At 35.2% G+C, this 144,179-nt stretch overlaps 1 protein-coding gene and 1 pseudogene across 12 annotated transcripts; both read right to left on the bottom strand.

Moving 5' to 3' along the window:
• Positions 1-28,275: 28,275 nt before the first annotated feature.
• On the bottom strand, positions 28,276-141,403 carry CEP126 (centrosomal protein 126). Of its 12 annotated transcripts, none has more exons than XR_012474358.1 (12): positions 141,065-141,401; positions 133,351-133,470; positions 106,929-107,071; positions 103,394-103,505; positions 93,916-94,117; positions 79,734-81,921; positions 74,886-75,004; positions 70,330-70,393; positions 69,515-69,724; positions 67,936-68,000; positions 48,564-48,643; positions 31,215-31,233 (listed from the first exon to the last, which is right to left on the bottom strand). XR_012474358.1 is itself a non-coding variant. In XM_074216544.1 (11 exons), exons 1-11 carry the CDS (start codon positions 141,175-141,177, stop codon positions 31,165-31,167), a joined length of 3,405 nt encoding a protein of 1,134 aa, XP_074072645.1. In that variant the 5' UTR covers positions 141,178-141,402; the 3' UTR covers positions 28,279-31,164. The 12 variants fall into 12 exon arrangements, 10 of the variants coding, with proteins under 10 accessions (XP_074072650.1, XP_074072645.1, XP_074072646.1 ...); XR_012474357.1 differs by lacking the exon at positions 31,215-31,233 and adding an exon at positions 34,045-36,702 and having other exon boundaries at positions 48,450-48,643; XM_074216544.1 differs by lacking the exon at positions 48,564-48,643 and having other exon boundaries at positions 28,279-31,233; positions 141,065-141,402.
• On the bottom strand, positions 94,128-97,218 carry LOC141510222 (V-type proton ATPase subunit d 1 pseudogene; annotated as a pseudogene).
• Positions 141,404-144,179: the final 2,776 nt, after the last annotated feature.

The following is a 144,179-nucleotide window of genomic DNA, read 5'->3' as shown; positions in this document are numbered from 1 at the left end:
TTAAATCTAAACAATCAACAAAACAATAGCTCAAACCCTAATTTGTATTATTTCTTGATTTCTAATGTGTATGTGATCCTTACACTAAAAATAAGTTATATCTTACCAGCTGTTTTGAACAGGCTGCAGCCCATGAACCTCTCCCAAATCCCCAATTACTTATTTCCACTTAAAGCTGATTTTGATCTTTGCCTTATATGCAAGATTAAGACTATAAGCACAAGTCTTCCTTGACATCTCTTTCTTCACTACAATTTTATTTACTGTTTTTGAAATTTAAGAGAAAAAGAAGTCTTTCTGTCTTCCAAGTGCCTTATGTTTGCCTGCTCCCTGAACAGCATTTTCAAACCCTTTGACTCCACTAGCTTCTATTCTTTTTCATTAAGGCATGACTGTTTTCAATCTGCAAAAAATCAACTTACTTTTTTCCCCCCTCAGTCAAGTTTTTAAAGAGAATGATCAATATCTGGTGAATTCATGTTCCAACTAACAATGCTCTGTGGACCCTTGCAAATGAGATATTACCTTCCATTATTTTGTTGAAATTACTCTCCAATCTAACCAATGTCGTCTTATAGCCAATATTTAATTGTCTTTTCTCAGTCATTCTCCTAAAGCAGGGTTTTTAATGTATGTATACTTGCATGGTATAGGTCCCTTTGATAGTTTGCTGAAACACTTGGAACCTAGTCTGAGAATAATATTTTTAATAATTGAAGAAAATTCTAAATTTCAGTTAGGAATTGGTGTAAAGTAAGATACATATTATTTTTTACCCTATCTAGATTTATAGACAACTTGAAATCTACAAGCCCCCTGTAGATCAGCGGACCCCTTGTTAAGAATCCCTATTCCAGAATATCAAATTTCTCTTCAAACACTTAATATTCGTAAAAGTAAACAGTTCTACCAGTTAGTTCACTTCTTCCCCATCCTGTCCCATCTTATTTCTGTTAATGGCACCACCTTTCCATTATCCAGGCTCAAAACCTTGTAAGCAATTTTCCCTTCTCCCTTTTCCTCTTCTGCTTCTTCTCTAATATCCAACTTTAAGTTCTCTTTATTCTTCTTTAATTCATGGTGGTTTTCAGTTTTTTTTCCCCTTTATTCTCATTCTCATTACATTTGTCTAGAACTTTACTGTCTTACTCCTGGATTGCTATAATAACCTTGTAACTCCAATTAATTCAACACCTCACTGTCTTCCAAAAATACTGCTTAAAAAAATTCACATTTTTTTCTTTGCACAAGAAAGGAGGAAACTTAGAGCTCTATCTATTCTTTAATGAATTAGGTACAAATTTGCCAATCTGATATTTAAAGATCTCCATCTACTGTTCAGTAGTGTCCAACTCTACCTAACCCCATTTGGAGTTTTCTTTTTTTAAATTAATTTATATTTCCAATTATATGTAAATATAGTTTTCAACATTCATTTTTGTAAAGTTTCTTTATCATACTATTCTCTTTCCCTACCCTAAGATAGCAAATAATCTAATATATATGCACAATCATATTACATATATTTACATATTAGTTATGCTTTGAAAGAATCAGAACAAAAAGGGAAAAACCATGAGAAAGAAAAAAACAGAAAACAGATTTTAAAAAAGTGAAAATAGTATGCTTTGAACTGAATTTAGTCAGACTCCATAGTTCTTTCTTTGGATGGGAATGGCATTTTTTTTTAGAATTGTCCAACTTTTTTGAAATCTGCCTGCTCATCATTTCTTATAGAAGAGTAATATTCCAATTATTCATATACCATAACTTGTTCAGCTATTCTATCCCTTCAGTTTCCAATTCTTTGCCGCAACAAAAAATGCTATGAATATTTTTGGACATTTTTTTCCCCTTTTTTTAATCATCTTTGGGATATAGACCTAGTAGTGGTATTGCTGGATCAAAGGGTAAGCACAGTTTTATAGCCCTTTGGGCAAGATTCATTTGGAGTTTTCTTGGCAAAGATATGTAGTAGTTTTCCCTTTCTTTCTCCAGCTTATTTTACAGATGAGGAAACTGAGGCAAAGTTAAGTGACTTAATTGCCCAGGGACATACAGCTTATAAATGTTTGAGACCAGATTTGAATTCAAAGATAAGTCTTCTTGTCTTCAGGCTCCTGATCTATCTATTTTGCTGCCCTGCCAAGCCAACTGTCTCTCAGCTGGACCCCTCTTATCTTTCATTACTTCCTAACACAAACACTCTGAACTAGTAAGGTCAGGTTTTTAAATTGCCCACCCACAAACCAAGCTCATTTTTTTTAGTTGTTTTTTTTTTTTAAATGCAAGGCAATGGGGTTAAATGGCTTGCCTAAGGCCACAGCTAGGTAATTACTAAGTGTCTGAAGTCACATTTGAACTCAGGTACTCCTGACTCCAGGGCCAGTGCACATTCCACTGCACCACTTAGACTCCAAACCAAGTTCATTCTTAACTATATTCCACTGCTCCTGTTGTCCATCACTCCCCACCCTTCCTATTCTTTACCTCGAGGATGGCCCTTACTCCTTTCCTTTTTCCATCATTTTCTTAATAAGTATCTGAGGCTTGATTTGAACTCAGGCCCTCTTGACTCCAGGGCTGGTGTTCTATCACCTACCATCTAGCTACCCTTCCATCACCTTTTCAATGAATCTTCTATGAATCTACCGAAGTCTACATCTTAAAGTCTCTAGAACACAATTAGCATTGAGGGGTAGCAGGGATGATCCTTTGGGACTCTATCTTCACAGGGATCAGTCATCTCAGCACAGTGAAAGACCTGTCCCTAGGGGGCAGCTAGGTGGCACTGTGGATAGAGCACTGGCCCTGGAGTCAGGAGGACCTGAGTTCAAATCCAGCCCCAGACACTTCATAATTACCTAGCTGTGTGGTCTTGGGCAAGCCACTTAACCCCATTGCCTTGCAAAAACCTAAAAACAAAAACAAAAAAACCCTGTCCCTATATAAGAGACAAATATGTGTTTCTTTCTTCACAGAGCCAAGAGAGCATGCTTCATGGGGTTATCTCTACAACACTGGACCCCACCAATAGAGGTTGGTCAAAGAAGATCGGCCACTTAGCTTTGCTGGGATGAAGTCTGAATAACTTGGATTTACATAGCACTTTAAAGTTTGCAAAGTGCTTTGTATATTCAGTTTCTCCTCTTGGTAGAGTGAGGCAGAGAAATGTTCTGCCTCCTCCTTTATCTTTTGAGCAGAGAGAGAAGGCTTCTGGTAGAAGTGGGGGTTTGGGGGGGATTCTTCCCCCCAACCCACCCTTTCCCCCATGGAACAAAAGCTATGCAAACAGCAATAATGTGAACTTGCCCAGGTGAACATGAGAGGGGATCTCAAGTCACTGGCTACCTCTTCTAGTGTGGAATTCCCTGAGCATGGGTTATTGAAGATGGATCTTTCTAGCCTGGATGGTTAGTTCCTGGGTTCCTGAGGCCATGGGGCTCCCCAGTGCTTCCTGCAACTACATTGATCCTAAGAGAAGAGAGGATCACCAACTGGATCACCTTGAGCCTAAATGGACTAAAATGTTATGCCTGGCTGATCAGATTTGGACTTTGTGAGTTGTTCAGACAGTGCAGATTGAAGTGAATGAAATTCTTTTTAATTCCTCGAAAGTATTATTGATGTGATGGAATATTCTATGTTTTAAGTGTTTGTTAATGTACACTTAGAAACCTTTTGTGTTTTAAGTATTTTTTTGGCAATAGTGGAAATAATTAGCTATCCTAAACCCGAGATCAACTTTGTACATGGTATAGTTTTTCTTTTAAGGATAAATCTTAATGGTGAGTCTAATACCTAAGTTTTGTTTCAGAGATTTTTCCTGAAATTCTGCTCTGGGGTGGGGGGTGGGGGAGTGACTCTGAACATGGAATCCATGGAATCACCTTCATTACATTTATGTACTATTTTGTATACTGTACCCTGGTAATTTTTATAAATTTGCCTTATCTTTCCAACTTTTCTAGATCAGGGACACTATCTCATGCCTCTTTGAAAATTTCTATAGCACATTGTAGTTATAGCATATACAGTACAAAGTAAATATTTGAGTATACAATAGATATTGTGAAATTTTGGTTTTGGGGGTTCTGGATTTTTTTTGGAACCACCAAGGCTGAAAGGCAGCCTTAAGTAGCATAATAGGCTATACTTGGGGTCATGAAGTTCTGGGTTCAATCTGCTTTTGACACATACATTCTGTGTGACCTTGGACAATTAATTAAACCTCAAGCATTCTAAAGAAATTCTAAGATTAGAAATTACAGATGAGTTGTCAATCTGCATCACTGGAAGAAGTTGCCACATTATGGAATTCTCCACACTAGTGAAATCAAAGGTCTGGATACTCCTGCCCCAAGAAAAGAATCTCAACACATTACCTTAAAGGCATTAATGAAAAATTCCAAACACTGATTTTTTTTATCACTTTTCTTATTTTGTCATATTTGACTAAATATGACTAAATTTGACTATGAATTTCCTTGGTTGATTAGCATATCTTTTTAAAATTGATTTTGAATTATTGGAACTTATTTTTGTTTAATTATTTGGAAAATTTGGAAAACATTTATGATTTTCTCTGATTAAACATTTCATCATTTTCTTAGTTTTTGATCTCTTTATGAAATGAAAAATAATGGGAGGTTGAATGTACAATTTCACTTTCTGTATTTATGAAGAAGCCAATGGATCTTAAAATATTTTCAGTTCTATGAAACTACAAAATAAGTGGTATAACTTTTGTACCACCAAAATGAATGGGTCAAATGTAAGAATCTGTCATGAAAACATGCTTATTAAGTAGATGTAACTCGTCCACAACCATGCTTATTTCTACTTATTTACTTTGTGACATATATCAGATCCTATTTGATTATGTTTTCTGTTCTATTCTGTAAGAAGCTTGATTTTCTGCAAATACATGTCTAAGGTGTAATACTACATTTTCTCAGTAGTTCTGAATAATGTGACAAGGAAGCAAGGTATCCTTGTCTTCTCTTTTGCTTTTATATACTCTCCCTCAGTGACCTTATCAGCTCCCATGGATTTAATTATACAGATGACTTTCAGAATGATATATCCAAACTTTATTTCTTTCCTAAGGTTTAGTTCTGCATCGAACAACTGCCTGTAGGCATATCAACACACCCAAATCAGAACTATTGACCTCCCATCCCAACCCCACTCTAAGTCCATCCTTTTTTTTTAAACTTCTGTTGAGGATATCATAGTCCATCCCATTGCTTTTCAGTCTCTTTTCAGTGAGATGCCTCACTTCATATTTACACTAGTTAAATCTTGTTAATTCTACTTCAGTAATATCTCTCTCATCTATCTTCTTCTTTTCTCCTCACATGACCACTGTTCACATTCAGTCTAAATCCTCTCTACATTTTGTAGAAGTGGCTGTTTCATTTTTTTAAAACTATTTTTCTATTAAGACCTAGAATTCTCAATTTTGGGGGGTTTTTTTGACCCATATTTCACTGTTGAAAACTGCCATGCTGTTATTATGAGGACTTGGGCTGCTATCTTGGTTCTGCTCTTTTACTACTACTTGCCACTTCCTCTCCCTGGGTCTCAGTTTCCTCACGTATAAAACAAAGGTTTTTTATTAACTTTACTTTCCAATTCTAAATCTGTGATTGTTTATATCTATGACTATATTGAATGCTAACAGTACAAAGGGCACCAATGGCTACATTAGATGAATAGACTTGAGTTCAGCTTGGATTACCACCAGACAGTTGACCACTAAAAAACAATGCATTGCCCACAACACAGTTGGTCATGTATCTGCTTGTAGAGCTGCCCTACCCATCAGTAGTCCTAGGACAATGGGTCTGCCTATCTATAGGTTAGTGGTTCAGTTTTTTATCATCTCTGTGGTGTCCATCCGTTTAGTTGTCTGGTACCTTCCACCATGGAGACATAAAGCCTGAACTTACTTCAAAGAGTTAAACTGTGATTAAATTACTGAGCCCTACTGATTCATTTTATGAAGCTCTTGGTGTTCTATTTCTTTCCAATTCTGGAAGTCGCACTTTTTTTGCCAAGAATTCCAGAGTATAGTCATAGCCTTGGACATTGTTTTTTAAAAATATATGAAATTTATTTTTTCGTAATTCTTGAAGAACGAGGTGTGTGTGTGTGTGTGTGTGTGTGTGTGTGTTTGGTTATGTATATATAGTTCCACTGTGTAGCTCTTCATCCTTTCTTGGTTGAGTCAACTAGCACAAGTCGGCGCTTATGATCAGTATTGTTTCTCACAATGATGCAGGAGATATAGCTGAGCAGATTCCTCTCTTCATAATAACTTGGGTCTCAGAATTTGGTGCCCATAAACTGTTGCATTTTAACCCATTGGTACCAAATACAGAAAGTCATTTAATGCTTATTAAGCATTTATTGTGTTTTCCATTTACTGTAACTGATGGTTCCACACTTGGATAGTGTGATGCTGGCAGTGAAGAACCTTTGTTTTTAGTTGCTATTTAGGCCAAAATAGAATAAGTAACAGAGAATCAACTCAAATTTTGTTGCATCTCAGTCCCAAGGCTGAATTGAGAGCTTAATCATCTACAAACAAAAAAAATCATGCGCTGACTCTCCCACCACTTTAATTTTGGCTTGTAGTCTTTTCAAGTTAAATAATTTACTCAAAGGATAGTAATGCCTTCAATATTAATTGGGAAATTCAAAAGAGGGGAGGGTTCATGAGGAAAGATGAGTTTTGATTTGGATATGTTTAATTTGAGGTGCGTATGGGACAACAGGTTTGAGGTATCTAAAAGGCATTTGGTAATGAACCCAAGTTCAGGAGAGAGACTAGAACACAGAGCTTGGAATCAATCTGCAAAATATATAATTAGACCTATGGGAGTTGAGATCATTAAGGGAGATTGTTGTTGTTCCATCATTCATCTGTGTCCAACTCTTCATGACCCCATTTGGGTTTTTCTTGGCAAAGATACTAGAGTGGTTTGTCATTTCATTCTCCAACTTATTTTACAGATGAGGAAACTGAGGCACAGGTTTAAGTTATTGGCCAAGATTTACATAGCTAATAAGTATCTGAAGCCATATTTGAACCCAGGAAAATGAGTTCTAATGACAAATTGTGGAGGACATCCAGAATTTTTGGACATGCCATGACTGAGGAACTAGCTAAAGAAACCAAGAAAGAACAGTCAGGTCTATGGAAGGGAGAATCAGGGGAGAGTAGTGTCTTAAAAATATAGAGGAGAGCATATTCAAGAGACAAAAGAGATCAACTGTCCAGTGTTACAGAGAGGCCAGGAACTCTCTAAGACTAAATTACAAACAAGTTGTTAACCTGCCAACTATGAAGGGTTATAGATCTGGATCCCTCAAATGCTAAGAACTTCAGTGTTTGCCAATTATTTTATTTCACTTAAAGCTGATTTCTGAAGTCCTTGTTAAAAGAATTTAGGTTATGTCTCCCAGTAGTTGAAAATAGAAAAAAAAATCGGTCTTTCTGCTTCTGATTTTGTTGATGCCAAAAATTCATCATGACTTCCTTACAGAACTGTAGTTATTCTGTTGTAGGCTGAGGCAGGCATAGCCTCGATCATGGTGATAATCTGCTACTTCCAAAATTTAAATTCCAGTAATTTAAGTTTCTCAGACTCAAAGAGATTATTTGCATGCTAATTCATTAAAAAATAGAGTACTGCAGCAGAAATCAGAAACTTAGTCCATGTCTCTGAATAGGAAGAAGTAGCTGAGGAAAAAAACATAGAAAATAGGAATGGGTTAAGTCTGCCTTTTGTTTCTGATCAAGTGTTGGGAGGCGGAGTTATGGCACCAGGAAGATATAAACATGTAGGGGCTGGAATGTGTCTCTGTTTTCTGGCAAGATGCCTGTCTTTGACGTTAATTTAAAGCTTTCTGGGGTTGGTGAATAAACCAGTTAGTTCCTCTGCTTTTCTAAGGGCTGGGTACAAGGTCATGTGAGTCTTTGTTTGGCTTCCATAAAAATAGTTTTTATTGCAAAATCCTGTTTTTTGTTTACACTTGTTTAAACAAAGTTTATGAAATGTTATAAAGTAAGGTACCCCAATTTCCTGCTCAAATCAATCTGCCAAGCCTCCAGCACTACATGATACGTCCCAGCTTGGGACCATAAATACAACTTCTCATTCTAACTTCTGTGGAGGGAAAATGAGGGTAGGTATTCCTAGACACACACACACACACACACACACACACACACACACATTCATTGTGGAAACTTGACATGACTTGCTAACAATCTTCTTTAATGCTATGATTGACATTTCACAGTGTGACTGTGCTTTGTATCTGCTTCTTTCTTTCCAAATTTAATGGAGTTGTGTATTCAGTCACATTCAATAAACTTTTACTATGTATAATACACTAATAGGTCCTTTAAAATATATGTAATTAAAGGGGAAAGGGGGAGAAATAGACATTTAAGCACCTACTATGTGCCAGATATTCTGATAAGTGTTTATCATTTGATCCTTAAAACAATTTCAGGAGGTGCTGCTATCATCCCATTTTACAGTTGAGAAAACTTAGGTCGACAGTGGTTCTGTGGTTAAGCCCATGGTCACACAATTACTAAGTGAGATCACATTTGAATTCAGATCTTCCCATCTCCAGGCCCAGTGACTTTCTACTTTTCCACCCACCTGCCTCTGGAAAGTGTTCTAGTAACTCACTGTCTAATGAGCTAAACATTTTGTGATTATGAAACATTTTACAAATATTATCTAATTTGAGCTTTAAAACCACTTGGTGAATTAGGTAGCTTCACTGTTACGCTCCTTATTTTACAGATGTAGATTCTGAGGCTCAGGTTGTGACTTGCTTAAGATTATACTTTGAGTAAGAAGCAGAGCCAGAAATTAAGGTCAGGTTTTCCCACTCCAAGTTAATTAGTCTTTCCATTCCTTACACTTGTCTCCTGTCATAGTTCTTTTCTATGAACAGAATTCATAACTAAATTTGTAAAGAGCCAATCCAATGCCACATTTTCCTTTTTTCTTCTTTTTTCTCAATAATATTTATTAGTCTGTATATTGTACCACCACCCCTTTGGTCAGGTGATTTTCATATCATGTAGGCATCTAGATGGTATATTGTTTAGATCTCTACCTGGAGTAAAAAAGACCAGAGTTCAAATCCTGCCTCACATACTTACTAACTGACTCTGGGAAAGTCATTTAATTTCTGTCTGCCTTGATTTCTTAATTTTTTTTTTTTTAGGTTTTTGCTAGGCAATGGGGTTAAGTGGCTTGCCCAAGGCCACACAGCTAGGTAATTGTTAAGTGTCTGAGGCCGGATTTGAACTCAGGTACTCCTGACTCCAGGGCTGTTACTCTATCCACTACACCACCTAGCCGCCCCATTTCTTCATTTTTAAAATGAGAATAATATCACCACCTACCTCCCACAGTTGTGAGGATAAAATTAAAATATTTATTAAATGCTTTGTAAAATCTTAAAGTACTATAATATAAAACTTTTAATATTAACTTTGTAACTCATCATTAATTTACCCAAATTTTACATCTCACTTTGTAGTAGATTCTCCCCATATTGACTCCTCCCTTGTTAAAAAAGAAAAACAACTAAGCAAAGTCAGCCTATAGCAAGTACACCTAATTGCATATGCAACATTTCCTCACTTCTCTTTCTTCCCACCTCAGGAGGGAAAAGTATATTTCGTTAAATATTTTGGAGGAGCAATATTGTCATTAATTAATCAGAATTAGATTTCTGTTACCCATTTCTGTTTTCACATATATCATTATTGTCATGGTATATATTGTCCTAGTTCTGTTTACTTCATTGTTATCAGTTTATACAAACCTTCCTAGGTTTCTTTGACTTTCTTAAATTTGTCATTTCTTGTAGCACAATGATATTTCAAGACATTCAAATATAATTGTTTTTAAATACCTCACCCAACTGAACACTGGTTTTGGAGGTTAGGAAGACCTTGGTTCAAATCTTACTTCAGAAACTAGATGTGAGTGTGACGCTCAAAGCTTTTTATAGCCTTCTCCTTCTCACCCCTTCAATCCCTATCTTTCCAGTCTTCCTACACCTTCTTCCTACCACTTACTCTTTGATCCAGTGACACTGGTGGCCTTGCTAGTTCACCAGTAAAGACCCTTCATATCTCTTGGCTGTAGGCAGTTTCTCTACTGGCTTTCCTGACTTCCTTCCAGGCCTAACTTTTACAGATAGCCTTTACTAACCCCTTTTAATCATGTCTTATTGATTTTATATATAGCTTTTTGTATTTATTTACTTAACTCCCCCCCTCCCCTCAATTAGGCTATGAATTCCTTAAGCAGGGACTCTTTTGCCTCTTTTTTTTTTGTACCTCCAGTCCTTAGAATAGTGCCTTGTGGGTTGTAGGCACTTATTATTGACTTACTCTAAGCAAGTCAATGCTCTGTGCTTCAGGTTCCTCATATGTAGGTATTTTGTTTTGTTTTGTTCGAGGCAAATGGGGTTAAGTGGCTTGCCCAAGGCCACACAGCTAGGTAATTATTAAGTGTCTGAGGTCGGATTTGAACCCAGGTACTCCTGACTCCAGGGCCAGTGCTCTATCCACTTCACCACCTAGCCATCCCAGGTTCCTCATATGTAAAAAGAGTGGATTGGGCTTAATTTTCTCTATTTCCTCTCTGCTCCATCTTATAAGCACTTTTGCTTATTTGTTTCCAGTTGTTTGTTTTTTCTTGCTACCACAAAAAAAAAAAAGATTCTATAAAGACTTTACCTATGGGGTTGAATGGATAAGAATGAATGAAATGAATGCATAAGATGATTGAAAAAGCATTTATTACCATGCAACAGTTATTATGCTAAATGTTGGAGTTACAAATATGAGAGAGTAAGATAGTCCCTGCCCTTAAGGAACTTATCTTCTGATAAAAAAGAGACAGCACATTTGGAGAGTGGGGTGACCATGGTGGAAGTCAATGGTAAATGGTGTCAATGTGGTAGTTGGATATGTCCTTGCTAGTATGGAGTCTGTCCCTGACATCATGTTAACTCTTTCAAGTCCTTGAAATTCTATTTAGAGATGCAATAAAAATCATTCTTTCCTGAGTACCAGATTTCATAGCTCTAAGGAGCAGACTTAGGGATCAACCAGTGGAAGGTATAAAGAAACAAATTTCAGAAGTATAAGGTAGAACTTTCTAGCCATTAGAGTAGACAGATGTGGAATACACTATATCTGTCAATGAGTCACCAAAGATCCTTTAGTAGAATCTAACCCTTGCTGGGAATGTGATAGAGAATTGTGATTTGGGTAGGGGTTAGACTAAGATGGCCTAAGTTGGAGATTCCAATATACTGTGAAGATATTTGATATAATCTCTAATGTCATGATCGTTTGCAATTATTAGCTCTGTATTTTCCCTCTTTGGAAAGCAAAAAACTAATTGCATTTCTTTATGCAATCATAGTTTTATTATCAATTCATACTTCCTAGTTATCAATAATGATAGTCAAAAATATATAAAGTTTGCAAATGAATTTCATTTCCTTTTAGTCAAGTGTTCTCATGAATACTCTATTAAATTTCTAACTCATTAATTTTCCCAAAAAGCTTCTTCCCCTTTATTCCTGTTAAGTTGTAGAGTTGCATAACACTAGGGTTCAATGTTATTTCATTTTATAAAAGTTTTTCCCTCCTTAAGTGTTGAGTCCCTATTCCAGACTCCTGTGTTGAGTGCCAGTTTTGGACTCCTTTAATCTTCCTCAGGTGAGCATTGTAGGGCTGGGAGACAAGTATGACAAAGGAGACAAGTACTCCCTCAAGATCTCCAAGTGCTCCATTTATTTACCAAAACACCAGTGCCTAAATACCTTTCCAGTTTCTAATCTACTCCTACTCCCATGGCACTTAGCAAGATAAGACTCTGGTGTTCAAGGACACCAGGTGAAGATAATTCACAATACTCCCATACATAATGGTTCCCAACACTTAAGTGAACTCTATGTGTTTCCAGATTTCCTTTTCTCTGTGCTTCTCAGTTTTTAAGGATTTTAAGTAGTTAATAATAGTTAACATAAATCAGTATTCTTGATACATTTTAACCCTTAGCACCTGCTTGAAAAGAATCATAAGTATGTCTCAAAGTGTAAAGAAATACATTTCCCACAAAACTCCATTCCTTAAAACAGGTTTCATTGAAATTCCTAGGACTTGAAATATTGCAAGAATGTATATTCAGGTGGTAGGTTGATTGCATCAGGAAAATAAAGATTTCCTGGGAGAAGGAAGGTGACTTTGGGGAAGGGTGGTGACCCCTGGTAGGAAGGAGAAAAGGAATAGATTCAATTTCACCCATTGTTCTTTTCAAGGCGAGACCTTATCCCCAAAGTGTATGTCCTGAGATTGTTTTCTTTGTTCCTTTACTTTTAAAATTCCAAATAAATGTTTTATTTTAAAATGTATTTTATTTTGTCCTTTTTAGATTACATTAATTTCTGAGTATATCTTCTCCACACCACCTAGTAACCTTCCTTTGTAACAAAGATTTTAAAAAAATAATCTACAAACTAGTTAACACTTGAATAGCATTTGTCAGTGTAAGAGCTTCTGATGGGCTTTCATGAAATGGGAGTAATGACTAATGGAGATAGCAGGGAGAACCCCAATATTCCTCCTTTTGCTACATCTCATTTTCTCTTTCTTCATCCTACAACCTTCCCATCAATGTCCCCTTCCTCTTTTCCTGCCCAACTTGATGTTGACTCCTTATTTTCTCTCATCATATAAGAGACCCTAGAGTATCCTCTTCAATCCTTTGACCCCTCACTCCCTTACTAACACTCATTGAATTAACCCTTCCAATCCTCCTCCTGTGGGACAGGAAAAGGGACATGGTGTTCCCATAAAGGGATCAAGCACTTGGTATTTATTACTCAAGAGTTTCTAGGCCATTCTGCAGTGCCACCTTAAACTGCTGTCTGTATGGATCTTAGACAAGTTTCTGGATTCAGGTTAGAGTATGGACTTATCGATACAAAATAGTTTTAGGTATTCAACCATGCAAAAAATTGTCCTAAGGAAACTGTTATGATTTGTAAAGGAAACTCACCAGTAAATTAAAATTGGTATACTCTCACCTTAATTTTTCTCATGCCTTTGAGTAACTAGAAATACTGAAAACATCTATATGATTCTAAAGGCTATAAACTTCTAAAGGCTGTAAAATTCTAAGTGTAGCACTTTTCAGCCCTCAGATTTATTTTACTGAGTGAGCAGAGGACTTCCCACAGTTCTTGGCTCAGTTATTAATGGATATATACCTCTGGAGATTCACTGAAGACATGGACAAGATGCTCTTTATGGTGTCCTGCCTAGCAATTTGGGATGCCTATCTGGCTACCTTTTACTTCTATAATAGTCTGCTTTCTGACAATGTGAATGAGTTTTTAAGGAAAAAGATACTTTTGATATCCCTTCTTAGAGATAAGATTGTTAAGTACAAAAGAAAAGGACTATGATAGATTGCATGAGCTCCTTTGGACTCTACATAAGGGCTTAGCAAGTAATAAGGATTTAGATGTATATTCACCTATACACAAACATACATTTATTAGTGCTTGGCTATGACCATCCAGGAATTAGCCTGGTTATATGTAGCTATCATCATGTTTGCATTATTGGAAATACATGCATAGAATCTCACTTTTGGTGGCAGGCTTGTAGTGTCAATTCAGTATTCTTCCATTCAACAACTAGCTGCTACATGAGCAGAAGTGATAGTCTGTGCAATTTGAGGGAACTGTGTCCAGTATTTCCTCACACCTGCCTCTGGAGCATTACCTAGTCATTGAACTGTTCACTTTGAGGCCTGCTAACTACTATGGACAAGAAAGCCATAAGATCAGATCTCTTTCTATCCCCTGATCAACCATGCCTTACTTCCTGCCCCACAGCCCCTTTTTAATCCTCAGTATAGAACTTCAAGTCATGTAGGTATTGTGAATCCTAGTAAGGTAGTAAGTAAATAAGGTAGTAAGTTTCCTTACTAAGGTAAGGAAACTAAACTTTATGGATTCAGCCTTGGCTCAGAAACTGAATTCTCCAGAGTTCATCTGCTACTCTGGTGGGAGAGGAAGCAACAAGTTGAGAACAGTATCTACAATTAGCTGGAACATTGATCCAGGTCACTAAACTCTTATGATTCTAAGTGAAAACATGAGCAACTTAGTTTAAATAGAACCCGCATGTACCTCCTCTTATCAATACTGGAAACTGGTTATCTGGTCAAGCACAGTTTCGGCATTAGGTGGCTCTGAGGAGGTCACCTTCTGTTTCTGACATTGCTATAGCCATATCCAAATATAGCCCCTTGGAGAGATTCTACATTAGACTTTTTGAATTCTTGGATTATTGGGATGTGTTTGGAATGGTCTAGGTTTTGAAGTTGTTTCTGTATAGGCAATTGATTATGTAAGCAATCTGGTTCTGGGAGTTGATTCTGACTGGCTGTATGTATTCACCAGTTGGTCAGAGAGCAATTTAGGTGTTCTTGGAAAAGGAAAAGGAGGGGCAGCTAGGTGGCACTACTGGATAGAGCACTGGGCCTGGAGTCAGGAGGACCTGAATTCAAATGTGACCTCAGACACTTGGGCAAGTCACTCAACCTCATTGCCTTGTATAAATTAAAAAAGAGAGAGAGAGAAGGAGTTCATCTAGTCTTCATTCCTTTGATGCCATGATTTTATTTGTGAAGAAATGTCACCATGTGAAAGTGCTGAATTTGCCCAATATCCTTGATTCCTTGGGTGGTGGTCTAGATGATAATGGTCATAGGGATCATAGATTGAGAGCTGGAAGGGACCTCAAAGGGGCTCAACTTCCTCATTTCACAAATGAGAAAGCTTAGATTCAGAGTGGTTGAATCATTTGCCCAAGGTCACATGGGTGGAAAAGTTGGTATTTAATCATTCAAGTGATACATTAACATCAACCATTGTTACCTATCTGGAATGGCCTACATAAATACAAGTTATGCCCTTTGAGGGTTTGCAATACCCCCTGAATTTTACGGAGATTCATCCATTCAGTGTTTTAGGATCAGGTGGGCTAGAGATGACGGATTCTCTTGAGGATATTCTCATCTGTTTCCAGGCTCTCCTCATATTTCCAGGTCATATGCTTAGCACACCATACCAAAGACTTATTCGACTCAATATGAAGCTGGTCATCACGAAGAATGGAGTAGGAACCAAATTATTATGTGCTGGGCACTGTGCTAAATGTGGGCATACCAGGAAAGGATAAAATTGTTTATTTCAACCTCATCTCAACATATTTAGAGCTTTATTGAGATATCATATACTTATGAATAAATGAAAAAATAAATGCACTCAGTATCAGTAATGATTTTCTTATACTCAGCAGCACACAAAATATCTCAGGTTTAGGTGAAAGGTAGGTTACATTTGGACTGCTTTGTAGGCACTCAAACAATCTGAATCATCTTAAAGTAGAAAAGGAGAGATGCTTATTCCCAGGCCTAGTTGTTACCTTCCAAATAGTTTCAACACCTATGCACAAGGTTAAGTCAGTTTTGCATAATAGTCTCACAATTCTGCTCATGTATGTACGAGGCTTGCTGGATAGTTGTCCATCTCTGCCATACTCCTTTAGCAGCAGGCCTCAGGGGTCTGTTCAGGACCTTATCCATGGTCTCCTGTGAGTTCTGAGGATCCCAACTGTGATATGGTCTCTGCTCAAATCTAGGACTTAGTGTAACTAATAGCCAGCTCTTTGGCCTTGACTAGGGTTAGATTTTTCCATGGACATTTCTCTTTTAGGATGCTAACTGGGTAGTGATAGAAAGTTGATTTAGAGAGCTCATTTCCTTCCCCATACTCTACATCTGAGGCTTCCTACCTGTTTCAGCTCTGCAGCCTTTGCTCTCACTTTACACAAAGCTGTGGTCCCTCATTGCTTTTGCTCTTTCCATAGCCCTTTTATCTTATATTTCTCTCTTTAGAAGTTGGATCTCACCAGTAGATATTTGAAGCTTCTTGAGGATTGATAGAGTTTCTTCTGTTCCAGGATAGTTTATTATCTTTGTATCCCTGGTGCCTGACTAGTACTTTTGCACATGGTGAATGCTTAATAAATGCTTCTTGAATTTAATTGATTTGGTTTTGTGTGTCTTGGTTGTTACAAAACACATCAGAGCCAGTTCTGATGGGCAGAGTACCTGAACTAAATTCTGAATCAGTATTTCTGTTATTACCCTCTCTTAACATCAGGGTATGTCTTTCTGCCTAATGGGGAACTTCCTGCTGAATGAGTTAGAATATATATATGTAATCACAGAACACACTCTTCTATGCAAGCTACAGTCAATTCAAGTCAGTAAGCTTTTATTAAGCACTTACTATTTGCAAAGTGCTAGAATATAGTTTCCACCAATATTTTTTTTCTCATTCACTCACTCTATGCAATGTGTTTCTTGCTGTGAATGATTCCATGGGATACTTGAAGGCATACATATGGGGGATTCAACCATCACACCCCTGGAGAGTCCTCAAGTATAAAGTGCCAGGTCTGGTTGACCTCTTGCAGCCTCTGTTTTAGCATACTTTCCTTAAAATTAACAGAAGGGGAATAGGCATTTTTTCATTATTCTCATAGTCAGTTCAATAGTCTACTATACTTTTCAATTAATCAAACAAACAACCAATCCACTAAAAATTATTATCTTCCATGTACCAGTTTTTTTGGTTGTCACAAGAGCCAAATGTAGAAAAAATAAAACAATCCCTATTTGAAATAAGCTTAATTTTTTTCTTTTTAATTTTTTCAATGACCAAAAGTCTATTTTCTCTCTTTTCTATTTTATTATTTCCTCTTTCCTGGCAAAAAAAGGAAGCAAAGAAAAGAAAAACAAACCCCCTGGAACAAATAGGCATAGTCAAGCAAAATTAATTTTCTCATTGTCTAAAAAGATTTGTCAGTCTATGCCGTAAGTTCATCATCTCTCTGGTGAGTAGTATGTTTTATTATGTTTTTTTCTGAAATCATGATTAGCCATTATATTGATCAGAGTTAAGTTTTTCAATTGTTGGTCTTTACAACTTTATTGTGTAACCAATTCTGCTCACTTTATTATGAATCATTTCATACAAGTCTTCCCAGATTTCTCTGAAACCATCCATTTCATTATTTCTTACAACACTATAGAATTCCATTACATAATATGATCAGGAGTCCCTCTTTAGTTTCTAGTTCTGTGCCACCACAAAAGAGATGGAATGTTTGGATACTTTGGGGATTTTTTACTTGTTTAGACCTAATAGTTATTTGATTGGGTAAAAGGTAGGGACTGCTTTGTAACTTTTGGGGCATAGTTCCAAATCGCTTTCAAAGTAGTTAGAAAAATTCACAGTTCTAGTTTAATTAATGTACCTGTTTTCTCACAGCCCCTCCCAACATTTGTAATTTTTTGTCAACTTTGTCAATCTGACAGAGTTGCTTTAATTGGCTTTATTTATTAGTAATTTAGAACATTTTAAATTCTTTCTTTGAAAACTTCATGTTTATATCTTTGTATAATGTCTTAGAAAAGAGATTTTTAATTAGAGAAATTTGCTGCAGTTTTTTATAATAATATTTTCCTTATAAATTTATAATTTGGGTTTTTTATATAAAACTTTTTGCATTTTATTTTATAAAAATTTTCCACTTTATATTCTAAGATCATTTCTATTCCTTTTTTGTCATAAATTTTTCTCCTAGTTATAGATCTGAAAGATAGTTTTTTTCCCTTGCTCTTTTAGTTTGTATATAGTTATTATTTATGTTTGTCACGTATCCATTTGTTGTGAGATACTGGTTTTAGCCAGACTACCTTCCAGTTTTCCTAGAAGTTTTTGTTGAATACTGAGTTCTAATCCTTGTAGGTAGGGTATTTGGATTTGTCAAACCTTAGTATATCATGTCCATTTGCTTCTGTACTGGTTGACCTATTCTTTTTTGAGTATTAAATCATTTTGATGTTTACTACTTTAGCTGTCTTAAACATAAAGGATGGATTCATAAAAAAATAAAGAGCAAGGAGAAGAGCTCATGACCAAAATGGACAATTTTTTTTTGTTATTGGATAAAAATAAAGAGTATAGTTTTTTAAAATTAAAAATTTAATGGGGAAGACATAAAATATCTAAAATCAATAAACATAACTATAAAGTAAATAAAGATAATCAATAATTGAATACAAGGTAGTTTGAGGGGAGTACAGTAATAGTTGAGGGAATCAGGTCAAAGATGATGTTTGAGTTTCTTCTTAAAGAGAAGGAATATATGAAGCAGAGGGGATGTTTTCCAGTCATTGGGGACAAACAGAATAAAGACACAGTGATGAAAATTAGAGTGAGTTAAAATGAGATCAATTTAGTCACTGTGTGTAGAAGGGGGTGAAGGGAGCTATTATCTAGTGAGGCTGAAAAACTAAGTTGTAGACCTGGTTGTTTAAGGCTCTGAAAACTAAATAGAGGGGTTCTTCTTCGAGACAATTGGAAGCCATTGGATTGGTTGAATAGGAGAGTCATATGACAAGATCTATGTTTAGGAGACTTCCTTTGGTAGTAATGTATAAGATAAACTGGAGTGGTGAAAGACATGAGGCAGGGAGACAAATTAGGAAGTTGTTGAAATAATCTAGGTGAGATGTGAAGTTGGTAGCTGTGCAAATAGGGAGAAGAGTGGGATGTAATAGATATTTTGAAGGTAGAAAGATTTGGCAGCTGATTGGATATGTGCATTGAAGGAGAGTCAGAACCAAGGATAATATTGAAAATACTAACCTCTACCAGCCTTTGCTACAATGGACTCACCTTGCCTTCAATCTACAGCTATCACTGCTAATTATGGATAAGAATAATAAATCATTCCATATGCTCCCAATTCATGTAAGTAATGCAACATAACTGTCCATGATATGGATGAAACAACAAACAGCATAAAAGTTGCAATTCTGCAGAATTGGTAGAGGTCTATTATTAAAACAAAGCCATTATTGTAAGGATTGGGGAGCTATCCTAGGAGAAATAATGATGTCCACAGCCTGATGGGAGGAAGGAGATTTTGTGGCTTATAACTACATTGGTATATCATTACTAATCTTGGTCTAAATTGGAGAATACAACCTGCTACAATAAAAACAAAATAAATGAAAGCAAAAAAACCCCACTCCTTGTAGATCCTTATATTTTCTGCTCTCTAGATTTTTGGGATGCCATTCTTTTCTGGTTTTCCTCTTACCTATCTCTGTCTCCTCTGTAGAATCTTCCTCCAGATCATACCCTCTAATCATAGGTATTCTGTTCTCTACCACTCCAGATTTGGGAATCTGAACCTTGACTCCTTTTCAATTGGACTGGGAAGCAATGGAGGCCATTGCCTGTTCCTTCAGAAAAACAATTGCCTATCTCTCAGGACTGACCCATGTTCAACAGCTATTCACATGGAACCTCTCCATGTTGACCTTCAAATTTCTCATTTGAAGATTTGCTACTACTGCCAAGATCTGCACCCATGACAGCTCCACCTGGGCTTGTACCCTATGTAGTGATGAGCAGTATAAATTGCAGGGACTTAATGAACACAAGCTTCTGACCTGCACTTACTGGAATTCCTTGTTCAGGGAGAATAATTGCAAGCCCCGATCCCTGACACAAATGGGATTATCTATACCTACTGGTATAGGGTAGGTATATGCTTAACCAGTCATTGTGTGTGGTTAGTCATTGCATCATGTGTACAGCTCTGGACATCCAAGGGCACACAGACCTGTTATCATTCAATCTCAGATGGTTGAACACCACTCATCCCCCTAAGAAGTTGGGATGCCAACCATTGGGGGGGGTGTCTCATAACTATTAGCCTGCCAGAGTTTCATTTCTTTATGGGAATTAACCAGCCAAATCACTCCACCAACTAAGAATGGTCATGAGCCACCATCCACAGAATCAAAAAAGAGCTATCACTCTGTCAATCTCTTCTACATCTAGTCTGGTGAGGTTTCTGTGTTGGTCGAATCGAGCCATAGGCCCTGCTCCTGGCTTCTGGAAGATGCCTGGTGAGTCATGGGAATAATGGTACCAGATCACTTGTCAGCATCACTATGGCAGTATCTGATCATTTTTGAACCTCCTACTTTTGGTTTTGATTAATAAAAACATTCTTGGCAAACACTTGGCAAATGGAAAGTTTGAGAGGAAAAGCCATACCCATGATTGTTCCATAGAGTGACAGGTTAGGATGTATGAGGATGTTGCATCTGGCTCCCAGATGATTACTGCCCAGTGTTGGTAGTGTACACGTTCCTTACTGAAAAGGAGGAAGAGAAGCCAAGAAAGGTTGGTGAGTAAAGGCCAAACTGATGATGAGCCCACTGAGACAGGTTAGGATGTACCTGGTGGTTGCATTTTGTCACATAGCATAGGCTAATGCTTGCTCAGCTTTGATGAAGTGCTGTTGTGCCTTGCTGATTCAGGAGGAATCAACCATCTTATGCTGGTCAAAGAATTTCACCATTAGCAGCACAATACAAATGCCCTGGCCATCCCTCTTAATTATGGCCCTCAATTTTGAAAACCAACAAAATGGAACCAGGGATGCTATTCCATTATCCATAGCTGGGGTATCCAGGCAATTTGTTGGTTGGTTCCTGTCCTTCATTATTGAAGGAGACTAAAATGACATCACCATGTTTGATATAAATTACAGTGTGTTTGCAGCTGATCAGACCAATAGGAGCTTGGAATGTTCCAACGTAAGTCGAGTACAAATAGTCCATGTTAACCTGGGGTGATTATGCTAATCTTATGAATGTCACATTTTCTTTGAGCTCCTTTAATTCTGCTTTCCTTAGAGAATGCCTTCACTGATGAGGGCATGCCGTCCTGTGACAGTTTCTCCTATGCCATATGATCAATTCTAAAGTTCTTCAGAGAGCCCTTCAGGTGTCCCAGTATCACTTTTTCTGACCACCCCCCCCTCCCCGCCCCGTGAGCATTTGCCTTATTGGAGTTCTCCATAAAATAGCCTTTTTTTGGCAAGTATACTTCTGGCATTCTAACACTGTGTCCAGCCCCAGTGTATTTGCACTCTCTGCAGTAATGTTGTAATATTAGGCAGTTTACGTTGAGAAAGGACCTCAGTGTCTGGTATCTTCTCTTGCCAGGTGATCTTCAGAATCTTCCCAAGACAATTTAATGAAAGTGATTTGGTTTTCTGACATGATGTTGGTAGACTGTCCAGATTTCAAAAGTATCCAGCAATGAGGTCAGCACAATGGCTCTGTAGATCTTCAGTTTGGTGTCAGTCTAATACCTCTTCTCTCCCGCACTTTTTTTTGAAGCCTGAGCTTTGAAATACTGAGTTAGCTCTAGCAATGCGTGTTTCAACTCCATAGTTAATATGTACCTCCTTGGAATGTACACTGCCAAGGTAAGTGAACTTATCTACATTGTTCAAAACTTCTCCATTTGCTGGCTGATGGAGCACCTGTGTTTTCTTGGTATAATTGTTAGGCCAAAATTAGCACAAATAGCAGAGAATCTATCTATACTTTGTTGAATCTCAGCTGTTGCACCTCCAGGCAACTCATGTTTGCTTTGAATACTCTAATTTTTTCAAAGTAAACATTTCTGCCCACGGAGTGTTGGAGATGAGTACCATTAGGCAACCACTGGGTAACTCAACAGATCCCAGAGAAGCCTGCGGAGCCCTCGGAGAGCTCTTTTGTGAAGGGCAAGGCCCCAAAAGAGGGGCCCCTACCTTAGAAAGCCTTGTGGTTCTGGTAGCATCTGATAAGATCAAGTTCTAGTGAGTGTACTGACTGCAGAACAGTACACTATGGATGTCAAACTGACATTATACCAGTGTTAAAGTCACTGCTAATAGCTCACAAGTTAAAGATGGAAGGTTTGAGAGGAAAAGCCATACCCACGATTGTTCTATAGAGTGACAGGTTAGGATGTATGAGGATATTGCATCTGGCTCCCAGATGATTACTGCCCAGTGTTGGTCGTATGCATGGTTCCTCATTGAAAAAGGAGGAAGGGAAGCCAGGAAAGGTGGGGGAGGAAAGGCCAAACTGATGATGAACCCATCAAGAGACAGGTTAGGATGTACCTGGTAGTTGCATTCTGTCACCAGATGGCATAAGCTAATGCTTGCTCAGTGTTGATGGAGTGCTGTGGAGACCTGTTGAATCAGGAGGAGTCAAAACCAATTTTAAGACCAAGAGACTCCTGCAGCAGCCAGAACATCTCCAATTTTCCTGGGATGGAACAATCTGGTAAGGGCAAGTTAGAAGGATGCCTTATATAACATACCCTCACTAAAATAATCAAAATTGTTTATTAGTTATTAAGGACTAGTAGTAGTACTGTCTTGGGCCCTCTTCCCTTCTCTATGGTTTCTGCAGCAATTCATAGATGCTCGATTCTGATGATTCTCAAATCTATCTATCCTGTACCAGTCTCTCTGCTGATTTCTAGTCTTGTACCTCCAACTCTCTTTCAGACATCTTGAACTGGATGTCCTGTAGACATCTTAAATTCATTATGCCCAAAACAGAACTCATCTTTCTTCCTAACCCCCCTTCCCCCTTATTACTGGAGGGGGCAACACCTGTATTCCAGTCCCTTGGGAATCATTCTAGATTTCTGTCTCTCATCCCCCATATCCAAGCTGTTGCTAAGGTCTGTATTTCACCTTTGCAGCTGCTTTCCTCTGCTGCCACCACTAGTGCAGACTCTCATCTTGTGTCTTGATTATTCCAACAGTTTATTGGTGGGACTTCCAGCTTAAGACTCTTCCTACTCCAATCCATTCTCCATTTAGTCACTAAAGAGATTTTTCTAAATTTCTAAAACCTGTGTTTGATCATATTACCCTTTTCCCCATCCCTTAATAAAAAAAACTCTAGTGACTTTCAATTGCTTCCAGAAACACATATAAAATGTTCTGTTTGACATTCAAAGTTCTTCATTATTTAGCCCTCTCCTACCTTTCCAGTCTTCTTATATCTTACTCCCCACTCAGTACTCTTTGATTCAGTGACACTGGTCTCCTGACTGTTCCATCTCTCAGCTTTCTGGCATTCTCTCATTCTCTCCTATGCCTGGAATGTTCTCTCCTCCATTCTGATTACTTATCTCTTGATTTCTTTTAAATTACAGCTCAAATCACACTTTACAGGAAGCTTTCCCCAACCTCTTAATTCCAGTGCCTTCCTTCTTTTAATTTTCTATTTATTCTCTGTACAGTGTGTTCTGTATATATATTTGTTTTCTTGTTGCATCCCCATTAGGTTTGTAAGGTCCTTGAGTGTAGGGGCTATCTTTGGCTTCTTTTTGTATTTTCAGCACTTTAGAAGACACTTGATAAATGTTTATTGATGGATCGATTTCAAGTTCCTAATCTCATAGGGAACACCTCAAGTTTTTTTTTTTTTTTGTTTTGCAAGGCAAACTGGGTTAAGTGGCTTGCCCAAGGCCGCACAGCTAGGTAATTATTAAGTGTCTGAGACCAGATTTGAACCCGGGTACGCCTGACTCCAGGGCTGGTGCTTTATCCACTATGCCACTTAGCCGCCCCTGAACACCTCAAGTTTAAAGCACAACCAGTCATTTAGTTTTCCTGCTAGTCTTAACCATTGTATCATATACTATTCTATGTTATGAAGACATTTTGGTTTCTTCTCCCAAATTGGACCTTGCCTTTTTGAAACTACAGGCAGGAATTAAGGTTTTTTTTTTTTCCCAATCTATAGGAATTGCCTAATCTCTGGACAGCCCTGCCTTTTCTACACTAAAACTAGTCAACCTTTATCCCATCAGGCATGTATTCATGATGCAGAGGACTATGGGAATGGGGAGTATTGAAATCATTTGGAAACAAATTTTGTAAATCTTTTGTTTGCATTGTTAAAGAAAATCCTCACTCTTCCTTTATCCCTCTATTAAAATACTCCATCTTGACCTTCAGTCTAACCTTAGCCACATTCTCTTTGGTAAGGGGCAGCTAGGTTGCACAGGTGCTGAAACCACATCCAAGAGACCACCCAGACCAGAATCCAAGACCCTTTGACCCCCCTCCCCAAAAGGCAAACTCTCCAATGGGGGAATTGGGCAATTCCCAAGTCACCACTTCTCATAGTCCGAGTGGGAATTTAAGATTTTGGGAGGGGCTTAGCTCTCTCCACCCCCCCCATTCCTGCTGAATTTGGCAGCTAGATTAATTAGCAATCCATGTGGTTTTCTTTAATCTCTTCTTAACTTGTCTATTACTTTCATTTTTTTTTTTTTTGTTTTTAGGTTTTTGCAAGGCAAATGGGGTTAAGTGGCTTGCCCAAGGCCACACAGCTAGGTAATCATTAAGTGTCTGAGGACAGATTTGAACTCAGGTACTCCTGACTCCAGGGCCAGTGCTGTATCCACTGCTCCACCTAGCCTCCCCTGTTGTAACTTCTTTTTAATAAATCTCTTATCTTCTTTTTACATCTGCATTCCTGGGTAAAGTACATGATTCCTCACAAGTGGAATACTGAATGGGTGGCAACATTCACATCTGTCTTGATCAATACAGACAACACTTAACACTTTCCTAGTACTTAATTAAAATTCATTTGGGGCAGCTAGGTGATACAGTGGATAGAATACAGACCCTGGAATCAGGAGGACTTGAGTTCAAATGTAGCCTCAGACACTTAATAATTACCTAGCTGGGTGACCTTGGGCAAGTCACCCCATGCAAAAACAAAAACAAAAATATCACCTGTAAAATTCATTCAAAGAGAAGAGGTGAGAATATCTTTTACTTGCAGGGAGAGAGTTTCCACTGATTTACAAATCAGAAATCCAAGTTTTTTCATAGGTTTATCTGCAAGGTATTATGTTCAATACCCTGAAGATGGGATTGGACAATTTTGCCTAAATACTTGACTTAAATTTTTTTTTAATTTAAGGCAATGGGGTTAAGTGACTTGCCTAAGGCCACCTAGCTTGGAAATTATTAAGTATCTGAGGTGGGATTTGAACTCAGGTCTTCCTGATTCCAGGGCCAGTGTGCCACCTAGCTGCCCCTAAATACTTGACTTTTTCAAATTCTTGAGGGTATTCAGAGAATTTTCCTGCATAAAAGCAATACTTGAAAATGCTGTGGTTAAATGTAGGTTGTAATATCAGTGGTCATAGTAGATGCTGGGGGTTTCTCTTCTTAGCATTGACTTTCTTAAACCATATAGAAGATAATAGAGCTAAGATTCAAATCCAGGTCTACCAAATCCTTTTCTACTCTACCCTTTCTACTTAGTCTATCTTTTCTATTTCTCTATAAAGAATCAGTATTCTAATGACATAAACAAGGCTTAAATAAATCATAGTAAAAATTCACATCATACTAATAATTTTTACTGGATCTGGAATTTCAAAATCATAGTAGTAAGTATTATCTTTTTAAATGAATAGTGCCATAGAATGACCTCACATCAAGATTATCAGAATGTTAAGGACTGTTGTGTGTGGGAGTGCTGTGAACCTTCATCACCTGGTGCCCTTGAGCACCAGAACTTTGTTTTACTAAGTGCTGTGGGAGTGGGAGTGGATTAGAGACTGAGAGGGATATTTAAGCACTTGTGTTTTGGTGAATAAATGGAGACCTTGGTGTACAAAGGGAGAACTTGTCTACCTTGTCTCCTGCCCTTTCAATGCTTGCCTGGGGAAAGATTGAGGAAGTCCAGAAAGGGACTTAACATCAGAGATTATGGTAGTGGAGAATTCTGGAAAGTTGTGCCAAATCATAAAGGCTCAAGTATTAAGTCATGTAACAGACTGTCCAAAGAACTAGCAATGCTAAACTAAAGAAGAGTCTAACAGAAAACAGAAAAACATCATTACAAGGTTGGCTACTAAATGATGAACCTTTTGGTCATTTGGCCTATAAAACTGAACACTATATAAAATGTTCTTTATAATGGTGGAGTCCCCTTCCACATGTGCAATATTAGTGATGAAATGGATCAGAGGAAGCTAAGAAATACACAGCTTTCACAACACTTACATATATTAATATCATTGTGGGTATTAGTCATCTGTACTCCTTTATACAATGACTGACCCATCACTGGAAGAATAAACCACATCCACATTGACTTTCTTCCTATACATCAAACCCTGGTATATGAATATTCAAAGAGGACTGGTACCTCTGGCATGAAAGCTTGCTGAGCCCTTTTCAGGGCTGCTTATTCACCTTTAGCTTCTTCCTGGCACTCAACTCTCATCTGTGACTCCAAGAAGTTATATGCTCAGCAGCTACACCCTGGTAAAACCATTTTAGCAGATGGATAAACCAGGTTGAAGGTAATCAATGGGACACATATCCATCAATGTGTTAGGAGGGAGTCTACTCCAATGATATGAAGACTTTCCCTTGTGAAATGGGAAGATGAAAACAATTTGGAGGGAGTAGATGAAGACTGTTGCACAGGTACTGTGGAGTGCTTAGAAATTGGTCAGACATTGAAGATGGCAAGGTCAGTCACTGCATCTTGGCCATCATCAGCTGTCTTGACTTTTGTTTTGAGTACTTTGATGACTCTGAAAGAGAGAGTGAGGCTGACAACTGTGCAATCCTGCCTCACTTAAATCCAATTTATGCACCAGTCAAGATATCGCCTTATGATGTCATTGGTCCTCTTTGGAAATGAAGGACAAACAAACAGCATATATCAAACCTGAATACATAAAATATAACTAAATGGAGGTACATTTCACAAGCTCTCATCAAAAAGTCAAATCAATAAGTTAGCAGAGTTGGTTTCATTATGTATCCAAAGGCAAGAAATAATTTCATTTCTTGGTCATCTTGGTTCATTCATGGACTCTATCATCATTTCAGAGGGTGTAGGAAAAAAAGTGCTGGACCTGGAATCAGAAGACTTGAGTTCAAATCCATATCAGATACTAGCTGTGTGACCTTAGGCAAGTTACTTAACCACTATTTGCTTCAATTTCTTCAACTGTAACATGATGGTATAACAGCACCTAACTCACAGGGGTGTTGAGAGGATCAAATGAGATAATATTTGTAAAAAGTGCTTACCACAATGCTTAGCACATAGTAGGCACTATATAAATGTTTCTTCCTTTTTCTTCTCTTTTCTTCCCCAACTCTGTTTCTCAGGTAACTTTATTAAATTGTCATTATAAAAAAATCTAAAAATTCTAGAGATGGTCTCAGTCAATAAAAATACACAGTTTCTTTGCCAAACAAAGAAACATGGTAGCCAAGGAAAGGCAGTTCTGTTAAAGTGAACAATACAACCTCATTTTTAAAATAGTATGGAGAATGATAGAAGATTACTAGAATCATTCTGCAAAGCAGTGAAAAGTAGTTGAGAGGAAAATTATCCTTTGGATAAAACTGAATGCTTTACTAACACCTATAGATTATTTATAGAATTAAGGGAAGGCCTATAGTATGGTAGGTAGATTAATGTGGAATATTTATAGAGGAATACTTTTGTACAGGAAGAGAAAGGCTAAATTGATTGCTATTAGGTTTGGTAGTAATGTTCACACTGACAAGCTCATAGATAACTTTGAAATATTGCATTTAAAATATATTTTACATATGTGAAAAAGCTAAATTATACATATAAGTGATTCAAATAATTTATGGTAAATATTAAAAAAGAATGATTCAAGAATGCTCAAGTTAGTCCATTTATCATATTTATAATAATCTAAACCAATACTAGCAAATGTTCTACACTACATGCATGTTCTGTTATGCCATTAGAGGGCAGTGTATGTATTACCTTGCACAAATATAAAAATGTAAAAAGAAATACAAGTTCTTCCAATAACTGATGATTTATTAAGTACCTTTTCTGAGCAAAGAAATTTTCTAGTATTTATGGGAAATACATCGATAATTAAGACACAACCCCTGTGCTTGAGTAAATGAAAAATATGGAAATATTCAAATATTAAAAATGTATAATACAAAAAGTATGATAAAAATGAGGTGATAAAGAATGCTATAAAAAAGTCAAGTCATAACTGATTGAAATTGACCACTGACAATCAAATAGCAATATCAATGCACTAAGCTAATTGAAATTGAAATTGAAAAAGCTAATTAATTAAAAAATATTGACTTCCATATGTTAGTTTCTATGGGAGATATAAACCTCTGATTTCAAGTTAGTCTACAAATAAATTCAACAAAATTTACTAAGTTATTATTTGCAAGGCACTATGCTAGACATTATAAAAATAATTCATTGGCTACCTCTTAATGCTAGGATCTCAATGGAAAGGCCTCCAATTTATCCTCATTGCAGATGATACTGACTTGATTTTTTTTGGGGGGTGTGTGTGTAATCGTTTTAAGGAAAACCCCATTCCTGTTTTCCAGTGTTTTTTTACAATAATAAGTATTGTATTCTCTCAGAATATTTGTCTTTTATCAATTAAATTTTTGTTGTTTTTCTTATTAACATGGTCAATTGTAGTTTTCATAATATGGAATAAACAGCCTGGTCATAGTGTATAATCTTTATGATATGTTGTTGTGGTCTCTTTGCTAATATTTCATTTAAAATTGTAGCAACAATATGCATTAGGATGATTGACATATGGTTTTCTATAGTTTCTCTGGTTTTGATATCAAGACTATTTAATATTATAGATCTTCGTTAAACCTTTTCTCTTCAGTTTATATCATATTGACATTAATTGTCCTTTTTCAGCTTTTATTTTTAATAGTATTTTATTTTCTCCTAATTATACATAAAGGCAATTTTTTAGCACTTTTTTAATGTTTCATAATTTTAAAATTTAAATATTTCATTTGTTTTTCCAAATACATGCACAGAAGTTTTTACCAATCTTTTTTTACAAGGTTTTGAATTTTACAATTTTTTTCTCCCTCCCTCTTTCCTCACTTCCTTTACCAAAAGCAATCTGATAGAAGTTCTATATAATAATGCTAAACAGATTAATATTGAACATTTAACATTCACTTTTATAAGATTTTTGAGTTCCAAAATTTTCTCTTTTCTTCCCTTCCCCTTTTCCTAAAATGGTAGGCAATTTTCCTATAAGTCACAGTTGTGAAAGAAGAAACAGATCAAAAGAGAAAAAACATGACAAAAAATAAAGTGAAAAAAGTATGCATTTTGATCTATATTCAGAGTCCATCAGTTTTTTATCTGGATGTGGATAGCATCATGAGTCCTTTACAATTATCTTGGATTACTGTGTTGCTGAAAAGAACTAATTCATTCACAGTTGATCATCACACAATGTTGCTGTTTTTGTGTACAATGTTTTCCTAGTTCTGCTCATTTCACTTTGTATCAGTTCATACAAATCTTTCAGGTTTTTCTAAAATCTGTCTGCTTGTTATTTCTTATTGCACAATAATATTCCGTAACATTCAGATACCACAATTTCTTTAGCTACTCCCCAACTGATGGGCATCTTTTCAATTTCTAATATTTTGCCACCATGAAAACAGCTATTATAAATATCTTTTGTATGTCCTCCTCCCTTTTTTTGTGATCTCTTTTTAGTTGTGGTATTGTTGGATTAAATGATATGCAAAATTTGGTTGCCCTTTGGGCATAGTTCCAAATTCCTCTCCAGAATTATTGAATCAGGTCACAACTCTACCAACGATCAATTAGTGTTCTAATTTTTCCACATCCTGTTCAATATCTTTTTCTTTTTTTTTGATTAGCCAATCTTGTTGTGAGGTGGTACTTCAGAACTGCTTTAACTTACATTTCTCTAAAATTTAGATTTAGAGCACTTTTTCATATGACTATATGTAATTTATATTTTTATTTGAAAACTGCCATTCATTTGACCATTTCTCTGTTGAAGAATGGCTTATAAGTTTTATAAATTTGACTCAGTTCTCTATATATTTGAGAAATGAAGCCTTGTTATAAAGAGAAACTTGTTATAGATTGTTTCCTTGCTTTCTGTTTTCTATCTAATCTTGGTCTCATTGGTTTTGTGCAAAACCTTTTTTTTTAATAAAATCAAAATTATCTATTTTATTTTTCATAATGGTCTCTCTTTTGTTTGGTCATGAATTCTTCAGATCCTTCTCTTTAGATATGATAGGAAGACTATTACTTGCTCTTAATTTGCTTATTATACCCTTTATATCTTAATCATTTTGACCTTGTTTTGGTATATGGTGTGAGATGTTGGTCTAAACCTAGTTTGTTTTCTAGTTTTCCCAGAAGTTTTTGTCAGATGGTGAATTCTTATTCCAGAATCTGGTATCTTTAAGTTTACATTGTTCTTTAAATGTTTGGTAGAATTTGCTTATAAATTATCTGGTTCTGGAGTTTTTTTTTCTTTGGGAGTTCATTTATGGATTATTAAATTTCCTTTTTCTAAAATAATTATCTTTAATGAATATTTCTATGATTTATATTTTGACTCACCTGTTCTTTTGGAATAATCTAGTTTTCAAATAATTTTACAGTTTTCATTCAAAGACTCTATGTTGAATGTATTTTTCCCCCACTATGGTCAGTAAAAGTTACATCTAAAATTTCTAAATTTCTGAGTTTTTATGCTGTAATATATAGTCAGTTTTTGTGAAGGTGCTATGAATAGCTGAGACAGAGAGATATGTTCCTTTCTGTTCCCACTGTTCTCCAGGATCTGTCATAGCTAAATTTTCTAAAATTCTCTTCAGCTCCTTAACTTCTTTTTTTATATTTATCTATTTTTGAGAGGGATAAATTGAGATCCCTTTCTATTAGAGATTTAATATTTTTATTTTCCTATAACTTTTTCTTTAAGAATTTAAATGTATTTCATTAATGTTGATATTCACTGTCTTTGGTAGCTTTGAGAAAATGTAGTTTCCCTATTTCCTTTAATTGGTCCATTTTTACTTTTGTTTTGACTGAGATTCTGATTGCTACCCATCTTCCTTCAACTGAAGAATAACAGATTATACTCCAGTCTCCTTTTAAGAATAACAAAACAAAGGGAGGCTAGGTGTTGTAGCGGATAAAGCACCGGCCTTGGAATCAGGAGTACCTGGGTTCAAAGCCGGTCTCAGACACAATAATTACCTAGCTGTGTGGCCTTGGCCAAGCCACTTAACCCCATTTGCCTTGCAGAAACCTAAAAAAAACCAAACAAGAATAACAAAACAGTTAATAATGATAATAATAATGATAATAATAGTTGTCCTTAGATTTTGAAGACCACCATGCTAACCATAATAATGGTGGCATGACTTGCATGTTCTTGAGTCCCTTTTAAAAAATATTTTGAATATCTTTTTATCTATATGCTTTGTTTTTTTAAAAACAACATATTGTTGGATTCTGATTTCTAATCCATTCTGTTATTCTCTTTCATTTTATGGACGAGTTTATCCCATTTGCATTCACAGTTATGATTGCAATGTATCCCCCAAATTTTATTTTCTTTTAATTTGTTTTTTCCCCTGCCCTCTCTTTTTTCTTTTTTTTATTAAAGATACTATTTGAGTTTTATAATTCCCCCCCCCATCTTGCTCTCCCCCCATGGAAAGCACTCTGTCAGACAGTCTTTACTTTGTTTCCATGTTGTACATTGATCCAAATTGGGTGTGATGAGAGAGAAATCATATCCTTAAAGAAGAGAAGTCTAAGAGGTAACAAGATCAGACAATAAGATCTGTTTTTTTTCTAAATTAAAGGGAATAGTCCTTGAACTTTGTTCAAACTCCACAGCTCCTTATCTGGATACAGATGGCACTCTCCTTTGCAGACAGCCCCAAATTGTTCCTGATTGTTGCACTGATGGAATAAGCAAGTCCTTCAAGGTTGAACATCACTTCCATGTTGCTGTTAGGGTATACAGTGTTTTTCTGCTTCTGCTCATCTCATTCAGGATCAGTTCATGAAAATTCTTTCAGGTTTCCCTGAAATCCTATCCGTCCTGGTTTCTAATAGAACAATAGTGTTCCATGACATACATATACCATAGTTTGCTAAGCCATTCCCCAACTGAAGGACATTTACTTGATTTCCAATTCTTTGCCACCACAAACAGGGCTGCTATAAATATTTTTGTACAAGTAATTTTTTGCCCTTTTTCTTCATCTCTTCAGGGTATAGACCCAGTAGTGGTATTGCTGGGTCAGAGGGTATGCACATTTTTGTTGTCCTTTGGGCATCCCTGCCCTCTCTTTAAGAATCTGTTTTTTGCTTCTAATGCCTCCCTAATTTAGTCTTCCTCTTATTTCCCCAGTTTTCCTCTAACCTGTTCCCATATTTCCCTGTTGAATAAAATTTCTGAACTCAATTGTGCATCTATGTATTCTTCCATCCTTTATTCAATACAAATGTGAGGCTCTGTTACCCCCCCCATTTTTCTCCCAATGCCCTCTTACTGTATATACTTTTTTTTCTATACATCACATTTATATGGTATACTTTTCCTCATTTTTTTCTCTCCGTCTCTCAGTGTTTTATTCTTTCTCACCCTTTCTATTCATTTCAGATCATCAATACATTAACAATCATTTCTGTTCTCTATCAAATTTAACCACTGGTGGGATTCAGTTGGTTTACATCAGTTTGGCAGAACCAATTATCAATTTTATGTTGAATCAGTTGTTAAAATGGCACTTGTAATCAGGGTTCCCTTCAAGGTGGGCACCTGGACAACTGCCCAATGTGGAAATTACAAATTTACATTCCTTACTATTTTTAAATGCTCATCTGTGCAACAGCATAATAATGTTCATTATGTCCACAGTGAAAAAAATTGATGGAACTATGCTTCGAATATTTATTTACCATTTCTTAAAGCTCATTATACCTTTGATGAAATAAATTTTAATTTCCTTAATTTTTTACTTCAATTAACAAGCATAGCGTGAAGTGAAAAAGTGCCAAAAAACTAGAGGGTGACAAGTTGTCATTTTTTTCCACTTTGGTATGCCTAAAACCCACTCCCACCTTCTTGAGATAGTATGAATATACTGGTGTTCCCTGAACAGTGAAATCAAGAAGAAACTGGGACGCAATGAACCAATAAATATATATATATATATATATAGTTATATATATAGTTATATATAGTTATATATATATATTTCAAGGGTTATCTTACTGCCCATTTAGTCATGGTAGCATGGAAGTAGAAAAAAAAAGTTAAATAGGTAGAATGAGTTTTGGTTCTACATATGTTCCAATATTGATTGCTGTGGTCATGTGGCTGCTTTTGCTCCATAAAGATACATTTGCTTATTATAATATATATCATAATTTAGTTTTGTGTATCTCTTTTATTGTGCTTATTTGAGTATTAAATGCATGAAATATTAAACTACCTTTCTTTCTGTATACTTGAAATAATTATTAGGGCAGAGAAGTGGTTAATTTATTTGACTCCAACTGTTGAATTAAATCTGAGGGGCTACATCTATCATCTCCCCATACAAGAATAAAAGCAGAATGATTTCATTTAGTCATTTATGATTTCTTGTTTTTTATGTTCCTCTTCACTTATGTTTGTATGTTACATTTTTCCACTTAGCTCTGGACTTTTCATCAGAAATTTATGAAGTCCTTTATTTCAATAAAGGTCCATTCCTGTTTCCCCCATATGCCCCAGTTATATTATGTCTAATTTTGCTGATGATCAAGTTTTTTAATGGTAAACCTCAATCTTTTGCCTTTTAGAATATTATAGTCCAAGCTTGTTTCTTTAGAATGGAGACAGATAAATCTTGTGTCATTCTAACTTCCTTCTCATACCTGCATTCTTTTGAGACTATTTTAATTATCTTTATTTTGATCTTGGAGCCCTAGATCCTGGCTCTAATATTCCTGCAGATTTTAATTTGGGAGTTTCTTTTAGTAATTGCTGCTATTTATTTCCACTTTCACCCCATGATTCTAAGATTTTAGGAAATATGTTTTAGGTGTTCTCTCTCTCCTCTCTGTCTCTCTGTCTCTCTGTCTCTCTCTCTCTCCTCTCTCTCTTTTTCAGTCATGGCCTGAGGTAGTCCAGTTATTCTTAAATTATTTCTTTTCAATCCTTTTTTTTCCAGGCAAGTTAATTGTTTTTTGCTGTGAAATATCTCAATTTTCTATTTTTTTACCCTTTTAATATTTTTTGTTCATAATTTTACTTCACCATATTTCTCCTTTAAAATTTTATGCATTTAAAAACATTATTCTGAGAAGCTATCCATGGGCTTTACCAACTTACCAAAGGAGTTCATCACACAAAAAAGACTAGAAGTCCCAATCTAAACAACATCCCAATTTTATAGTTGAGGAAACCAATTCCAAAAAGTTTGTGACCTTTCCCAAGACCACATAGGTAATAAATATGAAAGTTAGAATTTGAACACAAGTCTTTTTGACTACAAGTACTTATACTATACTTTGACACTTTGGTAAAATTTGTTTCTATGTGGTCACTAAGGCATAGGAAATGTATTATTTCTCATATTTCATTAGAGCAAATTGAGAAGATTTAAAAAAATTTTTTTTTTTTGCAAGGCAATGGGGGTTAAGTGGCTTTGCCCAAGGCCACACAGCTAGGTAATTATTAAGTGTCTGAGGCCAAATTTGAACTCAGGTACTCCTGACTCCAGGGTCAGTGCTCTATCCATTGCACCACCTAGCTGCCCCAGAGTAGAAGATTTTAATAGGCAATTATAATTTTTCTTATCTAAGGCTTTCTCCTTATTCCAAAACTATTTTATTTTCATAAGCTTCATTAGTTTTCATTTGGTTTTAAAAATCCTGTTTTTTAAAAAAACCTTGCTTTAATTCTTCCATTAATTCTGATTGGATTTGTACCCAACATGCAACTTTGAGGTTTCATATGTTGATTTTTTTTTAATCATTCTCTTTCAGGTTTATACCTTGAACTTTCCTGTTACAATAATATCTCTTTATAGAAGGCTTTTGTTTTTTTGTTAATTCTTCTAACCTACTTTTTTAACTTTGTCCTTTAGTCAGTGTTGGACTTTTCCCACTTCTGGCTCTTGGTGTCTTCTGTCCTTTTGCTGCATTTACAGATTACACTGGAGGTCTGCAAGCTTTCCAGTTCTCCCCAAATGATGGGATCCTGGGCCAAATCTGTTCACTGCTGTTCTAGTCTGAGCTTGGCAAGTTCCTGACCCAGGATTGATCCTTTGGCTAATACTTGGTTGTGAATTTAAATAGATGCTGCTAGACATAGCCATTATTAGACTGCTAGGGGGTTCTGCATGTTCAAAGTTGCCTGTGTCCCTGTGTTCTACCCTGGTTATTCCACTGTGGAATTGGGCTGAAACCTAGAACCCAATTTCTGCTCTGCTCCTGGGATCCAAGTTCTACAGCTATTTGCTTATGAACTTGTTCCCTGCTTAGTACATAGATAGGGTCAAGATAGGACCTGCTTCTAAAGGTCTGTTCTTTTTCCTGGATCCATGACCTAGAACAGGATAGTGACAGAGCTGACAGAAAACACCCGTTCCTGTATCCTAGTACAAGGAACTAGTTCAGGGATACTTTGGGATCTCTTTGCTAATTCCTTCTCTGGTTGATTCTCTTTTTGTCCCTGGGTGTTGGAAATGTTCTATGCAACTTCTCTAGTATCTTAGAATTCCCTACCAGAGTTCCCTTGGGCTGAGAAAATGATTTACTGTGCTTTTTGCTTGGATTTCCAAATCAGAATTTGGTCTGGTAGATTTTTGTGGAGCAGGTTTGGTGGGTAAAGTTGTATTTATGTTTATTTCAACATCTTGACTTTGCCTCAGTATACTTTGTTAATATATAGTGCCAGAAATAAATTTTTTTAACCTCCAAGAATTGCTAAATGTGATGTGAATAAGTGAAAACTCCTTTCTGTCAAATTGCTTTTCAGTTTCTAAGTAGTTTTATGTTCTCATCCCAGAAGCCTGGGTTAAACGTTAAGCTACTATGATTCTTTTGATCCTGAATGTCTTAATTAGTTCAATGATTAATAATCTATTTCCTCATCAGTATAAAATAATTTTGATAACTATTGTAGTAAAGTTTGAAATCTATTGTTTCCTTATTTACTACTTGTTATTTCCCCCATTGAGATTATTTTGTTCATTCAGATTAAAAAGTTTCATTATTATTTTGTTTGAGCTATAGAAAGTATAGCACAGAAAAAATAATTTTTTAGGTAAAATTTTCATTATTATATTGGTTTAAAATGGGAAGAAAGGAAATAAACATTTATAGAATACCTATTACATGCTGGTCATTGTGCTAAACACTTAAATTTTTTTTCCAACTACATGCAATGGTAGTTTTTATCAATCATTTATTTGCGAGGTTTAGATATTTATTTTCCCTCCCTTCCTTTCCTCTCCCCTCCCCTTGACAGAAAGCATTGTAGGCTCTACATTTATAACTATGCTAAACAGTAGATCCATATTGATCATGTTGTGAGAAAAGAATCAAATCCAAACAAAGAAAACATTAGAGAGAAAAAATGATGTAATACTTAAGACAACTTTTAAAAATTTAAGTTAACAAGCCTTGATCTTCATTTAAACTCCATAATTCCTTCTCTGTATATGGATGGTATCTTCCAAGTCTTTTAAAATTGTCTTTGATTATTGTACTGCTGAAATGAACAAATCCATTAGTTCATCATCATCCCATGTTATTGCGTGAACAATGTTCTCGTTCTGCTCATTTTACTCATCAGTTCATGCAAGTCTTACTAGGCTGTTCTGAAATCCCATCCCTCATACAGGAATTATAGAACAATCCTGTTTCATCTTATAGAACAATAGCGTTCCATCACATACATATATCACATATTAGCCATTCCAAAATTGATGGGCATCCCCTCAATTTCCAATTCTTTGCCACTACAAAAAGGGTTTGTACTAAACACTTTACATTATCTCATTTGACCCTCGCATCAACCCTGTGAAGTATGTATTGTTATTACCCCATTGTATAGTTGAGCAAACAGGTAGGTGGCTTGCCCAGTGTCATACAGCTAAAGCCAGATTTGAATTCTGGTCATTCCTAATGCTCTATCTACTTTATCACCAAGTTGTTCTATAGGGATGCCTTTCTATCTATGATCAATTAACAATTCTCAATTATTTAGGTCTGTGTTTGCATAAAGTTTTTTTTGGTAGTTGTATTACATGTATATTGGCAGGAACAATCCCAAATATTTTATACATTCTGTAGCTATTTTAAATATCATTTTTCTCTTCCAGCAGGGTCTTGGTAGTAGATTATATGGGTTTTTTTTGTATTCTGCAAATTTAATGAAGTTATTCTTTCAATTAATTTAACTCTCTGGCTTTCTATGTAAACCATCTATCACCTGCATAAAAGCAATAATTTTATTTCCTTTTGGCCTATATTTATTTCCTTCATTTCTTTTTCTGGATTATTGCTACAATAAGCATTTCCATCACTATATCAAATAATAATGGTGATGGGCATCCTTGTAACCAATCAATGTAAAGACCTTTAGTTTATCCCCATCATATATAATGATGACTTTTAGTTTTAAATGTTTCTTATCATATTAAGGAAATATATTTATTCTTAAAGTTTCTAGCATATTTTTAAAGAGAAATGAGTATCTGGTCAAAAGCCTTTTCTGTAGCTGATATAAATATACAATTTTTGTTGTTTCTGTTATTAGTATGGCTAAATGTGTTAATAGTTTTCTTAATATTGAATTACATAATTTGGTGCTAATATATAATCTTTGTCATTTGTTACTGTGGTTTCCTTGCTATTATGTCACCATTAAGGATATTGATCTATAGTTTTCTTTCTGTTTTGACTTTCTCTGGTTTAAGTATCAAGATAATATTTGTGAGGCAGAATTAGGATGGCAGAAAAAAGGCAGCAACTCACCTAAATTCCCCACCAAATCCCTTTAAATGCCATAAAACAATTCCTGAAGTGGCAGAAACCATAAAAAGATGGGGTGAAATAATCTTCCAGTTAAAAACTTAAAGTTGGCAGGAAAGGTCTGTGGCACCTGGGTGGGAATGGAGTACAGTCCAGCAGAGATTGTACCAGTACAGACCTGGTCTCAGGAAACCAGAAATATACCTTTGGAACCATTGAATCAACAGTGGCAGCACCTGCTTCCAGAACTCTCAGCCCACATAATAAGAGGGTTGAAAACTGATTGGAGGGAGATTACTTTTCTGGCACTAGGGGAAAGATTCTGTTCCTTTGCCCATCTGGGTCACAGTCGTGCATGGCACTCCCAAGGGCAAGGAGGAAAACTAGCACACACTGGACCTTGTAGGCTACAGTGGAGCAGGGACCCTCCTCATAGTTGCAGGGCACAAAGGAGTACTTGTGGTCACTCACAGATCAGAACATAGGTCAGTAAAATAAGTAATAAATTCACCTCTCCTTAAATCATACCACTTTTGAAAAACTAAAAACTTAGAGGTTCCTAGAAGTATTTCTAAAAAGAGCTGCACAAAAACCTGAAGCTTGGAATAGTGTGCCCTCTACCCTAGAAGCAAAAAATTGGCTAAAAATGAGCAAACAACAGAAAAATTCTGTTACTTTTGTTACACTGATGACAAGGAAGATCAAAACATACACTCAGAAGAAGATAACAAAGTCAAAGCTCCGACATTTAAAGCCTTCAAGAAAAATATGAATTGGTCTTCAGACCATGAAGAATTCAAATAACAAGAGAAAAGAAAAATTGAGAAGAGAAATGTGAGTGATGCAAGAAAATTATGAAAAAGAGAGTCAATAGCTTGATAAAGGAGACACAAAAAATACTCAAGAAAAATAACACCTTAAAAACAGAATAGGCCAGAAGATCAAAGAGATACAAAAATAGGTCACTGAGAAGAATATCTTTTAAAGCAGAATTGGCCAAATGGAAAAGGAGGCACATAAATTCACTGAAGATAAAAACCTCCTTAAAAAAGCTGAATTGGTCAAATCAGGGAACAATAAAACAAAACCGGGGCAGCTAGGTGGTGCAGTTGGATAGAGCACTGGCTCTGGAGTCAGGAGTACCTGAATTCAAATCCAGCCTCAGACACTTAATAATTACCTAGCTATGTGGCCTTGGGCAAGCCACTTAACCCCATTGTCTTGCAAAAACTAAAAAACCAAACCAAACCAAACCAAAAGAATGAAAAAATAGAAGACTATGTGAAATATCTCATTGAAAAAACAACTGACCTGGAAAATAGATCTAGACGAGTTAATTTAAGAATTATTGGACTACCTGAAAGCTATGTACTTTTATTTTTTATTTTTTTTATTTTTTAGGTTTTTGCAAGGCAAATGGTAAGGTTAAGTGGCTTGCCCAAGGCCACACAGCTAGGTAATTATTAAGTGTCTGAGGCTGGATTTGAACCCAGGTACTCCTGACTCCAGGGCCGGTGCTTTATCCATTGCTCCATAGCTATGTATTTTTTTTAAAAAGAGCCTAGACATAATCTTTCAAGAAATTATCAAAGAAAACTGCCCTGAAATTCCAGAATCAGAGGGTAAAAACAGAAATTAAATAATCTCATCACCTCCTGAAAGAGATTCCCAAAATGAATATTCTCAGGAATATTATAGCTAAATTACAGAGCTCCCAAGTCAAGGAGGGAATATTGTAAGCAGCCAAAAAAAGAAATGTCAGAGCCACAGTCAGGGTAACATGTTTGGCAGCTTCTCCTGGAATATGATATTTTGGAGAAAAGAGTTCGGATTATGACCAGGAATCCCCACAGGATTACAACCAAGAATCACCTATCAGCAAAACTGAATATTATCCTTCAAGGGAAAATGGACATTCAATGAAAACGAGAACTTTCAAGCATTCCTGTTGAAAAGAACACAGCTGAATAGAAAAATCAGACTTTCAAATATAAGGCTCTAGAGAAACATAATGAAGTAATCATGAAAGAGAAATCATAAGGGACTTAATATAAGTTAAACTGTTTGCATCCTACATGGTGATACTTTATATAATTCATAAACTCTTTCTCATTATTATGGGCAGTTAGGAGTCTACATAGACAGAGGGCCTAAGTGACTTGAATGATGATATCTAAATCAAATAAAGGAGTGAGAAAGAGGAATACACTGGGAGAAAGGGGAAATTAAACATAAAAGAGCTAAGAAAAAGCTTTTACACTAGAAGACATGACTGGCATAGGGTGGCACATCTATTATATTTATTAATTTTATTAGAATACAATTAAGTAAATAGTTTCACAATTTATTACTTCTTCTTGTGAATTCTCCCTTTTCAGTTTTGGTACAGGTAACTGAGTTTTCTTTTCAAAATCAATTTTTGCTAATGGTTTAATCTATTTTGTAATACAAAGCAAACTTGTGTTTTTTCCCTTTCATTTTTGTTAGTCTCTTCTTTGATCTTCAGGCTTTCTATTTTGATGCTTATTTGGGATTATTTAATTTGTTGAGTTTATTTTTTTAAAGTTACCCAAGATATTGCTTTGTTCTTTTGTTAAAAGCTTAGAGATAACCAAAAGTTGTTTTTATGAAAAAAACAATAAAATTGATAAACTTCTGGTCAATTTGATTAAAAAAAAGAAGAAAACCAAATTTCTAGTATCATAAATGAAAAAGGTGAACTCACTACCAATGAGGAGGAAATTAAAGTAATAATTCAAAATTATTTTGCCCAACTCTATGCCAATAAATTTGATAATCTAAGTGAAATGGATGAATATTTACAAAAATATAAGTTGCCCAGGTTAAATGAAGAGATTAAATACCTAAGCAACCCTATCTCAGAAAAAGAAATTCAACAAGCCATCACTGAATTCCCTAAGAAATAGTCTCCAGGGCCTGATGGACTCACAAGTGAATTCTACCAAACATTTAAGGAACAATTGGTTCCAATTCTATATTAAACTCTTTGGAAAAATAGGGAAAGATGGAACTCTGCCTACTCTTTCTATGAAACCAAAATGGTGCTGATACCTAAACCAGGAAGAGTTAAAACAGAGAAAGAAAATTATAGACCTATCTCCCTAATGAATACAGAAGAAAAAGTCTTAAATAAAATCTTAGCAAAATGATTACAAGTTATCACTGGGGCAATACATTATGATCACGTAGCATTTGTCCTAGGAATGCAGGGTTGGTTCAATATTAGGAAAACTGTTAGTATACTCAATTATATCAACAACAAACCTATCAGAAATTATATGATCATATCAATAAATGCTGAAAAAGCTTTTGACAAAATACAGCATCCATTCCTACTAAAAACACTAGAGAGTGTAGGAATAAATGGATTGTTCCTGACAATAATTAGCAGTATCTACTTGAAACCATCAACAAGCATTATATTCAATGGGGAGAGGCTAGAGGCATTCCCAATAAGATCAGAGGTGAAACAAAGGTGCCCATTATCACCACTACTATTCAATATTGTATTAGAAATGTTAGCTCCAAAAAAAAAAAAGAAATGTTAGCTCCAGCAATCAGAGAAGAAAAAGAAATTGGAAGGAATTAGAATTGGGAATGAAGAGACAAAACTCTCACTCTTTGAAGATGACATGATGGTATACCTAGAGAATCCCAGGAAATCATCCATAAAACTACTGGAAACAATTAGCAATTTTAGCAAAGTTGCAGGTTATAAAATAAACCCTCATAAATCCTCAACTTTTCTATACATGTCTAGCAAGATACAGCAGGAAGAGCTAGAAAGAGAAATTCCATTCAAAGTAACCTCAGACAATATAAAATACCTGGGAGTCTATTTGCCAAGACAGACTCAGAAAAATTTTGAAAACAATTATAAAACACTTCTCACACAAATTAAATCAGATTTAAATAACTGGGCAGATATCAACTGCTCTTGGATAGGTAGAGCTAACATAATAAAAATGACAATTCTACCAAAACTAAACTACCTGTTTCATAGAAGGAGTTTGGCAGATTTCCATCTTTCCCTATTTTTCCAAAGAGTTTATATAGAATTGGAACCAATTGTTCCATAAATGTTTGGTAAAATTCACTTGTGAATTCATCAGGCCCTGGAGATTTGTTTTTTAGGGAGTTCAATGATGGCTTGTTGAATTTTTCTGAGGGTTGTTTAGATATTTAATCTCTTCTTCATTTAACCTGGGCAACTTATATTTTTGTAAATATTCATCCATTTCACTTATATTGTCAAATTAATTGGCATAGAGTTGGACAAAATAATTTCAAATTATTACTTTAATTTCTTCCTCATTGGTGGTGAGTTGACCTTTTTCATTTATGATACTACCAATTTGGTTTTCTTCTTTCATTTTTTATCAAATTGACCAGAGGTTTATCAATTTTATTGCTTTTTTCATAATACCAACTTTTGGTTTTATTAATTCAAGTTTTTTTTTGCTTTTGCTTTTATCAATTTCTGCTTTAATTTTTAGAATTTTTAATTTGGTATTTAATTGAGGATTTTTGATTTGTTCTTTCTCTAATTTTTTTAGTTGCATGTTTAGTTCATTGATTTCCTCTTTCTCCAATTTATTCATGTAAGCATTTAGAGCTATAATATATCCCCTGAGAGTCGCTTTGAATGAATCCCATAGGTTTTGGTATGTTGTTTCATTATCATTATCTAGGATAAAATGGTTAATTCTTTCTATAATTTGTTTTTTGGTCCACTCATTTTTTAATATGAGGTTATTCAGTTTCTGCTTTGTTCTGGGTCTATATCTCCTTGGCCCAGTATTGCATATGACTTTTATTGCATTGTGATCTGAGAAAGATGTATTCACTACTCCTGCCTTTCTGCAGCTGATCATTAGGTTTTTATGTCCTAGTATATGGTCAGTTTTTGTAAAAGTTCCATGTACTGCAGAGAAAAAGGTATATTCCTTTCTATCCCCCTTCACTTTCCTCCATAAGTCTACCATATCTAATTTTTCTAACAATCTATTTACCTCCTTAACTTCTTTCTTGTTTATTTTGTGATTTGATTTATCTAGATCTGATAGTGGGAGGTTGAGGTCTCCCACTGGTAGAGTTTTGCTATGTCTTCCTGTACTTCTTTCAGCTTCTCCTCTAAGAATTTGGGTGCTGTCCCACTGGGTGCATATATATTCAGTATTGAAATGACTATTGTCTATGGTACCTTTTAGGAGGATAAAGTTTTCCCTCCTTATCTCTTTTAATGCTATTTTTGCTGCTGCTTTGTCTGAGATAAGGATTGCTATCCCTGCTTTTTTTACTTCAGCTGAAGCAAAATATATTTTGCTCCAACCTTTTACCTTTACTCTATATGTATCTCTCTGCTTCAAATGAGTTTCTTGTAAGCAATATATTGTAGGATTCTGGTTTTTAATCCACTCTGCTATTTGCTTATGTTTTTAAGGGAGAGTTCATCCCATTCACATTCAAAGTTGATTACTAATTCTTTATTGCCCTCTGTGCTATCTTCCCTCTGTTTGTATTTTTCCCCCTTCCCCCCCCTTTATCCATATTCCCCAGTATTTTGTTTCTAAATACCACCCCCTTCAGTGTGTTTGCCCTCCTATATCACACCCTCCCCTTTCTTTCCCCTTTCCCCTTCCCTTTATTTCCCCTTTTTCCCCCACTCCCCTTCCCTTTCTCCATCCCCCCTCCCCCTTTCCCCTTTTAATACTTGAAAGGTTAGATGTTTTATAAGTTAACTGAGTATGTGTAGGTTGACTTTAAGCCAAGTCTGATGAGAAGAAGATTCAGGTGTTTCTCATCTGCTCCCTTCTTCCCCCTCTATTACCATAGGTTTTTTGTACCTTAGTGTAATGAGATTTACCCCATTCAATCCCCTCCCTCCTCCTGTCTCTTTCCTGTCCCCCTTTTTAAGGAGGTAGTGTTTTTTAGATCACTCTAAGTCATAGAAAATTCTGAGTGTCTATCCCTTCTAGTTCAGTATATTCTATCAAAGAGAGTCAAAATTCTGAGAGTTATTAGAGTCTTTCTCCCAAGTGGCAGTTAAAGCCAGTTACATCCCATTAGATAGTTGTCTCATGGATAGGTCATGAATGTCCAGCATTTCTGGCTAGGTATATTCTCTCTGTTAGAATTACAATTCTCAAGATTTATGAGAATCTTTTCCCCCATGCTGGGAATATAGCCAGTTTCAAGTTACTGGATAGCATTTTTTTCCCTTTTACAGCCCCCCCCCCCTTTTTTTACCTTTTCATGTGCCTCTTGAACCTCCTGTTTGATGTCCAAATTTTCTGTTTAGCTCTGGTCTTTTCATCAGAAATTTTTGGAATTCTTCCATTTTGTTAAATGTCCACTTTTTTCCCTGGAAGAGAAGGCTCAGCTTTGCAGGAAAGTAGATTTTTGGCTGCATTCCAAGCTCCCTTGTTCTTCAAAATATCTCGTTCCAGGCCCTTCAGTCCCTTAATGTTGATGCAGTCAGGTCCTGAGTGATCCTTACTGTGGCTCCTTGATATTTAAATTGTTTCTTTCTGGCTGCTTGCAGGATTTTCTCTTTTATCTGATAGTTCTGGAATTTGGCCACAACATTCCTTGGTGTTTTCATTTTAGGATTTTTTCTGGTGGGGATTGATGTACTCTTTCAATAACTACTTTGCCCTCTGATTCCATGATATCAGGGCAGTTTTCCATCACTAGATCCTGTAATATTAAGTCCAGGCTTTTTTTTGTCTTCAATGTTTTCAGCAAGTCCTATAATTTTCAGGTTGCCCATCCTTGATCTCTTCTTGAGGTCAGTGGTTTTGTTGATGAGGTATTTTACATTTTCTTCTATTTTTTTGATTTTGGTTAACTGACTCTTGCTGTCTCAGGGAGTCATTAGTTTCTGTAGACTCCATTTTTTGGGGGGGAGGAGTTTCCTTCATTAACCTTTTGCAACTCCTTTTCCAATTGGTCAATTCTACTTTTGAAAGAGCTTTCCATTTGACCAATTGAGATTTTGAGAGAATTATTTTCTTTTTGCATTTGCCCAATTGAGGATCTGAGAGAATTATTCTCATTTTGTATTTGTCCAGTTGTACTTTCTAAGGATTTGTTTTCTTGTTGCAAGGTATTAATTGTCTCTCTCAAATTTTTAAGCTCCTTCCTTATTTCTTCAAGGAAGTCTTTCTGTGCTGAAGACCAGATCATATTCTCCTCAGAAGTTCTAGGTCTTTCTGAGTAAGGATCTTTCCCTTCCAAGAATTTTTCTATGGCTCCTCCTTTCCGCTGACCCTCCTTCATTTTGCTAAGACCTTGAGTTGGGGAGGGGGCTGGTTGACAGGGGCTTAGGATTGCTAAAGGCTTTACTCATTGAGTGCAATTTCTGTCTGGCCAGTAGGAGGTGGTGGTTGCTTTCTCTGGAGTGTCTGTGACCTTGATTGAGGCCTTCTCCGTTTACTTGAAGGGAGGAGTTGGAGCTATTGAATTCTTTTGCCTTCAATCAATGGTGCTCTTTGTTAGCTGGGCTGGTTCTTCTGCTCACTGAGGCAGAATTAGTTTGCATTTCTTTGTTCAGGAAGAGGTCTGAGCTGTAATGGGACTCTGAGTTCCTCAGACCAGAGGAGCCCAGGGATGGTGTCTGAAGCTCTCCTGCACCGGAACTCTACCCCCAGCCCTGTCCGAAATCTCCCCGGGGGACAGCACCAACACCAATGCCTCTACTCCCTAGTTGAATCAAGCCCCTGTGGTCTAGCCCCACCGCTGATCCAGCAGGTCCAGCTCTTGGGCCCCTCAGACTCCCAGTTCCAATTCAGCTGTTAAACTAGTTGATTGGGGGCTGATCTTCCCTCTGAACCCAGACTCACCAGCCGGAACTCATCCAATGCTGCTGGGGGAGACAAATCCTGAGGTAGATGTTCTTTCTCCTGGCTTTTCTTTCTGGGTTTTGTGGGTCAGATTTCTTTTAAGAGGTTTGTTTCATATGGTAGATGGGGGAAAGATCAGGAGACTTAAGAACTGTGCCTCTCTTCTCTCTGCCATCTTGGCTGGAAGTCCCCGAGTCATATTTTTAAAAGAAAAAGCCATTCCCCAATTGACCAATGGTCAAAGGATATGCAAAGGCAACTTACAGATGAGGAGATCAAAGCAATCCATAGTCATATGAAAAAAATGCTCTAAATCATTACTTATTAGAGAAATGCAAATCAGACCTTCTCTGAGGTACTACCTCACACCTCTCAGATTGGCCAATATAACCAGAAAGAATAATGATCGTTGTTGGAATGGTTGTGGGAAATGTGGGACACTATTACACTGTTGGTGGAGTTGTGAACTCATCCAGCCTTTCTGGAGAGAAATTTGGAACTACGCCTAAAGGGCAACAAAAATGTGCACAGCCTTTGATCCAGTAATCCCACTACTGGGTCTATACCCTGAAGAGATGATGAAAAAGGGCAAAAACATTACTTGTACAAAAATATTCACAGCAGCCCTGTTTGTGGTGGCAAAGAATTGGAAATCAAGTAAATGTCCTTCATTTGGGGAATGGCTTAGCAAACTGGTATGTGTATGTCATAGAACACTATTGTTCTATTAGAAACGAGGGATGGGAATTCAGGGAAGCCTGGAGGGATTTGCTGAGGGAGATGAGAAGAACCAGAAAAACATTGTACACCCTATCAGCAACATGGGGGGTGATGATCAACCTTGATGGTCTTGCTCATTCCATCAGTGCAACAGTCAGGGACAATTTGGGGCTGTCTTCAGTGGAGAATACCATCTGCATTCAGATATAAGAGCTGTGGAGTTTGAACAAATTTCAGGGACTATTCCCTTTAATTTAGGAAAAAAACAGATATCTTATTGTCTGATCTTGTCATCTCTTATACTTTTTATTTCTTCCTTAAGGATGTGATTTCTCTCTCATCACACTCAATTTGGATCAATGTACAACATGGTAACAAAATAAAGACTGACATATTGCTTTCTGTGGGAGCTAGGGTTGGGGGGAGGGTAGTAAGATTGGGAGAAAAATTGTAAAACTCAAAACTCAGATAAAATCTTTAAAAATTAAAACAAGGCTTAGAGATAGATACTTTGGCTAAGGATTACTTTGGTTATATCCCCCAAATTTTGTTATGTTTACTGCCATTATCTTTACTATCATTTCTATGATTATTTTTATTGAACTAATATTAAGTTAGTCTAATTTTAATTTTTTTTAGTGACCCTCTATTGATTTTTTAGTTTTTATTTTTGCAAGGCAAACAGGGTTAAGTGGCTTGCCCAAGGTCACACAGCTAGGTAATTATTAAGTGTCTGAGACCGGATTTGAACCCAGGTACTCCTGACTCCAGGGCCGGTGTTTTACCCACTGTGCCACCTAGCTGCCCCCCTTTATTGATTTCTATTGCATTGTTATTTATCCCAGGATCTCTGTCCTAATTTCCTCTATGACTCTAGAAGCTAGTTTTGAGGAGACCCATGTATCATCTTCCCATATACGAATGTAAATAATTTAACCTTTTGATTTATCACTTAAAATTGTTTTTTGTATTTCCTTTTCTATTTTTCTTGACTCTTGTGTTAGTATTTTCAGTTTCCACTCAGCTTTGGACTTGTAATCAAGAGTGCTTAGAAATGGGATGGCTAGGGGTGGCTAGGTGGCACAGTGGATAAAGCACCGGCCCTGGAGTCAGGAGTACCTGGGTTCAAATCCGGTCTCAGACACTTAATAATTACCTAGCTGTGTGGCCTTGGGCAAGCCACTTAACCCCACTTGCCTTGCAAAAACCTTAACAAAAAAAAAGAAAAAAGAAACGGGTTGGCTAGGTGGTGCTAAGGATGGAGCACTCTCCCTAGAGTCAGGAGGACCCAGTTCAAATGTGACCTCAGATTACTAACTATCTAGGTAACATTGGGCAAGTCACTTAACCCTACTGTCTTAAAATTTTTTTTTTTTATTTCATCAAAGGAAATTTTTCCTCTCTAGGATTATACTGTTTTACTGTGCATTATTCTTAAAAATAATCACTGCCTTGTACTTAAAATGTATTCGATGTTTAATTGAGTTCATTAGATGTGTAAAAACAGGTTGTAGTCTTACTAATTGGGAATATTAAGTCTTGAGGAAGGAGATGCCATTAGAGGCAGTGTGTGGTGAAGTATAAAGAATGCTGGATTTGGCTTTAAGGGGTCTTCAGCTTGTATCTCTGGGCTTTGTTGTTTACTACCTGTATAACTGGAGAAGTCGCTTAATCTTTCCAGGCTTTAGTTGTCATCACCTGTAAAAACTGAGGAGTTTGGACTAGATAGCCTCTATATTTTCTTGTGTTAATCTATCATCCTATGGGCTAGGTTGAATAATGAGTAAAAATTCAATAGGTGAAAAGATGTAAATATATAAATATATATATATATTTTGCAGTAAAAGAGCGCTTTATGATCAGAGTGGAGTATCCAATAGAACATGGAACAAACCTTTAAAAAACACAAATTTCTTTATATCCTACTTCTCTGTGAAATATGTATTTCCTCTCTGATCCATATGCTGATAATTCCCTCCTTCTGGTCATAGCTGAGAAAATAAACTACCTTCCAAAAAGTATTGCATCCAGGACCCCATTCCAAATTGTCCATTCCACATGGATCAGTCACTCTGAAGATAATGGAGCCTGAAAGAAAATGGGCAGGGCTGGGCTGTAGAGAAGCAGTTGTGATTCATTATAATTTCCTCTAGCCAAATATAATAAGATCGTGGTAAAAGATGTAAATCTTAAAGATCTAGAAATATGTAAGCTATGGTCATTCTCATCCTTCTTTTATTATCATTATCTCAGGAATAAAGAATAATCTGAATGAGGGCTATTAATAACTAGTACCTACCTCACATAATTGTTGTTAGGTTCAAATGAGAATAATGTAGATAAAATTCTATGCAAATTTTCAAGTGCTATGAAAACATTAGTTTGTACTGACATTTGACAAATTTAATGGAAGGGATTTCCAATAATCTTCTCCAAAAAACTTATATAACCCCTCTCTTAATAGCTGTTTATGATTCTTATTCATATATTGGTCCAAACATTGTCAATACTGCTTTTAGGGAGCAAATTTCATAGATTTATTGGCTGTTGTGTGAAACATAATCTACTTTTATTTTTACACTCAACTCACTTTGGGTAATTTTCAATAGGTATACCTTTTTACCCTAACAAAGTTTTTGAGATTATGTCTCATGTTTTCCATGCCTATACTATTTATGATTTTGATAATATTACCGTAACTGTAATTTTTCCAGAATCTCATTTCCATCTTCACTTTACCTCAGTCTAAAAAGTTGGTAATTTCTCAGACCTCAACTCAACATCACCTAAAATTGTGCTAGCTACAAGATTTCAATCCAAAACTCCTCTGATAATAAGTTGTACAACTCTTGTGCCACCATATTATTCCAGTACCTACTTATTTGCCCAGGATCCCTTTCCTGTTATTTTGGTCTATTATTCTTGTGTAGTCTTTACTTCCTCTATACATGTTGACTGTGGTCAGTCATTTCAACAAAATGCTTTTCTTTCAGTCTTGAGAACAGGTTTCCTTGTTCTTTCCATTATTACTTCCCTGTTACTTGTTAGTCTCGATCACTATCTGCTTTGATTTTCTAATTGCAAAACTTTTGGAGGAAGTCATTCTTTTTTCCTTCATTTATTCATTAATTAGTGAATTAGTCAATTCATTTATTAAGCATTAGTGTACTGTCCTAGATTCTAAGGGAGGTACAGTTTAGATAGGTCATAGCCTACATTTTTGTGAAGTTAATATATGATAGTGGATAAGGTAGCAAAATTGTTACTAATGAGGAGAGGAGATGGTAAAGGGGGAATCATAGAAGTTTTCATGAAGGAGGTAGTAGTTTAGTTACAAAACTGAACTAAATGGATCCATTCCCAATACAAACTATTACAAACCGGAGTCCCACAAATCCATGACAGTGGTTTTTATTACTGGTCAACTAGTTATCACCCCATATAAAGGCTTTTAAAACTTTTTTTTAAGTTATCAATTCCATTCCCACTCCTCTCTGACCTAGCAAAGAAATAGGAGAAAAGGTTTAGAGATGACAAACTATCTATAGTAAGCCTCCTAATTCATACCTCAAAATCCAATTTTCTCTTTTCCACACCTCAAATTTTCTGTTCTTTCATCACTTCCTTCACTGCAGCCTCAGAAGTACTTCTTGTTGTCAAGACTTATTCTGCTACTGCTATTCTTGATTCTATTCCCTCTTATATCTTTTGGGATTTGCTAAATTGTTCATTTTCTCTTCTATTGTTAATCTTTCTTCTTTTCTTTTTTTTAGACCTTTCTCCTGCCTATAGCTACACTTGGTTCTCTACAATTCCTTGACTTTGCTATCTCCTCAAACTTCATCTCCCCAGAACCATAATCTTTGTTTCCTTTCACCACTAACCTTCTAAAAAAAGTCTTAACCTTTTTCACTCGCTTACTCCTCAACCCTTTGCAATGTTTTCTTTCCCTACCCTTCTACTCAAGGTCACAAATGATCTCTTAATTACCAATTTTAATATCCTTTTCTTACTATCTTCTTGACCTTTTTATCCTATCCCCCAAGGTCATTTGATCATAGATTTGAAGCTGGTAAGGGTTTCAGGGATCAATTAGTCCAACTCCCTTATTTTAACAGCTTAGGAATCTAAGGACCATTGAAGTTTCATGGATTGACTAAAGTTCACAGAGATCATCAGAGGTGGGATACGAACACACATCTTCTGATTAAAAAGTTGACTCTATATACTGTACCACACTGCCTCCTCTCTGATAAGTGTCCTCTCTCCTGTTTTTTTCTGGTTCTTACATACCTGATAATTCCTTCCAGGTCTCTTTCCTGCATCCAGATGTGTACTAAGACTACATAATAGGCTTTCCTGTTCTTTTTATAACCTCACTCTTAACAATCTTACTCATTTCCATGACTTCATCTACTTCCTGATTCTTTATTTACAACATAGAATGAATTTTTTTTTGGAAAGTTTCTTTTCTATAAAATTAGAGAGGAGGCAGTTTGGTACAGTACAAAGAGTCAATTTTGGAATCAGATCTGTGTTCTTATCTTACCTCTGATGATCTCTGTGTGACTTTAGGCAAGCCACGAAACTTCAATGGTCCTTAGATTCCTAATCTGTAAAATAAGGGGAGTTGGACTGAATGACCCCTGAAACCCTTATCAGTTTTAGATCTATGATCAAATGACCTCAGAAGTCAATCTAGGATACCCAAACTTTAACATAAATGCCCCCTAGGGTCACAAAAATAAATCTAAACCCTTTTCCATGTGATAGCCTTTCAACTATTTTCAGAAAGCTATTATGTCCTTTTTCTTTTTGGTTTTTCAAGGCAATGGGGGTTAAGTGACTTGTCCAAGGTCACACAGCTAGGTAATTAGTATTAAGTTGCTAAGGCTGGATTTGATCTCAGGTCCTCCTGACTCCAGGGTCAGTGCTCTATCCTATCATGTCCTTTCTAAGTCTCCTTCTTTCAGACTTGAAACTCACTGTCCTGGCTATCCATAATTGCAAGAGTATTTTGGACCGGCAAATCACACAACTGTACACATCTTTAGGATATATTAGACTAAAACATCCACATCTTTAATTAGTAACTAAGCATTTATTAATTACCATGTACCAAGCACTATTCTGGCACTGGGAGAACAAAGACAAAAGCAAAATAGTCCCTGAATTCAAAGTGCTAACATGTAATGGAGAAAACACCATGCATATGTGTATATACACATATGTGTACATATACATGGGGAGAAGGCATTAGCAGTTGGGAAAACCAAGATGACACTTGATTGAGTCTTTAAGGAAACCAGAGATTTCAAAGAGCAGAAGTTAGGAGAGAGTGTATTCCACACACTGGAAACAGCCAGTACAAAGGTAGAGATGTATGATGGCAGATGAAGTATTGTTTGTGAATATTATAAGTAGGTCAACTTGGCTAGACAAGAGAAATGTGGAAATTAATCCTGAAAAGGCAGAACTGTGGCCAAGTTGTGATGAACTTTAAATACCAGATGTATTTAGATTTGAACTTAAAGGTTAAAGGGAGCCACTTAAAAGTTCATTGGTAGGGAAGGTAGTTTATGATTAGGTTTGGAATTAAGAAAAAATTAACTCTGGCAGCTGTGTGAAGAATAATTTGGAGTAGAGACACACTTGGTAAGTGGAGACTATTAGGAAGATATTGCAATAGTGAAGATGAGAGGTGATTAAGGTCTAAACTCTAGTGGTGACTATAGTCCTTGAAAGAATTCATAAGTAACCTCTAGAAAGAGATTCCAAAATAAATACTTTCTGAAATATTGGAATGATATTTCAGAATTCTCAGCTAAAGGAGGAAATACTACAAGCTGTGACAAAGAAGCAGGTTAAATGCCAGGAAGCCACAGTCAGTACTGCGCAGGTAATATCAGCTTCAACATAAAAAGATTAGATTGTATTACCACCAAGAAAAAACTATCCTGCAAAATTCAGCCTTTTCTTTAAAGGGAAAAATGGATTTTAAACAAAACAGAGAATTTCAAATTTACCTGATAAAAAGACCAGAATGGAATAGAGAATTTGATCTTCAAAAACTAGACTCAAGAGATTCATAAAAAAGGTAAATGGAAAGGAAAAAAAAAATTCAGTAAGATTACACTATCTACATCCCTACACTGGAAGACAATATTTGAAACTTTTGAGATTTGTATTGTATTTCTCTTTGGAGAGTTGAAAGGAGCATACTTGTGGGTATAAACTGATTATAATATAATGGCTGTATTTCTATTGGGACAGTTGGAGGAAGTGTACTTGGAAAGAAGGTGTAGGTATGAAGTGATTATGATGTGATGATGCTTATAATACTTGAGAATTATACTTCTATCAGGAAAGCTGAAGGGGTACACTTTGACAGAGGGTGTGGGTACATGACAGGTATAAAAAAATAAAGACATGAAAAAAGGAGTACACTGGGAGAAGAATCATTAGAGGATAAATAATACCACATGAAAAGACACAAAGAACTTAAAAGTGTGGAGAGAAAGGGCGTGTGTGAACACTGAGTAAATCTTATTCTCAATAGATTTGGCTCAAAGAGGGAATAAGATACATTAGCAATTGTGTTTAGGAATTTATTTACCCTAAAGGGAAGTTGGAGGGGAAAGGAGAAAGAAAAGGGAAAGGAGAAGGAGGGGTCGATATAAGGGAAGGAAGAAAAGTAAAAGTAAAAAATAATAAGAGGGGAAAGGGAGAAGAAAAAGGAAAGGGGGGGAAGGCAGCAGTCAGGAAGACTGAGGAAGGTGGTAGGTCAGAAGCAAACCCTGATGAGGAAGATTAAGGGAAGGGAGATAGAAAAGTATAAACAGGGGAAAGGATAGGATGAAGAGAAACACAGAGTTAGTTATCACAACTGTGAATGTGAATGGGATGAACTCTTCCCATAAAACTGAAGCAGCAAGATACACACAGAGTAGAATGAATTACGCTTTAGCTAAAGCAAAACAAAGCATGGGTAGCAATCCTAATCTAAAACAAATGCAAAAAGCAAAAATATATTTAATTAAAAGTGATAAGGAAAGAAATTGTATTACATTTTCCTAAAAGATAGCATAGGGCAACAAAGTTGATTCTTTTCTTTTGCTATTGAAGAAGGCCAAAATTACATCATTATGTTAGGGACAAATCACAGTGTGTTTGATGTGACTGATCAGAGCTCAGAATGTTCTATCACTGACATGGCACAAATAATCCATGTGAAAACCTGAGATGTTTATTCACATTTCCTTTGAGCTGCTTCAGTTCTGCCTTCCTCATGGAGCACAGTACTTTCTCTAAAGAGGGCACACCATGATTGTGCAGCAAGGCAAAGGACCACCAATCAATTCTAAAGGTTTTAAGAGAAACTTTCAGGGTGTCCCTCTATCACTTCTTCTGACCACTTTTTGAGAGCTTGCCCCATGTGAGTTCTCCATGCTTTTTTTGGCAATGCACATCTGGTATTCTAACAATGTGTCCAGTCCATCATAGTTGTACTCTCTGTGGTGATGTTGGAATGCTAGGCAGTGTTAGTTTGAGAAAGAACCTCAGTGTCTAGTATCTTCGGCCAGGTGATCTTCAGAATCTTCCTAAGACAATATAAATGGAAGTGATTCAATTTCCTGACATGGCTCTGGGAGACTGTCCAGGTTTCACAGGAATAAAACAATTAGGTAAGACTGTCAGTTTGGTAGTCATTCTAATACCTCTTCCCTCTCACACTTTCAGTCTCCCAAATACTGAGCTAGTTCTGGCAATGAGTGTGTCAAACTCATTGTCAATGTGTACCTCCCTGGAAAGTATACGACCAAGGGAAGCAAACTTGTCCACAGTCCTCACAACTTCTCCATTTGTTGTAATTGATTCCACATATGGATAGATTGGTGTTGGCTGATGGAGCACCTGTGTTTTCTTGGTGTTAATTGTTAGACCAAAATTAGCACAAGTAACAAAGAATTGATCCATACTTTGTTGAATCTCAGCTTCAGCGGCTGCATTGAGTGTCCCATCATTTGCAAGTAGAAGATCATGCATCAACACTCCTTCTACTTTGGTCTTGGCTTGTAGCCTTTTTTAAAGTTGAAGAATTTACCACCAGTGTGGTAGACAACCTTGATGCCATGTTCATCCTCAGTGAGGGCATTTGATAACATGACTGAAAACATCATGCTAAAAAGCATAGGAGCAAGGACACATCTTTGTTTCTCTCCACTGTGAGCTTCATCCACTATCCAGAACCCGGGCAAGCTGTCAAGAAATTGATGTACAATACTTCTTTGGGCAGCCAAATTTTGACATAATTTTCCATAAACCGTCAAAGTCTCGGTCAGATCTACAAATGTTGTATACAGACCTCTCTTCTGTTCCTGGCATTTCTCCTGGAGTTGGAGGGCAGTAAATGCCACTGTTCCTCACCCTTTCTGAAGCCACACTGGCTCTCAGGGAGGTGACTATCTTCCAGGTGAAGGATCAGCCTATTGAGAAGGACTAGCAAGATGGACAATGGAAGCAGCCTTGAATTCCTGGGGGATAATCTTTTCATGCCATATAACTTGGGAAATTTCAGTCAGCTTTTGTTTAAGCATTGAACTCTCCACCTTGTAAATCTCAACTGGAATAGAATCAGCATCAGGTGCTTTGCTACATAAAAGAATCCAATGGCATTTAAAACTTCTTCAGTTGGAACTTTAGCTAGGGACGGATTGACTTCAACTTGAGGTAAATGGTCAATGGCTTCTGCATTGATTGGTGACTATCTGATAAAATGCTAAGGAAGTGATCAGTCCTTTAACCCATAGTTTTAAGGATGTCATAAAAGCACTTTGGATTGTTACTATCTGCATAAAATTGAGTTTCACCTGCCTTCTCACCAAGCCAAGAGTAAGCTTTGTTTGTACTTTACTTTTGATGGAATTAAATGCTTCCTTCTTAGAAATAGATGAACTATGCTGCTGGTAAACCTCCATGGAATTCTTGTTTTTTCATTTAGCAACTTCTATATTTCCCCATCTTTTCATCAAACCATTCTTGATGTTTGTGAGTATTCTGACACTGATAAGGAAATGCAATTCTTTACAGCAAATCTCTGAAAGCTGCCCACTCCTTTTTTGCTCCACTGTTGCCAGCTATGTGTTGGATCAATTTTCCCTCCATGTTAGCAACAAACTTTTCCTGCTCAGAGAAGCACTCTAATCTCTTGACATTAATTTTCTTTTTGATAATCTTCTTACTTTGGGTCCACTGCTTTCATGAATATGAATAGGGGAAATTTTATATCTCTAAATGCTTACATGAATAAAATAGAGAAAGAAGAGATCAATGAATCAGGCATACAAAACAAAAAAAGCTAGAAAAAGAGCCCCAATTAATTACCATATTAGAAATTCTGAAAATCAAAGGAGAAATAAAATTGAATGAAACCTATTAAACTAAAAATTAAGAGTTGATTTCATAAAACCAGTAAAATAGATATACCTTTGAGTACTCTGATTAAAAAAAGAAAACCAAATTACCAGTATCAAAAATGAAGAGTGAACTTAACACCAATGAGGAAGATGTTAAAGCTGTAATTCAGACCTATTTTGCCCAGCTATATGCCATCAAATTTGACAACATAAATGAAATAGATGAATATTTATAAAAAATATAAATCTGGAAGGAAGAAATAAAATATTCAAATAATCCCTTTCAGAAAAAGAAACTGAATAAATCATCAATAAACTCCCTAAGAAAAAATCTCCAGGGCCAGATGAATTTACAAGCAAATGCTACCAAACAATTAATTCTAATTTTATATAAATTATTTGAAAAAAAGGTGAAGCAACAAACCTATCAGAAATCATATGATCATATCAATAGATGCTGAAAAAAGCTTTTTGACAAAATACAGCATCCATTCCTATTAAAAACACTAGAGTGTAGGAACAAATGGACTGTTCCTTAAAATAATTAGCAGTTTCTATCTGAAACTATCAACAAGCATTATATTCAATGGGGAGAGGCTAGAGCATTCCCAATAAGATCAGGGGTGAAACAAGGGTGCCCATTATCACCACTACTATTCAATATTGTATTAGAAATGTTAGCTTCAGTAATTAGAGAAGAAAAAAAATTGAAGGAATTAGAATTGTAAAGGAGGAGACAAAACTCTCACTCTTTGAAGATGACATGATGGTATACCTAGAGAATCCCAAGAAATCATCCATAAAACTACTGGAAACAATTAGCAATGTTAGCAAAGTTGCAGGTTATAAAATAAACTCTCATAAATCCTTAACTTTTCTATACATGTCTAGCAAGATACAGCAGGAAGAGCTAGAAAGAGAAATTCCATTCAAAGTAACCTCAGACAATATAAAATACTTGGGAGTCTACTTGCCAGGACAGACTCAGAAACTTTTTGAAAACAATTATAAAACACTTCTCACACAAATTAAATCAGATTTAAATAACTGGGCAAATATCAACTGCTCATGGATAGGTAGAGCTAATATAATAAAAATAACAATTCTACCAAAACTAAACTACCTGTTTAGTGCCCTACCAATCAAAATTCCAAAAAATTAATGAGTTAGAAAAAATTGTAAGTAAATTCATATGGAGAAATAAAAAGTCAAGAATTGTCAGGAATTTAATGAAAAAAAAATGCAAAAGAAGGTGGCTTAGCCCTACCTGATCTAAAATTATATTATAAAGCATCAGTCATCAAAACTCTTTGGTATTGGCTAAGAAATAGAGTGGTGGACCAGTGGAATACACTAGGTGTAAAAGCAGGAGACGATTATAGTAATGTGCTGTTTGATAAACCCAAAGAGTCCAGCCATTGGGATAAAAACTCCCTCTTTGATAAAAACTGCTGGGATAGGGCAGTTAGGTGGCGCAGTGGATAAAGCACTGGCTCTGGAGTCAGGAGTACCTGGGTTCAAATCGCAGACACTTAATAATTTCCTGGCTGTGTGGCCTTGGGCAAGCCACTTAACCCCATTTGCCTTGCAAAAACCTTAAAAAAAATAATCAAAAACTGCTGGGAAGTTATTATGGAAGAAACTTAGATTAGACCAACACCTCACACCCTTTACCAAGATAAGATCCAAATTGTTACAGGACTTAGACATAAAAAACAATACTATAAGCAAATTAGAAGATCAAGGATTAGTTTACCTGTCAGATCTATGGAAAGGGGAGCAGTTTATGACTAAGGAAGAGTTGGAGAACATCACCAAAAACCAATTAGATGATTTCGATTACATTAAATTAAAAAGCTTTTGCACAGATAAAACCACTTTAATCAAGATCAAAAGAAATGTAGTAAATTGGGAAACAATCTTTACAACTAATGATTCTGACAAAAGACTCATTTCTAAAATATACAGAGAACTGAGTCATATTTTTAAAAGAAAAAGCCATTCCCCAATTGACCAATGGTCAAAGGATATGCAAGGCAATTTACAGATGAAGAGATCAAAGCAATCCATAGTCATATGAAAAAAATGCTCTAAATCATTACTTATTAGAGAAATGTAAATTAAAGCTTCTCTGAGGTACCACCTCACACCGCTCAGATTGGCCAATATGACCAGGAAGGATAATGATCATTGTTGGAAGGGTTGTGGGAAATCTGGGACACTATTACACTGTTGGTGGAGCTGTGAACTCATCCAACCCTTCTGGAGAACTATTTGGAACTACACCCAAAGGGCAACAAAAATGTGCACACCCTTTGACCTAGCAATACCACTACTGGGTCTATACCCTGAAGACATGAAGAAAAAGGGCAAAAACATTATTTGAACAAAAATATTTATAGCAGCCCTGTTTGTGGTGGCAAAGAACTGGCAATCAAGTAAATGTCTTTCAATTGGGGAATGGCTTAGCAAACTGAGGTATATGTATGTCATAGAACACTATTGTTCTATTAGAAACCAGGAGGGACGGGATTTCAGGGAAGCCTGGAGAGATTTGCATGAACTGATGGTGAGTGAGATGAGCAGAACCAGAAAAACCCTGTATACCCTCACAGCAACATGGGAGTGATATTCGACTTTGAAGGACTTGCTCATTCCATCAGTGCAACAATCAGGAACAATTTTGGGCTGTCTACAAAGGAGAGTGCCATCTGTATCCAGATAAGGAGCTGTGTGGTGTTTGAACAAAGTTCAAGGACTATTCCCTTTAATTCATAAAAAAACCCAGATATCTTATTGTCTGATCTTGTTACCTCTTAGACTTCTCCTCTTTTCTTTAAGGATAAGATTTCTCTCTCATCACACCCAATTTGGATCAAGGTACAACATGGAAACAAAGTAAAGACTGATGCTTTCTGTAGTGGGGTGGGGGGGGAGGGAAGTAAGATTGGGGGGAAAATTGTAAAACTCAAATAAGATCTTTAATAAAAATAAATTTAAAAAAAAAAGAAAAAAATAGGCGAAGAAGCAGTTCTGACAAATTCCTTATATGACATCAATACAGTGCTGATACCTAAAACCAGGAAAAGCCAAAACAGTCAAACTATAGGATCAATCTGCCTAATGAATACTGATGTAAAAAATTTAAAATTTTAGCAAAGTGATTACAATGAGTTATCACCAGGATAATACACCATGACCAAGTAGCATTTATACCAGACAGATGGGGATAGTTCAATATTAGGAAGACAATCATTATAATTGAACATATCAATAAGAAAATTGTAATGAGAAATTATGTAATCATCTCAATAATTACTTGAAAAAGCCTTTGAGAAAATACAGAAGCCATTTTCCTATTAAAAATACTAGAGAGAGCATAGGAATAAATAAAAATTTCCTTAAAGCAGTATCTATCTAAAACCAGCAACAACCATTATTTGTAATGGGGATAAACTAGAAGCATTCCCAATAAGATCAGGGGCGACACAAGAATGTTAGCTTGTAATTCACCACGTTATTAAATATTGCATTAGAAATGTTAATATGAAAAGAAAAAAATGAAGGAATTAGAATAGGCAATGAGGAAACAAAACTCTGTCTTTGCAGATGATACGATAGTATACTTAGAGAACTGTAGAAAATTAACTAAAAAACTACTTGAGACAATTAACAACTTTAGCAGATATAAAACAAGCCCACACAAAGTAGCTTTTCTATATATTACCAACAAAGCTCAACAGTAAGAGACAGAAAGATAAATTCCTTTGAAAGGACCTGTAAACAACATAAAATACTTGGGAATCTACCTCCCAAGAGAAACCCCAAAACTATATAAACATAATTACAAAGAACTTTACATACAAATAAAGTCAGATCTAAACAACTGGAAAAAATGTAAATTGCTCTTGGTTAGCTGAGCTAATATAATAAAAATGACAATTCAACCTAAATTAAATCACTCATTCAGTGTCATGCTAATCAAACTACCAAAAAACTATTTGTCAGAGCTAGGAAAAAAATTACAAAATTTATCTGGAGGAAAGGTCAAGAATAGGAATAGAATAAATGAAAAAAAATGAAAAGGATTGTAGCCTAACCATAACAAACAAAACTATAATATAAAGTGGCAGTTATCAAAACTGTCTGCCACTGGCTAAGAAATAGAGAAGTGGATCAGCATAAAGATTAGGTACAAAACAAATCATGATAAATGATTACAGTAATCTTCTGTTTGATAAATCCAAAGGCTCTCGCTTCTGGGATAAGATCTAATTATTTGACAAAAACTGTTGAGAAACTAGAAAATAGTTTGGCAAAAATTAGACATAGACCAACATCTCACACCCTGTATAAGACTGAAATGGGTACAGGATTTAGATATAAGGGGTGATAAGTCAATTAGAGAAACAAGAAATAGTCTTTATCTGTCAGATCTTATGAAATGGTGAGGAGTTTATGATCAAACAAGAGCTAGAGAACATTATAAATTGGAAAATGGATAATTTCAACTACATAAAAATAAAAAGGTTTTACATAAATAAAATCAATTCAACAAAGATTAGAAAGAATGCAAAAAAGTTGGGAAATGATTTTCAGAGTATCTATTTATATAAAATATATAAAAAATGGAGTCAAATTTGTAAGGTGACAAGTCATCTCCAATTGATAAATGGTTAAGGGATATGAACAGGTAGTTTTCATATGAAGAAATTAAAGCTATCTACAGTCATATGAAAATATACTCCAAATCATTACTGATTAGAGTAATACAAATTAAAACAATTCTTTAGTTACCACCTCACACCTATCAGATTGTTAAAATGCCAGAAAAAGAAAATGATCAGTGCTGGAGAGGATACGGGAAATCTGGGACAGCAAATGTACTGTTGGTGGAGTTGTGAACTATTCCAGTCATTCTGGAAAGCAATTTGGAACTATGCCCAAAACACAGTAAAATGTACATAACCATTCACCCAATATTAACTCTATTCTCCAAAGAGATCATATAAAAGGGAAGAGACTCGCATGCACAAAAATATTTATAGCAGTTCTTTTTGTAGTGGCAAAGAATTAGAGACTGAGGGTGTGCCCATCAGTTGGAGAAAGGCTAAATAAGGTATTGTTTATGAATATAATGGATTATTCTGTAGAAAATCTTAAGTGGTAGACTTTAGAAAAGCCTGGAAAGACTTGCATCAATTTATGCTAAGTGAGTGAAGTGTGCAGAACCAGGAGATAACTGTACAGATTAACAGCAATACTTAGTTCCTCTCAGAAGTTTAGTGATTAAGGACAATTGTGAGAAATCTCCCCACAACCAGGAAAAAAAAATTATGGAGTCTGAATGTAGAGTAGATTTATTTTTAAAAATTTCTTTGATGTTTTTTCTTTCTCATAGTTTCCCCCCACTTTAGTTCTAATTCTTCTTTCCTAACATGACTAAAATGGAAATATATTAAACATGACTGTACAAGTATAACCTATATTAGATTGTTTGCTGCCATGAGGAGTTGGGAGGGAAAAGAAGGCTGTAGAAAATGTAGAACTCAAAAGCTTGCAAAAGGATGAATGCTGAAAACTGCTTTTGCATATGTCTGGGAAAAATTTTTTTAAAAAGTAAAAAAAAAAAGATTAAACTATAACCAAATATAAAACAAGTTATAATCTAGTTAATTGTGTAACCTATTTGGAGTAAATACTGTTGCAACATATGATGGCAGCCTAAATGGAATCTAAAAAAAAAAAGTCAAAGAATCTGTCAGTCTAATCCTATTTGGGGAGAGGGTACACCTTGACTGCCTGATATAATCAGTTTTTCTTGGCCTCTATCCTCATTTCCACTATAGAAATTAATCAGGGTATTAATTATTCCCTAAAGTCACTTCCCTTTGCCTTGATTCCTCAAGTAATTTTTCTGATAAAAATCATTTTCCAAAGTATACTTTTCTACCAGAAAGTGAAGGTTCTAACCTGTGGGTTTAAGTATTTGGCCTGTTATGACAGTTTTCAGAGTAAATCAATAACTGGTTTTGTAGATCATCAATCATTAATTTTGAGTTTGGTTAGTATCTCAAGGTCTGATCATCCCTAATGAGAATATTCAAGTTACTTAACATGCAAAGATGAGAACCAGACTGAACTTGTGGTGACCCTCTCAAATTTAGATAGGAATGGAGAAAAGAAGAGATGAGGTGGAGGAGGGAAGAACAGAAGGAAGAGGAAGAAAAAAGGTGTGTGTGTGTGTGAGAGAGAGAGGGGGAGGGAGGGAGAGAAAGAGAGAAAGAGAGAGGGAGAGAGGGAGAGAGGGAGAGAGGGAGAGAGAGAGATAGAGAGAGGGAGAAAGAGAAGACAAATGGCTATCTTCCTTTCCATAACCCCTTTAATATACAATAAAATAAAACTGAAGACCAGAAAACTGTACAATATCTTTTACAAATTTAATTGAATTTATTAGGAATTTCAGAAAAACAAAGTTTTAAGAGTATAGCTCATACATAATCTGAATAGCAAAATATTTTTCTTTCTAAAGTAAATTTACATCCAGTAGCATGCTCATTAAAAAACAATGAGGTATTTCCATTCTTTTAAAATGCATTTAACAATAAAGTGCATAATAAAGCAGAATTGACATCATAAATGTAAACTAGTTTGTTAATATTCATTACTTGTGTTATCAATTTGCCTTCATTTTACAATTTATTGTATAGTGCTTAAAATGGTTATATAATTCAGAAATATATATTTACAAGATAATTTCAAAATAGAGGTTCCATCTAGTGGTTGTTCCATTAATATTTTCTCTGCATTTGAGACTGAACTTCAGTGGATATACTGCGGCCTATAGATAGGGAGGTTGTCCATGGCTGACTGTTCTGTAATATAATTAGTTTATGAAAATTATTCTGAATGCTATGGCTTTAACATATTGTTAATCAGGTGTCCTTCATATTTTAACATAAAGAGTATTTATTCATTCATTAAAAATTTAGCTCAAAATTCTGAAGTGTCACAATAACATTTCCATTACATTTATGTTACTGGTAAAACATCTTTAGTTAAGAAGCCAACTTACTAGTTTTGCTTTTTATAAGAACTTTTCACTTTAAACTTGCATGTGAAAGAAACATAATAAAGGATGCAAAAGCACACTAAAAGCAACTTGCTTAGTGAAATAGTTTAAATGTAATACAGCACTTTTAAAAAAATAAGCAAAATTTTTTGAATTGAAATTCTGGCTCCTCGAATTCAAAATCAACATAGAAAATCAAAACCTGGGGGGTGGTAGCGGTCCTAAGAATGCTTATAGAATGGTTTCTGAATCTACAAGATACAGTTCTCACAAGATAAGGGGAAAATGGTCCAGAGAAGAGACTGGATTACCCCCTTTTTTTCCCCTAGCAGAACCATGAGATAAGGAGAAAAGCTTATAATTCAATTCTATTTAACTATCTACTAAGACTATGAGTTCTGTATTTCAACTGTATAATATTTAAAGGAGCTCTGGAAAGACTATTTTGTTTGGGTATCTACACACACACACACACACACACATACACACACACACACACACACACACACACACACACACAGACAAACACACACACCACTGTGATGTGATCTCAGTACAGGTATTTTTCTCTACCAGAACAGATTTCAAGCTGTCTGAGTCTTCATGAGTTATTGTAGCCCCCAAAAAGATATCAAGTTGGTGGCCAAACCCTTGTCTGAAGAGGCACCCCCTCTTGCCCTCCTACTCAGAACTTAGCTGGTTAGTCATCAGACAGAAGATAATATATACTTGAGTGTGAGATTTTGTGGGACTGATACATTTTTGAGAAGCTTGGGTTATTTCCACCAAAATATGAGGGTTTTTATAGAGCAGTTTTTTTATAGGAAAGAAAACATTTTAGGATGTAAAAACTAAGTTCAAGTTAAAAATGAAATCTCTCATACATTGCAGACTGACACCATAATTGCTGATCATAAATCTGCATTTCACTTATCACAGATGATATTCCAAATAATAATTTACAAATGTCTATCATGTATATAAGTCTGCTATGTACAGTGGGAGATACAAAATCATATAAAACAATTTCTGCCTTCAAGATGCTTATAATATACTTAATGTCTCTGAGCAACTAAGACATATAAATACAAAAATTAACTAATACTATAAAAAGAATGTGATAAATGCTAAATGAATGATACAGATATCATATTCTATTTCTTTAGATCTCAAAACAAAAAAATTTAAGCTCTTTTATCCATAGAATTTCTCATATTTCTAGAAAGAACTGGCTTATAGATTCCATTTTTATTTATGTGATAGTCAATATATTAAGATGGCACTTTTCTAGATGTAACTTAGAATTTCTCTTCAATTCCCTGATCCATGAAATTAAATAATAACTCATGTCAACTTAGAAGGATGTCTTTATAGGAAGCCAGATAGTGTAGTGGACAAAGGACTTGACTTGGAATCAAGAAAATCTAAGTTTAAAACCTACTTCAAATACTTAAACTCTATGACGACTCTAAGCAAGCCATTTGATCTCTACCTCAAACTCATCATATAAGGATAATAATAGCATCTACTTATCTCCTAGATGATAATCTTATTGTAAAGTGTTATAAATTTAGAGTGCTATATAAAGACATGCTATTATCATTAAATTTAGTGGAGTGCCCCAGGGAACTGTGGGTCTTTTGCTTTTGAAATTTTGTCAGTGACTCAGATAATATGTCATGCTTGCCAAATGTGAAGATGATACAAAGTCAGAAGGGATAGCTAATATTAAATAACAGAGTCAATATCCCAAAAGCTCATTGAGCATAATCTAATGAAATGAATTTTAATGGAGAGATATATATAGTCTTATGTTAGGCTGAAAAAAAATGTCACAAGTACAAGACAGGTGATGGATAGATAGGTAGATGTTAATTAGAAAAAAGATATGGATAATCAACAGTGACATATGCTAGAAAAAAAGCTAATGTTCAAGATTAAATTTACAGTCTTACTGTATTATGTCTTAGTCATATCATAATATGAATTTTATTCTATCTAGACAACACATTTTAGGAAGGAGGGAGAGTAACCAGGATAGTGATAATCCTTGAGATCCAGTCATATGAGTATCCATTGCAGAAAGTAGAAATAACTGGCATGGAAAACTGAGAACATGGGAAGTCATGCTACATACATTGTCTTTAACTATCTGACAGACTGTCATGTCTAAAATTGATTTACTTGTTTTGCTTGATCTTTTTAGGCAGATATAGGACCAAAGAGTAGAAGTGGTATGGAGATATATTTAGGCTTACAATAATAAAAAGACAATTCCTAACAATTAGAGGTGATCAAAAGAGAAATGAACAACTTTGGGAGATAAGGTGTTGGAAAAGCTAATTACTAAGGTGTCTAATGTTTTAGCACTTCTGGGCCATATTTATTGCCCAATAAAAATCTGACAAGAGCTGCATATATAATGTAATATTTATGACTACACTATAACCCATATATCATCAATGAGCATAATAAAAAATGTAATAATGTCCACATGAATGAGCTTTAGGGGTCGCATGAGGTCTGTGGGCTGTAGCTTGGATACACCTGTTTCTGTTTTGATGTGGCTTGTATGGGTTAGCCTCTGAGGTTCCTTCCAACTTTGAGATGTTGAGAAATGGAATTAAGACTAGAAAATTTCATTTTGGTTTATAAATTGTTTATAAATTATATAAACATAAATTGTATATTTAATTTTGATCAAAAGTTTATGCAGATCATATCAGAAAGAGAAATAGAGACCTATCTTTATTGGGAAGGGGATGCCACTGACTTGCTTAGTAAACCAGATTACTGATATCTTATTACTCTTAAAATCAAATGTTTCTCCTAATATTTAACCTAAATTACACGATGCAATCAGATTGTAATATTAATTTTATTATCAATGAAAACAAAGCCACTGTATGTGAGTACTTACTATTTAAAAACATCTCTGAATTTATCCATCAATGGATGTACAAAGATTGTAATACAGATTATATTCTCCTTATACTTTATTTTATTTTTAGGTTTTTACAAGGCAATGGGGTTAAGTGGCTTGCCTAAGGTCACAAAGCTAGGTAATTATTAAGTGTCTGAGGCTGTATTTGAACTCGAGTACTCCTGACTCCTGGGCTGTTGTTTTATACACTGCGCCACCTAGCCGCCTCTCCTTATGCTTTAAATAATTGCTGTTAAGACTTTCTATATATTATCTCACTTGAGATTTCATGAACTGCTGTTGCCAAAATAAAAAAAATAACATCTCATAACTAAATTCTGATTAATTTTTCTCAACTTAGACTAGTCTTTAAATGCCTTGCACTAAAGTTTTATCACCAGATATAGGAATGATTTTCATGTGCAAGAGGATTATGCTTGTTTGCTTAGCCCTGGAAAATGCATGGACCTTACATATGGGTGAAAGTTAGCGATACATTTTTGAATCAAAAAGGGATTAAAAAACCCTTTTCTAATAATTATAGGTGTTTAAAGTGGAATTTTGATGATCACCTCTCTTTCTATTTATCCTCTTTAGGTCTTTTCTTCTCCAAATCAGTCTTCAAGGAAACTTTATTCAGCTTTCTCCATAGATGGAATGCTCGCCCAATTTAGAATCTTTGACTTTTAGACTCAGCTCTAGTTCTGCCTCCTCCAGGAAGCCTTTGCTACTCTTCCCAGTGACTAGTGCTAGTCCTTCTAATATTATCTTTTACCTACTCTGTGTTTATCTTTGAACATTCTGGTTTATATGTTTTGTCTTCTCCTTTAGAATGTAAGATCTTTGAGGGCAGATCGCATTTACTTTTCCTCAAATTCTTAGCACAGTGCCTGTTATACTGTCAAGTCAACTAGCATTTATTAAGCTTCTATTAACTAATAAATGCTTGTTGATTGACTATCCCCAGTCTGACATATTACTCTTCTGTATTTCTATGCAGCAGGTTGTTTGTATCATCTTGTTAAATTATTCAATACTACTATTTTTTGTCATTTGTGTTCTTTCTATACCCATTTCTCTTTTACTGATAAACTTCTTGAGGGCAGAGACTATGTTCATTAATTTCTATTCCTAGAAAAATTCCCTGTACATAGTAGACTTTTAATACATGTTCCATGACCTAAACATTTTCAAAAGTATTATATGGCTTTGCAAATTGGTGGCTGTTGAAAAATGACTTAATACAATTGATGGATGATACTCCATGTTTTTCCTGCTCTTAGTCAAGCAATGCAACTTTAATGTAGACTTCATCAATAAACTCAATGCTGAATCTCATTCTAATTTATAAAGATATCTTTATTGGATTAAGTATGAATTCTGTATTAACTATTTCATTAAGGAATTCCCAAAGGAGGCCTTTGGGATGTTGAGTTCTAGAAAGTACATGATAGAAACCAGAGTAAAGAGTCACTGAAAACTCCAAAGGGTATTCATGAAGACTGACATTCTGATCTTTGCCTGTCCTCTCATAAAGCTTTTTTGTTGAAATGGTCTAGATGTAAGTCAGTTTCCTCCTTACACCAGGACATCCATTTGTGCCATTCTAAAGGTATGCCCTTTTATTTTGAAAGCAGATATAAAAATATGGTATAGAAGACAGAACCCTGATTTTTAGAGTCAAGAGAAACTATTTCCTCCCTGGTTTTTCTCATTACTACCTGTGTGACCCTAGGCAAGTCATTTGCCATTTCTGGGTCTCATTTTCTTATTTATAAAATCAGTGGGTTGGACTAGATGATCTCTAAGGTCAATTCTTGCTCTTTAAATTTTGAGTTCCCATGAGAAGCATTGCTATGAATGAGTAATGGTAAGGTTCTCATCTCTAAACTAACTAAGTTATTATCAACATGGGAGAGATTTTATTTCTACACACAAACAACTAAAAACAGTTAATCTCAATACTTACCAGAGGTGATGCTATTTGTAAAATGCTTTTGATGGATGGGTTTTTGCAAATGGCTTCTTGGACATCTAAAAAAATTTCATAATTAAAAAATGCTGTGGTAATGTATATTAAACAAATGCATGAATCGCATAAAGAATACTTTACAACTTTCATTTATCAATAAATCTTAACATTAAATGAAGAATGTTCTATGTATGCTTAGTATACTTTTATGTTAGTGGAAAAATACAAATGTGGATTCCTGTCATTGTACTGCCAGTTATGAGGCAGCTAAGGGACAAAGTAAGATATGTGAAAGCTATTTTTAATTGTAAAGGATCATATATGTCTAAGCTATTATTTTACCAGTATGGGCATTAACATTAGACAATGTAAGCAATCTGATTGAAAAAAATATATATATATATCTGCATATGCATATATATTTAAATTACATTAATAGAAAAGTATAATTACTTGAGAATTTTGATAACAAGCTATTTACAAATATTAAATTTTCATAAAGTGCCTTTTACCCTAGAAGAATCACTATCACAAAAATAAGAGTAGGTTCTGTTATTCCTGTTTTGTTGATGAGGCACAGAAAGCTGAACTAATATTCTCAAGGTGATGGAATGGATTAATGGTAGAGCCAGGGAAAAAACAGAGGCCTTCTGATTTTTAGGACACCCCCCCCCACCCAAATATCTGGGCAAAAAGTGAAAAATTTCAGTTAGTCATCTAGATATTTTCAAATATGGTCAGTATCAATAAACAAAAAACAAACCAAAAAACCCATCCCTATGACTGATTACATTTTTTCATCTCAATTTTTCAATAGCAACACTTAGTGCTACATGCTTTTTCTTAATACAGGAGAAACAAGTTCTCTGTCACCTGTTGCTTCGTGCATTCAAAAATTAAAATTCTAATAGCTATATTCTTGAAATAAAAGGAATAGTCTGGTAAACTTAGAATATTTTTCTTTTTAGGTTTTTGCAAGGCAAATGGGGTTAAGTGGCTTGCCCAAGGCCACACAACTAGGTAATTATTAAGTGTCTGAGGCTGCATTTGAACTCAGGTACTCCTGACTCCAGGGCTGGTGCTCTACCTATTGTGCCCCGGAATAGTCTTTTAAAGTCAGTTTAAGTAGTCAGTTCCAAAACATATTTTGAGGACATTATTTCAAATATAATCTAATTTCTAGACCAATAAAATAACTTACTTTAAGAGAGCTGTGATTTCATTGTAATAGATTCTCCTGCCACTGATGCAACACAACCCTTCCTCAACCTCTTGATTTTCTTTGGCCAAAAATGCATTTCCTTATGGCCAACCTCCTGGTGAAAAGTCCCCCCTCATTGAATTTAGCTAGGCTAGTTCTGAGGTAACTGATGCAAAGTCTGCTTTCAGATCAGTCTTTGAAGCCTTTATAGAGCTTGTAGCAACTTCCAGCATTTAGTACTCTAATGACTTAGCTTTTTGAGTACAGGATTATCAACATGCCACAATATGGCATTAGGATTTTAATAAAAGGTTATTAACATTATCAAAATATTCAGTATTGTGTTCAGTATAGCAAAACTATTCAAATGCTTACAATGCAATCTTTGATTGAGGTGATTAAGTGATTCTATGATCTTCTGTTCTTCAAAAGACAGTGCAACAATATTTAATCTTTGTGTCTTATGTAAAGGAAGAGTTGGTCTGTTTGGCTGCATGGGTTTCATGGCAGTTAGAATTTTATCCTCTGGAACTGATGATTTAACTAAGTTTTCAGTCATCAAAAACTGAGCAGTACTTTCTGAAACTAGAGAAGTTGTGCAAAAGCATTAACAGGATGATATTTTTCTTTCAGTTGAAAAGATAAAAACATATAGATTGTGTTATTTTCATGAATTTGATATAAAACCCAGTCACCTGACAATCTTTTAACCAGAATTCTACCATTATTGATAGTCATAATAATCATATTGAGGAATGAAAACTTTTGAAATGCTTCCTGAATAAAAGAAAAATTAAATTATAGTCATGATAGTTGAGTTAAAATACATTTTTTATCCATTGATCTTGAGATTGCACATAAAGAAGATGAATAAGACAGTTTTTCCACAATGATTTACGTGGAAGGATATGGAGAAAAACAAGAAAAAAGAACCAGAAAAGTTACATATTTTGTCTTTTGAATGACTTTACTGTAATTAGTTTGATATAGCAGCAAATAAATCCAGGAAGACTTATCAGAGATATAAGAAAAGCTGTAAGGGACACTTGAATTAAGAAAAATCAGATTTAAAAATAACTTGCCAATGTAGCAGCATGGTGAGTGCATGAGAATTAACAATGAAAAAATGTAAAGAAACAAATAAAGGTCTATGATTAGTTCAGTGAAAAAATATGAAAACTCAAGCATACCTTCTTCAGCATGAGAAATACCACTCAGACTTTGTACTGGTTCAGTTGAACTTAGTTGTATATTCTGTAAAAATTGAAAAAAAAAACCCACTTTTTCTGAATTTTAAAAACATATAAATTATACAGTAATAGACTTCTTCAGTATTTAATTGAAATGATTATTTTAGTGTTCTTCAAGTATTTTTAAGTTCAAAGTTTTTCAGTGTTAAGAATTATCTGAATTATATATGAAACTATATGTTTAAAATATTTTTACAAAAATTTTGAAATTATTCTTAGTAAGTTCATTGAGAGTTCCAGAAATTTACAGTTAAAAGAGTGTTGAATTTGGAGTTCAGAGGTCTTAGCTTCAAATTCTGGCTCTATCACTTGCTAATTGTGTCTTGGGCAAGGCATCTAAGCTTCTGGTGGTTTGTTTCCTCCCCATAAAAGGAAAATATTCTAGATGAATGCAAAGGATCTTGTCAGCTCTCCCTCTATATTCTTAATAATTTATGATTTCTCTGTGGGAAGATACTTGTGATCTCTTCATTTTTTGCTTTTGTCATAATCCTTTCAATTTATATATTTGTCAGGATCTCATTTCTACTAGAACAGGTAAAATTAAGAATTATATGTTGATACCTTTAAGGTATATGAGGAGTAAGGCTCATACTAAAGATAGGAAATAAAAATCAGGATAATGTATGTGAAATTGGAAGATCACGTCAAGGATTAGGCCTTGATAGTGTGACTCAGAAGGCTACATACAAATTGTTCTTACAGTCAATGCTTAAATGAATTTGGGTTTATCTAAAGAAGGATGCCTCAATGAGTCTGTCATTTTGGTATCATTCTGCAGAGAAACCATACTGACAGAAAGAAAAATACTTACTAGAGTAAATAAATGGAAGTATGCAATGTATGCATTTTATAAACTTTGGAACAGTAGAAGTAGTTTGAAACAACCAAGTTTACAAGAGAGAATTGGACCCTCCAAAAGGGAAAACAGGATGAATATAGAATAGAATGGCTAAACCACAGTGTAAACTATTGATTGACTGGTTTGGACTTTATATACTAAGCAATCACAGATATGAGTGGTTTGATTTTCAGACCCTTCTCTTTACTTGTAATTGTCAAAAGAACTGGGGACAATTTTCTAAGACACTTACTATTTTATTATTTGACTTCTAATGCAACACTATTTTGATTGCTGCTACTACCTCCATACACAATCCTATTTCACTATTAGTGAATCATCATTGGTTTCCATTCTGACCACTTTCCTCTCTTTGCTCATTTCCCACCCTCCCTTAAAAACACTCTTCAGAGAAAAGTGAGCTGTGAATATTTTTCAGCTAAGGGAAAAGAGGATCTATTGATGACTATTATCTTTCTTTTCCTTCTTTGATCATTTATCACTGTAAAAAGAGTTTACTTTTTATACATGTCCCAGGGGCTGGGATGTTGGTAGTAGAAAATCCAAAATGATGAAAATTTATTTTATGCAACTATACTGACAGTCAACAATTGTAATGATTAGGAACAATTATAAAAATGGCTTGAAAGAGAAATTCAGTTGTCATTTCAATTCTGATCTAGTCAAAACTAGAGACTTGGAAAGGAATATGAATGGAAGTGTGACACAGACTTGGAATCAGAAAGATCTGGATTAAATCTAGCCTCAGGAATTTATTTGCTGTGACTCTAGGCAATTTACACATTTTTTTTCCCTTTCAGTTGAAAAGACTAAAATATATAGATTTAGTATCATTTCATGAATCAGATATAAAATCTTGATTAGTTGACAATGGTTTTTTTTGCAAGGCAATGGGGTTAAGTGATTTGCCCAAAGCCACACAGCTAGGTAATTATTAAGTGAGACCGGATTTGAACTCAGGTACTTCTGACTCCAGGGCCAGAGCTCTATACACTGCTCTACCTAGTTGCCCCAGTTGACAATGTTTTAACTAGAATTCTAACATAATTGATATTTATAATCACAATACTATAGCAATAAAAACTTTAGAAGAATCAAGTAAGAATAATGTTAATATGAGAAAAATGTATGGTTTTATTCCTGTTGTTGGAACCTCTTCTACTAATTGACTGATAATCCATTCATGACTTTGTAGATAATGAAACTATGCTGACTTGGTCCACTACAGATTTACATTACATAATCTCAGGTAGGGGGATTTTTGAAGGTCACCTCACTATGTCAAAGTGATCTTTTTACATATCCCTAATCATCTCACTGTTAGATTAATCCTAGTGTTTTTCATTCTTTCTCAAACCTCTCATCACTCTCAATCCCTTTAATCTCTCAGCTAAGAACTGTATCTTTTATTTTACTGAAGTTTAGGCCATTTGCTGTTACCTCTCTCTTATTCTCTTCTTTACTGAACATCATTTATCTTTTTGCCACTAGCTCCTCCTTCAGCCTAGTTTTCAAAGAGGAAGCTCCAGTAGCTCCATCCTTTCTTCTCCAGTAGACTGCCCATCTATCATTCCTACTCTCTTACTAATCTTCAAGTACTTTGTCTACTAGCTACTTACTTGCTTCTTACTAAACATGTCCCTCAACATCAATGTTGAACAATCTCTGCTTGATCTTTCCATCTGTTCTAGGTATCCTATATATTTCCTAATTTTTTCAAGTTCATTTACAATTGATGCTGTCACTTTTTTCCTTCAATCCATTTTCTGACTTAAGACCCAGACCTGAGACCTCTGTACTTATCTCTCTATATTTTTGCTTATCAATCCTACTCTATGCCTTGACCTTCAGCTTGCATCTCCAATTGCTGACTGGACAGCTCACATGATGTATATACATATTAAACTCAGCATGTTCAAAACTGAACTCATTTTCCTTCAAACCTTTCGCTCTTCCCAACTTTCCTATTACTTTGGAGGGCAACACTAGGAGTCACAGATTAACATAATAACTGAGAGGTTATCCTTGCCTACTTCTCTCTCATATCAGAACTGTTATCATGTTTTGTTACTTCTATTTTGTATGTCCCATTCTTTCTTCTGACACTGCTAGTACCCCAATGCCTAGACTATTACAATAGCTTTCTGATTGGTCTCCCTGCCTTAAGCTCTGGATAAGAGTGCTGGAACTGGGGTGAGGTGGACTTACTTCCTCAGACATGAGCTGTGTGACTCTGGGGCAGTCACTTAATCTGCCTATATTTTCTCATACAATGGATCTAATAATAGCACCAAAATCCTTGGGTTAATGTGAAGATAAAATGAGATTTTTAAAAAAAGTGCTTTGAACACTTTAAAGTGTTATAAAAATATTATTTTTGCTATTGTTGTTATCTCCACTCATCTGTTAAACTGATCTTTCTAAGATGCAGGTCTGATCCCGTTTTTGCCTATTCAATTAACTCCACTGGCTCCCTATCTCTTCAGTTTCAAATATAAAATCCTTTGTTTTTCCTTCAAAAAGCTCTTTATGTTTCCCCTCTACCTCTTGCCTTTCTAGTCTTAAAAATACGTACTCTCCCCCCATGTATTCTAGGTGCCAGACACTCTGGACTTTTTGCTATTCCTCATATAAGACATTCTTAGCTCTGGAACTTTCACTGGCTGTCTACCATATCTAGAATTATTTACCTCCTCATCTCTACTTCCTGGCTTTAACTTTTTTTTCCAATCATCCTTTAGATAATAAGTCTAAGAACTTGGATTTGAATCCACCTCTTTATGACTCTAAGACCAGTATTCCATTGTGATGTCTCTATTAAAAATAAGGATAAAATCTAGTTTAAAAAAAAAAACCCATACCTAGTATAAGCATGGTGATAGTATTGCAGTTTATTTTTTCCACCTTCTAAACTTTGTGATAGCCAACCAGAAAAGGTACAGAAGTTGCAAATAATGACTATTAGTAACACAAGGTTCAAGTACATAGCAAATATTTTGATCATGAATCAAATAAAACATGTCAAACATAAAAATATTGTTTAAGAGACTTAATTTTTTTCTTACTTCAAGAACTGGATCACAAGGGAATTTTCCCCCACTTTCATAGTAATTAGCAATGTCATCTGTACAAAAACCATTAATCTATGTTAAACAAATTATTGTAGGATTATAGAAAGAGCTGGAAGGGACTTTGAAGGTCATCCAGTTCAACCTTTTCATTTTCAGTTGAGGAAATGGAGACTCAAAGAGCTTGTTAAGAAACTTCTTCAATGTCACAGAGGTTTAAAAAAAAAGATCAGGCATGATCTGAATCAAGCAGGATTCTTTGATTCCAAGATCAGTGCCCTTTTCTCTGTGCCATGTTATCATTTATGAAGACGTTCTGAAATGCTGTTAAACAAAAATTGATTCTGAAGATAAATAATAAAATAATTAGTACAGTATCAGGCTTTGAAAATTAAACAAACAGTATAACAATATTGGGTTTGATATCTGGCTAGGATAGATCTAATTTTGCTTCATGGCTTCTGTTATATATATATATATATATAATCAGAGGACTATAAAGGCAATTTTTTATTTCATTAACATAATATCTCAATATTAAATGGATTATTTTTATTTACATTTACCTGTGGTTGTTCAAGGCATTTCTGCATTATGGAATTATTGAGTAGTCTTCTTTGCTCTAGGAGAGTTCTTGGTTTATTTTCATTGCCTTCAAAATTTATTTTTCTTCTTGCACTGGTATCTTAAGTCAAAGCACAGAAAAAAGCCATCAAATTTGCAAAGCAGAATAATCTATTTTACTATTTTATACAGCAAAGTACATTCAAATACAACAGCAGGTTTCATGACTGTTTCACAAAAGTGAAAACATCAAAGGGAATCAGACATTCTGATATTTAAAATTATAAAATCAACAAAAACAGGTACTTTTTAAACATAAGGAAAAGCTTTGTCTTTTGGTGAAAGATGCTTAAAATATCATGCAATTTCCTGAATGAAAAACTTTAAATAACCAAGTTCTGTGATATTTCATATGCTTGGAATAGCCTTTCCTTAATCTTTTAAAAATAGCTCCTTTCTTTAGGGAAAGTTAAAAATCGTGCATCCTCTCTAAGAACTTTTTTTAGATGAAGTAAACATGAAGGAATGGTCCAATTTTTTAACTTTACTCTTTATTTCAAGATAAAAAAAAATCTCTGAATCCTTTTGATTTTTTTTTTAAACAAACCACCATTTTGGTTTTTCTCTGCCTCACCTCACTAATCAACATTGGTTTTAGATAGAAAATTTCTGTAGGGAAGGATTCTTATTAAGAAATGTATATGTCTAGAGGGCTAGGTATTCTCAGAGTTAAAGACCTGAGTTCAAACCTCGTCTCTTGTCACATATTAGCGATTATACCCTGGGCAAGTCACTTACTTTTTCAGTGTCTCAAACAGCTTTCTAAGACTATAAATTACTTAGCAGGTTTTAATCGATGCAGTTAAAGGGAGTTAGTTTCCTTATCTGGAGTTCCATATATTAATGAATAAATGATCCAGTTCCTCAGGAACTAAGTATACAAATCAACTAAGCTTTATTTGGATTACTACAAAAATCCTACAGCATATTACTAACAGAATGATTGCTATCCCTTTAATCAAAAGGAAGATGGGTTCATAAAGACCCAACATAGTTTCATCATACTTGACTAATTTCCTTTCTTGATGGGGTTACTAGATTAGTAGGATCATAAGATCATAAAAGTAGAGCTGAAGGAAACCTCAGAGATCATCTCAGCCAACCCATTCATTTTATTGAGATGGAAGTGAGGGCTTGTGTTTTGTTTCAAGTCACAAGGGTAGTGAATATAAGAAATAAGATTGAATCCAGGTCCTTTGACTTCAGAGTCAGTCACATTTCCACTATTGCCATGTTGCTTTCTTTGAACAGAAGAATGCTGTATATAAAGTATACCAAGATTTCATAAAGTATTTTATATTATTTATCCTTATAGACAAGATGAAGGAATATGAGAAAGATGAAAATATCATATGATGGATTCAAAATTAGTTGAATAGCAAGACCTAATGGAGTAGTCTTTTTTTTATTTGTTTGTTTTTGCCAAGGCAATAAGGTTAAAGGATTTGCCCAAGATCATACAGCTAGGTAATTATTAAGTGTCTGAGGCTCAATTTGAACTCACGTCCTCTTGACTCCAGGACCGGTGCTCTATCCACTGTACCACCTTGTTACCCCTAATGAGTAGTCTTTAATGTGTTCAGGTCAACTTGAAATGAAGTCTCTAGTAGAATATCAGGGATTTTTCCTATGCTCTGTGCTATGTTTGCATTTGGATGCTTTGGATGATGCATAAATACTTAGTAAAATTTGCAGTTGACAAAGTTATGAGTCAAAAAAAAATCTTAAGAACTTGGATAAAATTAAGTGTTAGGTCCAGAGTTAGGAAGAAAAAGATGATAAAAAAAATAGGAACAGTCAATATTAGAAGAGCTTGGGAAAGACAGATACTTTAATATATTTTCTTTTTTTTTTAAGTTTTTTTTTTTTTGCAAGGCAATGGGGTTAAGTAGCTTGCCCAAGGCCACACTGGTAATTATTAAGTATCTGAGTCTGGATTTGAACTCAGGTACTCCTGACTCCAGGGCCAGTGCTCTATCTACTGCGCCACCTAGCTGCCCCCAACTTTAATATATTTTCAATTGAGCTGTGAATTGGTCCAAGTGTTCTAGATAACAATTTGAAGTTATTCAAGAATAGTGGCCAAAATTTTCATACCTTTTGCCCCAAGACCTTACTACTGGGCTTATAAACCAAGGAAGTCAAGGAGAGACACAAGGTTCCAAAACATATAACAAAATATTCATAGCAAAACTCTTGATGGTAGCAATGAACTATCATTACCTTTTCATGGTGGAGGGGCTTGCATAACTCAATGAATATAAGATGTTCTGAGTAACATAATCCAAGTGGAGAGTTCTCCACTAGAGAAGAAAATGGCACAGATACTCTGTGATCTAGTGATACTGGGCTTCTTCCTTTTCTATGCATACAACACTCCATAATCTGACCCTGTGAATTTTCCCTTTTTCTTCCTCATGGCTAGAGTTCTTTCTCCCTGTTCTCTGCCTTTTAGATTTTCTGGCTTCCTTCAAGTCTCAGCTAAAGTCTCACTTTCTTCAAGGGGCCTTTCTTGATTCCTCCTTTATTCTTACTGTCTTCTAAGATTATCTCCCACTTGCCCTATATGTTCAGAGCTATTTGCCTGTTTCCCTCCTTCCCTCCCTGAGCTTTTTGAGAACGGGCTGTCTTTTGCCTCTGAAGGGCTTGGTACAATGCCTGGTATATAGGAGGTACTCAATAAATGCTAGTTTACATAATTAATATGATTTTGGGGCTATATCAAGAGAGTTTTTCCAAAAGTAAGGAGGCAATGGTTCCATGGCATACTCTTGCCAGAATACAAGAGCCACTGTGGTCTGAGTATTGCATTTCAAGAATGACACTGACAAATTAGAAAATATCCTGAGTAAAGAAACCAGGATCATGAAGCCTCTTGAAATCCTGCCATATGAGATTGAGTTTGGGGAGGGATTTATAGCCTTAAGGAGAAAAGTATTAACAGAAACTTGGTAGTTTTCTTCAAATATTTGAAGGGCTGTTATGTAGAAGAGGGCTCAGATATGTGCTGCTTAACCTTAGAAGGTAGAACTCATTTATAGTCCTATTGCAAAGAGGCTTGATGCAAGTTTCCTAATAGAGCTACTCAAAAGTAGAATGGGCTGTCTTAATAGGAAGTGGGTTCCTCTTGTTGTTCTTGATTGGTAGTGTTCAAACAAAGGTCTACTTTTTGGGTATGTTGAGGTTGGGAGGGTTGTTGGGGTATGAGCTGATATAGATGAACTTTCAATTCTGAAATGCTTTGATCCTGCAATTTTTAACAGAACTTACAACTTTTTAACAGGACTTTCCCCTTGTCAGGATACTTTTTTTCTTTCCCTCAGATTCAGATAGCATACTATTTTCCCTTCTACTTCTCTAACCATTCTTTTTGTTTCCTTAGCCTCTTCCTGATCTTTTAAATGGTTATTCCCTAATAACTTCCTTCCTTTCCCTACTCCATTCCTTGTCAATTTCATTCTCTCTGAAGTAAATTAGTTTTCATCTCTATGTAAATTTTAATCAACATCTCTAATCCTGATCTTTTCTTTGAGTTCTAGCTATACATTTTCAATTGCTTACTTGACATCTCTCCTGCAACATCAAATTCAACATGTCCAAAACCAAGTGCATTATTTTCTCCTTAAACCTGATTTTTCCTTCTGATTTTATTATTGATGTTTGTGACTTTAAAAAAAATTATTGTTGTAATTGACTTTTCATCATCCCTCAGTCTATTCATCCCAATCAGGTGCCAAATACTACAATTTCTACCTTAAAAATATCTTTCACATCTGTCCTCTTTTCTCTACTCACACAGTCCTGATTCAGGCAATCACCACCTCTTTCTAGACTATTTCAATTACCTCTGACTTAATTTGTCTTAAATCTCTCCTGAAAACAATAGATCCTTTATATAGCTGCTAAAATGATTTTCCTAGAAGTGTGGGTCTGAACATACTACTCTTTCTCCTATCCTCCACTACCTGCTTACTGAATACACTTCAAACGCTTCCTATTGTGTGATCAAATATAAATTGCTCTGGATTTTTAAGATCCTTTATGACCTCGCTCCAACCTAACTTTTTTTTTTATTATATATTACCTTTTGTACATAAGACAGTCTATATTCCATCTTCACACTTTGGCACTGACTATTCTGTTTCTGGAGTGCACTCCCTTCTTATTTGTGCTTTTTTTAAAAAAAAAAAACAAACTCAGTTTTAAGAATTACTTCCTTCACAAAACCTTCCTGATCCACCCAGCTGCTAGTGTCCTCCTTTCAAAATTACTTTGTATTTTGCATATACTTTTAAAAATATATTGCATTCACTCTACTATCCACTTTCAATAATATAAAGTCCTTGAGGCTACTGACCGTTTCTTTTTTGTCCTCATATCCCTAGTGTCTGGCAATAATAGGAAATTAACAGATGCTTGTTGACCGACCAACTTCTCTGCAATTTCCAGTTGGTAATGATTTCCCCCTTAGACTTCACTTCATATAGCATTTTGTTTTTTCACCTCTATAATATATTTATCAGGGTAATAATATGTATTATATTTAGTTACAGTCGAATAATTTGCATCCTAGTTTATAAGTTCTGCCCCAGTAGACCATGTATTTTTTAAGCACATGAATATTGAGCACAAAATTAGCACTTGTTCAACTAAATCACATACTGAGAAAAGTAATCTAATTCTTTTAGGGTGAAGCTTAATACACTGTTGCTACAGTGACATAAGAAGGGATTTCACAAAGTAATGCAGAGACATTCCACTTATAGATTTTTAAAAATCAGCAGTCTTACCAGCAGCTTTCTCATTTTGTCCTACAGCAGTATGGTCTCCTTTCCACTGAACACCAACTTTTTCTTCAATAGGCTTCAAAGAGTGACTATTTTCTTCATAAAGAGGACTTCTTTGTGCACAAATTAATGAACCATCTTGCTGGGTAAGCAACTGAGTACTTTTCACACAATGACTTATTTTTGCTGATGTTTGACATTCAGAGGCATGATAGGAAGGTAATGATGGCATTAGAGTGGCTGAGTCAGAGTTATTAGCATTCCAAAGTGAAGGGCTACTCTCTTGAGAGACATAACTAAAAATGTTCTCTGATGGAAAACCATACTTCGAGCCCAGGCTCCTATTACTTGTTGTACTGCTTTGGGATTTTGTAGATATCACTTGCTGACACTGAGAATCTTTTGCAGTTTTACTACTCCTATTATTTGTTATAGGTTTATAAGGAGTGTGAGGTACAATTAATTTGGCCCGAGTTGGTTTAGACTTGTTGGCTTCAATTGCAGCCTGTGGTCTAATAGTGCCTTTTCTGTTTTTAGATGTAATACCTGATTGGACTTTAGAAGTCCTTGATCTTCGAATTATCTTTATTATCATATTCCTTGGATTAGTCTTCTGAGTTTTAGAATCATTATTTTGAATTGGGAATTTACCTTCCTCTTTTTTTGAGGCAATCCAGGCTTGTTTTGCAAAGCTTTTACCTGAAGGTACAAAAGAGTCCAAAGGCACATTATCTATTTCAGACATTTGTGTAACATTTTTTGTGATGTTAAGAGCGTTATTCTTGGGGTTTTCATAATCTACTCCCAATATATCCTTGTGGTTTTCACAAGCAGCATAATTGATATTAGCATTAATGTTGCTGGTAGCACTGACTTTGGTTTGAACATAATTTGGCTGCAATGATGCTTGAGATGAACCAAGTCCAGTTTTCAATGAATTTTCTCCATCCTTTTCTATTTGGCCAATTTCATCAAACCACCTAAGTTTTTTAATGCTCTTCTGAATTTCTGAGCCCTTTCCCTTTATTTTTGCCAACTCCACACTATCTCTGATTACTGCAGTAGTTTGATTTCCCAAGTTGAAGCCTCGATTTATAACTAATGTCTTGAAATAATCATTTTCATATTTAGAATCTTTTTTTAATATACTTTTGAGCAATTTCACTCCATTTCTCTCATGATTATTATATTTGGATTTTTTGGGCTGTCCAACTAAGTCAGAATTATTAGACAGTGATGGGGTGGTTCCAACTGTTTCCTCATTTTTATCTTTCACTGATATTTGATCAGGATTGTTACACATAAAAGCACTAAGTGCATCTGGAAATAAAAAAGGCAATGCCTGATTATTACTCCCAAAGTTTTTCATCTTTTCATCTTTTATTTCTTTCAAACTCTCCATCCCATCAGAACACTGTATTGGGTAAATTTCTTCTAAGTGCCTATTATTTTTTTGTGAAGAACTAGCTGAATATATATTATTATGAATATTTTCAGTCCACTGACTAGAAGATAGTACTACAGGTGTTGCCATGGGTATATTTGAAGCAGATATTGAAGTGGTTCTATTCGGTTGAGTTAATTCAGGATATTTCTCATGTTCTGAAGACTGAACTATTTCTTTTGTAGTGGGAGGTGTATTAGTCCATGTTTTGCTGAATCTAAATGTTGGGCTCTCAGCAACTAATGGTCTCTCTTTTTTAAGCATTCTTGAAGATAGAGAATTAACTTTCCATATACTGAAGGATTCTGAGGTCTTTTCAGCCTTTTTATCTGGTGCCAAAGTACATGGGCTATGTATAATGGCTACTGTATTATCAGAAGCATCTGTATCTCTTTCTCCAATCCTGCTAAAAGCAAATGATTTCAATTTTGGATTATTAAAATGGTCATTATGTTTGTATATGAAATCTGGAAAAGAAGAGGCTGTCTGTGTATTCTGATCACTTAAGTTTATAAGCCAATTATTTATATGTTGAGTTTTAGAGAGATGCAATTCACTTGCATCAAAATAAACTTGACTTGTTGGCTGTGGACTCTGTGAATTGTAAGATAGGGAGTTCTGCTGGGCTGTTGAAGATAGAGCTTTATTTAGTGTTGAATAGATTTCTTCATGTTCTCCAGCTTCAAGACTGTCTATACTTGATAGAGTTTCAGAATTTGTTAGTTGATTAACTTCTTCCTGAGGATCCTGAAAAAAGAATGTAAATTTATCTTTAAAACTCTTATTTTTTAATGTCAAAATTAATGAAATACCTAACATCTCAATTATTACTAAGGCTCATCTTCCTGGACACAAAAGAATTTATTAGGGCAAGTTATAAGCTTTGTAGGGAGGTAATGTGATAAAAGGAAAGAATAATGGATATGGAGTGAGAAGACTGTATTTGAATCTTGGTTCTGTCACTATTCATATATGACTGGTAAATTCATTTAACTTCTGTTGATCTGAGTTTTTTAACTCTAAAATCAGGAGCTTGATTAGCTGACTTCTAATTTCTCTTTCAGTTCAAAATTTTTGATTCTATGAAGGTTCTGACTTAACGGTGGGGAACAACAGATAAATGCAATCTTACCCACAATTCTTCAGGTTAAAAAACAAGAAGGAAAATAATTCTTTCCCTCTGATGATAACAAAACTAAATTGAAGGGTTTTTTTTATTTTTATTTTTTTAGGTTTTCGCAAGGCAATGGTATTAAGTGGCTTGCCCAAGGCCACACAGCTAGGTAATTATTAAGTGTCTGAGGCCAGATTTGAACTTAGGTACTCCTGACCCCAGGGCTGGTGCTCTATCCACTCCACTACCTAGCTGCCCCAAAATTGAAGGTTTTTTTTTTATATTGAATTTGGCTCCATAATTTACTTATTCCTCAAGAAATTTTTGAGGTTCCTTCTACTACCCTGATTAGGAAGCAAGAGAGAGACTGAAAAACTAGATGTGGCCAGAAAAAAAAAATCTCAGATCAATGTTTCTTACTGATGTAATATTCAAGTATTGTCTGAGAAACATAGTACTCAGCACACAGTAGAAACTTAACAAATATTTGTTGATAATTGTATATTGAGGGAAACTGGACTATTTTCCATATGTTGAACATATCTTAAAAACTTCCCCTCTTTTATTCCTTTGGTTACATGTTCCCCTCTTAATTGAATTCCTACTCAACCTTTAAAGTTTAATTCAAATGCTATCTTCTTCACAAAACCTTTCTAGATCAACCACTGGAAACTACTGACTCTTGGATCACATTTAGTACTTTGTTGGATCACATTTAGAACATACATCTCCAATGTATTTACTATGTATCATAGTTTACATTTCTTGCTATACATGGCATTTTCCCCATTAGTCTGTAATGTATTTGGTATTTACTATGTATCATAGTTTACATTTCTTGCTATACATGGCATTTTCCCCATTAGTCTGTAATGTATTTGATGTCAGGATTAATGTGCTTCCAAATTTTCTATTTATCCCAATGCCGAGCATGGAGTTCTGAATACAGTAGGTTCTTAATGATGGCCTCTTGTACTGAGATGGTGCTAATCTTTGAGAAAAAGAGAAAACGCAATCTGACAGCTTTTCTCAAAATGAATTTTCTACTAATGAGCAAATTGACTCTTAATCCTAATATACTATTGTTATAAAATGTGTAAAGTTTGATACTCATTTTGGTGATAGATATTTGTCTTCTCTTGTCACAGCAATGTGGTGGTAAAGAGTAGATAAGGAAACAAGAAGTCTTGAGAGACTTTGATTCTGAGTTACACTTATATTTTACTCAGAAGTTTACATACTTTGCTTTTTGAGGTGGAGAATGGTAACAGACAGCTTAGGGTCTATAGGCAGAGTCAGGGAAGTGATTGGAAGGCATGTGTGAGAGTAGAAAAATATGGCTAAATCTTGATAACATCTATGAAAAACAAAATAACACAAAGATTATATTTTTACAACAGGAAGATATTCCTGCCTGTGATTCAATGTCATGGCCATTATACCTTAATAACTCAATTATTACAGAGGCTCATTTTCCTGGACAAAAATGAGTTTATTAGGGCAAGTTATAAACTTTATAGGGAAGTAATGTGATAAAAGCAAAGAGCAATGTATTTGGAATTAGAAGACCTGTATCTGAATCTCGGTTCACTATCTTTATGGGACGGTAAATTCATTTAACCTCTGTTGATCTCATTTTTCTGAACTCTAAAATTAGAAGTTTGATTAGATGACTTCTAATTTATCTTCCAGTGTGTAAGATATTCCAATCTGATAGAAATGTTGACCTAATCAGAGAATGAAAACTGAACCAAAGGTCTGAAAGGGACCAGTTAATCTATTTTGATATTCTTAATACTGGAGTTATAATTTTGAATATTTGTATGCTTAGAATTCACATCTAAAATGCTAGTTTAAAAGCTAGTTATAAAATTAAAAAAATGGGTTCTTTCTTCAGTATATATGAAAATTAATCATTAAAGTGTTATTTGTCTGAATGGAAATGAAATGTATTAAATACTTAAATCTTATCTAAAAATTAGTTCTAAAAGTTCTGGTCCTAGGACTAATTAATCATATAGTTAATTTTATATAAGAATAATACTGAATAGGAGAACAAAGAATTAGGTTTAGGACAAAAGCCCTTAAGGGAACATTTTCAAGATCAAATAAAGTAGATTGGTGTATTTTTTATTTTAATAAAGTGTGATCAGAAGATTTTAGCTTTTCCATCAATTATTTTTCCAAATGAATTGTATCTTTAACCTCACTCTGAACTTATCATTGCAAGTAAGAAAAATAAATGTATTCCTATCAATGTTTTGAACTGATTATGGGTATAATTTTTTTAGAGATTTTTAAAGACAGACAATTCAAGGTGTGTTTTAGAATACTGATGTTGATTATGAATATGATTCTCCTGATTTACAATTGTTGATCCTTAAGAATTTATAAATATCTGAAATGGATCTGACTTCAGTTCAATTTTCTATCTTGCCATGTTCCCTAACATTTGAATGTTTTTATATTTTAAATTTGTATTTTGCATTACAAACTTAACGAAGTATTAAACAGGCTGTGAAAGCATGAAGCTTTTGAAAATTTAACAAGCTTCTGTAATCTACCTTGAAACTCTGAAAATCTTTTGCTGAAGGTACAATCCATTCCATGACACTCTTTCTAATGTGAAGGAAGAAAAAGGTAATGAGAAAGAAACAGAATTATTTTAGGCAAATTTAGACAGCATATGCGGAATGTGTTTGCTAGGCAAAAACAAAAAAATGATCTTTTACTTTGAAAGTGCTATTTTCTGTTATATTATTATGTAAATTTACTATCTCATACTTTATTTTTCTTTCTTAAGGATATGATTTCTCTGTCATTAGTCAACTGAGATCAATGTATAACATGGAACTGATGGAAACACTAACAAAATGCCTTCTGTGGGGGTGGGGGGAGGGAAGAATGAGAGAAATTGTAAAATCCTAAATAAATCAATAAATAAATGAATAAATGAAATCTTTCTTTAAAAAAAAGAAAGGAAGGGGTGGATAGGTGGTACAGGGATAGAGCACTGGCTCTGGAGTCAGGAGTACCTGAGTTCAAATCTGGCCTCAGACACTTAATAATTACCTAGCTGTGTGGTCTTGGGCAAGCCACTTAACCCCATTGCCTTGCAAAAAAAAAATACAACTAAAAAAAAGTGCTATTTTCTTTTAACATTTACTTTTTATTTTGAGAAAATATATTCTTGTCCCTCTCTGCCCTTCCTCTATCCATTTAGAAGGCAAGTAATATGATGCATATTATATGTGTAAAGTCTTGCAAAACATATTTCCATATTAGCTATATTGAAAAAAAGCAAGAAAAATATTATTTACTTTCAAGGAGAAAATCAAAGAATATTACAAAAAAGCAAGCCAGTGTCTTTAATAAAACTTATTTTTATATTTGTCTAAAGTTTATCAATATTCTAAGTCTAAACTATAGTAATGTGGGTATTGATTTAAGTATCAAAGATATTGGCATAAAAGAAAGTTAGAAGTGAAATGGATCTTAGAGAACATCTAGACCGAACTTTTCATTATATGTATATGAAAAAAATTAAGTCAGACAACCAGTCAGTGTCAAGGCCAAAGTTATCTCTTGCATCCCAATCTATAGCTCTTTTTATTGTGCCATATTATATTCAACTTTCCCCTATTATTAGAGTAGAATTCTATTGTAATCTGTGATCAGATTAAATAAATCACTTTTTTTTTTTTGGAGTCATCCCTTGAATATTTACCTTGAAATTTATAGGTTAAATGTGGTTCTGATATTCTGGGTATTTTTTTTTTTTGGTCTCAGAAGACCATCAGTCATTTATTTATTAAAGTATTTATTAAATAAACATTTGTTTAATAAAACTTATTTTTTTCTCTCTCCACAAAAGCTGATTTTCAACAATTTTTTAGAAAGATAATATTATTGGTAATCTTTTGTTATCTTAAATACTTTGCAAATGAGTTGGTTTCAAAACCTAGTGTTGACCCTTTACCAAATTGTTCTGCGTAGCATAGAGATCAAGTGTTAAGTGCCAAAGGTGGCTTGTAGATTTTTCCCAAATCCTTGTGGTGGTCAGTTTTTAAAAACAACAGTTTAAATTTTTAGTACTACCATTTCTTAAAAATCTGAAGCCTTTGCATTTACTAATTTCTTATTTTTCAGCTTGTTTAAAGAGGTTGGGTTGGCACTATAATAATAGTATGCAATTTCTTTTAATTTTTAATCTCTAATTTTAATTCATGACCTAGTCAATTGATGATTTCACTGCATGATTATGAAATGCCTTGTGTTAACATGTATGCTATTGGTGCTCACACTGCCTAGCATCTACAGATGCTCTTCTTGGGAAATTATTTGTGATAGACACATAGCTTGTGAAGTCATGGCTTCTCTTTCATTTCTTAATCCCAAGTCACTTTTTCCAACCTATTTTTCCATCTTCTCCTCTGCTCAGTTTCACATAATCAAGTTTTAAGATTTGTTATACATAATTTAATCTATTTTTAATTTCAATTTTCTACTTCACTTTTGATTTGTGTTATTCTCTTATAAATTCTGGATATTAAATTTTTATCAGAAATGTTTCATGCACAATTTTTCCAAGACCATATCCTTTCTTCTTATCCAAACTGCACTGATTTTGTGTATTCAAAAGCTCTTTTAAAAATTTTCTATTTTGACTCTCATAATATTCTCATTATAGCAAATGGTTATACTTATCTTTGTACTAACTGTTGTAAAACCAAAGGAAGCAGACTTCTTTAACTTTCTAATAGTATGAATTTTGAATATATTTTGATATAGAGTATGAGAAGTTCATTTAAGCTGATTTTCAACAAAATATGTAATATTCTAAGTAAATCTTGTTGAATAATGAGTTAATTTTACAAAATTTTGTGTTTTTGGCATCTAACAAAAACCAGACTGATTTAAAGATAGAATATATTCATTGATCTATTTTTCTAGATTTTAAATCCAGTATTAGGTTGTTTCACTACTTTTTCCCCCACTACGTTTTACTACTTTAAAATGTAATTATATAAATTTCCATTCTTTCCACAGATAACTTCAACTTTCAATTCTTTCATACAAATTTTATTTTAATTTTATAAAATTAGAAAAGCTTTTGCCAAAAGCAGAACAGCTAATAATTTTGACATATAACATAACTTATTTTTTAAAAAGGAAGAGGAAACCACTGCTAAGAATTGATATTCTAGATCTGATTTTTTTTCTGTCAGTTTTTCAAGTTGTCTCCTATTACATATTTCAAGGTTCTTTCCTTGGGCCTATAGTGTTTAATATTTTTATCAGTGACTTAAAGTAACGTATAATATGCTTTTCAAATCTGCAAATGACACAAAGCTGGAAGAGCTTGCACACTGCAAGGCAGAATCAGGATACAAAAAAATCTGGATAGTTTAGAAGTGTCAAATTTACAGTCTAAAACAGATTAAAATGTAATTAGGATTAATTTAACAAAATAGATAAAAATACACTAAAATGAAGATAAAATTAATTTTTAGAGTTAAGCCAATATTCAATCTGCAAGAAGGTGGAACCAAGATGGAGGAATAAGGAAGGAACTGTGCCTGAATTCTCCCAAATTTACCTACAAACTACTATGAAATAATGCCTCAAAATGAAGTCTGGAATAGCAAATCTAATAAAAAGACAGGATGGAAACAATTCTGTAGCCCAAGACAACTTAGAAGGTCAGCAGGAAACATTTGTCTGGTTTCTAGGCAAGAAAGCAGGAGGCCCTTAGCCCCAGAGCATCAAGATCAGAGATGGAGGCCTCATGGAAAGCAGGTAAATGGCTATGTCTCATGGTTCAGGTTACAGGCAAGTGGATAGGATCCATAGCTCCTGATACAAGAAGCTTGGGACAGTGCCTCTTCTACCCCAGGAGAAGAGCTCAACTTTAAAAATCATGAAGGAAGCTGAAAAATGAGCAAAAAACAAGAAAACAAAAGAATCTGAGCATGGAAAGTTACTATGCTGATATGAAAGATTAAAACACAAACTCAGAAGAGGACAACAAATGTCAAAAGGCCTCAAAGAAAAGTGTGAATTAGTCTAAGGCCCCAAAAGACCTCCTGGAAGTACTCAAAAAAGAATTTTAAAAATCAAATAATAGAGCTTTTGTAGAAGAATAGTTAGTAAAAGAAATGATAGTGACACAAGACTGTGATGCAAAAATTATCAACATCTTGGTAAACACAAAAAAAAATGGAAAAAAGATGTACAAAAATTTATTGAACCAAACAACTCCTTAAAAGTAGAATTAGACAAATAGAAAAGGAAGTAAAAAAGTTAACTTAAGAAAATAATTCTTTATAAAATGGACAAATGGAAGCTAATGATTCCAGCTATAGGCTAGCTATTTTATTTACATGTTGTTTGACATTAATTTATATAACGATGACTGATGACTCCAAGTACATCGCAGATTGAGGGACCTATTCCTATTGCACAGAATTAATGACCCCAGAGTTGGAAGGAAACTCAGAGAGCATTTAATCCAACGTATGCCTGGGAAGGAATCCTGTCTATAAAAACCTCAATAGTGGTCATATAACAGTGAACTGAAGATATCTAATAATAAGAAACATGACACTGATATAAAATCCACTTCACTTCTGGACAACTCATAATGAAAATTACTATCCATATCCAGAGAAAGAACTGATGGAGTCTAAATGGAGATCAAAGTATATTTTAAATTTTCTTTTTTCATATTTTTTCTTTTGGTCCGTTTCTTCTTTCACATGATTAATATGAAAATGTTTTACATGATTGCACAAATATAACCCATAGCAAATTTCTTACTTCTTGATGGGAGTGGTGAGAGGGAAAGTTAGAGAAAAATTGTAAATAAAAATTTTTTAAAATGAATGTTAAATTTCTTTCCATGTAATTGGAGAAAATAGAATATTATTCAAATAGTGAAACAAAATGCAATCTTACAAGGATCTTTCATATGATTTAGCACCTCCCTGTTTCTATTTGAGTTTGACACCATTAGGCTAGAATAGTATACCAAAAAAACCCAATATGAAATAGGAATAAGTTAGTTATATCTGGATTTTAAAAAATAAACTTATGAATACAAGATGGGGGAGGTATGGCTGCATAGCAGTTAACTTGAAAAAATATCCTGATCTTAGTGGATTGAAATTCAGTATTATAATATCAAAGATCAGTAAGAAGGAGAAACAGAGTGGATAGGGAGGTGACAGTCCTACTGTACTTTGCCATGGTCAGATCCTATCTGGAGTAATATGTCAGTTCTGGGTGCCATATTTAAGGAAAGATATTGATAAGCTGAATAATATACAGAAGTGGGCAAACCAGAAGTCAGACTATAATTGCTACGTATACTCAAACAAAATTTAGCCACATATAAGACATATTTTGCCTCCATTTCACAAGGTGAAGGTCATGGTGTCTAACTTTTTGAAACAATTCATAGATAATACATTTCTTCTCCTATAGTTTTTGATATTACAGTGGAAGATCCATCTGAAAACTGTGTAAAATTAAGAGATTTTGTGCTTATAAAGCTCTGCTAAAATCTGCCTTGCTTTTCACCAGACAAGTTAATGCAAAGATTCAGTCAACATATGGTAACAGAGGCACTAAAGCTCAAATAAACAAGCAAAATATTAGGCAAGTTTGTGAAATTCTCTGATTATGTGTTATTGACATGAATGATACTGAATAATGCAGAGGCTATAGACTGGATAAAAAAAAGATTAAGAAAAAGCAGAGAGATCTTGCCAAAATGACAAGATGTCTCAGACCTGAAGAGCTGAGAAACTAGATAAATCAAATAGACATAAACAGGCAAAATGAACAGTTGAAGCAAAGCTTCTGGAAACTTGTTTCAGACTACAAGAAAATAATAGAACTTGCCCAAGCATAAAGGAGTGACCTTTTTTTATAAGAAATTTGAAATGGGTAATTTCTATACATGTGACTTCCTCAATAGTGAAAAAAAGGGGCTGACTGGCAGCGCTCTGAAGTCTTTTGTAGCTGCTTTGGGATGGCTGTGTGTAGCTCAGCTCTAAAAGGCTTGTGTGTTCTGGGGAATAAGTCTATAATCCCCTTACTGGCCACTGAGTCTGATGAATTACTTTGTCTTTTATTTCTTTCCCTGTAACCCTTCAAGTGGCAAGTAACTTTGGGTGGCAGAAAGAAAATTAACTGTTTCTGTGTGGAATCTAGAATTCAAGGACTAAGATGAAGACTTTGGACCTGGACTGTTGGCTGCCCCTACTATGTGTGTGCCTGATTCTAGATTACCAAACATAAACCTCAAGAAAGATGTGTGGAGGTAAACTCATAAGTTTGAGACCGGGAGATCCTGGAATTCTTATTAACACTTGCTACACATTAGGAGAGATTCCTGGAAACCATTCCAGTGCTTCTTAGAGAAGATGAGCATCAGTGGAGATTAATACACTGGCCTAGCATACCAAAAGATTTTTTAACCTCAGAGAACAATATAGAAACAAGGTGAAATGCCAAATGCCTAATCCATAGTCCCACAAACTGCTTCAAATTCTGAGTTTCAGTTTCAATTTTGTGGCATAGCAAAATAATAAGTTAAAAATTGGCACATTATGTTTTAAGTATTTTTGTCAATAAGTACTGAGAGTCTTTGGTGATGATCAAATAACTATCACTTCCATGATTGTGGAATCGGAAACATGGGTTCCACTCCCACCTGATGCTTCCTACCTATATGACTTTGGGACAGTCATTGGACATCCCCCAACAAAAGGGGGATGTTCTAAATAGCTTCTGCTCTAAATGTGTGATTCTATAATACTGTGGTTAAAAAAAATTTAAACAAAAAATTATTTTCCTTTTTATAAAACTTCACAGGAAGATGGTTAAGGAGGACAGAAAATACTCAACAAGGCAAAACATCACCTCAAAGTAAATTTAGTGACAGAAATGATTAAAAGTTGAGGTAAAACAATTGTCTTATTAAGACAACTTGAGAGGTCCTTGGGAAAGGCTCAACCTCCAGGAATACCCCTGTGAATCCATAAACAAGTCCTGAGGGCAGCTGAGTAGGGCAGCAGCTTCCACTGCAGGAACTGCTGCTCCATGGACAGATGACTGATGGACATTATGCAGTCATGGGATGCTGGGCTCAGTTGCAATGACTGTATTTGGTCCTGGGTTATGACTCTGGGTAAGGAGGAGGAGGGACTTTGCTGGCTAAGGGCACTTGCAGGAGAGTGGAACTTGATTTTGGTTCCAGGGCTGAGGGGTGGACTGAAATATGTAGGCATGGGAGGGATTAGAGGGTGCAAGAGATTTATGATGACAGTGCTGAGTGCCCTAGCTACCAGGCCCTCAGACAATGCTTATGAAATAATAGTATAAAAAACTTGAAGCCTGAGGCATCATCCCCACAGCTTGGGACTAGAACATGATGATAATAATAACAGCTAAAAAAAAAAAATAATGAGTAAGCAAAGGAGAAAGAATCTGACCATAGATAGCTACTATGGGAATAGAAATGATCTGGGCTCAAAGGTCTTTAAAAATCAAATAAGAGAGTTTGAGGCAAATTAGGGGAAAAAATTAGATCAAAGGTCACCAAGAAAATTATGAAAAGAAAGTCAATCAATTGGAAAAGAAATCCAGAAAATTAAGGAAGAAAATAATTCCTTAAAAATAGAATTGGGGAGAGGGGGTAGCTAGGTGGTGTAGTGAATAAAGCACCAGCCCTGGAGTCAGGAGTACATGAGTTCAAATTGGGCTTCAAACACTTAATAATTCCCTAGTTGTGTGGCCCTGGGCAAGCCACTTAACCCCATTGCCTTGCAAAAACCTAAAAAAAAACCCACCCCAAAATAGAATTGGGCAAGGGAAGCTAATGACTATGACACCAAGAAATTTTCAAAAGAATAAAAAAAGAGGTGAAACACCCTCATTAGTAGAGAACAGAATGAAGAAAAGACAATATAAGAATTGTTGGATTACCTTAAAGTTACAACCAAAAAAAAAGTTTTGATACAAAATTTTAAGGAATTATTAGAGAAATTTTCCCTGAAATTTTAGCATGAGAGGGCAAAGGAGAAATAGAAAAAGTTGTCGAACTACTTCAAAGTTATGATATATAAAAAAAAGAAATTAGAGTTGAAATAAAAAGAAATCATTAAGGAAAATTGTCCTGAAGTTCTAGAATGAAAGGGTAAACCAGAAATAGAAAAAAGTCCATCAATCACCACCTGAAAGAAATGTCAAGATGAAAATTTAGAGGAATATTGTAAGCAAATTTCAAAGTTCCCACGTTAAGGAGAAAATATTATAAAAACAAAAAAATTTAAATACTATGGAACTAAAATCAAGATAACACAAGATTTAGCAGCTTCTACATTCAAGGGTTTAGAACATTATATTTCAAAGTGCAAAGGAGCTAGGTTTGCAGAGAAGTTGAATCCACTATTTATAAAATCCATTTTATAAAATGAAAACAATAGTACCACTTATATTAATTTACTTATTCAAAATAGAATTCCTATTTTTCCTTTCTTGGAATTCATGAGACATTGCTTTGTGGAAAGGGGAGTAAATATAAGTGACTTTTAAAAACAAAAGTAATACTAAAAATCTACTTTAAAAAGATCATTTTTTTATGTATTCTTAAAGTTCCATCAGATTATTAAAAAAACAAAATAAAAAATGGAAAAATTAAAAATGCTGAATAGGCTGGGAAACAGGCACATTATTGCACTATTAACAGATCTATGAACTGACCTGGACATTGTGAACAATTGGGAATTATATTTCCTAAGTCACTAAACTGTGCAATCTATCTCAAAATAGTTCAAAGAAAGAGCAAAATAGTCTCTTGTGTACGAGTTTCTTGTGTACAAAAATATTTCTAGCAAAACTCTTGATATAGCAAAGAATTAAAAGTGAATTCAGATTGTCCTTCAATTGGGAAATGGCTGAATACGTGAAAGCATTAGAGAAACATAGGAAGACTTTCATGAAATTATACAGAGAACAGAACCAAGAAAACTATTTATACAACAACACCACTTCTGTAAAGACAATTCTGATTATACGACTAAACATGATTCCAGGACTGATGTTGAACCATGCTACTCACCTCCTCACAGATTATTTGATGGATTTAAAATGCAGAATGAAACATAATTTTGGCCATGGTCAATGTGGAAATTTGTTTTGCTTGCTTCTCTATATTTGCTACTTAGGGTTTTCTTTTTCTTTTCAATAGATGGGGTATGATGGAAGGGAGAGGAAAAAATATTCATTAACTAAAAGTAAAATTAAATTTATGAAAAACAAGGAGTGAAAAAAGAGGGAAATAAGAAGAAAATTATGTCAAAAAATGAAAAGGCAGAAAAAAGGAATTTGAAAGAAGACTTTATATCCAGTGATTATATATACATGGTAACTCACAATCATTTTAAAAACAATTTTTTTTACTCCTGGTATGATGGGTTTAAGCTTAAACATCCACCTTCCCATTACATGATTCCTCCTTGGGAACTGATTTATATTTTTCTGCAGTAAAAACATCATGTATGAAAGTTTTACAATAATATTATTATTATTGATTATATTCAGAAATTCAGATTTCATACCTGCACACTGCTTAGATGGAGTTCTTCTAAGAGGTACTGAGTTTCTTCCAGGTTATGCTGGAAGTTATCTTCTTGGCCAATAGCGTAACTCATTTTGCTATTTTCCTGTATGTCTCTGTCACAGTTAATCCTGGATGACAGATGTTTTTGATACATAGGTTCTATTCTTGACACTGCAGAAGCCATAGCAGAATCTATAGTTCTTGAAATATGAAAAAAATGTTAAGTACTACTAATTTTAGAGGTTGTTAGTTCCCTTCACTTTGATGCTTATTCCCGACCTCCACAAGTCAACTGCCAGCCAACCTTCTAGTTGAGTCTATTCACTTAACTAATCTAGCAACTGGAACTCAAATAGCAAAGACAGGCCCATATGTAAATTTTCAGCTTGTTAAAACTTGCTAAAATGTGTCTTTCACTAGTACCCTTGATAGCCTGGGGGACTTTTATACCATGATAAGACAAGAGAATAGGGCTTTTTATAAGATTAATAACACATAAATGTCTAATAAACTTAAAATTGTTTACTTTTAAAGTATCAAAATATAAACATTATACAGCCATTTTTAAATATTTACATATCAGGATATAAGAAAAATATACGTCAGTGACTTTTTGATATAAAATTGTAGTCACATTAAAAATGATTATACAAATATCTTCCAGTGGATAATAAAGAATTCACTTTCAACACACATTCATTTCTCCTCAAACAGTATAGGAATCCCTAATTACCTCCAGGTTCGGCTGTAGAGTCAGCACAGTTCTTTAGAAAAATTCCTATAAAGCAAGGGTACTTAACTAATATTTATATTATTGACCCTTCTGGCAGTCTGGTGAAACCTATGAACTCTTTCTCAGAATAATTTTTTTTGAATAATTTTAAGGGCATAAAAAATACATAGTTCTACAAAAGAAATCATTTATGTTGAAAACAGTTATGAAAAACCTAAAAAAAAATAAGATAATTTCACAAATCCCAGGTTAAAAACTGCTGACATAAAGAATCAGAAGTAACTTCATCTTTTTCTTGACCTATGTCAAATGCATGAGCAATGTGGATCTCTCTGCTTCTCATGAAATTGTAGTCCAGGTAGGCTCAGATATGGAAAGTACGGACAGTAAATCCCATTCTCTTTTGTATGATCGAGAAGCTAAATTTGTCCCAGAGGTATTTATTTAGTATACAGTGCTATTCTTGATGTAAATAAAGTTCAAAAAGCCATCATGAATGACTCACACTCTTCCTCCACACCCCTTTTATTAGAAGCTGCATAAACTCTTAGGTGTAGCTATACATTCCAAATGTGTATGTATTGAATTCTAAGAAGTCTGTCACAATCTCTACCTACCTTTCTCTAATCTTGTATAGCATGGAGGTATAAGGAAAAGGAAAATCATGAGGTGTAATATAGTTTTTTCTTCCTTTTCACAAAATGGGCAACTTTATTGTTAGGAATAAAACAAAAACTCAGGCTGAGTTTGAGAGAAGAGAGATATCCTATTTAGTAGATGAAGACCTGTATAGCCCCCTGACTTCTATACCTAAGCCTCCTGGCTAAGGGTAGTTTCTAGTGCCAGAACTCTGACTTGTGCTGGTTGAGGTCTGTCTATCACTCTTCCACTGGGACAGTTGAAAGGAAAGGGGTTCATGGAATTGGGTAACCTATGGGGCAGTCAAACTGACTTTCCTGAAGGAATGGGGAGGAGAGGGTATCAAAGTGACCACATGCTTCTCAGATGCTTTTAACAGCTGTAAATATCAGGACAGAGGTACACCTCTGTTTTTAGGGCAGGGGTTCTAACAACAGAGAAGCTACTTGTGGGGACTCAACTCTGATACAGGATCTTGGACCCCTACCTACTCTAGGTCTGACATAGTTCCAGACGAAGTCTGGGGTGGGAGGGGGAAGGGAGGATCCCTATATTATCAGCATTAAGTGCCCATGGGGCATGTCAAATAATGGCTGCATTATAAAAACAACCACGCCCAGCACCAAGGGCTCACAAGGACCCTCCGTATGAAACCCCACTATCCTTTCTCCAGGGTCCCTATTGAATTGTGGCCAAAGGATAGTAAACAGAGGACCAGAAGATAGGGATGTAGTTGATCATCTTTGGCCAACATTGTGCATCGGGCAATCCACTCAGTGCTTCTTGTGCTTCACCAGGCATAGAAAACACCAAAATGGAACTGGTTGAGGGCCAGTTTGTTCAGCTTCACCTCTTGCTCAAAGAATTGGTCCTACAGGGTCTTATCTCCAAGATTGCTGAAGTTTCTGTTCTGGGTAGTAGCCTTAGTCCTGACCAGGTCCTCAATGGGGAGGAAAGCTTGATCCAATCCTCCTTCGAGAGCTCAATGCCAAATGAGTTGATGGTAATGAAGCCAACTTCCCTTGGTATCAATCTCAGAATAGGACACATGGATCTGAAGTGGTATTCCTCACCCCCAAGCAAAGCACAGATCTTGAAAAAAAGACCCTAGGTAGATCTTGTAGAGGGTTGTGGATGATCTTGATGTTGATTTCATTGCAGTCATGCTTAGAGATGTAGTATTGGAAAAAATGCAGCAAGTGCAGTGTCTACTAAGACAGTGCTATATAATTCTGCTGGTGTCTGAGTGATGCTCATGGCCTCCATCTGCTCCAAGCTGTCCAGTGGGTGGCACATGGGAAATGCTGGTACAAGGTCCCTGTTATTAGCAGGATGATATTGTCAATCACATAACTGCAGGTGATAAAGTCCTGGAAGCTGGTCAGTACTTGATAGGCATGATTCCTCAAGTGATAGAACTCTTTGACTATCTTCAACTTGAGTTTGCTGTCAATAACTGATACACTGACTGCAGACCCCTCATTAGTCAGGAAGACCCAAAGACTGTGTTCTCTTCTAGCATCTCAAACTGCACAAGGCTGACACAATCCAACTGGCTCAGTAATCCAGCCTTGCACTAAGCCCTCCAAGTAGCCACTGTCCACAATGATGTGGAGCTTTGGGGGAAAGCTGACATCTTGGCAGTGATGGCTCTGGGGTGTTGGGGAGTATGAAAGGAGGAATTATTGCCAAACCAGAACCAGGCCAGGTATGTCTATAGTCCCTTAATAATGTGCTTTATTCCAGAAATGTTCAAAGGTTTTAGGATAAAGTTCAAATCTCAGCACTAAGTTTTGGAAAATAAGAGATGTATTAGTGATGACATTGTCTTTTGTAGCAGGTGTTGAAATTTGATCTCAAGAATATCATACAAGACTTAGATGATATGGAAATGCTCTGAAGGCCATATCTATATATGTATATACCCATCTCCAATACTCATATCTATATCTATAGCATTAAATAATAGATATCTTTATTTCTGCGGCTAAGGGTCATGACATCCTTTGCAAAAAATATCACCCCAGTTCCTGAGTTCTAAATTAGGATACTTTTTCCTATTCTCTCATAATCTTTTCCCTTCTATCCTCCCCCATTTTCCCTCCCACTTTAGGTCACCCGCCCCAAACAAACATTACTAAATCTACTACATATCTAATAAACTTGTTTTGTTTACCTTTAAAGTTGTTGTCTCAAATTTTTCTTCTCTATTCCTTTCTTCTCTACTCCACTTTCTTCTCTTTTCTTCTCTACTTTCTTCCCCCAGTGAGAAGGGATGAAGGGACGGACAGAAAAAGAAGTAGAAGGGCGCATAGAAGGCCAAGGCATGGAGGCAGAGGAAGACATGTGTGAAGAAAGAGGGGCTGATAAAGAAGATGGAATAAAAGAAGAGGAAGGCAAATAGGCAGAGAGACAAGGTGGCAGCAAAGGAGAGGAAAAGGGAGCAGAAGCAGACAGTATGGATGGAGCAATAGAAATAGAAGTGGATGGAGAAATAAGAGGTGTAGGAGGAGGAACAACAGGTGAAGAGGAAGGGGAGAGTATAGAAGGTGATGAAGAAGAAGAAATACAAATGGAAGGAGAAGATGATGTGGAAGTAGATGGAGAACAACAGGGAGGTGGACGAGGGACAAATGAAGTATGGGACTGAGGTGGATAGGAAGGCATTTTGGTTTGAAGGGGTGGTTGTATTGATTGAACAAGATTTGGGTTAACAGGATGCTGAGGCAATTGAGACAGATAGTCAGGAACATAAGAACAAATGGGAGCTGGTGGATAGGGAAGATGGCTTGATGAACAAGAAGGCATCAAAACAGGCAGAGTAGCTTCTGAATGAACAGGAGAAACAACTAGTCGAGTTGGAAGAGAACGGCGTACAAGGGAAGGCTTTAGAACAGATGGAGTTGTGAACTGAGTTGGATGGAAAGGTTTGGATCTAGAAGATTTATAAAATAGTTTATTATGTGAAATGGAATCAGAGTTGGTAGATCTTTGGGGTGGATGGGGTAGATATCTAGGAGGTTCAGAAACAATTGGGGCTGGAAGATGAGGGAGACCAGAAAAGCTAGATGTGAATGTATTTGGAGGATGAGGGATATAGATGGTTTGATAAGAAGGTGTTGAGGCAGGTAAAAAGGAATCAGGAAGTTTAGGAGAGACAGATGGACAGATAGGCATAGTTTGTAGCTGATGCTTGGGAGAAAGAATCGGGCAGGTTGGATGGGTTTGGGAGATGTGGTAAGGCATAGAGGTCAGTGGAGGAGACAGCTGATCAGGGCTGGAAGGTGTGGACACAGCTGGGCAGGCAGGAAGGGATCTGGATGGCAGGAAGGCATTTTGGATAGGCAGGTAGAGACAGCCTTATTAAGTTGCTCTATTTAGATCATCAACCTATCTCTGATCTCTGGTTTATGTTTTCTGCTTAGAGCCTAAAGACTTTTCATTAATCAGTGACTCCTTTCTCGAAGGGCAGCTAGGTAGTTCAATGAATAGAGTGCAAGGTTTGGAATAAGGAAATTTATTTTCCTGAGTTCAAACTAGTCTCAGACACTAGTTGTGTGATCCTGGGCAAGTTACTTAACCCTTTTTGACTCAGTTTTTCTTATTTATCAATTGAATTGGAGAAGGAAAGGGAGAACAACTCTAGTATCTCTGCCAAGAAAACTCCAAATAGTGTCACAAAAAATGCTGAACAACAACAATTTTTCACAAGGGGTCAGATTTATGCTTGGAGAGGAAAATAGAAATTTCCCTTTCTCTCAGCTTTTACTCTTTGCAATTCAGAGAATGTTGACTATTAGGATAAAGAGGGGGGGAAGGCAATAAAATTTGGATCAAAGGAGACTAGTATATGTTTCATTATAGATTAGCTAATAAGATTTTCAAAACCTTTTTTATTAGTAGACTTCCCTTTCATGAGCTATATATGACTATTTAAAAAATACAAATATATAGATATTGGAGATAGGTATATGACAACATTTTGTTATCTAGAGATTTAAAATGAGATGGGTTTCAGTTTCTTATATCCTTTATGTTATCAGAAGGAAAGCTGATTAAATTATATTTGTTGAATTGAACTATATTGCAGAGCTTTAATTGAGAAGACAGACAGGCAATCTGCCTTATGCTTCTTCTGGGGAATAGGAACCTAGAACTAAAACCATAATTTCTCTTTAAAATTTCTATGAGAAGGGAAAAAATAAAAGCATAGTTCATGGATTTAACACTGACTAATTAATCTGACTAATTTTTAATGTAACAATTTTGTAAAATTTAGCTTCTTAAGGTTTTTTTTGTATAAATAAGAATTATATACTTTGAAAGAAGATCATATGATTATAGAATTAAACATAAAATGAAAGGGCATTATTCTACATTGTACAAAATAAAATTCAAACTGGTCTCTTACTTTAAAATTTTAAATTTACCAATATTTCTCCCAGTTTAAAGTTTCCTTAGTTTTCTGTGTTACTTTCTTTGTGATTAATGTGATAGCTCTAACACAAGAACATTGTTTTTGGTTTTTCTTAGGTTTTTTAGGAAGCATTGGTTACTCTTTAGTTTTTCTTTTTTTTTGCTCTTCAGTTGTGACTTTACCAATATTTTGTTATTACTTTACATCCCTTACCACTGATATTTTCCTTCTATTTAAATTTTCACTCAATTTTGAAATTGATATCTGGGTCATTAAACACTGTCTATTTTCCTAATATTGTAATAAATGGCTAAATCCTATAGCATAAAATCATGCTTAAAATATCCAGGATTATTTATGTAACAATTTTGAATAAATTAGCAACCCACATAATCCTTTAATATCTTACATATTTGTTTAAAGTTTTACATTTTATAACATGTTCTCATTGTGAAATAGGTTAGAAATGTATGTAAAAGAAAGCAAGTTTACCTCCTGAATCCACTATTCTATATTATTTCTATCTACAAATAAAACATTTTCTATTACCAATTACTGTATTTTGATTTTCTTAAGGGCATAATTGTGCCTCATTTATGTTTATGCCATTCCAAGGACTTAATACATCCTAAGCAGTTAGTAAATATTTGTAGAAGGAATGAATTAATGAACTAATATACAAAAAAAGCCATTCTTCTAATGAATCTGTGTGTGTGTGTGTGTGTGTGTGTGTGTGTGTGTGTGTGTGTGGAAAATGTAGTGGTCAGTAACTCTAGAGTCTTTTCTGGTTTTGGTAATTCATTTATTTTAAATATCCATTATTTATATTATACATTTAACTACGTTATTTTATATTTGAAAACTAGGATTATTTTGGCACTTTCTCTCTTTTAAGACCTAAAGAGAATTCATGGTAAGCAAGAAGAGAGTCATATATTTCCAATAATAGCACACAAAAAATATCATTAATGATAACGGCTGCTAACATGAATGATAAGAAGTTATAAACTGTTAGGAGCTTAGAGTGAAAGGAAAACAAACCCCAAATATATTTTTATTAAATTAAGTGGTTTGAATTCTTTTATTGGACAATGATAAATAATCTCTTTATTGTTTAGAATTACTTAAAGATTAAAAACAGGAAAAATTTGCATACATCTATAGTTTGTTCCCTATTTTAGGGACAAAGATAATACTATAGTATGCAAAGATCTATTATCAGCAAATAATGTGTTTTTAGCCATTTTTGCGAATTAGTATTGATCTAACTTCACTTTTGCCTAGTCTCTTTTGTGAAAAAATGCACCCAATTGTGAAAAAAATCAATAACAACAAGTAGCATTATACTTTACAGATTACAATGCTTTTTTGAAACAATGCTGTAAGAGTAGGTAGTATGTTTATGCCAATTCAACTGATGGAGAAATGGAGGATCTGAGAGATTTTACCACTTATGGTCACATAGATGGCAAAGTAAGGATTCAAACCCAATTTTTCTGACTCCAGGTCAAATGCTCTTCCACTTATAAAAATGACTAGCTAAGGTTGAAGCTATGTGATAGGAATTGTTAGAGAACAAAATGTAGAGAGAGAAGAGCTGGGGTAAAAGCTGAACACCTACTCCTCTACTATTATTGTTCACAATTCAGCAATGATTCTCAAATTTATTTCTTTAACCTATGGACTGAGTTTCATTCCAAAAGCCTAAATCCATCTGCTTGTCCTCAAGTTCAAATTTAACTTATTTCAACCTTAACACATTTAAAACTAAACTTAAATTCTCCCCAGTAACCATCTGTTAATTATCTCCTATTTATCCTCTATATAGCTTGCTTTGTAGCTATTTGCTTGTTGTTTCCCCATTAGACTGTAATCCCTTAAGAACAGGGGTTATCTTTTGCCTCTCTTTATATCCCAAGCATTTAGACAAAATAAGTGCTTAACAAATGTTTATTTATTGAGTGACTGAACTAGCTCCCTTTCCAACTTTTTAAAAAGATGCTATCAATTTTCCTATTTGGTTAGGTCTTTAGACTGTCTCTTCCATTACAACCCTAGTAGTAGCTATAATTTTGTCTATTCCCTTAGTTCTGGACATTTGCAACTCACTGGAAGTACTATGTTCTAATTTATCTCACACAATTCTATCACGTTAATGTTTCTAAAACATCCATTTATCATGTTACTTATTGGTGCAAGAACTTTGCATGGTTTCATATTGGTATTGCTATAAGGATGAAATCTGAACTCTCAAGTCTGATATTCAAGGTCCTCCATAATTTATCTGTTGATAAAAAAATCTGTTGATAATTAAAAACTGTTGCTTTTTAATCTAATTTCTTCATTAGATGATATTGTGAATCTTCTCCAAAAATCTTGTCTTCATGGGATTCCAATTCATCCCAGTCTTCCTATTTGGGATACCCTTTCCTCTGACTATTCAGATAACATCTATTCTTTTGGGCTCAGGTAATTTCCCATATTCTTCAAAAACTCTTCCTGAAATTCATATTAATTTTCCTTTTCTTTGAAACACTACAGCACAACACATAGAACACTTATTTTGACATTGAATTTTTCTTCTTTATACTGTTATTCAAGTTTTCACAGACTAGTTAATCCTAAGATTTGGAATAGGAACAGACCTCAAAATGAGGTATGGTAGAAAGAGCATTAAATCAGGAGGCAGTAGTAGTAGGTGTGAATCAGGGTTCTTTCAAGATCTTAGGCAATTTTTAAATTTAGAGATAAAAGGGTGTTTAGTAATTATATGGGAATTCTGTCTAGGAAGAATCTTTAGAGATTATCTGTTTAGTTCATTTTATAGATGACAAACCTGAGGCCCATGGAGATTAAAAGCCAGCTCAGGACATGGGTGTTTGGCAAATACAAGGTGGAATGGAATGTATAAGTCAAAGTTATATAGGCAGACAGTATTAAGAGTTGAGATATGAACTCAGGGCCTCTGACTCCAAATCCAAGCCCTACTATTGGTGACCAAGTCACATAATTTTTCTCAAGCTCAAGTTCCTCATCTGTAAAATGAGGGTGCTAACTAGATTTCTCTAAGTTTACTTGTAGTTTCAAGATCTTGTTCAACCAATATTTGAAATAAAAACTCATTAAGTATATGCCTTATTTCTCTAACTTAATTGTGAGATTCTTGAGGCCATAGAATATTGAAATGAAAAATATAGAATCAGAAAGACATGAGGAGCTTACCTATCCATCCTTTGCCAGGCTTCATTTAAACACTATACAGAAGTATGTCATGACCTTTTCAAGAGCTCTTAGGTAAGTTCTGCAAAATTTCCTTATATTCTGTCTAAATTTCTCAGGTTATAATTTAGTTCAGTATTTTTTCTATTCTTAATGGAGATGAATAGAATTTGATTTCAATTTTTCTAACAGTGGTTTTTGATAATTAAAACTGCCATAAGAAGAAATAATTGCTTTAGTATTTTCAAAACCAAATATTTTAAAATTCTGAATTCTAACTTGCCATACATCATATTCCACTGTAATAAAATTTCATCTGTAAAAAAGAAACATTGCTTAGTTCATAATATTATTGATATTTAAGAATAGTGATGGTAAAACTATCATATGATGTAACCTAAACCAAGTAATATTAACCTAAACCAAGTAATATTAAACAATGAAAATAGTAATACTAAAAATACTTACTTCCAGTTGATTGTAGATCTATTAGAAGAAGAAAAGTTAGATTCTTGTTTCAAGCTGAATCCCTGAATTTGTTCAAGAGCCTCTTCTAATCGGGGAATTGGCTTTTGATAAACTTGAGTGGATAATAAAAAACATGGAATGGCATAGAATCAATTAGTCATAAAATAATCTCTCTGGTCTTATTTAATGCATCATATAGTTCATAAATAATACAAATGCAAACTTTATTTATCAACAATAAATTTTTTTGAAATAGAAATTTAAAAAATTTTGTAAATAGGTTATTACCTCAAATTTCTCATGGAAAATTTCAGGAAGAGATGTAATAAAGAATTTCAATTGCACCACTTGAATGTCTTCTTTCCATTCAAAAATATTTTGGGAACATTTTAGTTATATCATCCTTGACCATCATCAGTCTCTACATAGTATTATATATTTTATATATTATATATTTTATCTCTTCAGTAGAATAACTTACTTGAGGACAAGGACTGTAACTTTCTTAAGTTATAATCATAACATTTGACATTTACAAGGCACTTTAAAGTTTGCAAAACACTTCATAAACATTATCTTACCTGATTCTCACAATTTTGTGAGACAATAACTAATGTTATCTCCATTTTTGAGAAGAGGAATTAGCACCCATGGCTATATAATTGAGAAGTACAGAAATCAGGATTTGAAACCAGGTCTCTCTAATGAATCTAAATCCATCTATTTCTCTTAAAGCATATTTGCCTCTTTATCTCTTTCCCCACCACTCAGCATAGTTCTTGCCCACTATACATACTTAATGAATATATGTTCAATTGTTGAACTGAATATTGTAGAGTTTAATTTTAGAGTAACACCCCAAATTCCCAGTCTATCTCTCAAGATATTGATTATATTTCCTACATTGATTATATTTCCAACCTTATATTTCTTCTCTTTAGAATCAAATAATTTTAAATCCACAGTGGAAAAAAGGGCTAAAATTGGAATCTGGAGCGACATGAGTTTAAGTCTTGCCTCTGACACTTATTAACTGTGGAACCACAGATTAATCATTTAATCTCTTTTGTGCCTTGATTGCCTCATGTATGAAATGGCAGTAATATCACATGCTTTCTAATGTTGTTATAATAATTAAATCAGATAATATGCATATAAAAGGGAATGGTTAGTGAAGTCTCTGATCAATTTTAAGAGCTTCTCTATCAACCTGATGAAATTATGGGTTGTAGGTTTTTGTTTGGAGGTATCCTGATTCATGCCCAATAACACCCACTAACTTAGAAGAAGACATAAATAACTATGATTGAGATAACCTCCAAGATGATAGAATATTTAAATCTTTAGCGGAAACTTTTATTGTAGAAGTAGATCTGGCCAGTGGTCTTTTAAAAGCAAGCTATAAAATCAGTTTGTTTTCTCTTTATCTCTCTTTAGGACTCTGAGAATGTCCATTTATAGAAGAACAGACTTCTGTTAGGTTTTTTGGGAAGAGAAGAAATGCTCATTTGCATTTTCTTTACAAGAATGAATGGTGATTTAGGGCAGAAGCCTATGGCAGCAGATATACATAGTTGCGAGTATAAGTCTAAGTGAGTATATGTATGTGTGTGTGTGTGTGTGTGTGTGTGCGTGTGCACACACACACACATATGTTAAACATTTAAGTGCTTAATAAATGTGGCAAATTAGCCAGGCACTGTGCTAAGCACTTCAGATAGAAAAAAGGGCAAAAAAACAATTCCTGTGCTTGAGGTGATGATATTCTAATGAAGGAGACAAAAATGCAAACAATTATGTGCAAGTGAGTTATACATAGGATACTATACTATATATTATATATACTATATATAGGACATAATTGACTGAGGGAAGGTACTAGAATTAAGATGGATTTAAAAGATTTCCTGTAGAAAGTTGACTTTCAGTTGAATCTTGAAGGAAGCCAAGGAAAAGAGGGAAAGAGTATTTCAGGTATGGAGAATAGACATTGCAAATGCCCAGAGTCAGGAGATGGAGTGACTTAATTGAGAACACAAGAATAATGTCACTAGACCACAGAATGCATAGGGTAAGGTATAAAAAGACTGAAGGGGGGGGAAGTTATAAAGGCATATGCAAGTCAGAAGATCCTGAAAGTGATAGGGAGCCCATAGAGTTTATTGAATAGAAGGATTACAAGGTCAGATGTACACTTTTAAGAAAATCACTCTGGGAGCTGCTAGGTGGCACAGTGGATAGAGCACTAGCCCTGGAGTCAGGAGGACCTCAGTTCAAATTGCTTCACACACTTAACTGCCTAGCTGTAGGACTTTGGGCAAGTCACTTAACCCCATTGCCTTGCCCCTACCCCACTACCCCAAAAAGAAAAGAAAATCAATCTGGTAGCTGAGTGGAGGATGAAATGCAAGTGGTTAGAGATTTGAAGCATGATACCAACCAGAAGCTTATTGCAGTCGCCCAGACATGAAGTGACTACTGAGGGCCTTTTCTCATAGGAAAGAAGGGAAAATATAAAAGAGATACCATTAAAGTAGACAGGACTGAATATGGAAGATGAGAGTTAGTGCAATGAATTATTTGCATCCTAATGCATTTTCTGTGAGGATGCAATACAAGCTGTCCTGTGCACAATTTGCAGTTGCCTGTCTTGGAACTAGAGAACCCTTTTATCTATTTTTGGGAATAATTAAACCTAAGTTTTATCTGAGATTTATTTTGGAGAAACTTTAGTTGGGGAAACAAAGTAAGATCTAACTCTTAAGCATCAAGTTCCAATGTCTGTGTGAGCCAAGGGGCTTTACATGTGTTGGAAGAGGGAGAAGCTAGGTCAAATTTTATATCATCTAGGAAATAATTTTGAACCAGATGAAAACTAAATAATAATATAAAACTATATAATAATTGGTGCAGAGCATTGGGCCTGGAGTCAGAAAGACCTGCTTTCAAATCTTGCCTTCAGAAATGTAGCTGACTTTGTGACCCTGGGTAAATCATTTAACACCCCTCCCCTCCCCTCCCCTCCCCTCCCCTCCCCTCCCCTCCCCTCTTCTCCTCTCCTCTCCTCTCCTCTCCTCTCCTCTCCTCTCCTCTCCTCTCCTCTCCTCTCCTCTCCTCTCCTCTCCTCTCTCTCTCTCTCTCTCTCTCTGGCTAAGTCTTCTCATTTGTAAATATGGATTATAACAATACCTATTTACTTGGGTTGTTGTAAGGACCAAATGAGAATAATTGTAAAGTGCTTAGCATATTGCTTTGCATATGGTAAATGCTATAAAAATATTAGCTATTCTTACTATTAGCAAATCAAAATATTCTCTAAACTAAACTTCTGATAACCCAATATTTTATTTGATATATACATTATATATGAATATGTATATATATATATATATATATACACACACATATATATTTTAAGGATATACTGTTCTCTTTTATTTGGTCTTCTGTTTTTTTATCAGTGAATTATTAGGTTCATGTCAAAAATAGTGATAGCTTTAAATTGTTTTGTTAATGTATTATAAATTATAAAAACCTGTTCTGCGCTGAGAAGGAGGGATGTGAGCACGCTGGAATTTTTCAGTGACTTCTTCAAACTTCTGTTTTCTTTGTTGAAGAATCTGTTCCCTGATCTGATGTTCTTTTTCTTCTTCTCTTTTGCGTTTCTCTTCAAAAGCTCTATATTAAAATATGCAAACATATGATAGAAGTATTACTATTAAGCAGTCATATTTTAAAATTCACAAGCACAAAAATTGGAAAATTATTTGTCAATTTTATACCTCAGAATTTTCTCAATTTAGCTACAATGACAACTTATATAACTTAAAAATAAGCATATACATATGGATGAATGTTGAAAAACTTTCATAACATGTAATTGAAGAAATAAAATATCATTTAAAATTACTATAATGCAGAAAACAAATATTTAAACACCCAAACTCATACACAAAGACTATAAGGTAAGCTTATTATAGAAGCTTAAATGCTTATTTTTAATAGGTTGGTTTTAAAAGTATTGATGTTAAGTGAATTGAACATAGGCAACATATTTTTTGCTTCTCTATCTCTTTTGAACTTTTTCTTGTTGTTATCCTGTTATACATCCATGGTTGTAATCAGTGTGCATTTTTTCTTTCGGTTCTGCTTTATTCACTTGGCATAACAAGTTAAACCATTATTTCTCTGTATTAGATACATAATTGTCACTTCTTATGATAAAATAATATTCATTATATTTATATTATGCAATTCATTTAGTCATTAGATATTAAAGATATAATTGCAATGGTTATTTTCCCCTCATGGATCAATGCCTTGTCATGGACTCAATGAAACCATGAACTATGCTGAATAGCATTACTCAAGATTAGTATAGAATTCTGACAAAAGATGGTCTACTGAAAAAGAAAAATGGTAAATAAACCACTCCACTATTTTTGCCAAGAAAATTCAATGGGCAATATTTAAAATGTATGGTACTGAAGGTGAGCCCCCTCAGGATAGGTGTCAAACATGTTAAGAAGAGCAGAGAAGATACAAGTAGCTCTAGCACTAATAAGGCATTTGGGCCAAAGCTGATAGGAAGCTCTGTGTCTGTCTGGTGATGAAAGAAAAATCAGATGTTATAAAGATCAATATTGCATAAGAGTCTGGCATGAAAGATCTATGCAACCAAGGTAAGTTAGATTTGGTCAATCAAGAGATGCAAAATTTAAATAAATCAATACCTTGGGTGTCAGTGAACAAAACAGATGGGAATGGGTGAATTCAATGCAAGTAATCATTATGTTTACTACTGTGGAAAAAAATCCCACAGTAGCCCCCACAATTAATAAGAGGGTGAGAAAAGCAGTACTAAGTAAGATATAATCTCAAAAATGAGAGAATGATATCTGTTCAAATCTGAGGCAAATTGTTCAATATCACAATAATACAAGTCTATGATCAAAGCACTGATATGGAGCTGAAATTCATCAGTTCTATGAAGACCTACATCATCTTCTTTGCTTGCTCTTTGTCCTTTGTTCTTGAAGAAGACCATGGCATCAGGGAGGTGATGCTGTGACAAGCACATTAAATGGATTTGAGTGAGGGGATGCAGTGCTAAGTCACCAGTCTCACTTTCTCCTCCAGAGCCATCTGGGTCCAGTGGCCAGATATGAATCAGGACCACTGGAGATGACCTTGGATGCGAGACAATCAGGATTAAGTGACTTGCTCAAGGTCACACAACTAGTTAATGTCAAGTGTCTGGGATCAGGTTCAAACTCCCATCCTCCTGACTCCAAGGTCTGACTCTTCTGTGCTACCTAGTTGCTTTATTGACTACACTAAGGTTGTTTTTGTAGATCACAACAAATTATGGCAATATGGGAATACCAGGTCATCTTAATTCGTATGTGTCAAAAGGTAATAGAACCAAATATGGAACAACTGATTGGCTTAAGATTGGAAAAGGAATATGACAAGGCTATATATTGTCACCTTATTTATTTAATTTATAAGCAGAGCACATCATGCAAAATGTCAGGCTGGACAAATCAAGAGCCAGAATTAAGGAGACAAATCAAAACCCAGGAGAAATCAGCAATATCTTATATGCAATACAACTCTGATGACACAAGGTGAAGAATTAAGAAACTTCTTAAGGGTGAAAGAGGAGAATATAAAAGCTGGCTTTAAGTTTAAATTAAAAAAAAAAAACCCTAAGTGCTTGGGAAATGGTCCCATCACTTGCTGGCCAATAAAGGGAGAATAAATGGAAACTGTCAGATTTTATATTCCTGGGTTCAAAGATAACTGCAGATGCAGCCATGAAATATTTTTGTTCCTTTAAAGAAGAGCAATGCCAAATTTGAACAGTATACTAAAAAGTATACATCACCTTGCCAACAATAATCAAAGCTAAGTTCTATCCAGTAGCAATATTTAACTGTGAGAGTTGGACTATAAGGAACACTGATTGATGTTTCAAATTGTAATATTGGAAGAGACTTTTGAAATCTTTTGGACAACAAGAAAATCAAATCAGTAAATATTTAAAGCAATCATTCCAGACTATTCACTGGAATGTCAAATACCAAAATAATGAGAAGACAGGAAAGGACCCTGATATTGGGAAAGATTGAAGACAATAGAAGGTGGGTGATTTGGACAGGGTCAGAGCTAAGTAGAGAACTTGATTTGGATAGAATTTGTGAGAGAGTGGAGGATAGAAGATCCTGGAGTGCTATGGTTCATTGGATCATGAAAAGTAGGGTGTGACTGAATGAGTGAATGACAACAACAAGAAATAATTATAAATTGTTCCTATAATTCTTAGTGATGTGGAGCATTTTTATCAAATGGCTATTGCTTGCTTAGATTTCTTCTTCTGAAAAATGACTATTCATATTCTGACTAGTGAAAAATTGGGAAATGGCTTTCATTTTTATACATTTGACTAAGTTCTGTCCTCATTAGAGAAACTTGTTGAAAACAGCTTTTCCTGTTTATAGCAGCACGTTGTTTGTGCCTAAATTTTTAATTTTACATAATTAGAATACACTTTTTAACTGCTCTGATCCTTTAAATATAGATCTAAATTAAAAAATTTTAATTATTCATGGGTAGGCCAAGCAGATATAATAAAAATAAATGGTCATTTTAAATGAAATTTGTTATATTTTCTTATTATTTTTTTTTTTAGTTCTTGCAAGGCAATGGGGTTAAGTGGCTTGCCAGAGGCCATATATTTTCTTATTAATAGTGATAATTTATATGGAATTATTTTTATATCCTGCAACTTTGCTGAAGTTATTGCTTTAAATTAATTTTTTTCTTTGGCTCCCTATAGTTTCCTAAGTAAAGCATCATATCTGCAAAATATGATAGTTTTGTTTCTTCTTTGTTTTCTTTATTTCTTCACTTTTTTTTTATCTTAAGTTTATATAACTAGCATTTTGAACACCAAATAAATAGTAATATGATAAGAGATATATCCTTTTTTTTTGGAAAGTTCTCTAGTTTATATTGATTGCACTTAATGCCAGCTCTTGGTTTTATTTATTTATTTGTTGCAAAGCCATTGGGGTTAAGAGATTGTCAAGTGTCTAAGGCTGGATTCTACTGAGTCCAGGGCTGGTGCTCTATCCACTGTGCTACTTTGCTGCTCTAGGAAAATGTTTCTGTTTCCAAATTTGTTTTCCAAGAAAGAATGCATAAATTTCCCATAGTTTATTGTGTTGTTAGTGATATCATATCTTTTTTGTGGTTCTCATTTATTTATATAAGTTATTATGTTGATAATTTTGCTAATAATATTGAGTCAACTCAGTATTTCTGGTATCTGTTGCTTTAGTCTCCTTGGAAATATTTTAAAATTTTTGAATGAATATTCATTGGTGATATCAATTTGTTGTTTTTCTTTTCTATTTTGCCTCTCTCTGGCTAGGGTATCAAGACCATATTTGGTTCACAGAAGAAATTTAGTAGAACCCCTTCTTTTCCATTTTTTTCCCAAATAGCCTATGTAATTCTGGAATTAACTATTCTTTAAATGTTTGCTAGAACTCACTTGCAAATTTTCCTGGATCTCATTTATGGCTCAATTATTTCTTTTTTTATTAATTTAGGCACTATGTATTTTTTTGCAAATATACATCCATTTCATTTCTTTTTAATTTGCAAACATCTTACCTTCTCTTCCTATTATTATCTCCTTCTTCCCTCCCTTGTTAAGAATAAAAATGAAACTCCCATGTATAGTCAAGCATTTCTTTTCCAATTCTTTCCTCTAGCAATCTCATTTCATTTATAAAATTATTTTAAAAATTTAACCTCTTGCCTTCCTCTTTTGACCCCCCAAAATACATCTTCATTTCTTTCAGGAATCCTAATTCAATTTGTGTTCAAATGGAGCAGCCCAAGAGGTCTGGTGTGAAAAGAGGTCTGAAGCTGGGTGAAATTTGATTGATGTCTTCCTGATGTGAACTTTACATTACAAGCTCATGAACAGGTATAAGCAACACAAATGAGCTTGAATTGAAGCTTGAATAAAGTTGTTGATAGCTAACCCGAATGTTCTTTGAGTTCCTAAGAACACAACTTAAATAAATTTAACTACCAAGTACATGGAATTAAATAAGAGAAGTGATAATAAAGGAATATATCTGAAGAACAATGATTCAACAAGTTATTTAATCATTGTCTATAATACTGAAATATGCTGCCAATTTTATTGGTATTTACTTTACTATTACTTAAAAGTTTCACACTTTTTAGCAGGAATGAATATTACAAAGCAGCAGCATCAAAGAAGTAGATTAATGGAAAATACTGAACTGAAACAATGGAACTCAATAATTCAATATATGATAAAATCAATTAAGAAAGAACCTAAAAACAATTAATAATGATTTTCAGAAAGTAAACGTTATGTCTATTGTTAATTGGTTAAAAATGGTTAATATGAAATCTATCTTGTGGTGTTCTGCATTTTAAATTTAACAAAAGAGTAATATAACATTTATTATCAGGGGCATGCTGCCTGTCAATAATAAATGAGTTACTGGTCTGTCTCCACTAATGTCAAAAGACCCCAAACAGATGGACAGCTCCCCTATTTATTACAGATTTGGGGGAATATAGAATAAAGAACAGATCAGGGTAGTGATGTCCTGGGACAATCCCAAGAGGGTATGATTAGTTACAATGCTGAGGTAGAGGGATTAACATGATTGAGTTGAAAGTTTGGTCACAGGGGCTAGCAACAATTCCTTCCTTCCCTCCAGAGAGTCTAGGTGCAAGATAACAACCCATACACCCTAGGAGGATTAGTTTTATGGTTTAAAGATATCAAGCCTGACTCCCTTGGTCTACCCCGCCCCCCCCAAGATCTGTTAAATTCCTTAAGGCAAGACTAGATCAATGTTTACCCAGGAAAGCTGTATTTCTAAACTTAACCCATCACTGACCAATTGGATTCTGAACCAAATTCAGAGGCAGAGAACCATAATTTAAGCAGTTTCAGGAAAAAGCAATTAATTGTAACTAGAATAACTAAATGATTAAGGCTCGATTCAATCTTCTCAGTGCCTAGCACCCTGGCTCAGAAGTGTACCACTTTAACTGCTTACTGTCTATATTAGTGGATTCTCAGAAATCAATACCCACTTTGTATCCATGTCTTTAAAATATTAAAACATACAATCATTTTAAAAAGTTAGTGATAAGTGCTTTTATTTCAATTCAAAGAACATCTAATCAAATGCCTATAATGTACTATGAATTACCGGCTTAAAAATGGATCATAGTTGTGGCATTAAAAGAATATTTGAATATGACTAACAATATGGAAGACTTGACATTTTTTCCCCAATCCTCATGAATTTTTAAAACTCTCCAAAACAATAATTATGTAATAAAGTAATTGCAGCTGTTTCCACAAGCCAATAAACCTAATAAGGTGACAAACTGATTAATAGCAGAGAGACCAATTCCTAATATGTTCACTCATCAGTTCCTTCCCTAACAACCCAAGACAGGGGTTAGATTATTTCTGACTATCCGAGTTCTAGACAGAAACAACCCAACCAGCTGTTTTGGGTCCCACTCAGTAGCCTCTTGCTGTCCTTGCAGTCTCTGCAGTCCTATCTTGCCCCTCCTCTCACACCACCATTCTGTGGCAACAAACAAGCAGGCATCATCATTGCCCACCTCTCTGTGGAAGAGGGAGAAGCACAGGAAACTGAAGCAAGTTCAGCCAGAAGAGCCAGCACATTTCAGATGCACTCAGTTGGACTATGGGGTCCCTGTGTGTGTGACTGTACTAAGGCTTAAGGAAAAAGGGGAATGCCATCCATTTAGGGGGAGTTTTGTTCCCCCTGACCCCAAGTTACTTGGAACAGGGACTGGGGCTAGTGAAAAATAAATTCTTCAGTGTGGGAGGAGTTTGAGTCAGGTTAGATAACCAGTCCTTTGGGGATATACTTGTCAAAGGTAAAGGAATCAGAAAGTGAACAAAAAAGAAATTTAAGGAAAAAAAGACAATGTAGCAAAAATCTCAGAGGAGGAAGAAAATTTAGTAAAAGCAAGAGCATATGCAGGCAAATCAACAGGGAAGATATTAGAATAGAAGGGAAAATGGACATCAAGACACCTAAATGTAGCCATTTCCTAAATAAAGGATCAGTTTTATCTACCCTCTGCTAATCTTATACCTTTAATTTATCTCTCACACTATCATTTCAAGAATTACATAAAAATAGTGGGAATAATGAGTATCAAGTCCTTGAATTCTTTATTCTAATGTATTCCTATTACATAAAATGCTTGTTTTTGATTGCTATTTTTTATGATATTGATTAAGGTCTCTTGAAGCCTTTGCTGTACAGGATTTTTAGCATGAATGAGTGTTATGTTACAATTACAAAGCAGTAGTCATCAAAGAAGATCAATGGAACACACTGAACTGGAATGGAACTCATAATTCAGTATTTGATAAAAATCAATTACTTAAAGAACTTACTATTCGATTAAAATTGCTGGGAAAACTGGCATAAATTAAGTTTAGAGTACTATCACATGTCATATTTTACAATAAATTCAAAATGGATATGTGACATTAATATATTAAGCCATTAAAAATAAGAAGAGAAGCATCATATATATTTCAAAGCTATGGGTAAAATATGCATTCTTAACCAAAACAGGTTAGAGACAATTTCAAAAGAAAAAAAGTTAATACTGATTACACGAAACTGAAAAATTTCTGTACAAACTGTATTAATATGTATTAGTATGTCTGACATAATAATGATAAAAAAATTTGTATCAAATTTCCCAGACAAGGGTTTAGTATCTAAGACATATCTAACTCTAGCTATATCCAAGTGTGTAGGTATGTATATGTATGTATATATGTGTCCATGTATATGTGCATGCTTAGACAAACATCTAAAAATCATTCCTAACAGAGAATATGAAAGGAAATTCCAATTCACTAATAACAAGAAAAATGAAAATCAAAACAACCCTGAGGTTTTAGTTCACATCCTGAAAATTATCGAAGTTAACAAAAGACAGGAATAGTTGATGAGCAAAGAATTGTGGAAAAATAGGAAAATTATCTTATATATGGGCAGTTGGTAGAAATGTGATTCTTTATAACTATTATGAAAAGCAATTTTGAATCATTAAAATAAAGTGACTAAAATGTCCCTCACTTTGACTTAAAGACTGTACAACACATAATCCAAAAATAGTCAATGGTAAGAAGAAAGTCCCTATTTGCAGCACAACTTTTTAGTAGTACTTTCTGTGATAGCAAAGAAATGGAATCAATGGAATATTATTGTGCTTTATAAGAAGAAGAGTAGAACAAGTACAGTGAAGCATGGGAGAGTTTATATGAACTGATTAGTACAATAAGAATCAAGAAAATAATATGCAAGGATTATAATTATTTAAAGAGAACTACTATATAGTAATCACAAGTGAATATTATAAAATTATGAATAAACGTCCAGTCCAAAGAATAGATAAAACATTTCCTTCTACTACTTTTCAGAAGCGACTTGGGGATGTGGTTCCTGAGTGAGGAACAATACATATATTCTCAGATTTTTTTGGATATTTTGATCAGTTTTGCTGATTTTTTTTTCTCTTTCTATTATTTAAAAATATTCTTTGTAATATTGGGTGACTTTGTAAGGAGGTAAGATGGGGAAGAAATAATGAGAGAGAAAAATAAGAGAAATAAGAAAAATAAAAAGAAACAAGAGGAAGAACCAAAAGACATTAACAAAATTAATTTTAAAAGCTATAGTTGAGAAAACATCTTAAATAAGACAGAACTGTTTGGTAGGATCACCATGGGATGCGATTTTAATTCTAAATGGGATTGTTTTGTTTTAGATATTTTAAATTATAAGTGATCATAATGAATACAGAAAATAAAATTTAAATAAATTAGAAAAATCTTACCCAGGAATAAAAGTAACTCATTTTAGAGTGAAGGTGTTGATTTCCTCAAATAAGTGCTCACTATCCCTCAATCTTCCCCTAAATAAAAAGGCAAGAATTTGAACATTACAACCTGTCAATGATCTTTATAAAATTTGATAAAACTTTGTCTAACAATTTATTTGAATCTTCACTGGATAGAAAAAGAGATGTGTGTAACACTAACTTATTTCTTGCTTGCTGAACCTCAAAATACAAAAGACTAAATAATAAATTAGATTAGTCAAATTCTTAGCTTTCATTTGACTATAAATGTAAACAAATGAGGAGCTAAAAATTCAAAGGCTATTTTTAAAGGCAACAATGACCATCAAAATCCCTAAACTAATTTAACTAGGTAGACATTAGCAATCTATGGATATGAAAGAAAATATAAATTGGGGAACAAAGAAGGTAGAATAGCATTTTAAAAGTACTTCCAAATAGATTAAGACACATGAGATTTAATCTTGAGTAGGAAATCAAAGAAAAAAAATCAAGCAAAGTAATTTTCCAGTCCAGGTAGGTCAAAACAGATAAGTTGTCTGTAGACAGGAGGGATAGTTTGGCCAGGAAAGACTGGGCCAAGCATTTCAGTACAGGAAGAAGATATGCAACAGGACATGAAGTTCAAAATCCAGCCCAGAGAGGCCTAAACATAGGCCCATGTGCAGGAATGTGTACAAACTCTTAAGCTTGGTTGTGAGCCATCCAGTGGAACACTGTTCCAGGACCCAGAAATCTGGGTGGCCTGGACCCCAGGAAGAGAGCAGAGACTCAATTCAAGTTTCCTGCCCAATCTGAAACATAAAGAGGACCAACTAGGGCAGAAATCTCAGACCAAAGAGAAGCCTATAGGTTTGTCACTGAACAAGTGGAGCTTTCAAGTTGATTAATAGTTGAAACTGCAAATGAGGTTTGCAAACTCAGGTCAAAGACTTATAGAACAAGGGGTGGCTAGGCGGCACAGTGGATGGAGCACTGGCCCTGGAGTCAGGAGTACCTGAGTTCAAATCCCGCCTGAGACACTTAATAATTACCTAGCTGTGTGGACTTGGGCAAGCCACTTAACCCCTATTTGCCTTGCAAAAACCTAAAAAATCAAACAAACTTATAGAACAAAGACCAAGAGAGCTGAGATGATACTTTATCTGGGTAATTCCCCTCTGTGCACAATGAAAGCTTACAGTTCCCCAGTCAGAGCTGGACTCCTCCCAACACCTCATGCCCTAGAAGATTCACTCTGGCCCTGGAACTCATACTTCAGAAGTACTCATTGCTCCCAGAACTTCTATTTCAGGAGTTTATGCAGGACAGACACCAATTCCAACCAGGCTGCGCTCCTCTGCACTTCTCTATCATGCTCCTTGCCAGCTTTCTCCCCGCCCCCATTCACTTCCAGCTGCATTTTATGTGTTGTCTACTCCATTAGAATGTAAGCTTCTTGGAAAAGGACTTGAATTCTTTTTGTTTATATTTGCCCTCCCAGTGCTGAGAATAGTGCTTGCCACATAATAAATGCTTGTTGACAGGCTGACTGATTCAATAATCCTGATAAAGCATGAGTAAAATCAGCCCAGGATTCCCTCCAGAAATGCAGTGCCTGGCCTGATATAAAGTCCAAAGTTGGCTGGAAGAACAAACAAAGAAAACCTACATTAAAATCTATTATGGTGGCAGAGATGTGCAAGACATAAACCCAGAAGATAAGAACAGCTCCAAAATATCTATAGAGAAAAACTTCAAGTTTAAAATACAGCAGAGGCACAAATTCAACAGAGAATTCCTGAAAGAGATGAAATAAATTTTTTTAGAAAATTTAAATTGTTCTTTTAAATGAAATGAAAGCTCCTGAGGGAAAAAACTGGAAAAGAAATGGGAGCATGGAAGAAACTACAATAAAGGGAATTATAGTTTGGCACAGTAGAATAAAACCTTATTCTTGCAGCAAAATGCTGAAAATCAAAATTCACTAAATAGAAGTCAATGATTCCTTGTGAAAACAAATAAGAAACTTTGTTTTATAACAGTCAAGTAAATAGAAGCATAAGGCACTCCTTGTTCTGGATAACAGATCAAGGAGGGATAATTTAAGAATCAATATGCTACCTAAAAACTGTAACATCAACAAAAAGAATGTAGACATCTAATTTCAAAAAAAAAAAAATAAGAGAAACTGTCCAAATATTTTAGAATAGAAAGAAATCAACTGATTGGTTCCTCAAAGAAACCAAATGAAAACTCCAAGTAACACAATAGACAAAATCCATAATTTCTTGGTCAAAGAAAAATACTGCAAACAGCTGGAAGAAAGAATTGGGGAATGGTTGAACAAGTTGTGGTTATGGATGTAATAGAACAATGTTTTACTTTAAGAAATGATGGAAGGCCAGTGAAGTAGGTAGAACCAAGAGAAAATATAGACAATGGCAATATTGCAATATGAAGACAAAAACTCTAACTGGTATTCTTGAGGTCTAGAGATGAGATTATGCTATAAATCTCTTGAGAAGACAAACTTGTTTTTTTTTGGTGAAATGGATACTGTAGGAATTTTTTTTTTTGAAAGGCAATGGGGTTAAGTTGCCCAAGGCCACATAGCTAGGTAATTATTAAGTGTCTGAGGCCAGATTTGAACTCAGGTACTCCTGACTCCAGGGCCAGTGGTTCTATCCACTGAGCCACCTAGCCACCCCAGGAATTTGTTTTGTTCTATTATACATGATGGTAACAGATGAAATTTTCTTTCTCTTGTGGTGGAGAGGTGAAAAATGGTAATTTCTGTTGATTAAAAAGTTTTTTTTAAAAAATATTCAAATACTTCACTAATTTGTATGTCATATATCAAGGAATCTTAGCATTTAGCCCCATGAACCAGGAAGACATCTAAGCATAAAGATCTATTTACAAAGTTCATTTAGCTTTTATTAGAAAGTTACTCAGAGCCTACTAATTCTTATTTTACAGACATTAATTTCTAACAGTTAACTGTTTATCAGCCCCTTTTTTTCTAATTCTTTACTGGCAATAGGGGCAGCTAGGTGGCTCAGTGGATAGCCAACCTGCCTGGAGTCAGAAGGACCTAACTTCAAATCCGGCCTCATACACTTAAAAATTGCCTGCGTGACCTTGGGCAAGTCACTTAACCCTACTGCCTTGCAAAAGCTAAAACAAAAAAACCCCAATACTTTACTAGCAAGAAGCAGCAAAATTATTAAAAAATCTTGCTTTTGTTGTTTGCTAAAACTTTTTCCCACTCTAATTGACACATATTCATAGTTCTTGAGGGTTTTTATGAAAATCAGTTAAGATAAATATAGGTAGAATTCAAGTTAGAATATTATCTCATTATTTTCATATTTTTATAGGGAGATAATACTATTATTACATGTATGCTTGATTTTCTGAATCCAAGTGAAGGACTTTAAAAATTATTAAATTTCACCATTCTATTGTTTAATGTATTTTTACAGTATCTATAAATTTGATAGGTCATTTGTACTTCCATCTAGTACCAATGAATGTCTTCCATTGATGTAAATAACTGAATTGCAAAAGACTTAGGGATCCCAATGGCATGCCACTGGTCCATTAATGATTAGTCTATGGTTTCAGTAATTAAGTACCTTCAATTATCCACCCATCTGTTAAGTTCACTTAGTTTGTGTCTATGGAGTTTATAAAAATGAGTACCTAAAATTATGATGTCTGCTCTATTCTCCTAAAACAGTGTCTGATCATTCCTGAATTAAAGAATCACAAAATTGAGATTGAGAAGGGGCTATAATAGCCACCCATCTAGTAAACCCATAAGCATAAGGAATTGCCATTAAAACATACTGACAAGTGGCCATCTAATTCTGCTTGAAGACCTCTAATGAGGTTAATCTCATTTTTTTCAAACCATTTTTTTTAGGTTTTTGCAAGGCAAATGGGGTTAAGTGGCTTGCCCAAGGCCACACAGCTAGGTAATTATTAAGTGTCTGAGACCCCAAACCATTTTTGAACAGTTTTAATCCTTGGAAAATTTTTCTTGCTATCAAGTCTAAAACTGTGTCTTTGAAATTTATACCTACATTTTTCCTGGTTCTTCCTTCTGGAGTCAAACAGACTAGGTCTAATTCTTCCATATGACAAGTCTTTAAAGACTTGGAAAAAAAGTCATGTCATCCCATATCTCCAGGGTAATACATCTTCTCAATTTCCTGTTTAAAACAGTTGTCCTTTTCACTAGCTGTCTCTTTTCAGGCCTCTCCTGGTTCATGGGTTCTTGGTAATATAGATAACAGATGTACTCTGATCCTGATATGTATCTTGACTTTTCTTGTTCCCCTCCATTGAGATTCAGGTTGTTGAGTCTAGACCCATACAACTCTTCTGAGTATTAATTTTATGGGGTTTGGATTTTATAAGAACAAAGTAACTTAGACATATGGAGCATAATTTCAACATTCCTCTTGCCCCAAACCAACTGATGACAGGATCTTGTATTCTATGTGCTTCTAGAATTAAAGACCTGTGAGTTTGTTGCTAATCATTGATTATATACTTGAAGAGATTAAATAGTTGTTTTGTGAACAATTAGCTGTAATAATAAGGTTTTAGAAGGAAGTCATGCCAAAATAACTTTTATTCTCTTTTAGGAGAGGTAGTAATCTCAATTATTATCCTGGACTCCTTATCCTCACAACACATATCCAATAACTCTCCAAATCTTGCCATTTTTATTTTCATTACAACTCTTGCATCTAACCCCTTCTCTCTACTCACAATAACTACCACTTTAGTTCAGGTCCTCATCATCTCTCAACTTGATCACTTCATCAGCCTTAATAATTAATAACCATTCTACCTCTGCAGGCATTTCACCACTTGAATCCATCCTATATACCACTGACAAAGTAATTTTCTTTAAATGCAGACCCAACTTCACTAAATATTTGTACACACACACACACATACATATATAGAGAGCAAGAGATATGGTCCTCTGTTAAACTTTTAAAGCCTGATGTAACCTTGTCTCAATCACTATTTCCAGTTTCATTCCATATCCTTCCCACCACTTCACTCTTTAATCTAGTCAAACCAGTCTTCTTTCTCATGCACAACACTCTCTTTAGTACTTTTGCACTTGGCATCTTTCATGCCCAGAATGTAATTGCTCTCTACCACTACCTTCATACATTTCCTCTCCTTTTAAGCAGAAGCTCTGGTACCATCTTACTGCCTGAAGTCTTTTCAGATTCCAGCTATTACTGCCCTCATTAAAAACCTAATATATATATATATATATATATATATATATATATATATATATATATATATATATTTAACTTTGTATATATTTCTATTAATTTTATATTTGTACTGCTTATATATTTTATATATACTAGGTATTTCCCCCTTTAGAGGAAAGCTAGGGATGTAGCACTGGAACTTAGGATAGAGATGAGGATGATGCATAGGTCTGAGAATCATCTCACTCAAGAAATAATTAAATCTGAGTCAGGGTTTAAAAAAAAAGAGAAGATTATAAAGGCCATGAGACTTTCAAGTCATTTTAAATACTGCTGTCAGAGTAATGTGTTACAGTACAAGATTTTCAGAGTTTGAATCTGTTATCTAGTTCAATTTATACCCCCAAAAGAATTTCAATTACAACATATCTGAAAAGTGAAAATTCAGCCTTTGCTTGAAGACTTCTAATGATCAGGAACCCCCTGATAATCATATCACTCTAAACTCAAAAACTTTCAATTTCCTATTACTTACTGAATTAGACTCTAACTTAAGGCCATCTATAATTTGCCTCCAACTCACCTTTCTGATCTTATCTGACACTGCTGTTAGCACATCCCATAAGCTTTCTAAATTGGGCTAACCATCATTCCTCAAAGATATCAAGGACTTTTCTCCCTTTATGCTGTTTCTCCTACCATATTTGTAATGGTTTTCTACCCTTCATCCCACTCTTTAGAAAAATCTAAATTACATGCTGATTATTCAAATTAACCTCATATCAACTAGAAGGCATTTTTCCTTCCTTAGAGTTCAGATGGAACTTTGTACTTCTTTAAGAGTTATCTAGAATTAGACTTGGAAAGAATCTTAGGCATCATCTATTGCATCCAATTAATTTTTTTAACATTTGTAAAAAATTTAAACTTAAATACAAAAAGAAAACATTGTCATATGCGCAGAACATAAAAGGAGTTAAAATTTAAAAGAATAAATTTTCATAGTCTTCAAGAAAGACTATATAATAAATACTACATACTATGTTCAAAATTGTCAATCTTTGCTTTCTTTTTTTTTGTTCTGTTATGCACTTTTTGTTTTTCCCCTTTAACTCCCCCATCCCTGAAGGCTACAAATAAGTGTACATGCACATATGCATACACATACCCATAAATATAGAAATATGTACATTATATACACATGTATACATTCACAGATATCTATGTTCACATAGATATGCCCACATATGCATTCACACACATATATGTAAAATTGTACTACGCTTATTATCCTTTGTTTCTCTGAAGGTGGATAGCATGTTTCTTCATTAGTCCAAGTCTTTCCATATTTTTCTAACATGGACAGAGCATCAGCTCCTGAGTCAGGAGGACCCAAGTTCAAATCTGGTCTCACACACTTAACACTAGCTATGTATCCTTAACCCTGACTGTCTGCCATCTAGGGCTACCTTCAGTCATCTTGATCCATATCTGGCTGCTGGCTCCAGAAGAGAAAGTGAAGGTGGTGACTTTAGCATAGCACAGCCCCCCCCCCCCCATTCAAATGCAATTCATATGCCTGTCATGGCATTACCTCCCTGAAGTCATGGTCTTAAAGAACAAAAGACAACTATCATCAAATCCGTAAGTTCATCATTTCCTCCACCTCAGCAATATTAAGACCTTATACTATCTAGTTATTCTAAATAGAGTGAAGGGCAGTTGAGTAAGACAGTGGATAGAGCTCCAGTCCCCAAATCAGGAGGACTTGAGTTCAAATTCAGCCTTAGACACTAGACCCTTAATAGTTGTGACTTAAATAGCTGCAAGTCACTTTACCCTGACTGGCTTACATCCAGGGCCATCTCAAGTAGTCCCGATTCATGTCTGGCCACTGGATCCAAATGACTCAGGAGGAGAAAGTGAGACTGATGATTTAGCACAGCATCCTCTCATTCTAATTAATTCACTTGCATGTCATCACCTCACTAATGTCATGATTTTCAAGAAGGAAGGACAAAGGGGCGGCTAGGTGATGCAGTGGATAGAGCACCAGCCCTGGAGTCAGGAGTACCTGGGTTCAAATCCAACCTCAGACACTTAATAATTATCTAGCCATGTGGCCTTGGACAAGCCACTTAACGCCATTGAAAAATCTAATATATCTATCTATCTATCTCTCTCTCTCTCTCTCTCTCTCTATATATATATATATATATATATTGCTGATATATGGTTTGATATCCGTTTTTTTTGACTAAATCTTGACTCCATCTGAGGATTACTACTCCTGTTTTTTTACATAATACATTCTATTCCTAATCTTTATGTTTTCGTGTATCTCTTGTTTTTATAACATTTCTTGAAAGCAACAAACCCTTTTTCTCTTTTGCTTTATTCTATCCACTACCTTACCCTCCTATTCTTTAAACTACATGCTCCAAAGAATCCCTCCTTGTAGACCCTTCTATACTTTCCATTCCCGTTAATAAATCCTTCTATATCCCCCCTTTAACAAACTACTCCAATACTCTCCCTATCTCCTTTATCTCTTATTTCTTTCTGAATTTAGGCCTTTCTAGAAATGTATGTATTGTTCTCTCTTTAATCCATTCCCAAAGAGAATAGGTTTCCAAAACTATCTGTCCTCTTTTCCTAATTCCTCTGTATCAATCAGTTCATCCTCTGGTACCTCACTTATCTTTTCCTATACCATTTCTTAGAATCATATCATTCTCAGCTTTACCCCAATCTTTATTTCAAATTATCCAATAATTAATTCCAGTCTTAGACAGATGGTTTACTTTCCATTTACAAATAATAAAGAATTTATCTTTGAATTCCTTTTAGTTTTTGATGTTTACCTTATATTTCTCTTGGATCTTGTATGTCAAATTTTCTATTAAGTTCAGATCTTTTAGCCACAAAATCCTGAAAGTCTAGCAATTCATTGAATATTTTTTCCTTTCAGGAAAACTTAACTTTGCTAGGTATGATATTTTCAGCTGCAACCCCAATTCTTTTGCTCTTTGAGAAACACTATTCCAAGACTTGTAATCTTTTAATGTAATTGTTGCTAGGTTTTGAGTAAATTCTAATTGTGGCTCCATTTAAAAATTTTTTTCTTGTACTTCTTTTGTTTTTAAGTTTTTTGCAAGACAATGGGGTTAAGTGGCTTGCCCAAGGCCACAGCTAGGTAATTATTAAGTGTCTGAGGATTTGAACTCAGGTACTCCTGACTCCAGGGCTGGTGCTCTATCTACTGTGTCACCTAGCTGCCAGCCCTCTTGTACTCTTAATACTTTCTCCTTACCCTGCATTTCAGGTGGTGATGAGTGATTTTTTTTTATTTGTACTTTTCCCTCTTGCATAACCTTTCAAGACAATTTTCTTTAATTATTTCTTGTATTATTGTATCAAAATTCTTTTTTTAATTATAACTTTCAGGTAGTTCAATTATGTTTTCTTGATCTGTTCTCTAGATCAGTTGTTTTTCTTATGAGATCTTTCACATTCTCTTTTCATTCTTTATATTTTGTTCTATTTATTGGTCTCATAACCTTGCTTAATTTGTAAGACTTCATCTTGCCCAATTCTAATTTTCAAGGAGTCATTTTCTTAAGATTCTGGAACTTTTCTAGTTTTTTTTAAAATTTTTCCTCAATCTCTTATTTGATTTTTAAAGTGTTTTTTTTTAGTTCTTTTATGAACTCTTTTTTTGGGGGCAGGTAATCATTTGAGGCTTTTTGGGGTGAGAGAAGCTTTTTTTTATTTCTGTATTCTCTGAAGACAAATCCTAGTTTAACTGTTTATGGTTGGGTTCTTTCACCTTTGTCTACTCATTTAAATTTTTTATTTTTAACATTTTCTTGTTATATTCACCTTTAGTCCTGGAATAGAGATGAAGTAGGTAGGGGATGGTACCTGTGGTTTCAGGTCGGTCTTAGTTATTTTTTGAACTTTGTCCTCTGCCCAAACTCTGCAGCACTCCTATTTCCCTCCAAGCCATAGTCAGGGCCCCTTAGCACACTGTGCTCTTAATCTCTGTGAACTCTCCAGTGGCTATAATCTTCAACTCTTCCCTTTGGCTTGGAACTAAGACCAAGTACTCTGTTCTCCAGTAAGTGCCCACAGCCTGTAGCATCCTGGCACAACTCATCTGGCATGTGTTGGATCCTTCTCACTCAGGGTATCCCTTATCAGCAGAGAATCCCTAATTGCTCCCTTTTCCTTAAATTTAAAAGTACTAAGATTACATGCATGACATGAAATTTTCTTGATCTCAATAAAAGAGAACAAGAGGAAGGCTGCAATTACTGAAAGTAGAAAGAACAAATTTAAGAAAATAAAAGATTTTTTCCTTAATTGTATGTGCTTAAGTATTAAATTACAAATTAGGGCTTAAGTATATTTGAATAAGGATATGAAACCAACATTCAAAATTCATCAAATCTGAGTGGACTCAAAGTTCAACTACAACTACAGGTAACTGAAATCATTATATCCAGATGAAAATAGAACATTTCACTTAAGTCATATGAATGTTTCCCCAACATAATAACAAAAAATGTTCCTAATATTTTATTTAAAACATTTTGAATACTAGGCTTTAGAGATGCATGTTGTAATTTCTTGGCAATGAATCTTCTAACAATCTCCTGAAAAGATATAGCTAATTGCTATTTCTGATAGTGATAGCTTAAGGGTAAAGAGTCTAATTTAATTTCTCTTCCAAATCACCAATTCTTATTAAATTATTTTCTCTACTTTTTTTGGTCAGAAATTTTCATATCATGTTACATTTTTAAAATGTTCATTCTGAAGCTGGATTCAATAAGAATAAGGTTTGGTCTGTCATTCAGAGTTATCCCATCATCTAGTCCTATCTTATTTCTCATTACTGCCAAGCATGAACCCTACTATTAAATTCAGGCTTCTCCTTGCTGTCCTACCTTTAGAACTTTCTTCATACTATTTTCCCCTGCCCACAATTCTTTCATTTTTTTTATTCTCTATTCATTTGTCTGTAGCCTTTAGGAAGTGATAGCAATATAAGTTTGCTGCTTTTTTTCCTTGAAGTTCAGGGTAATTATTCCCATGGGTTCACATCTATCCTTTCTGCTATCATGGGGATTGAATTAAGCTACGAAATCAAGGAATTAGTTCATAGTTCTATTAATGCAGAAATAATTTTTCCCCCCAGTCAATGAGCAGAGAGTGAACTCTTTGTTCTATAGAACATGTGGAAAATAAAAATATCTCCTGGGAACACATTTCTCTTTTTAACCCAGTCTTCCACAGTAAATACTTGCTCAGAATTCTGTTTTTAAAAAAGCTCACCTTTTTTTGTAGGGATGAAACTGATTATAAAAGAATAAAAAGGAATTAACGCTTTAAAAAGCAGTAAACTTTAAAAACAATGAGCAATGTCAGTCCACCAAGCAGTAATAAGGTGGGAAGTAGAGAGTGGACAAATTCACCAGGTCCTAGAAGTATCCCAAGGCAGGCACAATCAGGCAAACAAAAAATTCTGCCCAACCAGATCACTTCCTAAGCAGGTCAGTGAGTCAGATAATATTACAGTTGTTCTTGATTACAATCAATTCAGGGTAGTTGCATCTATTTGCTATGAAACTCACCTGACCAGCATGTGCCTGTACTTTTCTCACCTTTTCCACAGAATTTCTAAGTTCCCTACATCTCTCACCTTTCAAAATCTTTGTCAACTGTAAAACTTAAGCTATGACATATCTAGAAAACATTTATTAAGTACCTATTCCTGTGTTACACATTAAAAAAGAGTAAGACAAAATACAGTCTCTTCACTTACAATCTGACAGAGAAAGAGGCACATCCAAATATTTAAGCCACAATGAAATCCCACCAATTTTTCAATTTTTAAAGCAAATTTCAAATGTAGGCATTTAAAAAGTTAATAACTTGAAATTCAGAAACATGCTATCAAATCTATATTATTCCCCCCCAGAAATTTTCTAAAGACATTTTAAATTAGTATTTATATTTACATAAGTGGAAATTAGTGAGTAAATTAAAATTTTTAAAAATTCACAATACTTATAATTTATATATAAATAACTGCAGAAGGGGCAGCTAGGTGGCGCAGTAGATAGAGCACTGGCCCTGGAGTCAGGAGTACCTGAGTTCAGATCTGGCCTCAGGCACTGAATAATTACCTAGTTGTGTGGCCTTGGACAAGCCACTTAACCCCATTGCCTTGCAAAAAGTAAAACACACACTTTCCAAGACATGAAATCCATTCAGTAAATCAACATACCATTAAATTTATTATTTAAAGCATTATATGCTTAATTTTTAAAAATTCATATTCTACTTAAGTAAAAATTTGATGAAAAAATCTAGATCCTAAAAGCTTCAAAATAAACATATAAACATAATTCAGCCTATTTTCTGAATATAAAAAACAAAGTTTGAAAAGGGAAGAGAAAAACCAGTGTCTGGGGTTTTTGAAGAGATTACACCAATGTGAAATGTACTATATTTGAAAAATGATTTTCCCAGAAGATTTATCTTTAGGAAGAGCGCATCTTCATTTCACCCCTCATCTGCTCATCTCTTGACTTTTCAAGCTTCATCATGTCCACCATACCTTATTCCCCAGTCCTGCTATTCAGTTTCTTTTTATGTATTGTCTTCCCCATTAAAATATAAGCTCTGTGAGGGTAGGCAACTGTCTTTTTTTTTTTTTTTTGAATTATATTTCTATTACCATCACTCAGAACACTGTCTCAGATGCTTATTCACTGGGTAACTCGTAAGTCACTTAATCTCCCTTATATTTCAATTTCATCATCTGTAAAATAAAAGGATTGGAATCCAGGGTCACTTCCAGAAATAAATCTATGACGCTGTGATCATTTAAGAAAAAAATAAAAAAAACAGAAGGGGAAAAGTAGTTTAGCAAGACAACACATGTATAGCCAATATATCAACTGGGTCTGATAGTATGTTATATTCTATACCTACAGTCTTCCATGAAGTTAAAGACATTTTTAAAATCACTTCTTAGGGGATAATCTTGGTTATACTTATTCAATTCTGCTGCTGTTGCTGTTTTTTTCCATTTATCCTATTATAGTGATTATGGGAGGATATGTTCTAAGTATATACTTGCTATTTCTCAAGTTAATTATACAGGAATGCCATATCCACACTAATTTATAATGTTCAGTTTACTTATCAGTAATTAATGATATCATATTTGCTTGCCTTCTCAATAGGCAAGGGAAGGGTAGGAGGGAGAGAAGGCATAATTCAAAAAATTTTTTAAATGAAAAAATACATTTATTTAAAAAACTGTCTACAAATTACTAATTACAAATCTACTACTTGTCTAGCAAATCATTCTTAGGAAATGAGGAGAAAATAATCTTAATAAGGGAGATATGAAAAAATCATGTATAATACAAGGTAGAATTTCTTAGGGGAAAGGAGAATAATTATCAATTCATTTTAAAAAATCCAAATTCTATATGCATCTTTTATATATCAACTATTTTTTTAACTGAAACTATAATTTTACTTGTATAAGGAGTTACCAGTGAGGAAACTAACCCTATCAAAGCAGGCCAATGAATGAATTAACAAGAATTTTATTAAGTGCCCCCTATGCTGCAGGCATCAAGGTAAATATGGATATATATAAAGACAAAAATACCATGGAATCTGATGAATCAAAGAGGTCTATACATTCTATTCAGGGAGACAACATATCCATATTTAAGTTTAACAGGAGGATATACAGGATAGAAAATGAAAAGAAGGTAATTTTGGGAAAAGGGCACTATTGGTTGGGGAGATCCCTAATGCTTTAGGCTATCAGCTGGGCTGAATCTTGAAGAACATTAGGAATTCTCAGAGATGGGACATAAGGAAATCGCATAGGATTAGAGCCTAAAGGGTGAGAAACAGCAGTCAATTTAGTTTCCTGGAGAAATTAGAGGGGCAGCAACATGCTCATTGTCAAACAGACAATATGTGTCATAGTCAAACGTGATTTTGGAACATCTCAGCAACACAGAAACTATATTAGGGCACATTCACCCTGTAGCAGGGAGCTGAGGTAAAATATGACAAAAGTCTGAATCTGAGTAGTAATCATATGAGGGACATAAAAGAAGGGACATAAAAGATAGATATTAGAAATATAAGGATAGAAACCACAAAATTTAACAACTAAATAGATATGTGGGGAGAGGGGAGAGAGAAATTGAGGATAACTTCAAGGTTGAGAACTTGACTGGAATGATGGTGAAATTTCAGAAAACTTGAGCATTAAGAAGAATGTGAATTTAGTGTAAAGATAAGGAGCTCTGCTTTGAACAAGTTGAATTTGAGAGGCCTACAGGACAGGTGGAAATGTCCAAAGGATGGTGGGTGATGTTGGATTAGTATTCAGGAGAGTGTCAAGGGTTGGATAATTAGCTGTTATAGTAAACCTATAAAAGTTTTCTGCACCAAGAGACTGCACCAAATAAGAGAAAAAAAGGCCCAAAGACTGATTTTTGGGATATACTCACAGTCAGGGAAAAAGACATGGATAATGATCCAACAAAAAAAGACTCAGACCAACTCCAAAGGAAGAACCAGGAAAGCAATGTCGTGAAAACCCAGAGGAGAGAATATCTAAGAAGAGAGTGATCAACAGTATTAAAAAAGAAAATTATCAGATTTTCAATTAAGAGATCATTATTAACTTTGGAGAAAGTAGTTTCAGTTGAATGATAACATTGCAATTATTATTGCAAAGGGCTGAGAAGTAAATGAAAAGAGCTAATGGAGGCAATGAGAGTAGACAGGGTTTTTCTAGGTGTCTGGCTATCAAAAGTAGGAAAGAAATAGTATGATACCTTAAGAACCCAAATGAAAGGTTTTTAAGGATAGAGGAAGAGTCATATATGTTTAAAAATTTTATAAATAAAAAACTTGCAAGTCTATAAAAAGAGATAGATTTAAGAAGTCATAGATCTTTAAAACTTCCCTATCTGAATGAATGACAGAGAAAACAAAAAAAGATAAACAAGAAAAAAGCCATAAGAATGAGTTAATCATAAATCTGTTAATGAGAGCTTAGTAGAAAAATCAGAATATGCATTTTTCCAAAATATATTAAATATAATAACACCAATATTACAAACCCCATCTTTTGATTGAGAAAATGATTGGTAACATAGATAAATGTAGAAAATCAGATATTTTATATATAACATTTAAAGTTCATACTATAGGTTAGCAGTATATAATGACATAATATATAGAATTAGATGGAAACTAAAAATGATTTATTAATATATTATAATGCCTAAAAGAAATAATCTTAAAAACTTACGTAAAAAAAGAAATTTACAATATAAAAATTATATATCAAAAATTATGGGATAGAGTTCAAATATCAAGAGATAAATTTATAATGCTGAATGATTTTAGCAATAAATTAGAGAGAGGGATTTAGTTCAGTCTGTACCTAAATTTAGAAAAGAGAGAAAACAATAGAAAGAAATCAGAAAAAGAGATGTAATCAAAATATCAACGTCAGGAAAAAAAGCTAAATTGCTTATCTGATGCTTACTACTTGTAGAAACTCAAGGAAAGTTATTTTAACTTTCCCAGGTCCCAGTTTCCTTACCTGTAAAATGAAGGAAATGGATTAAGGTGGCCTTTGAAATTCCTTCCAGTTATATCTGAAATCATATATAACCCCCTTTGAGAATAAGGATGTTTTATTTTTATCTTTGTATTTCTAGCTCCCAGCATATCCTTGGCACATAGGTAGATGCTTAATAAATTCTTGTTGATTGATTGGTTCAGTTTATGTGAAATAAAACTAAGAGCTAATTTTTTGAAAAGAATAATAAAACTAATGAGTAGCAAGTCTAACTTCAAGAGTGAGAAAGCAAATATATAAAAAGCTTCAGAGATTACTAAACACACATCCATAATAATATATTTGAGGTGCTAAAAGAAATGGATATTTTTAAAAACATAAAATATCCAAATTAGCAAAACAAATATCAATATTCTCATTATCCCTTAATATAGAAGAGATCTATGTAAAGATAACTTCAAAAAATTATTAACAGAAATCAAGGAAGAACCAGACAAAGAGGGATATCCACTACTTGTAGATGGATGAAATTAATATAATAAAACTGTAAAATTTTTCAAATTAATTTATAGGTTAATGCAATCCTATAAAAAATAAAAATAAAATTAGAGAGGTAAATTAGCTTAGAATAGAGAAGATTGATCTTACTATCTTATTACTATCGATCTTACTATCAGAAGACCTAGATTCAAGTCCAGTTTCTGTCACACAGACTGTAACCATGGGCAAGCCATTGAGACTTTCAGTGCCCCAGACAGTTCTCTAACAAGAATAAATTACGATAAATTGCTGAGCCAAAATGGTGTAAATAATTTTCATAATGAAAAATTTCCATCAATGAAGTCAAAGGTCCAGATTTCTTCTCTTCATCCCTATATCATGTCAATCAAAATACAAAAACTCTACTTAATAGAATTCAATATTCTTGGTTTTTTTTTTAAACTCCGGTTGGTAGAAGGGGAAATAAAAGCAGAGAGAAACAGATGGATGGAATATTAAGGAGTAGCCTTCATAGAATCTGGTGAAGAGATTTGTATTTGATGAACCCATATTCAAAAAACTGCAGAATGGATTCATCATAATAAAAATTGGAAAAATGTAACTGCTTTATGACACAAAATTGTTAATATGAATGCCTCACATCATCTGCTAAATAGTAAAATTATGGAGAGCAGAAATTTTTAGTCACACAAAAGCAAATTATTGGAGATAATTTAATGATTCACTTATACAAAAATAAATTAAGAAAATATTTGCAGCAAATATATTAAAAGTCCAACATCCAGAATTTACTTCAAAGGTTGTGAACCAACAATGTTGGAAGGAGAAAATGCTCGTTGTTAAAAACCACATGAAAAGAGGTTCAAATTCCTTAGCAATGAGAGAATTGCAAATCAAGACCACCAGAAGACATCGCCTTATATGCCTTACATGCACAACATTGACAGACAGCAAAAATGATGAAACTGAATCCTGTCAGTACTTCAGGGGTATTTTATTATATTGTAGGCCTGTGGGCTGATACAAACTTAATAGAATGTAATTTGGAAGACATAATGAGAGAAAGCAACAAAACCGAACATACTTTCTGACTCAATGAGTTCATTGTGAGTATTTCAACCTACATGTATCAAGGAAAAAAGTGACCTAGTTGTACAAAAATATCCATAGATACATGTTAAGACCTACAGCTCTCTGTTACAGTGAGGTATTTGAGAAATATAGTGAAGGGGCTATGAATCATGTGAATCACCTGGCTTGAACTAAAATTTTATGAAGTTATAATACAAAAAAAAAGCTTTGAAAAAAAATTCACCCCTGAGAAACTTATAAGGAGATTCTTCATTGTAGAGATTCATAATATTATTCATGAAAGACTCCCATAATGCCTTTGATAATATGAGGAAGAAAGCAGATTTTGTAGCTAAAAATGATTAATTAACATAATAGCCATGATTTTATTAATGTGTATAAAATTTATAGAATCATCTGAAAACAGGCAAACAGAAAATCACAGAGTCATAGATTTGGAGTAAGAAAGGCCATTAGAGGTTTAATTAGTCTAATCCCCTCATTTTACAAATGAGGAAACTGACATACAAAGAGGGGAAATGATTTGTGAGGAAGTTAAGTGGCAGACTTCAAAATTCAGTGCTCTTTCAACATGATGTGGGTCGATATATAAATGTACAGTAAAGTATTAACATTAATTTATGAAGTAAAATATTAAATTTATGAAGAGAACAATATTGAGTACCTATGCTCAATCTTCTGTGTCCTTCAAAAACAAAGAGAAAAGGTACTAATAAAAAGACATTAAAGAAGTATAATTAATGGAACAAAGGAAGGGTTAATGTGAAAAGATAAAATAGCAGGGAGAAAAAGGGTAATTTTATTTTCTCCAAGAGAGATTTGCAACAAATATACAGTGATGTTATTAATATGCTCTATGAGTAGATATCTATATATCTACAAGGGTCCCGAGCTCCATTAGAAGTTTCCTAGTCCAGGGCAGATTTACTGGGTCCTGGCTTGACTTCCAAAAATACCCAGAGAGTCCATCTTGGGGTACAAACAACAAATTATGTCAGATTAGAGTGATGGGAGAAGGGAACTTCATCTTTGACATGTTCTGGGCTTTTTGTATCTGGGCCCAGGGTTTCTGGAAAATATGACAACTCAGAAGGAGAAGTTTCAGGGACCCCTTTAACAGTATGCATTTGCTTTCCAAATAGTTGAATGTTGGGTGACACAAAGGCAATGAATAATATGAATCAAGCCTCATAACCAAACATAAAAGATTAAATGATAAGCTATTATTTCTCATAAAAATAGGAAGGGAAGCATTATTGTAAAATTATACAGGGGCACAATTTAGACAACTTGAAAGACAATTTATCACTTCCTTATGTTGTGAAGAAAAGTAAAAATAAAAACAAAATAAATTCCTGAAAAAAATTAAAGATAGAACTCAATTTGAAAGATTCAATATTGTTATTTAGGTCAATAAAAATTCACCCCTCCCTTTTATTAAAAAATAAGCAGTTCAATCATCTACTAAAACTTCTCAGAATATAATTACTTACTTTCTTCTTTTGTTTGATTCTATACAATATTTACGTGCTCGACTTCGACATAGTTTTTGTTCCTGTAGTAATTTTTGACGTTCTTCTTCTAAATTTTTTTCCAGATGGATTTTCATATTTCTAGTCACAGTATTAAATTAAGGAAAGTAGTTTATTTAAATCTTTACTTAAAGATAAAGGCATATTCAACAAACAATTCTTAAGTACACTGTTTGAAGAGGGCCAAATCAAGATTGGGGAAAGATAGTAAGTTTGGATGAAGTTTTCAGGATTCAATAAATGTAAAATTTTACCATGGAAAAAAGACATTAGAAAATGAATTATATTTCCAAAATTATTACTTCAAAGGGGAATGTGGCCATTCCTTTATAGGCTCTCAAAAGGCTATCCCTCTTGGGTGGATTTCACCTATAAAATATTGGATCATATGAATTTACTAATTATTTCTTTGAACACATTGAAGTTTACTTTCCTGAATTGTAGTATATACATCAGAATCTCTTCTTTTTTTCTATCAAAAATTCTAATGAACTGTCCATTCCCCCCACCCCCCACCCAAAGTTCTTATCATTTCTATTTAGGTAACCAGTTCCTCCTTGGTTAAATTCAGTTCCTAAAAAACTGCTTCCCTTGTTGCATTCTCTACCATTTAGAGCAGGTATGGGGAACATCTGGTGTGAGATCATTTGGTCTGATGTCAAGGCAATCACAGGTGGGACTAGAAATTCAATAAATCTAGGAGCTTTTTAGAGCTGAAATAATTATATGTTTGACCAAATATAACAGGCTAATTTTTAAAGTAGCAATTTTATATGGCTCATGAATGATGGTATATACAAATAGCCCTTGGCAGAAAAAAGTTCCCCACCCCTGCATTAGAGAACTAAATTATCATTACAGCAAGTCAAGATTTTTCAATTTTAGTTAGTTCTGTTGCTGACCAAGAGTGTATTCCATTAGACATTTAGATAGTTGAAGACTTCCATGAGTACTATCATGACTTCCTGAGAGAAGTTTGTGATCTATTCCTAGATTTCCGTCTATCTACTACTTCTGTTGAGGTAAACTGTCTTATATTCCCGTGACAATAACACATTTCTATTTCTCTATTGATCTTCACCCAAATGCCCTCTACTATTTCAAAAGTATTTTGAAATATCTGCTACATGTAAAGCAGATGAAGATACAGAGAGACTGAGCACATAGTTCAAATATCAGAAACACATAAAAGGACTTTGTTCCCTCCCGGATAAGATCTGAACACCAACCTAATTTCTTCCCTCAAAATGTTGACCACCAGGGACTGATCACACTGTTCTGACTCAGTCCTTGAAATGGCAACCTTTGAGAGGTAATGGCAGAACCTCTTAAGCTAAAAGTAGGCAGCAGGGGCATTAATGTAATTCTGAATTCCAGTATCCTGCACTCCAAGTGCCTAGACCCAATAATGGAAAAGCAGTGGTGGAGGTATGTTAATGTTATATATTCTTTAAACATGGCCCAGAAGAAAGAAGCCATGTAGCTAAGTTATAAGAGTTCTTGAACCCGAGTATTCTGGAAGGGAGATAAGACTGGCACTGGAGCTAGAAGAGTAGCTAGAGCCACAATATAGAGAAGCAAATTGACCACTCTATTCATAATATTCAATGCAATTTCCAGCCATAATAGTAGAGCACAAATGTTGACAGGATTTTCTAAGATTGAAAAGTTTTGAGTAATGGCTCTGAAAAACTATATAGGCAAGACCAGATTAGGAAAATTCAAACTGATTTTGAATATCATTTACCAAGTTTAGAGGTTCCATATCTCTTGAAACCCCTAAATATCTTCAAGGCTCAGCTTGAGGTCTTCCCTGATTCTTTTGGTTTAGTGTTCCCTATCATATATATATCGTACAGTGTAGACCTAAACAAAATATAAACTATGCAAGAGCTAAGACTATCCCACCTTTATATTGGTATTTCCAGCACTGAGGGCAATGACTGACACATAAAAAGCACTTAATGTCTATTGATTGATTGATATCTGATGTACTAGAGATTACTCTAGTACATTATGGGCATCATAAATGAGTCACAGCTCTCCTGCTTAATAATTATGAGCAACTAAAACAGAACTTTATAAGCCCTGGGTTGAACACTGAGAGAATAAATAGCAAGTGTAGAAACAAGCAGTAGTTTTGTGGTTCTGGTACTAGGAGTTTAACAAGATCTCTGATTCTGCAGTCAGGTTCAACTGAAGCCACCAGAAGAATTATCAGGGCAGGATGTGAAGATCAAAGGGGAAAACTGCAGTTCTTTCACTCTGGACCTACAGAGCTTTCCAAGTGGCTATAGTAGTTATATCCAGAAATTGTCTACTGGTCTCCTATTGAGAAGCAAGCCCTCAGGTGTTGTGCTCAGACTCAAACAAAGGTCAGGAGCTTACAGAGCTCAGATCAGTAATGCCATATTTCAGACTTTGCTCAGACCACTTTGAACATACTGAAAACTTGCAGATTTCTAATCTAAGCTGTTTCAAAGATCCTACAGTAATATAAGATTCAAAACACTGAGAAAACAACAAAAGGACCAAAGACTGAACAAAACAGGACCAAACATGGCTTAGCCATTTCCTCCAGAAGTACACAGAACTTAATTTTGCAAGTGCAAAGACAGGAAATAAAGCTGTTAGAAATAGAAAAGAAAAAAAAAAAACAATCTGATTACAAAGAGTAATCAAGGCAATGGAGATTCAAAACACAAACCCAGAAAAGAATGACTAAAATATCCAAAAATCTTGGTCATAAGTTCATCTAGAATTCTTGGAAGTAATAAAATTTTTTTAAAAAAAATTTAAAAATGATTTTCATAAATGAGAGATCTTGAGGGAAAACAAATGGAAAACAAATCGGAGTTCTAGGATAAACAAATAAAAAGAAATGAGAACTATGGAAGAAAGAATTGGAAAGAGAATGAACAGTTTGGAAAATGAGGTACTAAGCCTTACTAACCAAAAGACTTCTTGAAATTAGAATGAGGCAATAGAAGTTAATGCCATCATGAGACAATGATAAAAATTAAAACAAAGACAAAAAATACACAAAAATACCAGAAGACATTCCTAGCAAAAACAACTAATCTAGAAAATGAGATCTAGAAAAAATTTTTAGAATTGGATTATTTGAAAACTAAGAACAACAAAAGAGCTTAAGCACAGTATTTCCAGAAATCACAAAACTGCCTAGATATCTTAGAACTATGGAACAAAATGAAAAGAGAAAGAATCTCCTCAAAGAAACTTCAAAATGAAGACTATACAAATACTCTTCCTTTCACCTCAACTTATCAAAGAAGAGAAGAATAATAATGCATACAATTGATTGTAGAAATACATTTTATTCTATAGGGAAACAGGTAAGAAAGGGGACAAGGGAGGGGGAATAAGAAAAAGGGGGAGCTAGCATGTGTCTGAGGCCATATTTGAACTCAGAGCATCCTGACTCTATGCCAGACAGTATTCACTGTGCCATATAGCTACCTATGCATATTTGTTAAAAGTTTTTTTTTCTTTCTTATCAACTGGGGAAGAGGAAAGTGGGAAGGAAAAAAGTTGGATTTTTATTATTATTAGTTGAAAACAGAATTTTAAAAGGGGGCATAGGTTGCTTATAACTAAGAGAAGGGAAATAGTTAACTGGAAAATAAATCTTTGCAAAACATTTTTCTGATAAACAAATCATTTTTAAGATCAATATAGAACTGATTAAAGTTTACAAAACCGACTCATTTATTTATGGGCAATTGATGTGTTCAAAGGACATTAACAGGCTGTTTCCAAAGGGATAACTTCTAGGCTATCAATAAACCTAAAGTATATCAAATGACTATTAAAGAAATACAAGCTAAGGCAACTCCTCAGATCAGCAAAGTTGACTAAAAAATGACAAATATTAGGAGGGAAGAGTAGGTACATATATGCACTAGTGGTAGAGCTATAATTGATCTAGGTATTCTGGAAACCAATCAGGATAACTAAAAAGTTACTAAATTGTGAATGTCCTTTAATACAATGATACTGCTACTAGTCCTGTATTCTAAAAAGATTAAGAGGAAAAGGACATATGTGTAAAAATGTTTACAATAGTTCTTGCAGTGGCAATGAAATGGAAATTTATGGTGCCCATAATTTGGGGAATGGCTGAATAAATTGTTTTCTTAATGTGATAGATCACTGAACCATCAGAAATGATGAAGATGGTTTCAGAAAAACCTTGAAATTCTTGCAGCAGAGCAAGCTTATATTGTAGTAACAATAAAGAAAAATAACTTTTTAAGACTTAAAAACTCTGATCAATGCCATGACCAACTATGAAGCTATAAGACTAATGATGAATGATGCTATCTTGCCTCTTGACAACAATTATAGACTCAAGATGCAGAGATAGATTTTTAAACGGTCAACGTGTAATTTGTTTTGATTAACTATGCATATTTCTTACAACATTTTTCAATTTTTCTTTCATTTTAATGTCTTAGGTGGACAGAAAGGTATTTAGGGAGAGAATAAATATTATTTGAACAATCTTTTAAAAATTGAATGCTTGCAGACATTATGCTTCATCATAGTTACATGAATAAAAGAGGAAAAGGAGGCAATTCTGTATTAGATAAAGAAGTTTGTATGATCATCAAATTAACCAATTCCTTTTCCTTTTTTTAGAATATTTATAATTAGAAATATAGTAAGTATATAAATATCACATGAAATAATTATAAATTTATGGTACATAGGTACCTTAAATCTTAAATGGACTCCTTTATACTGAAACAGTTCTTTCAAAGGATCACATAAAAGTATAGTATAGGGAAAGCCTTATTGGCTGGTGTTTGCCCTTGGAGAGTTTACAAATGAAAATAAAGGAAAGTAAACCAGCACAACTAATTGCATTGCCAAGTCAAGGCCTCTAGAGGGAGTCTCATAATTATTTCTTGTTGCTAGGGCTCCTGTAACAAAACACTATAGCTTCAAATAACGAGGAATGCATTTTGCCAATTTGCCTCTTTAATATTCTTTTATGAAACTACTATAAAAGTACTGACAAAGATGGGATGATTATAACAGAGAAAGTTGAACTATTCAATTCTTATTTTGCTTCCATTTACTTTTTTTTTTTATATTTTTCAAGGCAATGGGGTTAAGTGGCTTGCCCAAGGCCACGCGGCTGGGTAATTATTAAGTGTCTGAAGTCGGATTTGAACTCAGGTACTCCTGACTCCAAGGCCAGTGCTCTATCCACTGTGCCACCTAGCTGCCCCTCCAATTACTTTTAAAGAATGATCTTGGATTAGAAAGAACAAAAAGGGCCATTTAGGTACCGGAACTCAGTGTCAGTTTAATACAAGACACTGGTTACTAATGTAGGTTTTTAAAAAGTTTTGATAAATATTTCATCATAATTTTGTTTTGTACATCTAAAAAACATTCTTGTGATAAGGGGTTCATAGCCCTCCCCAGACTGTCAGGCAGAAGACATCCATCATTGGAGGTCTTCTGCAGTAGAGGGAATTCTTGCTCAGGTATGACTTACAATAGAGGTACCTTCACATTCTCAGAGATTCTGATATTTATTGTATCCAGGAAGTCTAGCAGGCTTTATTGATAAGCTTTAACATTTAAAAAAGTATAGCTATGGCCATCATAAAAATGATCCCCTAACTACAGCTGTCATAAAACCAAAGATGTTGAGCAGACCTTCAGCAAGTTACTTAAATCCAATTGCCTAGCTTAAAAAAAAGTAAAATTAAATTAAGACCATCTAGTTCAACTCCCTTTTTGTATTTAAGGAAATGGGTCCAGGTTAATTAACTGACATATTAAAGGTCTTATCTTAAGATCTGAACCCCCCTACAAAAATACTTGTGTTTTTTCTACTGTACTATGCTTTCCTCCCATATATTCCAGTTCACAGATAAGCCAATAGAACATTAAGAGTAGTCACATGGCAGTTCTGAGTGCAAGGAAACAGCAATGTTCAGAATTACAGGGAAACAACAAAAGGCTATGATCTTTATAGATTAAATTTTAATTGAAACAATTAAGTCAGTTCAAATTTAAATAAATGAGTGACATTTAATTCTGGTGAATCTTGTATTATTAAATTTATAATTTTTTTCTTTTTTTTTAAATTTATAATTTTCAAAAAATATGTGAAGACAAAGTTTAAATAACTATGTAACAAATGAGAAAAAGCATGGAATAAGGCATAATGTCATTAGGGTCAGAAACACATGGGTTCAAGGCTGGCCTCTGACAAACTATTGTATGACCATACTCTAATAACGTCTCAGACAATTTTCTAAGTAACAAGGAATTGTTGTTGCGTATCCTAGGAGGGAGTTTCCCAAGCAGGAATACCACATAAAAGCACAAGTTTGGGACAAATAGAGGTAACTTGGTAAACATGTTTTACAGAACATCTTTTATCACTTATGACTTTGAACTCCAAAAGTTTATCATCAATAAGATATCATTTACCCAGGGCCATCTCCAGCTGTCCTGATTCTATCTGGTCACTGGACCCAGATGGTTGTGGAGGAGAAAGTGAGACATCCCCTCAGTTTATCATAAATAATATATCATTTATCCAAGGCCATCTCCAGTTGTCCTGATTCTATCTGGTCACAGGACTGAGATGGTTGTAGAGGAGAAGGTGAGACATCCCCTCATTCCAATCCAGTCCATGTGCTTGTTGTGGCATCCCCTCCTTGATGTCATCATCTTCTTCCTGAGGTTTCCATGCCATGCCATGCCTCAACACCATAAAGGCACACCATATTATGAAATGGTTAGTACCCGTGTATGATTATTTTAATTCATCTTTCCCTCCCAACTCTAAATTCTCAACTTGTCTAAAGTAAATTGCCTAATTTTGTGGGTTATCCAAATCACCTGCAACTTCCCCTTGGTCAATGAAGGCAACCGTTTCCGGATATGGGATGAGAGAATGAGCTTTTTAATCATTTTTTGGTTGAAAGAGTGGGGTGGGGGACGGCTTGAGAGCACCGGCCCTGGAGTTAGGGGTTCAAATCCGGCCTCCGACACTTCCTAATTCCCTAGCTGCGCGGCCTTGGGCAAGCCACGTAACCCCGTCTGCCTTGCAAAAACTAAAAAAAAAAGTGGGGTGGAAGGAGAGGTCAAGCTGACGACCCGTAGGTTTTAATTATCTATACAAATTCTCCCACAGGAGCTTGATGACAAACTGAAATAAAATCAAGATTCCATCCGTTCTGAGACACGCAGGGGAAAAAAAAAACTAAAAAATTACAAACAAAAACCCAAAACCCTAACACCAAGAGGAGTCCTTTGAAGCCTAAGGACTTTAAAATGCACAAGAATTACCCCCAAACCTTCTGGGTACTTGGGGGAGACAACGGGGCGGGGGGGGGGGGTCTGCCATGGAGCGGCGCCCGGGCCTCCCTCCCGGGGGCCGGGCCGGGCCTCCCTCCCGGGGCGCGGGGCCGGGGCCGCCCGGGGGCCGGGCCTCCCTCCCGGGGGCCGGGGCCGCTTGGGGGCCGGGCCGGGCCTCCCTCCCGGGGGCCGGGGCCGCTTGGGGGCCGGGCCGGGCCTCCCTCCCGGGGGCCGGGGCCGCTTGGGGGCCGGGCCGGGCCTCCCTCCCGGGGGCCGGGCCTCTCTCCCGGGGCGCGGGGTCGGATGCGGTTTTCCACAAGGATACTGGTAGAAGGTGTTGGCCGGGCCCAGGCCGCTCCTCCACGGCGGGCCCGGGGAGGCAGGGGCGGCGGCCGGCCCGCGGGGCGGGCTCCCGGCCCCAGGCCGGCCCGTCAGCATCGCTCAGCTCCGAGCCTCCTCCGCGCTCTCCGCCGACCCCCGGGCGCTTCCCTCATGCCCGCCGCGCCGCGCCGCCCCTCCCCCCGCCCCGCCCCTCCCCCGCCCCGGGTCCCCGCGGCCTCGAGTTACGAGAGCGGCCGGGCGGGCCGCGGCCCCGGCTCCCGCGCGGCGGCTCCGCTGCTGCTGCTGCTGCTGCTGCTGTCGGCGAAGGCGGCGGCCCCCCGGCCCGGCGGCGGCGGCAGCGGCAGCGGCAGCGGCGGCCCCGCCGACCCCGCCGCCGCCGCCATCTTGGCAACCCACAGACGCCGCGGCCTTCGCAACGGAAACTAGGGAGCGGGGGGGCGGGGCGCCGGGGGGCGGGGCGGGCGCGGCGCCGGCCAATCCGAGGCGCCTCTGTGACGGGCCGGCCCGGGCGCCCGTCCCGACCGTTGCCCCGGGGAGGGCGGCCTCCCCGCGCCCCAGGCACCTTTTGGTTTTAGTTTTTGCTTGTTTTTTGTTTTTTTTTATTTAGGTTTCTGCGAGGCAAATGGAGCCACACAGCTAGGTCATCATGAAGTGTCACAGGCCAGATTTGAACCCAGGGACTCCTGACTCCAGGGCCAGGGCTCTATCCACTATGCCACCTAGCCGCCCCCCCCTTTGTTTGTTTGTTTTTTTTGTTTTGTTTTGTTTTTAGTTTTTGCACGGCCTCGAGGCTAAGCGGCTCGCCCAAGGCCGCACAGCTAGCTCATTATGCAGTGTCTGAGACCGGATCTGAACCCGGGGACTCCCGCCTCCAGGTAGCTTCTTAAGGTTATAACAGGGTTGGGCCGCGCCCTGCTGGGGCCATCTGCGCCACCCTCGCCAGGTGTGCCCGCACCCGGGGCCTGGTTCGGGTTTCAGACGCCGGCGGCAGCTTGTCACCAGCCCACATTTAGAGTGGGCACGGCCTTCAAGCGGGCCGACCTCGGACCCTCTCAGACCGCCGGCCTTTTTATTTGGTTTCGTCTTTAAACCGTGACCGGGAGAAAGTCGACCCAAGGGTTAGTTGGCACAATGGAATTTGGAGCCATCTGCTCGGCCGCTCCGAGCGGGGCATCACAATGGGAGGAGCCGGCACGGGGCATCTCCGCCTCTCTCTGCTCTTCGGCCGCTTTTCTTGCTGCAACGTTCGGACCGAACAGACCAAAAAAGATTGCCCCCCCCAACACACAATTCAAATGTCCCCCTCGTCGGCTTTGGGACTTGCGGAGTTGAAGCAAAGAACATTTCCAGCTGAAATTATTAAAAAATATCTCCTCCCCTCCCCCGCACCCAAAACAAAATGCTGTGACTAAGTGGAATATTCCGAGAGGCTGGCATTTTTAAAGTGGCACATCTAATCTTGTCAAGATTAAGATAAAAATAATAATAAAACTCCCAGAAGCAGGGTGTTTGAGTTGGGGAGATCTGGTAGCTTTATAAGATTATAAGTGACAGAAAGTTCTGATCTGCCTTGCTGGAGGGAATTTCTTCAATGATGAAACCACTGAGACTAAGAGTAAACAAATGCACTGCCTTCCTGTAGGTATCCTGGCAAGGGGATAGAAAGTAGATGTACCAGGTTAACCGTCTAGGGAAAAGCTAAATGTCACAACCAACCTAGGAACCTAATTAGAGGAATCATAGAGTTAGAGTGTGAAAGGACCTTAGGGTCATTTAGACAAATTGCCTCATTTTTTTTTTTTTTTAGATTTTTCAAGGCAAAGTGGCTTGCCCAAGACCACACGACTAGGTAATTATTAAGTGTCTAAGGCCAATTTGAACTCAGGCCACCTAGCTGCCCCACCCATTTTCAAAGATTAAAAAGTCCAGAAGGTAAAGTGCTCCATGTAGCCATATTCCCAATTCCTATTATTGCTGACATTATTCAAGTTCACATGAAATGGTTTGAAAAAGAATGAAAAAGAGTACAGTGTAAGATTATGTATAAAAATAGATGGAAAAAGATTGTCATATGAAGAACAGTTGGAAAAAATGGGGTGTTTAGTATAGAGAAGAGAAGACTCAAGAGAGACGCAATAGCTACTCTCAAATATTTGAAGGATCAACTTGTGAAAGAGGGGATGGATTTGTTCTTTTTGGCTCCAGAGTGCGAAAAATAATGTTTGGAAATTATAAAAAAGGACAAATTTAGACCTGAAGGCAGGGGTGGGGGAGAAAACTTTGGAAGAATTAGAGCTGTCCAAAAGTAGAATAAGTTAGCTTAAGAGGTGTTGGATGAGGTTCTCCAGGTCTTTACAGCTGTCTTACCAACAGGTATGTTGCAGTGGTGATTCCTTTCATTTGGACTAGATGACTCCAAGGTCCCAGATCTCAAATTTTGTCTTCCTATGAAAGAAGATAGTGTTAAAGATTTAGAATATTTAGTCATTGTCCAGCCATCTTGAAATTCTGGGATTTCAGTTCTTGCTTACTTTGTGTGTGTATGTGTGTGTGTGTGTGTGTGTGTATTTAGATATATGTATGTATGTATATATGTTTGTGTGTTTTCTTCCCTGAGCTTTGGGAGAGGGGCAGCACCTTTCTTCTTAATCAAGCAACATAGTGACTGCAAAGTTCCATAATAGCTGAACTTGGATCTTGGGCCACTGCCTGCCTTTTTTTTTTTTTTTTCTGTTTTGACTTTCTTTCCTGAGCATAGGTAGCAAAATAATGATTTTGAAATGTTCTAGCTTTATAGGCAGCTTTGTGAATCTGAGAGGCCAGTTTCTGTGTCCTTTAGTTAAGGTTCACTGGCAGCAGGATGAGTTTACACATTGGGGAGGATGATCATAAGCTGGAGAATGAATACAGTCAGCTCTTGGCATGGCTTGCCAGAAGACAGGCCTGGAGGGAATTGTTTGGATAGAACTAGAATGAAATGTGAAATGCTGACTTAACAGTTCCACACATTGCTTTATTTTCTGATGTTTAAGTACAAACTTCCCAAGAGGATGGAAAAAGTTAAAGTTATTTCTGTTGCTTATTTGGTTTTGTTAATG

Source organism: Macrotis lagotis, chromosome 1 (assembly GCF_037893015.1).
Source record: "Macrotis lagotis isolate mMagLag1 chromosome 1, bilby.v1.9.chrom.fasta, whole genome shotgun sequence".
Taxonomy (NCBI): Eukaryota; Metazoa; Chordata; class Mammalia; order Peramelemorphia; family Peramelidae; genus Macrotis; species Macrotis lagotis.
The sequence above is the reverse complement of the archived record's forward strand: the minus strand, read 5'-3'. Positions and strand labels throughout refer to the sequence as shown.

What these genes read in the sequence shown, in the direction of transcription:
- CEP126 (XM_074216542.1), bottom strand. Translation starts at nt 141,177, where the DNA reads ATGCTGACGGGCCGGCCTGGGGCCGGGAGCCCGCCCCGCGGGCCGGCC. An exon ending in TCCTTCTCAGCGCAGAACAG is followed by an intron (nt 103,506 to 106,928) that starts GTTTTTATAATT and finishes TATCCACTCAAG; the next exon opens with TTTATCAAAAGCCAATTCCC. An exon ending in ACAAAATGAGAAAGCTGCTG is followed by an intron (nt 75,005 to 79,733) that starts GTAAGACTGCTG and finishes CTTTGACTTAAG; the next exon opens with ATACCAGTGCAAGAAGAAAA.